Source organism: Gopherus evgoodei, chromosome 23, assembly GCF_007399415.2.
Source record: "Gopherus evgoodei ecotype Sinaloan lineage chromosome 23, rGopEvg1_v1.p, whole genome shotgun sequence".
Taxonomy (NCBI): domain Eukaryota; kingdom Metazoa; phylum Chordata; order Testudines; family Testudinidae; genus Gopherus; species Gopherus evgoodei.
Window position 1 is genome coordinate 12,309,468 of NC_044344.1, and position 121,896 is coordinate 12,431,363.

The following is a 121,896-nucleotide window of genomic DNA, read 5'->3' on the forward strand; positions in this document are numbered from 1 at the left end:
TGGGGCTGTACACAAAAGAAACACTCCCTGCTGGCAGGGGGAACAGTCTGAATCACAAGGAGATGGCTACAGCCAACAAGCAAACGACCCTGGGGAAGAATTGGCCGGCTTGGTTATTTCCACATATAGAGCCCTGCAATCCGTGGATATCCGCAGCCTATGTTTGCAGGTGGCTGATCGGATGCGGATACAAACTTTGTAGCCGTGCCAGGCTCTATCCATGTATATTCTGTTAAGTGGGGTTATAGCTGGGGAGGAAGGGCACAGAGAAAGGAAAGACAGGAGAGAACAATAGTTAAGCTTGTCACCAGCTGGTTCTGTGCTGGGCATGGTGAGGGATTTCTCTGGCTGCACATTGAGGGTTTAAACTTTTTTTAAAATCCCATGTTTCTGACTCCTACTTCCTCTTGGGGAGGGGCAGCGTCATTTTCCAATTGCTGTTGGCCGGCATGGACCCAACAATGATCCTCTGCACTATGGTAGCAAACACAGAGGCTGATTGGACAGTATTCCAGGACTCAGAGTTGGATTAATTCAGTTATGGCTTCACCTGTCCCATCCTTGAGCAGATAATGTGTCAGCGACAGCAGTTCCTCCAGCAGCAGGACGGTCTTCAGTGGCGGAGGAAATGGGCCAAGCGCAATGAAGAAAAGGAGGACATCCCCCAGCTGGCACACGAGCACTTTACGCCGTGCACTGCCAGTGTGGAAAGGGCTGTTCTGCAGACCTGGGTGAGCAGCAGTGGAAGAGAATTTCTGGTTGGGGAGGGCCCCCTTGGAGATATGTGCGGAGCGGAGCCTGGAGCTGAAGTGGCAGGGTAGCAGCATGTGGGGTCTCATGCTTGTGGAGAAACAGCTCGCCATTGCCATCTGGAAGCTGGCCACTGGTGTGGAGCCAACCAACTTGGCACGGGGAGATTGACTGCAGGTGTGTCATGCCATGGACTGGGAGCTGTCACTGCATCCTAAACCCAGTCCATGCTCAAGAGATTATTGATGGCTTGGTAGGGACTGGATTCCCAAACGAGCTTGGGGCAGCTGATTGGAACTCACCTACCTAGCGTTTGCCCCCCAGTCAGGGTGCAGGTATTTCCCCACCATGGCAGGCTCCGAGACATAAATGCTGGGTGCCCTGGAGGAGTCCACAATGCTAAGGTCTGTCAGAACTCAGCTCAGTTCACATTAAAGGAGAAAAGACAGTTGTCTGCATGACATTGCTCTGGTTATCCTGTGAGACCCTGCTTATCCTTCACTTCCCTGGTTAATGAAGCCATTCACAAGCCGCTGGGATGGAAGGAAGGAAGGAACTGTAGCTGCAGAGTGGCAGTGGAGTGTGCGTTTGGCCATTTGACAGGCAGGTGGCACTTCTTGTGGACTAGGTTGGAAGCAGCAAGAGAAACCATTCCGACTGTTACAGCAGCACGTTGTATTCTGCTCAGTGTTTGGGAGCGTAAGGGAGAGATGGGTGGGAGGATGAAGTGCCATCTCAGACTAAACCAGCAGTTTGAGCAGCTGCCGTGGCAACCCATAGAAAACAGAAACAGCAGAGGTAATATTATCAGGGATGCCTGGAAAGGTACCTGGGGCAGATTGTGAGCAGTGCAGTATTGAGCATAGGGTGGGAGGTTGGCCATATACTTCTGTAAAACCCGTAGATTCTTTCAGTTTTATTTTAAGGGTTTTCTGCATTAAATGCAGGGACAAGCCATTATGCTTGAATTTTAAATGGTTTTTTATCATAAACCAACAATCAATTCAGCAGGAAAACAAACATAAAGTTTTACTTGGACCAATAATAACACAACCGTGTTTTAATACTGGCGAAATGCATTTTGAAATAATCTGTTACACTGGAAAGAATCCTTGAAGTAAAACAACATTGAAGCCAAACTGAAAGTGTAACAGTGCAGAGCAGAAGAAAGTTGGCGGGGAGGTCGTCAACTCACACCTCGGCTCTGCCACGTCATTTTCACAGGGCTTCTGGGGTTGAGTGACACAGCTCACATTTATCCAGGGTGCTGGAGAGTTCAGAAGAGCTGGGCTAACGGGGGCAGCCGAAGGTTGGCTTTGGGAGTGGAATGGCCTCTGGACACACGGTTCCAGTGGCACAGAAAGGTGGAGTTGCTGGCGTTCCCAGAAACCTGTATTGTCCGGGGGCTGAAGAACATGGCAGGTGCTTGGTGTACAGCCCTGGCATGCCTGCTGCCCTCTCAGCAGCCTGCAATGTTGGCTTAGGATTGCCTCCATGAGTTGCTTTTGCATCTTCCTGTCTTTGTTCATGTTCTCTTTGGCAACTGCCACAGTCTCCTTGGAGAGTCCATTTCCTTTCGCTCTGGGTCCGCAAATATGACTTCCACTCTCAGCTAGTTTGGTTTTCCTGTGGGGCTCTGCAGTGAGCTGCACAAACATCTCACTGAGAGTTCTCCATTTTTACCCCCTCCATGGGTGAGCTGCTCTGCAGTTGAAAGAGGCCCTGTCCTTGAGGGTGTGGCCGTTGCAGGTGCCATGGCTGAGGGAGTATGAAAAAAACAGTCAGATACTGTTCATATTCCAGGCAGACCATGGTAGTATTTGTTTATGTACATCTGTGCCTTTAGCTCCCTGAGATTCTCACCAGTCTTGGGGGAAACGCAGAGCTGGTAAGTGGTATGTGTGTGTGTGGAGAGGGTGCTGGATGCACTGGGATTTTTGTCTGTGCGGTTTATATGGTTTGACCTTGCTGCAGTGCATTGGAGGGTCACAGAGGTGGAATTATGTTCTCGGTCGAAGGAATTACGCTGGGGGCATTGGAGGCGAGCTGGCTAGTAATCCGTCTCCATCCCCTTTCAGCTCACCTGGCTCTCAGTGATGTTATGCTGAGGTGAGTGCCTAAGAGGACTAGGCAAAGACAACGACCAGTGAGATACACTGGGAAGTTACTATTTGGGTTAGTAGGCAGGTGCTGGGTGGGGCTGGTGGCCTGTGACATACAGGGGGTCAGAGTCAGTGATCTGGCCTTAAACTCTCTGACTGTAAGATGGTCCCCGAGAAGTGCTGCAGGAGACAAAGGGCATTGCAAGCTGTATTGGGGGGAATCACTGTGTGGCTATCCCCATCACAGCCGGACAAAAATGGAGCAATTTCTCAGCCTTAAGTCAGGGCCACCCAGAAGATTCAGGGGGCCTGGGGCAAAGCAATTTCAGGGGCCCCTTCCATAAATTTTTTTTTGCAATACTATAGAATACTATATTCTCATGGGGGCCCCTGCATGGCCCAGGGCAAATTGTGCCAGTTGCTCCCACCCCCCCGGGCGGCCCTGGGTTAAGTTCTGTTTTATCTGCCTGCAGACATGGTGAAAATGCAGGAAAAAATAGACCAGGTTCTGCAATGATGGCCAGTGCTTTTCCTGTAAGAATCCATGTTATAGGGATGTCTACCTCTGCAGGGAGCAGTCAATTTGTATCTTTACAGGCATGTATTGTCCATGTCTACCTCATGTCAACTGAGAACACTAACCAGGCTACTTGTCCTGGAACTACTGTCTCAATAAGCTGGTGAATTTTGCCCAAGTGAACATTTTCATTATTCAAGTATCAGAGGGGTAGCCGTGTTAGTCGGGATCTGTAGAAGCAGCAAAGAATCCTGTGGCACCTTATAGACTAACAGACGTTTTGGAGCATGAGCTTTCGTGGGTGAATCCCACTTCGTCAGATGCTAGACTAATATGCATCTGACAAAGTGGGTATTCACCCACGAAAGCTCATGCTCCAAAACGTCTGTTAGTCTATAAGGTGCCACAGGATTCTTTGCTGCTTCATTATTCAAATCTGTCATGGGATGGAGGTGGGGGCTGTGGCTTGTGCCAGGAGCCGGCTGCCATTTTCAGATGGCGAATGAGGGGTTCAGGGATCAAGGGGATTGTTCACCAAGCAGGACAGATGATGGGAGGAGACAGGATAGATGGGACATGAGCCCTTAGTGATGTTCGCATTGCCAAGTGAAATTCTGCCGTGCATAGGGTTTGTACAGGTGCTTTCTCTGAGTCAGTGGTAAGTGCATGGACCCGGCCACGGATTCTAGATTCAACAAATCCAACAATTGTTCCTGAATCCGTTTATTTCCACTATCCACCCACCCTGCTTGTGACCTTAAAGCCAGACTTTCCCAACCAGCTCCCCACCTCCAATCGCAACCCAGATAGCCAAGAGCGCATTATGCTGGGGGCTCAACATTCAAAAATCTCCCCCAAGTTCTGTTGAAAATTTGCCCCCCTGTCATTTGTTAAGGCATCATCAGAGAAAAAACAGCTTCAGTGGAAGGAGGCAAAGGAAGAAACGGACACAGCGGAGGACAAGCAAGTGACTTACAGAAACCAGAGATTGAAATGGTCTTTTAGAGCCTTCCTGGGGCAGTGTTCTGTAGCATATTATTGAAGATTTTGTCCGGGAGTTTTACAGGGCCAGTTTGTGGTGGGTCAGTGACCTGGTATTTTTCCCTGACACTTGTAGTTCACAATCGAAGCTTTCATTATAAAAAGATGTTCTGGCCAATTGTCATTTAAACTGTGCTCTGGCAATGAAAAGGGGTTTTAAAGTGGGTGTATCTGTAAGGTTCCTGTACACCACTCAAGTGTATAAAGGGGCCGTAGTATATTTCTTTGGTATATTTCTCCTGGTGAGAATCAGACTCTAAGCTTAGTCCTCAGTTGCAGATGTAACCATTGAAACATGAACCAACTAAAAACCAATTCAGTGATGTCTGCCTGTGTCTGCAGACACCTGAAACAATAGCTCTGGGGGTGGGAGTTCTTCCCATTCATCTCAATGCAGTGTTGACTCTGAAGCCTCATGATGACAGACTAAATGTCAACATGGTTCACTGTTTCCCTGCTGATCAAAGCAGGCAGCGCTGGACCTAAGGTGCTGGGTACTCTGTGCATCCACCACTGCCCTGCACTAGGGCAAATGTTAGCCCTGTTTTGGGGTGCCTCAGAGAAGACCTCAGATTGCTGCAGCTGCGCTGCTAGCAGCATGGTTTGGCAGAAGCTGCCTATGCACAGCACGCAAGGCATGGCTACTGCTCCCAGGAGCAGCAAGCCTCAGAAGGCCAGCGTGGGAGGCAGAGGGCCACAGAAGGAGAGTTTGCTTCCCACAAGACATCTAGCACCCTATGGCCTCCAAAATAGCTGGCAAACTGGCATAGAAAAGGGAGGGGAGGAGATTGGTGCTTCTGAGGGGAGTGGGGTGTAAAGTGGGAGTTGTCCAATGGGGGTGGGTAAGGCCGGGTCTGTGCAGTAACACTGGCCCTGAGAACTCTCTCACTGCCGCTTCTGTCTCTGCCAAGCCCCACCGCCTGGTACTCTTAGGTCTGGCACCAGAAGGAAGGGGAATCTCTCACTGTTCCTCCTGGGGTGGGGAGCGGGAGCAAAGCCCTGGTTAAATCTGCACCAGAGCCTAATGGGGAATAGAATGGGAAGAGCTGTGAGTAAGAATAAAGCCTGGGGGGCAGGAGGGAGAAATTTTACTGGAAAAAAAATGGAATCACACAATGGAGCATCAGGGCTATGGATTTTCTGTGCACTTCAATTCAGAGGGAAGTGGTGGCACTACAAATATTGGGGAAGAAAAACAGATGGGTTTTGAAAATGGATCTCTAGTGTCTGGCTGCTTTTTGCAAGCCTTTTGCAAAGATTATATATGGAGATTTTATTCTCAGCTTCTGCTGGAGATTAGTGGGCAGCAAGCGTTCACACTATGCTATTTTATGATTTCGTTTCAGAACTGATTTGAGCTGAGCTACTTTGAAATTGCCGCATTAACGATATGATAACATTGTTTGCAAAGCAGCCACCTATAGCTGTACACGGCAGCAGATTCATCACAGTCCTGTAGCCCGATAGCCCTGTTGTGCCTATTGACTCCAGAGGCACCAGCCTCAAAGCACCATGCTGACTAACGATCCGCTTTGCTAGCTTGTGCCCAGAAACTGACACACATGGCAGCCCATTGGCCACATGTGATCGAATGTCGACATTGCTCCAAAGCTGAATGCTCTCTGCAGCTGGGAGGTCAGTATATTGTCACGTTCTGTGAGGCCATGGATTATCTGCCTCTTATTTTACAGCTTCAGTTTACACCGTTGCTTTAAATACTAGGGAAATTCACACAGGGCTAGATCCACACAGGGCCTGGGCCCTGGCAGGGAGGCAGGTAGGGATGCCAAGGCTGAGAATCCTGCTGGGGCTTTGGGCTAGTGAGGACAACGAGCACAACTCCTTAGCTGGAGGGCATCAGCAGCACTTAGCCGGCTTTGCACCTGCCACCCAGCAGAAGCCTCTGTGCCCAGGGGACTGTAGGTGCTGGCAGGGTTGGGCAGCGGCTGAACGGTGGTTTTGAGAATATCAGTAGCTCCTGGCTCTGGCATTTTTGCCACCCCAAGCAAAAATAAAAATAAAAACATTCGGGGGGGGGGGACAGAGCGATGAAGCAAAAAACAAACAAACAAACAAACAAACAAACACCTGTGGGGCGGCGGGAGCAGCAAAGCAGAAAAAAAATAACCCTGCAGGACGGCTGGAGCCAGGGTGCAGGGGGACTCCCTGTGCTGCAGATGTGCAGCAGAGTGCGCGCCCGGTCTAGCGGGGGGAGGGGGAGGGAGCGGGGGGAGAGAGAGAAGAGGGGTGGCCAGGGCTTCAGCAGGGCACTCACCTTGCAGCCCCTCCTGCTGCGCCGCCTGCCAGGAGGGCTCTGTGCTGCTCCGGTCGGCTGGGAGGGAAGGACATGGGCTGCCCTGCTGAGTTTGCTGCAGGGTGCTCCTCTTCTCCACCCCACTGCCTTCTACAAGGCGGCCAGAGCAGCGAACCAAAACGAAAAATAAGAAAAAAGGGCAGGCGGAATGCCGCCCCTTGGAATCTGCCGCCCCAAGCACGAGCTTGCTCGGCTGGTGCCTGGAGCTGGCCCTGCTCCTAAATGTTAGACTTCGGCATGTCTACATCCCTGTGTGGATCTAGCCCCCAGACCTTAACTCTGACACTGAGACAAGAAGGAGACAGCTATTGACAGCGTGGCCCCTTTGAGGAAATAGTTCTCTCCACATTCCTTAGAAATAAAGAACAACTCTTAAACTACATCTCCTTCTGTGTAGGAGTCAGAGGGAGGCTGCCCGGTGCATAGCTCAGAAAGCTGTGGATGGTAATAACGTGTTCTGGAAGGAGGCTGGCAGCGGGGAAGAGTGCCGCGGTTCTATACTGCTGCAGGTAAAGCCAGGCCAGTGTGGCTGTGATCTGAGGTGTTTAGTTCCTAGCTTTTCAGCACGGGAGGAAAATCATATTACGGTAAAGTAGAGCAGCCTTAACTCATGACATTTTTTTTTAAGGCCTGACCACCATTCAGGCTGTCTCACTGCAGCTCCTCTGGGCGAGCCATGAGCATCGGCACAGCACCTTTGCTGCCCCAGACGCTCAAAAACTGAGGCTCAACTGTTAAGAAGTTAAATGTCCCTCTCTTGACCAAGGGGAGCTAGCAAACAGGGGACCACCACCAGGGGAATCTGAGAGGGGCTGAAGGAGATCCCCCTCCTGAATGAACAAGGTGCGAGCACTAACTTTGGGGTGAGTGAATTTGTTTTGCTGATTGTGGTTCTCTCTCTCTTTCAGGTTATTTCAGTTATTGGGTCAGTTGGGATTGTGTGTCTAGGGACTGTATGAGCCTTTGTTCTCTTCATCCTCAATCAGCCTTGTGATCACCCTCCCGCATGTGATTAACGAGGGGGTAGGGCTGACCTAGGAGAGAAGAACTTAAAAGTCAGAGGCTAAGCGACCAAGTGGCGCTAGGAAACAGGGGAGTTTGAGAGGGAGGAAGGGCCACATTGCCAGTGCCAACACTGCCCATGTCTCCTCTACCTGCACCTGTATCAAGACAGAGAACCTAACCATGGATGCTTCTACCCAGATCCTGGTGTGGACTTGCAAAGACTGTGGTCTTCATTTCCCACTCAAAGAAAGCCAGGCTGGGGGGACCATCCAGTGTGAGAGATGCCTGCTGGTAGAATCTCTCAGGAAGCAGGTGGGAGAGCTACAGGAGGTGGCTAGGCTGAGGAGCATCCGTGCCCAGGAGGAATTCCTTGAGAGTATTCATATAGAGACATCCAAGGCTGAGGAAGCTATCCAGCTAGAGGAATGCTCTCACGCTGCCAGGGAAGGAGGATATGGCTTTGTCACAGGGAGGACACTAGCTTCAGATGTATGTAGGGAGGACTACATGCATCTGACGAAGTGGGTATTCACCCACGAAAGCTCATGCTCCAAAACGTCTGTTAGTCTATAAGGTGCCACAGGATTCTTTGCTGCTTTAGCTTCTGGTTATTTCTGGCAGCAGGCAGTGCTCCACCTCTACTCTCAACCCCCTCACCATGGTGATGAAAAACCGTTATGCTGCCCTGGCAACGAGCGAGGAGGAATCACCCCCAAAGGTGGAGGAGGAGAAGCCATGTATCTCCAAGGCTGGGAGTATCGCCGCCACCACTCTCAGGAGGAAACGTAGAGTAAGTGGTGGTGGGTGACTCTCTTCTGAAGGAGACAGAGGCACCCATCTGTTGCCTGGACATGGCATCCCGGGAAGTATTCTGTCTTCCAGGGCCCCGTATCCGAGACATTACGGTGGGATTGTTGAGGATCATCTGGCCCTCTGACTATTACCCCATGCTACTCATCCATGTGGGCACTAATGATACTGCGAGGTATGACCCTCAGCAGATCATCAGTGACTATAAGGCTCTGGGGATAAGGGTGAAGGAGCTGGGAGCACAGGTGGTGTTCTCTTCAATCCTACTGGACAAGGATAGGGGCCCAGGCAGAGACAGATGCATCCTGGAGGTGAATGCCTGCCTGCGAAGATGTCACCAGGAAAGCTTTGGCTTCCTTGACCATGGGGTGCTATTCCAGGAAGAACTGCTAAGCAAAGATGGGGTCCACCTACTGAGGAAGGGGAAGGGCATATTTGGATACAGATTGGCTAACCTAGTGAGGAGGGCTTTAAAGGGTGACCAAGCCCACAGGTAAGTCAAAAACATGGAGACCTGGGAGAAGGGTCGGAATTTGGGGGAAGCAAGGGCTGTTATAGCAGGGATAAGGGAGAGACAAGGCAGAACTTGTGGGGAGGGAATCAAACCAGTATCTTAGATGTCTGTATACTAATGCGAGAAGTATGGGGAATAAGCAGTAAGAAATCGAAATGCTAGTAAATAAACACAACTATGAGATAGTTGGCATCACCGGCTTTGTGGGATAATACACATGACTGGAATATTGGTATAGAAGGGTACAGCTTGCTCAGGAAGGACAGGCAGGGAGCAATGGGAGGAGGTGTTGCTTATATATTAAAAATATATACACTTGGACGGAGGTTGAGATGGAAATAGGAGCCAGACTTTTTGAAAGTTTCTGGGTAAGGATAAAAGGGTAAAAACTAGGGTGATGTCATGGTAGGGGTCTACAACAGACCACCTAACCAGGAAGAAGAGGTGGATGAGGCGTTTTTTAAACAACTAACAAAATCATCCAAAGCACAGGACTTGGTGGTGATGGGGGACTTCAACTACCCAGACATCTGTTGGGAAAATAACGCAGCAGGGCACAAATTATCATACAATTTCTTGGAATGTATTGGGGACAATTTTTTTATTTCAGAATGTGGAGAAAGCTACTAGGAGAGAGGCTGTTCTAGATTTGATTTTGACATATAGGGAGGAACTGGTTGAGAATTTGAAAGTGGAAGGCAGCTTGGGTGACAGTGATCATGAAAGGATACGAGTTCATGATTATAAGGAATGGTAGGAGAGACAACAGCACAATAAAGACAATGGATTTCAAGATGGCAGACTTTAGCAAACTCGGGGAGTTGGTAAATAAGATCCCATGGGAAGCAAGTCTAAGGGAAAAACAATTGAAGACAGTGGCAGTTTTTCAAAGAAACATTACTAAGGACACAAGATCAAACTATCCCACTGCATAGGAAAGACAGGAAGTCTGGCAAGAGACCACCCTGGCTTAACCAGGAGATCTTCAATGATCTGAAACTCAAAAAAGAGTCCTACAAGAAGTGAAAAATAGGTCAAATTACAAAGGATGAATATAAGCAAATAACACAAGTATGAAAGGACAAAATTATAAAGGCCAAGGCATAAAACAAGATCAAACTAGCTAAAAACACAGTGGAGAACAAGAAAACATTCTACAAATACATTAGAAGCACAAGGAAGACCAAGGACAGGATAGGCTCATTACTCAATGAGAGGTGGAAAATAACAGAAAATGTGGAAATGGCAGAGGTGCTTACTGACTTTGTTTCGGTTTTCACCAAGAAGGTCAGTGGTGATTGGACGTCTAACATAGTAAATGTCAGTGAAAATGAGGTAGGATCAGAGGCTAAAATAGGAAAAGAACAAGTTAAAAATTACTTAGACAAGTTAGATGTCTTCAAGTGATCAAGGCCTGATGAAATGCATCCTAGAATACTCAGGGAGCTGACTGAGGAGATATCTGAGCCATTAGTGATTTTTCTGAAAAGTCATGGAAAGATTCCAGAAGACTGGAAAAGGGCAAATACAGTGCCCATCTCTAAAAAGAGAAATAAGGACAACCAGGGGAATTACAGACCAGTCAGCTTAACTTCTGTACCCGGAAAATAATGGAGCAAATAATTAATAAATTTGCAAACATCTAGAAGATAATAAGGTGATAAGTAACAGTCAGCATGGATTTGTCAAGAACAAATCATGTCAAACCAACTTGATAGGTTCCTTTGACAGGGTAACAACTCTTGTGGATAGGAGGGAAGCAGTAGACGTGGTATATCTTGACTTTTGATACTGTCTCATCATTCTGGGATGTATTAGCAGGAGTGTTGCAAATGAGACAGGAGAGGGCGGGATAGCTCAGTGGTTTGAGCATTGGCCTGCTAAATCCAGGGTTGTGAGTTCAATCCTTGAAAGGGCCACTTAGGGATTTGGGGCAAAAATTGGTCCTGCTAGTGAAGGCAGGGGGCTGGACTCAATGACCTTTCAAGGTCCCTTCCAGTTCTAGGAGATCAATATATCTCCAATTATTATTTAAGTAATTCTTCTGCTCTGCTCCATGCTGATTAGGTCTCAACTGGAGTATTATGTCCAGTTGTGGGTGCCACATTTCAGGAAAGATGTGGACAAATTGGAGAAAGTCTAGAGAAGAGCAACAACAATGATTAAAGGTCTAGAAAACATGACCTATGAAGGAAGGCTGAAGGAATTGGGTTTGTTTAGTTTGGAAAAGAGAAGACTGAGAGGGGACATGATAGCAGTTTTCAGGTATCTAAAAGGGTGTCAGAAGGAGGAGGGAAAAAACTTGTTCATCTTCCCCTCTAAGGATAGAACAAGAAGCAATGGGCTTAAACTGCAGCAAGGGAGGTTTAGGTTGGACATTAGGAAAACCTTCCTAACTGTCAGGGTGGTTAAGCACTGGAATAAATTGCCTAGGGAGGTTGTGGAATCTCCATCATTGGAGATTTTTAAGAGCAGGTTGAACAAATCCCTGTCAGGGATGGTCTAGATAATACTTAGTCCTTCCATGAGGGCAGAGGACTGGACTAGATGACCTCTCGAGGTCCCTTCCAGGCCTATGATTCTATCTCACCACAAGGTGTCACTCTTACCTCACACCATGAGCAGCCGCGCCTTTTCCCAGAGCCACAGTCCCATAGTAACTCTTCGCAGTTCAGGAGCTGCAGGCAGATGAGTGAGAACCTGAGCAATTGGGTCTGGGAGTCCTAGGTGGCAGAAGTCTGTGTTAGACTGTTAAAGCCACCCCACCCCAAGGGCTGTACTTGTGTAGGAGTGAGGGGCACAGAAGGGATTTCAGGGGTTGGGGTGCAGGAGGGGGTGCGGTGCAGAGGTTGGATGCAGGAGGGGGTGCATAGGTTAGGGGTGCAGAAGGTGCTGCAGGGATTAGAGCCATAGGAAGTGGTGTACAGGTTAGGAGCACAGTGTAGAAATTAGGGGCACAGGAGGGGGCAGCATGCAGGAGTTACAGGCGCAGGGACACTTAGGAGCCCCAGGGGGCCAAGGGCACCAAAATGAAAGTTTGCATTTTCCCTAAGGCCGGTCCTGGGTGGGGGAGAGAGGCTCAGGCCAGGTCCATGTGCAGGGAGTGGAGGGGCTGCCAATTTTGGTTGGATGTATTCCTGGACATGTCATCACATGGCATAATCTTTAATGAAAGATTCATCTGTAATTCCTGGAGACTGCAGGCCAATCCTGGAGGGTTGGCAACTCTAGTGTGGGAGTGGGGACTGAGGAGAGGGGTTTGGGTGAGTGGCTCAGGCAGGTCGGGGTGGCGGGAATATACTTACCCTACTACAGCCGGCCTCCGGCTTCTGGCCTGGCCAGGAGGTGAGGCCTCAGAGAGGGAAGAGGAGGAGCAGGGCAGGAGTTCTGGGATCCTGTGGGGGGCCCCAAATTGGCCAGGGCCCCTGAGCATGGGCCCTGTTGGCCCGTGCAGTAATCCGCCACTGCTCCCAGTATCCCCCTGCAGTGTCCAGCTCCTCTGTCAGGCCTGGTGGTTGGAGCGGAGGTTGATGGGGGCACGGCACTCCATCTTCCCAGTCTAGGAGGTACAGGAGCTTCTCTCAGAGGATCTTGGAACCAAAGATTGGATTCACAAGGTATTCTTCCTGACCTTGCACCATGACCAGACAGGGCCACCCTGGGGGAGAGTGGGGAAGAGCAAGTGGGGCAATTTGCCCCAGGCCTTGCAGGGGCCCCCATGAGAATGTCTGAGGCTCCCCGCCTTCCCCCATCCCCAGGTGCCTCAGTGCGCCATGTCCAGGAGCGGCCCTGGACAGAGCTAAAGCAGTGTGGCTCCAGTGGGGCCTGAGCTCCTCCTGCTCAGAGCTGCGTGGTAAGGGGGCAGGGCGGCGAGCTGCAGCCAAGCGGCGGGAGCTCAGGTTCTGCTGGGGCCATGCCACTGCGGCACTGTCCAGGGCCACTCCTGAATGCGGCGCGCTGAGGCTCTGGGAAAGGGGGCAGGCGGGGGTAAGTGGCATGATAAGGGGGCTGAGGCCAGGGGGGTTGGATAAGGGGCAGGGAGTCCCGGGAAAAGTCAGGGGACAGGGAGGGGGCAGAGGTTTGGGGGGGCAGTCAGGGAATGGGGAACGGGGGGTTGGATCATGGGCATTCTGGGGGTCTGTCAGGACTCGGTGGAAGTGTGTAGATAGGGGTTGGGGCAGTCAGGGGACAGGGAGCGGGGGGGTTGGTGGGGGATGGGATCCCGGGGTGGTGGTTGGGGGGCATCTCGGAGGTGGTGGTGAGGAGACAAGGAGCAGGAGGGGTTGGGGATTCTGAGGGGGGGCAGTTGGTGGGCAGGAAGTTGGTGAGGGTCGGATACGGGGCAGGGCCAAGCTGTTTGGGAAGGCTCAGCCTTCCCTACCCTAGAACTCATTCAACAGTTTGAGGCTTGCAGACAGCTATTTAACACAGAGCCAAGCTGTTATCTTTTCCCTTAAGGCTACCATCCTTTTCACTTCTCAAATGCCAAATTATAGTCTACATTTAATTTCAGTGCCATAGGGAGATTCATGTCGGGGAGGGTAGCTTCATTAAAATTAGCCACTTTAGATTAACAGTGATAGAGCCAAGAAAGCCATGGGGGATGGATCACATGAGAAGAGCAATATCCTACACCACCTACCTCCTTCCCAACCCTACCAAGGGACACCCCCCAACTCCCCTGCATTCCCTAAGGCTCCAGAGGGGTTAATTCAGTTGTTCTCAAACTTTTGTACTGATGACCCCCTTCATATAGCAAACCTCTGAGTGCGACCCCTCACTTATAAATTAAAAACACTTTTTTATATATTTAACACTATTATAAATGCTGGAGGCAAAGAGGGGTTTGAAGTGGAGACTAACAGCTCGCAACCCCCAGTAATAACCTCATGACCCTATAAGGGGTCCCGACCCCCAGTGTGAGACCTCCTGGGTTAATTTAATTTTAGCACCCTATGTCCATTCACATGCATGTGCTATTTTGAGCATTTCCGTTTTCACAACATAGGCTCATCCCAGATTCTGGAACAAGCTCAAATGCTCAGTTAGTGGAATATGTACATAAGTTATACTAAAGAAAAAACCCACAGTAACCATCTCCAGTTTGTGAAGGACCCCATCAATCCAGTCTCTAGGAAACAGATAAATTCATGGAGATTAAGTCTATTAATGGCTATTAGCCAGAATGGGTAAGGAATGGTGTCCCTAGCCTCTGTTTGTCAGAGGGTGGAGATGGATGGCAGGAGAGAGATCACTTGATCATCACCTGTTAGGTTCACTCCCTCTGGGGCAGTTGGCATTGGCCATTGTCGGTAGACAGGATACTGGGCTGGATGGACTTTTGGTCTGACCCAGTATGGATGTTCTTATGTTCTAACCTAAATGAACCCAAAGTTATGGAGACAGATATGAGTCAAGGAAGCCAGAAGAATATCAGAACCTGGAAAACTCTCTGACTGGATGGGCTCAGGCATTTGGTCACAAGCTGAGGTGGTTTAAAAAATTTTGCATTTTTTTTAAGCAGAATTTTTGTATTGTTTCTTTAAACAATCAAATACAGCAAGCAGCAAATATTTGGCCACACACTTCTGAAACCCCAAATCATGGTCAGGTTTTGGCAGACAAATTTCAGTTTTTCAATTATAAAAAACCACAGCAAATTTTGAAGGAAAGCAGACATTGTCCATGATTTTTTCTGCTTTTAAAAACCCCTAGTTTTCGATCCAAAAAAAGTTTTGATGGAAAATATTTGTCCAACCCTTTTAATGAGCTTTAGTACCTTTTAGACTCAGTGGCGCGGGGCCTCCTGCTGGTCATCCTGGGAATTAGTTCTTCCATCCCGGAGTGTCCTCTGCAGGCTGGTGTCTCGCCTGCTGCTGGCCCCCGTGTCCCTCCCAGACCCTGGTGCCCCTCTGTGTCTGGGTTCTGCCCCCAGAAACAACCCACAATCGGGGTCTCCCCTCCCAGGGGAACCCCCAACCCTCTATCCTCACCTTGCCTTAATGGCAACTGCCAGTCATCGTCTAGCCCCTGCTCACTGGGGCAGACTGCAGTCTGTAAACTGTTCTTCATCAGCAAGGGGGTTAGGACCTGCTGCCTTTGCCTATTTCTGGCCTGCCCTCTGCAGCCCCAGTATCCTTTTGGCCTTTTAGCAAGGCCTGCAGCCTGTGGTTTGACTAGGCTGGAGCTCCCCAGCTCTGTCTGCCCTTCCCAGCCCTGCTCCACCTGAGGGACCCTTCTCAGCTCCTAGGCAGTCCAGTCCTCCTCTCTCTACAGCTGCAGAGAGAGGGTTCCCTTTCAGCCTCTTGCCCTCAGCCCTCTTCTAGGGCCAGCTGTGGCCTGATTGGGGCATGGCCCCAGTTGTGGCTGCTTCCCCCAATCAGTTTAGCTCTTCACAGCCACAGCCCTCTTCAGGGCAGGAGCTGGGTGACCACCCTGCTACACCTTGCATACTACTGAAATCAGACTAATAGATCTATAGTAGCCTGGATCACTTTTTTGCCCTTTCTTAAATATTCTCTAGTCATACAGTGGGAAAGGGCTTTACAGTAAGAGACTTAAGCTCAATCTGGCTAATTTATCATAACAAAAATGAGAGGTAATCTGAGGAGTGGGCGGGTAAGGTTCTGTGCAGGAGGCCAGACTAGATGATCATGACGGTCCCTTCTGACCTTAAAGTCTATGAATACCACCCTCCAGTTTGATAGATTTATTAAAATTCCTCGCTACCGGACTTGCAGTCTCGGGTGCCAGTTCTTTCAGTTTTCTGTGACGATTACCCAATTCTCCTGCATTGGGCACGACGAGTTTTGCTTCCTCCTCAGATATAGTGACTTCCACTTCTATGCTCATTCCCATTCTATGCTCAGTCTCATTCGCCTTTGTTCCCATGTTTTACATCATCATCCTTATGGAAAACGGAGCAGCTAAACCACATATTGTTTTTGTCTGTGCTATTGCTTGCCTGTAATAAGGCCTGGTTCTTCAGCTCAAGGCTTATTCTTTTACATACAGAAGTCCCATGTTCAGTCCTCCCAGATGACCCAAACAGGGACAGTGTTACATGTGGCTGTGCTTTCTGTAACCACTAAGCCACAATACACCTCCCAGAGCCAGGAATAGAAACCAGGTAGCCTCATGCCCTACATCCCAGCTCTGTCCCACAAATACGGTTTTGTAGCCTACTGGCCAGGGATATGCTGTTTCTTACAGTACGGGGAAACATGAAAGCTCAGGTTTTCACCAGTCACTTGTGAAAAGTAGCCCACAGCTGACCAAACAATAGTTTATTTCTAAAAGTCTGAATCCTCACCGTTTCAAAAGAAATCCCCAACGTTGGCAACATGTGCAGCAGCTGATGTGGCTGCGCATTCAAAAAGCCACCAGATGGCAGCAAAGTGACAGAGACTGAGGACTCCTTAAATTCGCCCATATTTCCCCAAAAGAAAAAAATTTGTAGCCCCAAAAGTCGCCTGTTGCCGATTCAAGATTTTCGTTGCCTCAGCCTTTTAAAAGTAGGCCAGCTGGTAACAAACTGCCAAGGAAAACAGTCGGCTTTCGTTCTGCCACTTACAGAGAAGACAAAGTCTGTGCTGTGGATTTCAAGGCCTGAGTGTTCAAACCCATCCGATGAGCCATGTGACAGTGAAACAATCTCCATCTAGGTATAAAAATTGTAACACTGACAGACAGGGCCGGCTCTAGGTTTTTTGCTGCCCCAAGCAAAAAAACATTTTGGCTGCCCCCACCCCAGCCCTGGGTTCACCCCTGCTGCCCCAGTCCTGGGCTCCCCCCCCACACCTGCACCCCCTGCTGTCCCAGCTCTGGGCCTCCCCACCACCTGCACCCCCCTGCTGCCCCAGTTCTGGGCTCTCCTCCCCTGATCCAGCCCTGGGCTCTCCCCACCACACACACAGCATGCTGCCCTAGCTCTGGGCTCCCCCCTTACCCTCCACCAGTGCCCCCCCCACCCACACACAGCCCTGGGCTCTGCCCCCCTCCACCTGCACCCTCTGATGCCCCAGCCCTGGGTCCCCCCTACACTTGCACCCTCCTTCCGCCCCAGCCCTGGGTCACTGGTAACTTGCTCCCAGGGTGGGTCATTCAGCAGGAATTTTGGATGTGCACAGAACACAGACAGGATTGGTTTCCATATGGTTACAGAACTGCAGTAAAGTGGAACACTGTTCAGCTTATGTGATTGGAGGATATCTGTGTGCATATTATAAGACTGTCCTCCAAAAATGAGGAAAAGTTGAGGTGCCTTTATTAATCTTTTGTCTCACTCTTTGTTTCTATGGGGAATTTGCCAATGCAAAAATAGCACTGTCTTCCTCTTAAACAAACAAAACTAAAAAAAAAAAAAAAAAAGGCAATGGCTGTTGAAAATAGCAATTCCAGTCCTAATAACCACTGGGAAGCATTTCTTGCTCAATTTTATCCTATTTTTTCTACAGCAAGTTACAGTGGATCATTATATTTGATTTGGGAGAAATGAAGTAACAGCTGCCCAAACTGAGTTTGAGCACTCCTGAATTTTGAGGTGTTCACATCTGGAAGGCAGGTGCTAGATTCCCTTTCTGAATATTAGCTAACTCTGGAAAGGAAAAGTCAATTTCTGCTTCCATGGCTCAGAAGTGGAAATCCTCCTACATGCCTGGTACTGTATATAAAGCTGCCCAGGTCCAGTAGAGCCTCCCCTCCCTTACAGGTCGGGGGAGGAGAGCCCAGGACTGGGGCGGCAGGGGGTGCGAGTCAGGGGCTGCAAGGTGAGATCACATCAGTATCCCTAATCCAGTCTGGGGATGTCTTCTGAAGGGGATATCTGGGCCAAAGCTTTCTACTCCTTGGGCACACTTGTTCCCCATTCACAGTGCCACCCTGCTGTAGCAGTGAGATCTGCATGCACACCAAGCTGCAGCATGAGGTTTCAGCTACCACACTCCCTTCCTCTCCCTTTCCTGTTGATAGCGGCCAAGGGAATGCTGGGAAATGTAGTTCTTTCCCTGGCCAGAGCTGGCTTTATAGGCAGGGAGCTAACCAAAGAACTACAGCTCCCAGGGATCCCTGTTGATTCTCAGCTCCCAGGCTGGATCGCTGCCAGCTGCCGCCCCTGCAAACAGGCCGCCCCAAGCACCTGCTTGCTTTGCTGGTGCCTAGAGCTGCCCCTGCAGACAGACCGCGGTCGTCGGCAGGCAGAATTGAACCTAGGATCTCTGGAGCTTAGTTCATTAGCTTCCACATTATGAGCTAAAAGCCAAGGGCCTCTTCGCTAAGGCTGTAGAGCAGACTCATTAATCGCTCTTGCAACTAGATGGGACAGAGCCCCACCCCCAGGAGGTGTGTGGGTCACACAGTGTCCCTGGAATGACTTGGAATTATCCCGTATTGCAAAGCAGGGTGTTGAGAAGTGAGCTAGGTGGTGGTGCTAGTGTCTGTTGGGTTTTCATGATCTGTAGTTGGTTAATGGAAGCTCTTCCTTTCAGAACAGGTCATAAGAACAGAAGATGGACCTTGTGGTGAGTGAGTTTGTTTGTTGTTGTGAGCTACATGCTTACTTGCGTGTCATATGCTTCCTTGATTGAAGTTTATAGTGCGATCTGTGAGGGGGCTGTGTGCTGAGCCTAGCAGCCTGCTAGACAAGGTGGCTGTAGCCTGCCATCCTTTGATCCTAATTCCTTTAGGGTCATTTGACAAGAGGGTGGGGCTAACTCATGGAGAAGAGGGTTATAATGACCAGGGTAACTAGCGATCAGGGAGTTTTGCAAGGGAGTTTAAAGAGGGAGCATGGCAGCCAGATACACCCAATAAACATTCTTTAAAGACCTCAAGCTGCAGAGAATCCTCCAGCAAGTGACCCATGCCCCACGCTGCAGAGGAAGGCGAAAACCTCCAGGGCCTCTGTTAATCTGCCCTGGAGGAAAATTTCTTCCCAACCCCAAATATGGTGATCAGCTAAACCGTGAACATGTGAGCAAGACTCACCAGGAAAGAATTCTCTTTAGTAACTCAGATCCCACCCCATTAAACATCCCATCACAAGCCATTGGGCATATTTACTGCTAATAGTCAAAGATCAATTAATTGCCAAAATCAGGCTATCCCATCATATCATCCCCATCATAAACTTAGGCCAATAACACTTCCCTGTCAAAAAAAATGACTCCCCCCAAAACACAAACACAAAGAACAAACAAACCCTGCAAAAGTAAAAACAATTCAGGTAGACGTCCAGCAGCAGAGCGGGGGCTCTCCAGTCTGTTGCACTGAAAGCAGCATGTACCTTGTGGCAGGTGACATAGGTGCACATTCGGTGTAAGCAGCTCATGGCCCTCAGAGACCAAGTCCAGGCTTTGGAGACCAGAGTGGCTGAACTGGAGGAGCTAAGGGAGGCAGACGGGTCCATAGGCGAGACTTTCTGGAACACAGCAGAGAGGCCCCACCCCACATCTGACAGCCTCTGTGCTGTTGAGGAAGATGAAAGTCTTGGGGAAGGAGAACATCAAGATGGAGCAGAAGGAAACAATTGTTCCAACTGGGACCCTCCTTCCAGATGATGTCATGGTATCTTCTCATACTGAGGATACATCTCCAGGGGTGGATACCCCAGTTATTAGGAAGGGACAGGTCCCAGTGATGGGGCATTTTATTATTAAAAATTCAGATAGTTGGGTTTGTGATGACTGGGAGAACCATGTGGTGACTTGCGTGCTGGGTACTAAGGTTGCAGACAACTTGAGATACCTAGACCGATTTATTTGCAGTGTTGGGGAGGAGTCAGTTGTTGTGGTACATGTAGGTACCAGTGACATAGGGAAAGGTAGGAGAGGTGTCCTGGAGGCCAAATTTAGGCTGCTAGGTAAGAGATTAAAGTCCAGGACTCCATAGTAGTAGTCTCCGAAATGTTCCCAATTTCATGCGCAGGACCAGTTAGACAAGCAGAACTGCAGGGTCTCAAAGCATGGATGAGATGATGATGTTCAGAGGAGGGATTAAGGTTTATTAGGAACTGGCGGACCTTTTGAGGAAGGAGTTTATACAGGAAGGATGGGCTTTGTCTGCTGGCCTGTAAAACTGAAAAAGTTGTAGAGAAGTTTTTAAACTGAGGAAAAGCTGACAGGTGAGGAGGAGCACATGGTTCCGACAGAGACATCCCTTAAGGGAGGATTTATTAAAGGGGATACTCTACATCAGGGATGGGCAAAATTTTTGGCCTGAGGGCTGCATCCGGTTTCGTAAATTGTATGCAGGGCCAGTTAGGAGAGGGGGTTGTGACCCGGCCCCCACCTCCTATCTGCCCTCCCCCGCCAGGACACACATCCACACAGCCCCGCTCCCTGTCCCCTGACCACTCCCAGACCCTTGCCGCTCCATCCAACCCCTCCTCTCATTGTGATGGCCCCCCCGGGACCCTGGCCACATCCAACCACCTCTTCTCTCTGTCCTCTGACTGCCCCCTGCTGTCCCATCCAACCCCCCCTCCTTCCTGACTGCCTCGCCAGGCCTCCTGCCCCCATTCAACCCCCTGTTCCCCCCCCGACCGCCCCAACCCTATCCACACCCCCAGCCCCTGAACACCACCCTGAACTCCCCTGCCCTCTATCCAACCCCTCCTCCACTCCCTGCCCCCTTACCGCACTGCCTGGAGCACTGGTTGCTGGTGGCGCTACAACTGTGCTGCCCGGCTGGAGCTGGGTCACGCTGCCGCACAGCACAGAGACTGGGTCAGGCTGGGCTCTGCAGCCCCAGGAGCTCACAGCCCTGCCACATAGAGCATTGCTTCAGCGGTGGAGCAAGTGAGCTGAGGCTGCGGGCGAGGGGGGACAGCAGGGGAGGGGCTGGGGCGAGCCTCCTGGGCCAGGAGCTCGGGGCTGGGCAGGATAGTCCCCCAGCCCAGATGTGCCCCGGGGGCCATAGTTTGCCCACCTCTGCTCTACATCCTAGAAAAGAGGAGAGGCTAGAAGTTGGTGAAGTACAGGTAGGAACTGGAAAGAAACATGAAAAAGAGTCCCATTCAATTACATCACGTGAAGGCAGACAACTAAATATTGACAAATTTTATAAGTGCTTCTATACAAATGCAAGAAGTCTAAATACTAAGATGGGTGAACGTGAGTGCTTGGTATTCAGTTAGGATATTGATATAACAGGCATCACAGGAACTTGGTGGAACGATGATAATCAGTGGGACATGGTAATACCAGGGTACAAAATATATGGTAGGGCCCTATGAAATCCATTTTATTATTGTGAATTTTAGGATTTATTATTTTCTGATTTTGTTCTTTTCCATTAAAAATAATAATTCTGCCTTTATGGTTTTTTAATCCAAATTATTTGATACATTTACAACAATTAAGTAGCCTTACTATAAATGCATAGAAAATGTTCAGAATTGGGTTGCAATGGGGAAAACTGATTTTACAAACAAATCCTACAATTTAAGGAAAACGTCCTGCAGATATACAGTGTGCAGTAAAAGTCACACATTCAAAATTACTTTTTAAAGTAGCACTCTGGAATATGACCAAACTGACTTTGTTGAACAGTGTAACAGGAAGTCCTGAGCAGTAAGAGCCTCTTCTGGTGTCAATCTAACTGAACTCATACTTGAATAATAAAAAAAATTTAAAAATGCACTAAACATAAAATAATTCACCATTGCAGCTGTCATTGGTGCCATTTTAAATTAAACTCAGCACTTCAAGCTGCTCATATTTTGAAGGAATGCTTACATTGATTTCAAATTTGGTTCAATAATTTCAAACTATCAAACCAATCGTTTATTGCTGAGAAGCATCACAAATTGACAAATGTAAATGTCATTCTTTTTGCCATTCTGGCAGACATTTCCATTGTGGTATAATACAGTTAGCCTTTTAGTGTTTTCCTCAGAAAGTGATTCTCTCTTGTCTGTAGGTAGAATTTTATTTTTTTACTAAAGCTTCTCTCTGTGTCTAAAATGCTGACAGGGAAGAAGATGTAAGGTAGGGCAACTTCTGCTACTTATCCTTTTATAACCTAGCCACTCATCCCTTCATAACCTTCCAGTAAGTGCAAAAATCCAGTGCATCTGGAAGCGACGGGATCCCCAGGGTACCACCTGCAACTGGGGTACCGCTGTGTTCCCTTAACTCTCCAGCCTGGGCTGTGTTGCACAATGCTTGCTAATAACAAGCGCAACCCCCTCCAGGTGCTTTTGTCACTCATCACAACAACAGGTGGAGTCCCAGTCCCAGCTAGATTGTATGACAGGGCCACCCAGAGGATTTCAGGGGCCTGGGGTCTTCAGCGGCGGGGGCCTCCACTTCGGCAATAATTCGGCCGTGAAGGGCCCTTCCGCTCTGGGACCCGCCGCTGAAGTGCCCCGGAGACCCGTGGCGGGGGCCCCCCCGCTGCCGAATTACCACTGAAGCGGGACCCGCCACCAAAGTGCAGCCGGGTCTTTGGTGGTAATTCGGCAGCGGGGGGTCACCGCCGAGGGTCTCCGGGGCACTTTGGTGGCAGGTCCCGGAGCGGAAGGACCCTCCGCCGGCGAAGACTGAGAGAAGAGGAAGCTCCGGGGGCCCGGGCCCCGCAAGAGTTTTCGGGGCCGCCAGAGCGAGTGAAGGACCCCGAAAAACTCTCATGGGGGCCCCTGCGAGGCCTGGGGCAAATTACCCCTCTTGCCCCCCCCGGGCAGCCCTGTTGTATGAAGGCACCCAAAGCCACTCATGTCGCCAGCCATTGATGCAAGGGTCACATCCGGGGTCTGACATGGCACACCACATATGTGCACGCTGCTATGTGACCTAGGAGGTGAAGGTAAACCCTGGCCGTGGTCAAGGGAAATGCAGAGATTTCTGTGATGAGGTCCATTAGTGCCCTGAATCTCTCCAGCGGCAGGAGCATCCTGGTGCAGGTCGAGCTGAGCACTGCTCCAATGAACTCTATCTTTTGTACTGGAACTAATGTGGAATTTTTGTTGTTCACCAACAGGCCGAGGCAACGGCACGTGGCCAGCAGCACCATGACATCCCCTTGGACCTGGAGTTTCCTTTGACGAGCCAGTTGTCGAGGTACTGGTAGATCTGGATACCCCGACGTCTGAGGTAAGCCGCCACCACCAACATGCACTTGGTAAATAGCCATGGTGCTGTCACTAGCCCAAACAGGAGGACCACGAACTGATAGTGGTCGGGAAGCATCTGTGTCCCTCAAAGATGGCGATGTAGAAGTATGCATCTTTCAGATCAAAGGCGGTGTACCAGTCTCCCGGATCCAGGGAGGGGATAATGGAGGCCAGGAGACCATGCGGAACTTCAGTTTTGCTAAGTAGCGGTTTAAGCCCCATAGGTCTAATATGGGCTGCTGACCACGCTTGGCTTTGGGGATTAAAAAGTATCGGGAACAGAACCCCTTGTTCCTGTACTGCACAGAACTGGAGCTTGTCCCACAACTAGGGAACCTCACTCTGAATCTGAGCTAGAGCCCGAGGGTCGCTCCCCTATGACCAAGACGGGGCTTACTGGTGGCTCTGTCCCAGTCAGTATCAGTCGCTCCTCCTGGAGTTGGATCTGGCTGACCTAGACAAGCGCCTGGATCGGGGCCTCGGCGACTGGCAGCACTCGGCGGATCTGCGACAACCCTGGGTCAGTAAACTATGCCTCACACTTAATGAACAGTACCGGGATATGGAGCAGGACCGGGAACCAGAGCAGGCGCGGCGTCATGAAGATGCAGCCACACATGGTGATGCCACTCTGGGGGCAGGGCTGGCTCCAGCGTTTTTGCAGCCCCAAGCAGCGCAAAAAAAGAAAAACCGTGATCAGTGGCACTTCGGTGGCATCTCTACCACCGCCACGTCTTTCTTCGGCAGTAATTCGGTCCTTCCCACTGAATTGCTGCTGAAAAGCCAGACGTGCCGCCCCTCTCCGTTGGCTGCCCTAAGCACCTGCTTGCTGCTCGGGTGCCTGGAGCCGGCCCTGCCTGGGGGATAGGCAATGGTCTGGGGAACAGCACTGTCAGTCCCTCGACCTGTCCCTGGAGTAGTACTGGTGCTGTGGAGATTCTGGGTGCCGACTCCAAAACCCCTACCGGGGGGTGCAGAACTCCAAAGGTCTGTGCCCGGTCACCGACAAGCCACGCCTCTAGCCTCTCTGCCCTTGTTCAAGGTATAATTAGGAAGGCCAAAAAAGAATTTGATGAACAGCTAGCTAAAGACTCAAAAAGAATTAGCAAAAAAGTACATCAGAAGCAGGAAGCCTGCTAAACAATCAGTGGGGCGACTATCGAGATGCTAAAGGAGCACTAAAGGATGACAAGGCCATTGCAGAGAAACTAAATGAATTCTTTGCATCGGTCTTCACAGCTGAGGATGTGAGGGAGATTCCCAAACCTGAGCCATTCTTTTAAGGTGACAAATCTGAGGAACTGTCCCAGATTGAGGTGTCATTAGAGGAGGTTTTGGAACAAATCGGTAAAGTAAACAGTAATAAGTCCCCAGGACCAGATGGTGTCACCCAAGAGTTCTGAAGAAACTTAAATGTGAAATTGCAGAACTACTAACTGTGGTATGTAACCTACCACTTAAATCAGCTTCTGTACCAAATAACTGGAGGATAGTTAATGTGGCACCAATTTTTAAAAGGGCTCCAGAGGTGATCCCAACAATTACAGGCCAGTAAGCCTGACTTCAGTACTGGGCATACTGGTTGAAACTATAGTAAAGAACAGAATTGTCAGACACACAGATGAACATAATTTGTTGGGGAAGAGTCAACATGGTTTTTGTAAAGGGAAATCATGCCTCACCAATCTACTAGAATTCTTTGAGGCAGAGTCAAAAAGCATGTGGACAAGGGGGATCCAGTGGATATAGTGTACTTATATTTTCAGAAAGGCTTTGACAAGGTCCCTCACCAAAGGCTCTTAAGCAAAGTAAGCTGTCATGGGATAAGAGGGAAGGTTCTCTCATGGATTGGTAACTGGTTAAAAGATAAGAAACAAAGGGTAGGAGTAAATGGTCAGTTTTCAGAATCACCTTTGTCCGGCTTGTCCTCCTCCATCCCTTCACGAACGCAAGTCAACGCCACACCATATTATTTGTTGTGAGCGCATGCTTTCCATTTCTGGCCAAAGAATGTTATCATGGGATCGGCCCAGTGCACTTTCGGTCTGCCCAGCGGTCGCTTGTGGTCTCTGGCGATCCAGTCACTGATGCGGGTTGTCCACCTATTGTCTTGCCTGTGGATCACATGACTGGCTCATCTTCACTTTGTATCATACATTGCTCACACTCCGTCAGTCATCTCTGTACGCCTTATGATCTCCTCATTTGATATATGAGCAATGTGCAATATCTTACATATTCGCCTTTCCATTGCTCTCTGGGTGACAGCTAATTTTTCTTCCTCTGCTTTCGTCTTTGGACAGCTTTCTGCTCCATATATCATTGCTGGCAGAACAGTAGAGTTAAACAGTTCTTTCCTTTTCTTCACAGGCAGTTCATCATCTGTTAGAGACGTCTTTATTTTGTTGAAACTTGCCCAGCCCGCCTCTCGTCTCCTACTGCATTTCCCCTTCGCATGAGTTGTCTCTGCTCAGCTGCTGACCCAGGTAAATATATTTGTCGACCTCTCAATTTCTTTCCTGTTTACAGTAATGATTCCTTCTGCACAGTGCTCATTCCACATCCATTTAGTCTTCTGTGTTCACTTCCAACCCGATATCATGTAAAAGTGTTTGCAGTTGCTGCAGTTTGTTCTCAGCTCTGCTGTGTCCTTTGCCAATATTACACAGTCATCAACGAAGAGAAGATGCATTAACTGTTCTTTGTCAATTCTTATTCCTTCTTCCTAGTTCAATTTCTTGAACAGAAACTCCAGTACTGTTGCAAACAGCTTCGGTGAGATTTTGTCACCTTGTCTGACTTCTCTGCATATAGTAATAATGCAGGGGACATTGAATAATGTTATATCTGTCGAGCAATTGCGGTTAATTTCTTCCAGCAGGTTGATGTACCTCGGGTCGATATTGATTTCATTGAGGGTGTTGAGTACAGCGTTAATCTCTACCAAGTCAAATGCCTTTTTTTACTTGACAAATGCAATACACAATGGTACTTTGTATTCCTTGTATTTTTCTATGAACTGCGAAACTGAGTGAATATGATCAATTGTCGAATATCCTGAACAGAAACCAGCTTGTTCTCTGCTTTCGTGTATTTCAAGATCCTTCTTAATCCGATTGAGTATGACACGGTTAAAGACTTTATACACTTGGGAGAGAAGTGTGATCAGCTGGTAGTTGCTCAGTTCTTCTGGATCACCTTTCTTCATCACTAGTATTGTTTTTGATTTCTTCCATGCATCTAGAACACGCTTGCTATTGATGTAGATGGTGAGCCATTGCGCCAATGCTTTGAAGGGAGTATCTTCCCCTGCTTTGAGATATTCCAGTCAAACATCGTCCACTCCTGGACTCTTCTCTCTCTTTATGTTACGACCTGCTTATTGAATTTCTTCCCACATAACGTCAGAACTTCTTCTATAACCTGCTGCCTTGACAGTGTACACTGGACATTGACATGTGAAGAGTAGAGGTCATTGTAGAATTTTGTACATATTTCATTCATCTTGCTCCTTTCTGATGTCCTTTCACCATTTTCATCTTTCAGCGCTGCCAGGATAATCTGTTTCAGCCTAACATCACTTTCTACCCTCTACAGACTCTCGTTCTTTTCAGCTGCCTCTCTCAATTTCTTCTTTCTAAAGTCTTCGTAGTCTTCTTTGATCGTCACACGAATTTCTTTGCACAGTGGTCTGTATTCTTTGCCCATTTTTCCTTCTAATTTCATGCACAGCCTCCTCGCCATCATATTCAGTTTCCTCACTGATCCTCTTCTTGTCTTTGCGTTCTTAGCTGCTGAGATTATCTGCGAGATAAACTCTTCGTAGTCCTCATTGATGTCCTTGTGGATCTTATACTCAAGGTCCATTTCACTCGCGTCCTGTGCAAATGCCTCTTCATTGAAGAGCCATTTTTGCTTCTCTTAACTCAGTCTTCATAGACATTGTCAACACATAGTTCTGAGCACAACATACGTTGGTCTGAGCCCTGTGAAAATGATTCGTTCTCCTATTGTCGCTGAAGATTCTTCTGGTATCCGTCATTACATAATCAATCTGATTTAGTGTGACTCCATCCAGGCTTTTCCATGTCCACTGCCAATGCTATTCTTTTTGAAATATCGTGCTCATTATATGGAGATGGTTTGCCTCTGCGAATGCAACCAGACGTGCTCTGCGATCATTAGTAGGTGGAAAAGAGAGGGAGAAAGAAAAGTACATGAGAATATTCGGTAAAGGTGTACATTTTCAGAATGGAGAAAGGTAAACAGTGCTGTCCCCGAGGGGTCTGTACTGGGACCAGTCCTAGTCAGCATATTCATAAATGATCTGGAAAAAGGGGTGAACAGTAAGGTGGCAAAATTTGCAGCTGATATAAAACTACTCAAGATAGTGAAGTCCCAGGCAGACTGCGAAGAGCTACAAAAGGATCTCACAAAACTGAGTGGCTGGGCAATAAAATGGCAGATGAAATTCACTGTTGATAAATGCAAAGTGATGCACATTGGAAAACATAATCCCACCTATACATATAAAATGATGGGGGCTAAATTAGCTGTTACCACTCAAGAAAGATCTTGGAGTCATTGTGGATAGTTCTGTGAACTACATCCACTCAATGTGCAGTGGCAATAAAAACAAACAAATAGAATGCTGGAAATCATTAAGAAAGGGATCGATAATAAAACTGAAAATATCATCTTGGCTCTATATAAATCCATGACACTCCCACATCTTGGATACTGTGTGCAGATCTGGTCGCTCCGCCTCAAAAAAGATAGATTGGAATTGGAAAAGGTTCAGAAAAGGGCAGCAAAAATGCTTATGGGTATGGAACAGCTTCTGTATGAGGAGAGATTAATAAGACTGGGATTTTTCAGCTTGGAAAAGAGACGACTAATGGGGAATATGAAAGAGGTCTATGAAATAATGAGTGTTGTGGAGAAAGTAAATAAGGAAGTGTTATTTATGTGCATCTGTGACATCCCCTCTACTGTCTCATCATCACTGCTTGAACCCAGAACCTTCAGCCCCCTCTGCTAGCAGTTGAGCCGCCGGACTCGCTGTTTTAGCCAGCACTAAGAGAAGTCTGTTATCTCAAGGTGGGGAATGGGGTGCTGAGTTTGTGGAGTGGTTGGGGGCAGGGAGCCCAGCCTGACTCTCTCTTTCTCCCCCACCCCCAATGTTGGGGGAACTTCTGCCCATGTCGTGCCCCTTATGAGATGGAAGTGGACTGCTGGGACAATGTGCTGGGTTGGAGGTGCCAGGCTCGCTCTCCTATGTACCCCCACTCCCTGGCTACACCTGCTCTTCTAGGGCAGAATATGCTGCTGCTGTTGCTTTAGGGGGTGATGAGAGCTCAGCCTCCGAACAGTCAGTAATTTTGGCAGGCTGTCAACATTCCCCAGACAATACAACTAGCAGACGTGGAATGGTAATTTTTTAATACTTGACATCTTGGCCAAATCTGAATGGAATTTTGTGGAACTTCTGTAGCCTGAGGGGATTCCCCCTGCAAATATCAGGGGCCTGCTGCAAACCCTGGAGGAGTGAGATCATCTCAGAGAAAAGTCACAAGAATCCCTTGCAGATAGTGGTAGGCAGCTTAGCACAAGAGGTTGCTATTAGCACCTCTTGTAACAGCATGGAGGCAAATCTACACCATACGCTTGATGGTAGTAGTACAAGAAGGGGTAGGTTCTGTTCCCTGCACCGGCTTTACCATTGGTGTGAGTCACTATCCCTCCAACCCTTTGTCTGGTTAGATGATAGGCTTTTTTGCGGCAGGGACTGTGTGTTAGAATGTGTTTATGCATCTCCTTGCACAAAAGGGACCAATCCAGATTGGGGCTTCTGGGTGCTCCCATAATACAAATTCTAAATGATATTAGCCAGGGGTACAACACAGCAGCTGTTTGGCTAAAACAGCCCTTAGGGTTTGAGTTCTGCATACCTTTAATGGAGCGAAGCTCCCCCTGAAATCCAAGAAGTGAGCACGTCACCATGCCAGGAATAATGTGGCCCTTTAGAGTTTCTCTCTGGCTGCTGGCCAGTCAGATCCACACGTCAACAAGAAGAGCTTGTCTCTGGAAGACCTTAGAGCCACTGCAAGCAGGAGTTTATTTCGATCCCTCAAAGAAGCCCCCACCTCTGAGAGGGATGGTTCTGAGCTGGTGTGTGCAAGGGCTGCTGAGGTGACGGGCGTCGCTAGCTGTTTATCAGCTCTGAACGTGTAAAAATTTCATAACTATAGAGGAAGTGTGTGGGGGCGGGGGCCTTCGACTGGGGGAACAATCAGCTGAAAGAGACATTGTCTGGGCGCCAAGGTGGGTCCCCAGGGGAAGAGATGCGGAGGTTTGTCCTAGATTTGTTGGGGGTGTTTTTTGCCTGAGATCTGAATGTATAATTGTGGGAGGAGACAAGAGAGAAAATGAGCTGAAGCCTTTTAACGCAGAGGCTGGTCCTTATAAGTAAAGGGCCACATGTCTTCTTTTATCACTGGCCATAATTCCCTCCTTGGCTCAAAGGCGGCTGTGAAAAGAGCAGGACTGGTTCAAACTTCCTTGTGGTCTCCGTGGCAACCATCCCTGCAGGAGCCTTTTCTTCCTTTCCCCCTTTCCTCTTTTGTTGTTGTTGTTGTGTCATTAAAACTTCCCTCCCCAAAGGCCAGGACTGAATCCCTACCCAGCGGCTTCACAGCCGCTGCCTCAGCCCTTCTGCCTGCCTCCTGCCCAGCTCGTTCCTTTCCAGAGCAGCTGCCCTTGCTGAGGTCTCTAGTGGCCACTCCCAGGATAATGGGGATGGAAGCAAAGACTTGATGGTTTTGGGGAGGGGGTCTTTTCCAGCCCCCATGGGTCCTTCTTTCTCAGTCTACCCCATAGACTGTCCTCAAGCCGTCCGGTCGTTTAAAGTCCCAGAATAAAGTTGTGTGCACGGATCCTGCTCCCCCCAAAAAGCCCCCAAAAGCCACTCAGCGCAGCCTGTTACATTTATAACCAGATGGGCCCAACCCAAAACTTGGATGTGTACAACTTAAAGCTGTGATCCTGGACCATCTCTCGCTATAACGGGCCAGCGCCAGTCGTGAGTCTGCGTTACCCTAATGGGGCCTAAACTGACCTTCTTCTTGGACCCTCAGGATGTAACCCAGCAATTTTGTCTCCCTTAGATTTCCTTAGACTCACCTTGGAATTTGGCCCAAAAGCTTTATCGTGGCCAGCCCAAACATATCCCAGCGCTTGGGACTCCCAAACCGAAATGCAGAGTGTTTTCTCAGAAGAGATGTCACTAGAAGTCATACTCATGGTTCATGCTGTTGCCCCTCGTGCAGACCAATAGGGCAAAATTTCAAAATTGCGCCTGGCCAAATTTTACAAGAAAGCTCAGCATGTTGAGCCCTGAGCTCTTTTGAAAATTCTGGTCATGCGAGCCCGATTCCCCACTGTCTTGTAGCTTGGATCATTGCCTACACTGGTGCAGTGTGTGGGTGAATTGCTACTGGATCAGAATGGTCACAGTTTCACACCAATTTGCACTCAAGATGGATGTAGATGACAACCCAAGATGCAAGGAAGCGTAGTCTCTGGTCCATTATCCTTTACACGTGGTACAATCACTAGCGCACTTAGTGGGAGCCACCGAACTGGAGAAGTTAGTGTAAAGGCTAAATGTGCCTAACTCTGAGCAGTGCTGAGCATCCTGATTTCCCAGAAGAGCATGTCCTGAGGCGTGGCAAGGCAAGCTTCTTCTTCACTGCCTCACCAATATGGCACTACCTTGACCTGAAGGGTAAATTCAGTCTTCAGGCTCCTTCAGTCCTTTTTCCTCCTTGCTCGGACTGCCAGTGAGAAGCCTTTTTGGATATATCTACACAGCCTAGTGAGCCTGGTACTGTGTGACCTGCACCTGCGGATTTGGTGTTTCCAAGCCTATGCTTGAGTGTCTGCACTGCACGGGAAACCCAAGCCTTATGACCTGGCTGGCACATCCGTACTGCAGTACACAAAGCCGAGTCAGAACGTCAGCTTCTGTGAGTGTAACCCACACACCTCCTGGGTGTGGTGTCTGTCCCATCTAGTAGCACTGAGAACACTTAGGGAGAGAGTTAAATGAGTCTGCTCTACAGCCTTGGCTAACAGCCAGCTAGCTTTTAGCTCATGCGGTAGAGGCTCATACACTAAGCTCTAGAGGACCCCGTTTCAATCCTGCCCGCTAATGCCCCAGTCTGTCGGCATTACATGAGCACATATCATAATATCCCAGGACTCCTACTACCCTTGTCAGCTGAAATGATTCTATGGCTTAGTTTACAGTGGGTTGAGGGTGAACTTGTCTGTCTGTCCCGTAGGAGTCGATCAGAAGTGTTTTTTGGTGGTTTTTGCCTGCCAATAAATCCAGCTGAACCATTTTGTGTCCACACGCTCCCAGCAGCCTGAGCCATCAATGTGGATCCTGAGCCAGTGGATCCAGACTTCCGATTCATGCTGTCAATCCCATTCCAGGAATCACAAGTAGCATCTGGGAGATGCTGGTTAACATTTTGGCAGCAGTTTGTGAACTGCCAAAAGGGGTTGCTCACATGCCAGTCACAACCCAGCTGATGTCAGTGGTCTTAGCTGCAGATTCCCTGTGTGCAAACCAGCACTTCTGGTACAGGACCACAAACACAAACTGGTAGGATTGCATTGTCATGCAGACTCATAGACTCATAGACTTTAAGGTCAGAAGGGACCATTATGATCATCTGGTCTGACCTCCTGCACAATGCAGGCCTCAAAATCTCACCCATCCACTTCTATAACAAACTCCTAACCTATGTCTGAGTTATTGAAGTCCTCAAATTGTGTTTTGAAGACCTCAAGCTGCAGAGAATCCTCCAGCAAGTTATCCGTGCCCCATGCTGCAGAGGAAGGTGAAAAACCTCCAGGGCCTCTGCCAATCTGCCCTGGAGGAAAATTCCTTCTGGACCCCAAATATGGCAATCAGTTAAACCCTGAGCATGTGGGCAAGACTCACCAGCCAGCACGTGGGATGACCAACTGTGGCTCCAGAAATTTCACATGGGGAAGCAGATGTTCCTAGTGCTTCGTGATCAGCTTGCTTGTATCCTACAGTGCCAGGACACCAGGGATGAGGGCTTTGGGGTGCAGGTGGGGGCTCTGGGCTGGGGCAGTGGTTGGGATACAGGAGGGTGAGGGCTGTGGCTGGGGTGCGGGCTCTTGGGTGGGGCTGGGGTATAGGGGTTTGGACCATAGGTGGGGACGCCAGGCTGGGGCAGGGGGTTGGGGTGAAGGGGGGGTGAGGGCTCTGACTGGGGGTGGGGCCAGGGATGAGGGGTTTGGGGTGTGGGAGGGGATTCTAGGCTGGGCCTGGGGGTTGGGGTGCAGGGGATGTGGGGTCTGGGAGGCACTTACCATTGCTCCGAGGAAGTGACCACCTGGTCCCTGGGACCTCTAGGAAGAGGCGTGGCCAGGAGGCTGTGTGTGCTGCCTTTGCGCTCACAGGCATCGCCCCCTGCATCTCCCATTGGTCATGGTTCCCAGCCAATGGGACCTGCAGAGCCGGTACTCAGGTGGGGGTAGCATGTGGAGCTGCCCAGTCCCTGGCTGCCCCAGCACCTAGGGGCCACAGGGACCTGGCAACCACTTCCAGGAGCAGCGTGGAGCCAAGGCAGGTAGGGAGCCTGCCTTAGCCCTGGGCCCCCGGCTGCACTATCAAGCAGACTTTTAACCCTCTTTGACCGGACACTCCACCGGCGGGCTGAAGGCAGTAGGTGAGAGTGGGGAGCTGGCTGCCCATGGGTGCTAAGAACCCACTAATTTTTTTCCATGGGTGCTCCAGGGCTGGAATTGGCGCCAATGCACGAGCTTGATGAGAACTAGTGCGAGTATGTGTGCATGAGCAGGGGAATCACACGCCTAGCTTGTAGTGTAGACATAGCCTTTGTTTTATGATGCTTCTTTTTGGGTCAGCTGAGGTGAGCAATGAGCAAAGTTGCTCTCTGCCTTAATCTCTCTAGCTAGTGTAATTTCCTGAGGCAGAGCTGCTCCATAGGAGCCAGAGAGGGTGTTTTGGCTGAGATTCTTGGAAAAGGAATTGTCCGTAAACTGACCACTTCTGTTCAAGGACTGGTGTATCTGGTATTTTCTAGCGATACCACATTATGTACAGAAATCATGTAATCAACCACTGAACTGCAGCCACCCCTACGGTGGAGCCCTGCAGCTGTTTAACAGTACATTGTGTGCCACATAACAGGCAATGGAGAGGAAGTGCAGAACATAAGAACATAAGAACGGCCATACTGGATCAGACCAAAGGTCCATCTAGCCCAGTATCTGTCTACCAACAGTGGCCAATGCCAGGTGCCCCAGAGGGTGTGAACCTAACAGGCAATGATCAAGTGATCTCTCTCCTGCCATCCATCTCCACCTGCTGACAAACAGAGGCTAGGGACACCATTCCTTACCCATCCTGGCTAGTAGCCATTGATGGACTTAACCTCCATGAATTTATCCAGTTCTCTTTTAAACCCTGTTATAGTCCCAGCCTTCACAACCTCCTCAGGCAAGGCGTTCCACAAGTTAACTGTGTGCTGCGTGGAGAAGAACTTCCTTTTGTTTTAAACCTGCTGTCTATTAATTTCATTTGGTGACCCCTAGTTCTTGTATTATGGGAATAAGTAAATAACGCTTCCTTATCCACTTTCTCCACATCATATCCCATATCCAACTGAAACAACATTTGAAAGTGATCATGGCCATTTAAGTTAATCAGGGTTCTGGCACCGACACCCATTTCTCATGGGAAAAGCTTGATACTCTCAGAGAGCACAAGGGGTCCCAACTTTGCAGTTAGGTTCCATTAGGAAGCTGACACCTGAGACAGCACAGTGCCCTGTGCACCATCCTGGAACACTGCTTCAGTAAGGCGTCCTTGGGCGAACCCCACCACCATTTCATTCAGCTCTCCCTTTACTTTCCCATCCAACTACTGATCAGGCCTAACACTACTTAGCTTCTGAGATAGGAAAAGAATGTTGCCCAGTGCTGTAGATTTGTTAAGTGTTATACCTGATTGCGTCAGCTGAAAACATCTGCCTCTCTCTCAAGATTTACTGCCATCGATCATCGCAGTATCTGCACTCTTCCAGGTAGAGAGGCTTGCTGATAGCAAAGTCCTAGTAGTTTCCAGAGCCTGTGTCATATTTCTGTGATTCAGTCATGAATTTAGGGGACTACATCTTAGACACAGACAAGGTGTGACTGGAAGGGCTGCAGTGCATGTGACTTTGCTCTTAGGAAGGGCACACGGAGGGTTTATTTAGTGTTCCAGCTGCCCCAGATCTAAGGGAACTCACCATTTTGCAGCGGGAGAGGAGCGTCAAAGCAGCACAAATGGAACACTCCAGTGCACTCGCTTGTTTCCTCTCTTAGGGGCTCAGCCTGGGGATGTCCTAAGGGGAAGAGGATACAAAACCAAAAAATGAGTCCTGGTATTTTTGCTGCTGGTTGTAACTTTCCACTGTGTTGTAACCTGAAGTCCTCAGGCCAAGTGCAGCCCTGGTGTAGGCAGGTGCACACACAACTGAAGCATAAAGAGCTGCCCGTGTGGACTCCAATGCTGCATGTCCCCAGTCACTGCCCATGGGCTCCCATATGAGGCAGTGGTGACTCCTGGTCATCTGGCAGCGCTGTTGTCCCTATGACATTCTATAACTTGGGGCAGCATCCTGTAACCCCTAGATTCCTCATCTGTATATAACTGTGATCTTGCATATAAAGCAGGTCATGTGAGGTATCAGGAGAAAGGTTATGAACTGCTGAACCCACTGTTCTATCTAAATATGTATATCTTTAGTGCATATGAAGTTATGAGAATGGTGTTGTATGGTTGTCATTAAAACATGCTGTAAATTGGTGAAACAGTCAGATATTATCTCCCTGGAGACAACAGCAAGGAAAGTAACCAACACCTGGGTGGGGAGTCAAACAGCCACCAACAGCTATTATCCAACAAGGGAGCTGCAATTTAATGACTCACCTGCAAGAACCCACACCAGGGGAATTGCTCAACCTTGCCTGGGGACTCAGCAATGATACCAGACATGCCTGGACTTGTGTTCTCCAAGCACATGGACTGAGGGTATAAAACAGAACACAGGGCCACATGCTTGGCTTTTCTCTTTCCCTCATCTACACTGAAAGCTACAAGGACACTCTGAAGACCCCAACAGAGGGAACTGGCCTAGGCTTAAGAGACAAACCTGTATATTAAGGACTGAAATATCAAGTGGGATGAGAAAAACTGCTTAATCTAGATGTTGCCCAGTCTAATAGGGTTAAGAGTTTAGACTGTGGGCTTATATTTTATTTTATTTTGGTACTAACACTGACTTTTTGCATATCACTTATAATCACTTAAAATCTATCTTTTGTAGTCAATAAATTTAACTGCTTCTCTTTACCAATGAGTTTGTATGAAGTGTGTGGCAAATGTGCTCAGGTTTGCAAAGGCTGGTGTATATCCACTTTCCATTGATGAAGTGAGGAATCAGTTCATAAATCTGCACTGCTCGTCTTGAGCAGTGCAAGACGGTATATTCCTGAGATGCAGTGTTGGGAGCTGGGGGTTTGGTTGGTGCCTTTCTCTGTGACTCATGAGTGACTCTGGGAGCATTCATGCAATGTAGCTGGGTGTGGGGCTCACATGCTGTCGTGCTGAGTGATAACAGTGCCTGGAAGGGTTCCTGCTTGTCACTAGCAAAGCATTGAGGGAGACAGCCCAGGCTAGAGAGTTAAGGGAGCACAGTGGTCCCACAGTCCCAGGCTGCACCCCAGGGATCCCATCGCAGTCCCCTAATGTGAGATGCTGCCATATCATCTCTGAATAGGAGCTCTTCTCAACTGCTGTGACGCTGCTGTGAGCATGGGCACAGATCCAATCCCAGTTTGGTTTACTCTATCATCAGATCTGTCCATTTGGGGCATCCTCCCATAATTCCCTCTGAGCCTGGTGATCCCAGCAAGCCAGGGTAACCGCTGAGGAATTGCAACCTCTGCCTGAAGAACTGGCCTAATAAGTGGTGCAAGACTCCAGTAAGGGATGCCCAGTGACCAAAAGTAATTACCATCTGGCATCTGTTTGGTGGCCTATGTGAAATGAGTTTCATGGGTCTCAGCCTATTTCCAATTGGACAGGTGCCCAGGTCATGCAGGATATGTCTACACAGCACACTGAGCCTGGGCTAAGACTCAGGTTTAAGCCCAAACCCTGCTTCTCTCCACACAGAAATCAGTCTTAATCAGTCCAGGAATCCCTCTGGACTTAGGCCCATGTACCCTGATGTGGATGAGGGTCAGAGTCCGAGTCCCACTGTGACACAGGTCAAAGCTGAGGCATTTTGCAATGTGGATGCAACTCAAGTCTGAGTCACCGGACTTAGGTCTGGAGAGTCCACCAACACTATCCCATAATCTTCTGGGACTGTGCTTCCCAGCCTGTCCCTCTCCAAACTTCCCACTTGCCTCGCAGACATTGTGCACAACACAGCGGGCCACAATAATACCGACTGCACTGACGACTGGCATCCAAACAGTTTTGAAGGCAGCGCCAACGGGATTTCAGTCTCTCAAACACACATTCCACCACCATCCTAAAACTACCGAAGAGTAGTTGAACCTGCTTTTGCCAGTCCTCTTAAATCAGGGTACATAAACCAAGGGCAACGGAGGGTAAACGGGTTCCTCTGGAATAAAAATGGGGACAGTGACTCCATTTATAACACTGTCATCCGGTGGGAATAATGTCCCAGCTTGTCCATGAAGGTAAAGTCCTGATAATCAGGACACCCTGGCACCATGCAAATGCCAGTTCATCCCATGCTGGCACCCATGAATTTCCCCCGTGGCTGACCAGGGCCTGCATAAAGATGGAGTAGTACCTTTCGTCGTTTAGGTACTTGTGCTCTTTGCAGTGCGCTCATGCTAGGAAAAAGAACATGTAAAACCATGTGTAAGAGCGCCATCTGGTGACTCCCGCTGCAACAATAAAGTATGCCACACTGCTTTCTCTTACACTGGTGTGACTCCACTGAATTCAGTGTGGTTATACTGGTGTAGGTGAGGGCAGAATTGACCCCGGCATTCTCTGAAAAGTGCTTTGGGATCTTTCTGATAAAAGTTGCCATAAAAAATGAAGGAGTTATCATTAAACAATTAGACCTGAAGAAGAGCTTTGTGTAAGCTCAAAAGCTTGTCTCTCATCAGCACAAGCTGGTCCAATAAAAGATATTTCCTCACTCACCTTGTGTCCCCACTGGACAATCTGACATCTATTGTAGCATGAGGATCATGGCCCCTATAGTCTGCTAAGAGTAGCAGCTTATTGGTGCTTTATGTATATTAATTCGGTGGGAAAATTCTTAGAAAGTTAGTGTCTTTGTTTGACTTCCTGTGGTCTCTCCAAAATCTGTCTCTACTTCTCCGTGATGGAGCAGAATATCACAAAGCAAGCTGGGTTCAAACTGCTAGGGTCCGATGGTTCTGAAAGAAGTAATACAGATGATGACGTGAAGCAAGCATCCTGGGGACCCTTCTGGCCAGTAGTTCTGATAGTCCCAGCTCAGCAGGCAGGCAGAGCGCAAGGTGTTTGGTGGTAGTAGCAGCCTCCAGTGTATCAAATTCGGGTTTCTTCTCACATGACAGGAGAGCAGTGGGGCCCTGGCTACAAAACAAGATGTATATGTTTAAGAGGATCAAAAAGTCTGGAATCAGAGTGATACCAGCCCTCTCCACACCAAACCAAACTAGCAAAGGTCATTGTCACAGCAAGAGATGCAGAGGGCTTCAGAGCAAAGAGCTTGAAATGGAGCAGGATGCAAAGCGAGACAGAAGCACCTGGGAATTTTACTGAGACTGGCTAGACATGGAAGGTCATTGGCAGGGATGGTATTAGATCTGTGGAGTATCAATAGCTCCTGAATTTCAGCTGAATGCTCCTTAGGGCAGGAATTGTCTGTTCAGTCTATGACTGTGAACAACAGAGGTCTGATCTCTGACTGGGCCTCTAAGTATTCCCATCATGTAACAAGGATTAGAGATGCCAATCAAGGGCGAGTGTTACAGAGTCAGCTCCAGATGCGGGTCTCTCTCTTATAAAGTGGTTCCCAGGATGAAATAGTTGGAGGACTGATCATCATTTGGTTATTTTGTCTGCCCTAGGAACACCTGGGCTGCAATACCAGGTTCTACGAGAAACTTCAGTACGCGGGATTGACATCTATTATTATTAGTATGACAGAAGCACCTGGAGGCTCCGCCTGAGATCAGGACCCCATTGTGCTGGGCACTGCACAGACCCACAATCAGGGACAATCTCCCAGGACCTCACAGTCTGAAGAGACAAGACAGGCAAAGGAGAGGTTATCATCCCAAAATGACAGGCCAGGAACAGAAGCCCAGAGATGTGATGGGACTTGCCCAGAGTCGCACAGGAAGAGAGCGCAGATCTTCTGAGTTGCAGTTTGTGCACAGCAATGTGGGTCTGGCTGCGAAGGCCAAAGGGCAACCTTCATTGTGGAAGGGGGCATCGTTTAGACTGGGGAGGGCAGGTCCCACTGTGGCAGGTTGCAGTTCACAGCAGGCTCTTCTTTCAGTGTTATATAATTCTTACATAAAAATTAAAATAATATAATATTTAAATAAATCTCTTGTTGCTTTAATACAAAGTACAACAAACAATTAATGCCTTGGCCACAAGACCAGCCAAGACCTCTCATCCAAAGAATGGTACGAAGGAGCACCAAAATATTCAAAATTCTGTGCACAAAATTTTAAAATTCTGCAAAATTTTGCATATTTTATTTGTCAAAACAACACAATATAATCACCCCAGTTTCTATTATTTTAGTCATTTATTTCAGAATACCTGTCAACAACTATGCCTGTAAGTACAGACAACAAAAAGTATTCAGGAAATGTTTTTAGACAAATAGATTCCTTACTAGACATATTAATACAGAACTTTGAGTAATAATTCATTTAAACTACAATACAGAAATATATTTCCCACACCTCTCAGAAGCAGTGCAAAGGCTTGGGGGAGTCATGAAGAAGCTGAAGGAGAGGGAAGGAATTGCTAAGAAGGAGCCTGGGAATGAAACTGGAGGGTTGTTGAGTGGATCACTGCAGACTACGTGGCTCTGGGAAGAAGAATAAAGGAGTTTGAGGCACAAGTGGTGTTCTCGTCCATCCTCCCCGTGCAGGGAAAAGGCCTAGGTAGGGATCGTCGAATTGTGGAAGTCAACGAATGGCTACACAGGTGGTGTCGGAGAGAAGGCTTTGGATTCTTCGACCACAGGATGGTGTTCCAAGAAGGAGTGCTAGGCAGAGACGGGCTCCACCTAACAAAGAGAGGGAAGACCATCTTCGCAATCAGGCTGGCTAACCTAGTGAGGAGGGCTTTAAACTAGGTTCACTGGGGGAAGGAGACCAAAGCCCTGAGGTAAGTGGGGAAATGGGATACCGGGAGGAAGCACAAGAAGGAGAGTGGAAGAAGGGAGGACTCCTGTCTCAAACCAAGAAAGCGGGACAATCAGCGAGTTATCTTAAGTGCCTATACACAAATGCAAGAAGCCTGGGAAACAAGCAGGGAGAACTGGAAGTCCTGGCACAGTCAAGGAACTATGATGTGATTGGAATAACGGAGACTTGGTGGGATAACTCACATGACTGGAGTACTGTCATGGATGGATATAAACTGGTCAGGAAGGACAGGCAGGGCAGAAAAGGTGGGGGAGTTGCATTGTATGTAAGAGAGCAGTATGACTGCTCAGAGCTCCGGTATGAACCTGCAGAAAAACCTGAGAGTCTCTGGATTAAGTTTAGAAGTGTGATCAACATGGGTGATGTCATGGTGGGAGTCTGCTATAGACCAGTGGGGGTGAGGTGGACAAGACTTTCTTCTGGCAACAAGCAGAAGTTACTAGATCGCAGGCCCTGGTTCTCATAGGAGACTTTAGTCACCCTGATATCTGCTGGGAGAGCAATACAGCGGTGCACAGACAATCCAGGAAGTTTTTGGAAAGTGTAGGGGACAATTACCTGGTGCACGTGCTGGAGGAACCAGCTAGGGGCAGAGCTCTTCTTGACCTGCTGCTCACAAACTGAGAAGAATTAGTAGGGGAAGCAAAAGTGGATGAGAACCTGGGAGGCAGTGAACATGAGATGGTCGAGTTCAAGATCCTGACACAGGGGAAAAGGGAGAGCAGCAGAATACGGACCCTGGACTTCAGAAAAGCAGACTTTTACTCCCTCAGGGAGCTGATGGGCAGAATCCCCTGGGAAAATAACATGAGGGGGAAAGAAGTCCAGGAGAGCTAGATGTATTTTAAAGACTCCTTATTGAGGTTGCAGGAACAAACCATCCTGATGTGTAGGAAGAATAGTAAATATGGCAGGCGACCAACTTGACTTAACAGTGAAATCTTTGCTGATCTTAAATGCAAAAAAGAAGCTTACAAGAAGTGGAAGATTGGACAAATGACCAGGGAGGTGTATAAAAATATTGCTCAGGCATGCAGGAGTGAAACCAGGAAGGCCAAATCACACTTAGAGTTGCAGCTAGCAAGAGATGTTAAGAGTAACAAGAAGGGTTTCTTCAGGTATGTAAACAACAAGAAGAAAGTCAAGGAAAGTGTGGGCCCCTTACTGAATGAGAGAGGCAACTCAGTGACAGAGGATGTGGAAAAAGCTAATGTACTCAATGCTTTTTTTGCCCCCTCTTCACGAACAAGGTCAGCTCCCAGACTGCTGCACTGGGCAGCACAGCACGGGGAGGAGGTGACCAGCCCTCTGTGGAGAAAGAAGTGGTTTGGGACTAGTTAGAAAAACCGGACGAGCACAAGTCCCTGGGGCCAGACGTGCTGCATCCGAGGGTGCTAAAGGAGTTGGCAGATGTGATTGCAGAGCCATTGGCCATTATCTTGGAAAACTTGTGGCAAACGGGGGAGGTCCCGGATGACTGGAAAAAGGCTACTGTAGTGCCCATCTTTAAAAAAGGGAAGAAGGAGGATCCAGGGAACTACAGGCCAGTCAGTCTCACCTCAGTCCCTGGAAAAATCATGGAGCAGGTCCTCAAGGAATCAATTCTGAAGCACTTAGAGGAGAGGAAAGTGATCAGGAACAGTCAGCATGGATTCACCAAGGGCAAGTCATGCCTGACTAACCTAATTGCCTTCTATGAGGAGATAACTGGGTCTGTGGATGAGGGGAAAGCAGCAGATGTGTTAATCCTTAACTTTAGCAAAGCTTTTGATACAGACTTCCACAGTATTCTTGCCAGCAAGTTAAAGAAGTATGGGCTGGATGAATGGACTATAGGATGGATAGAAAGCTGGCTAGATCATCGGGCTCAACGGGTAGTGATCAATGGCTCCATGTCTAGTTGGCAGGCAGTTTCAAGTGGAGTGTTACAAGGGTCGGTCTTGGGGCCGGTTTTGTTCATTATCTTCATTAACGATCTGGAGGATGGCGTGGACTGCACTCTCAGCAAGTTTGCAGATAACACTAAACTGGGAGGAGTGGTAGATATGCTGGAGGGTAGGGATAGGATACAGAGGGACCTAGACAAATTAGAGGATCAAGCAAAGAGAAACCTGATGAGGTTCAACAAGGACAAGTGCAGAGTCCTGCACTTAGGACAGAAGAATCCCATTCACTGTTACAGACTAGGGACCGAAGGGCTAGGCAGCAGTTCTGCAGAAAAGGACCTAGGGGTTACAGTGAATGAGAAGCTGGATGTGAGTCAACAGTGTGCCCTTGTTGCCAAGAAGGCTATTGGCATTTTGGGCTGTATAAGTAGAGGCATTGCCAGCAGATCGAGGGACATGATCATTCCCCTCTATTCAACATTGGTGAAGCCTCATCTGAAGTACTGTGTCCAGTTTTGGGTGCCACACTACAAGAAGGATGTGAAAAAATTGGAAAGAGTCCAGCGGAGGGCAACAAAAATGATTAAGAGGCTGGAGCACATGACTCATGAGGAGAGGCTGAGGGAACTGGGATTATTTAGTCTGCAGAAGAGAAGAATGAGGGGAGATTTGATAGCTGCTTTCAACTACCTGAAAGGGGGTTCCAAAGAGGATGGATCTAGACTGTTCTCAGTGGCACTAGATGACGGATCAAGGAGTAATGGTCTCAAGTTGCAGTGGGGGAGGTTTAGGTTGGATATTAGGAAATACTATTTCACTAGGAGGGTGATGAAGCACTGGAATGGGTTACCTAGGGAAGGGGTGGAATCTCCTTCCTTAGAGGTTTTTAAGGTCAGGCTTGAGAAAGTCCTGGCTGGGATGATTTAGGTGGGGATTTGTCCTGCTTTGAGCAGGGGGTTGGACGAGATGACCTCTTGAGGTCCTTTCCAACCGTGATATTCTATTATCTCTGTTCAGTGACAGACTGTCCTAAGTAAACAATGGTCAAGGTCTTCAGGATTTGGCTCTACATATGTGGTTAAGCTTAATGCACCCATCACCATAGTATGCATATTTTGGAATAGCATCAAGTCCCCCTAATGCCACCATTTATATCCTTTCTTAAGCTGGGTTGCTTATGCTTGGCTGTCTCCAAGAGAGACGTTTCCAGGCATACTAAAGGCTTCATTAATGAGCCCTTATCCTAATCCTAATGAAAAGCTAAGAGATGCATTTTGTTTTGCCTTCTGAGGATGGCAGAACATCAGAACAACAGACCTGGCAGCAGAGCAGTAAATGGGTGAAGAGCCAGTGTACAGTGCCTAGCCTGGGGAGGAATGTCCTCTCACTGTTGCATGATGCCTGGTAAATTGGCCAGAGAGAGAGGGAGTTTGGTATCAGGATCAAGTAAGTTGGTCATGGAGATGTTAGACCAAATGAAGTTTGCAGGGGGCGATGCCCTATCTCTGGGCCAAAGCCTGCATTCTTACTCATTGAACTCATGGAAATGAATAAAGGCTGCAGGATTTGGCCCAGTGCATTTCAGTAGTTATCTATGTTCAAAAATGATTTTGGCGCCAACGGCCTTGGGTTTTGGGAAGAAATCTAACAGCTTTTAACAGCAAGCCCACACATTGGGCTGCCTGAGACCAGACCCCATATTTCTGTTATTTCCACTTCTCCGTGATCATTTGTTTTGATGCCTGGTTATAAGGAGCCAGATCTTCAGCTGGTATAAGCTGGCACAGCTCCATTTGAAGTCAGTGGAGCGATGCAGATTTACACGAGTTGAGGATATTACTGACTGTTCCCATGTGTTGTTTTTTCTGAATCACCTTATTCTGCTGACACACAGGTCACTGGCAATAAAGCACCTCCATTGTCACTAATGTGGTGTCCTTATTGGCCTTTCACTGTGTCTGTTCAGAACATGGGCTCTCTATGTTGGAAGTGGGCTAGCTGGTGAAGAGTTGTGTTTTCTCATGATAGTAACTTATTACTTTAATGAGACTTTACCCTACTATAGCATCTTTCATCCAAGGATCTTTTAGGCATCACTGTGTGATAGGTGTTGTTATTCCCATTTTACAGGTGGATCAACAGGGACACAGAGACAGGAAGTAACTTTTCCTAAGGTCACACAGTGGGTCAGTGGCAAAGTCAGACAAAGAACCCAAAAGTCCTGAGTTCCAATTGCCCCGCTCCACCCATTGCACCCCCTGCACTCCCACTTAGGAGCCTTTGCTCCCAGGCCCTCCTGCTTTGACCACTAGGCACTGATTCCTTGATTTAAGGTTTAACTAGTTTGGGGCATGCAGTTATTTAACTTTAAAAAATAGATTGATTGCAAAGCAGCAAAACTAATTCTTGCAACCTTCCCTTCCTGAAGTTCTGCTTCCCCCCTGCGAGGGGTTTATATTTACCTCCATCACTAACTAAAGAGGTCATTTTTCCCTTCCCCACTCTGAGACTGAGAGAAATCAGAAATATCCTTCTTCCTTACCTTGAAGTCTCATCATGACAAGCCACGTGCAGAAGCAGTGCACCCGGGTTCCTAAGTGAACTTAAAAAAAAAAAAGAAAGAAAGAAAAAAGAAAAAGAAAAAAAAAGAAATCTGATTATCCCAGCAATGTCTCTCGCAAAAGGGTTTCTCTGTGCCCTTCCCCAGTGAGGGCTAGGAACAAAGTTGGGGGGGGGGGAAGTGGAGGGATGACTGACAGCCCTGAACTATAGAATCATCCCTTACCTTAGGCCATGCAGTCTGATTGGCTGCCTGCTGACATCCCCAGCCCTGCACTTTTTAATAGAAGCTTTTGGATGATCTACAGGGGGAAAGGCTTGGAGAGGTGCGTTTCTGACAAGAGAGAAAGTCATTCTGCACTTCAAGGGACTTTGTTTGACTGTTTGGGGTGGGGGGGGATACTTCATTTTCACCCTTAATGTTTTTCTGAAAACTTCACTGAGATTTTCCCTTGCACCAGTCTGGACTAATGGATTACCACCTGCTTGGATTAATTTTATCTTTTCTCTTCAGTGGCACAAAGGTCTTAGCCGGGTACCCAATTTGGTGGTAAGATTTCCCCCCGAGTTTTTATGATTAATTGATGGGTTCATTAATTATTAGCGACGGGATTTGTGTGTGTGCGCATGTTTGGTTCCAAAACAATTTCTGTAGCTTTGCCTGGTCATTCATTAAACATTTCGGGGTCATTTTTAAAGGACAATGTATAGGTTTATCCCTGAATGACAGGGGATTTCTCCAACCCCCTTCATTCTCCAATTTCAGCAATTGTGGTGGTATTTAAAATAAATATACAGGGATGTATTTTTATTCACTGTGCAATATAATATTCATCTGTCACAGGACTCTGGCTTTTGTTCGTAGGTAGATTTCTCCTCCGCTTCTTATTAAATATGGCTTTATCCATTATTATTTTTTAAATTCTATTTTCTTTTGGACTGCTGCAGTTTGGGGTCTTCTTTTTCTCCTTTTGTTTTCTTTGGTCCTTCATGTGAATTTAGTCCAGAAAATATGCAGAGGACACAAATGACACCCGAGAGATATGTTATATTGCAGATACGTCCCTTATTTTCTCTTACCCCAAAATAAAAGAAACCAGTTAGAATGTGACTGATAATTGACCTGTAGTATTCAACCTTTTAAAAATAAAAACATTGACAAAATGTCATCAAAGGTTAGATCTCTCCTTGAAGAACAGAAATGCAAAACAATCATGGATCACTTGAAGATAGAAGATGTTTAGTACAATGTATAAGATAGTACAATATTTCAGTCAATTTCTCAGTTTATCACATATGATTTCTCATTGGGATGAGTCTCTTATGTCTCTATACAATGTAGGTAGGGGACTGGGTATGTATGGAACCAAGAGGCAGAAACTAGTTATGTCAAAATATTTGAATTATTTTTCCCCCTTCCAGAAAAGCTTTTTTTTATTAATTAATTAAATCCCTTCTATGCAGACTTGGTGATGCAGAGAAGTAGGTTGGAGTGAACTTGGAACTGGGCTGCCATGTCTGGGGAAAGAAGAAGGGGAACAATCATTAAACAAGTCTGTTAATTATCGTGGGGATTAAGAATGAAAATTTCAATTATTGCTGTCAAGGCATGTCTAATAATGTGACTATGAGTATATAATTTCTAATCCTTTAAAAGATACGCAGACCCCGTAAAACGGGAAAATCTCAGCCTGGTTTTTTTTTTTTTTTTTTGCAAAATAAAATTCTCTACCCTGATCACGAATGCTGAACTTGAGGGCCTATGCCTGGCGCTGGAGGTCCACCAAAATGAAGACCTTGTCAGATTCCTTTAGACCCTTCTCCTCCTCGTTCAATAATCAAGACTGTGAAGCAATGCGTCTGGAGAGGGGGGTGCCTGCTGGGTGGCTGTGTCTAAAGAGAAAAAATGCCTTTGGAGTTGCACAGGATGATTGGACTTTGGTGTGCAACCAACTGTTTGAGAATCCAATTGGGTTCTCACCCTGAATGAGATTCTGACATAACTCAGTTAGGGTTAAATAATTGAGTCAGGAGCCATCTGCTGAGATTTTCATACTGAGGAATGAAAATCCCCTGGAAGAGAGAGATCTGTTTTCCTTCTCAAGTTGAGATTTCTTCCTTAGAATGAGTCTTCTCCCTGTTGGCAGAGAAACACACCACAGAGAGTGCATTCCCCAGGCCCTTGGCTTCCCCAGGCACAAATCATACAAACAATGGTCAGTCACACAAATATGTTGGGCTCAGCAAGCAGCGACAATGGGAGCGGAGAGAGTTAATCAATCAATATGGAACTTGCCTACAATTCAAGTAATCTGTACCTTGCATCGTTTAGGAGAGCCCTGTTCCCTGGCAGTGTTCAGAGTGCTAGAGGAGTCTCTGCCACACAGATATGATGGGGTGCCCGAGTCTTAAAATGGGGGTGGGCAGACAAAGTGGCTAAAGCTTTTGAGAGACTTTTTGCAGGCTGAGTAGCAGCAGGCAATGATTATCTGGAGCAAGGACTCCCTGGCAGTTTGAGAATTCTTGCTGCTAAGACCATGCCTTCCAAAGCAGAGGAAATAAACAAGAGCTCCAGACCTAAGGCTCCAGTTCAGCAACACACTTCCCCACACTCTTAATTTTAAGCATGTCCTTAAGTCTCACTTAAGTCAAGTGCTTAAATGCTTTGCTGAACTGTGTTCTAATTTACTTTGCAATAGTGCCTACGCTGAGAAGCACCTTTAAAAGGCAGCTGCCTCCTTTTAAGCACTCCCTCTAAAATACCCTCACGAAGTACCCGGTGACCTTTAGCTGTACACCAACCTCTGTGAGATGAATAATTGCTAGACCTTTAGGTAGGTGCTTGATTTGGGTTTCACCAGACCTCAAGGCTCATAGACTCAAGATCAGAAGGGACCAGTATGATCATCTAGTCTTACCTCCTGCACAATGCAGGCCACAGAATCTCACCCATCCACTCCTGTAACAAACCCCTAATCTATGTCTGAGTTAGTGAAGTCCTCGGATTGTGGTTTAAAGACCTCAGGATGCAGACTGTCCTCCAGCAAGTGACCCATGCCCCATGCTGCAGAAGAAGGTGAAAAACCTCCAGGGCCTCTGCCAGTCTGCCCTGGAGGAATATTCCTTCCCGACCCCAAATATGGCGATCAGCTAAACCCTGAGCATGTGGGCAAGACTCACCAGCCAGCACCCTGGAAAGAATTCTCTGTAGTAACTCAGACCCCACCCCATCTAACATCCCATCACAGGCCACTGGGCATATTTACCTGCTAATAATCAAAGATCAATTAATTGCCAAAATTAGGCTATCCCATCATATCATCCCCTCCATAAACTTATCAAATTACTCTTGAAACCAGATATGTCTTTTGCCCCCACTACTCCCCTTGGAAGGCTGTTCCAGAACTTCACTCCTCTAATGGTTAGAAACCTTCATCTAATTTCAAGTCTAAACTTCCTAGTGGGTGTAGTCATTCTAGAGCAACCCCATGGGGCATTTCCCTAGCCCGTGTTGGAATATTTGCCTCTCAGACTACATTCCACTTCCATCTGCAGTAGGCCAACCCCACTGAAGTCAATGGGGTTGAGCCAGTATAAATGGGGGCCAAACTGGATCCTATTGTATGCACAGAATGTGTCAATGTAGGCTAGGAAAATACACTAAGAAACAGAGCCAAAGTGAATAGTAGGCAGAGTCCAAGGTCTCTAGAACAATTCTGATTCTTCTGCAACTCAGCTAAAGGATTCAGTTCGGGCTGGAAATAAACCAATATAATGTCTTTCAAACAAGGAATAAGAATAAACAAAGATAAAATCCACTGAGGGACTCGCACGTCCCAAAGTTTTGTGACACTCAGGCCTCATGGTAGCAGCTGGATAGACATAATAGATAAGGTCTGTCCAGGTTTTCCCAAGATTGTCCCTTCTTTTAATGTATCCATCCTGAGATATCTGTAAGGGTGGTCAGTACACACTGCCAGCTGTCTAGTTTTATGGGCTCAGGATCATCCTGGTTGTCCTGTTTTGTGTACCTCAGAGATGGCATTCCTAGATGTAGAAGATATCTCCCAATATCTGGAGCTGTTACAGTCTATCACAGCCACAAAAGAACCAATCAGAAGAGTCGAACGATGGAGTATTCCCAAAACCAGTCTATTGGGTCAATACAGCACATACTAAAATTGAGTCCGGTATCCACGTCTGATGAATGAATCTTCAAAGGCTTGATCCTATAGTTCTTACCACAGCAAATCTCCCCTTGCAGTTGACGGTCACTCTCGTGCACTAAGGGCTTCTGGACTGGGCTGTTGGTCTCTCTTTCTAAAAATTAACATGTGAGACAGGGCAGGGAAACTGGGATGATTTTTCAGTCTGCAAAGTCAAACCCAGACTGAATGTTGGTTGGGATCCAGGTTCCATTTTATCTGAGATTCTGTAGTTCTCTGGGATTGAGGTAAATGGTTCCAGCCCAAATGCATATAACATACATTTTATATATAAACCTTTCTGGAAAAGGCCCTGATTCACCAAGGTTCTTCAGCATGCATGAAACATTGGAGAGAATGGGAAGTAAATGGGACTACAGACATACTAAAGTACCTCGCTGGGTCTCCTTCCCACCCACCCACTCATAACAACCATTTAATAAAAAAAGAGACAGTCCTGCCCCCAAAAGCTTACATTCTAAATAGACAAAACAAATTGGGTGAAACAATAATTAGAAACAGAATAACAAAACACCTGGATCATGTTCTGATGGGATCTTTAAAGGAAAATTGTGTCTCACTAATCTCTTAGAATTCTTTGAACATGTTAATAAAATAGTGGAAAAAGGAGAACCCATTGGAGTTTACCAGTTGAATTTATTTAGACTTCCAAAAGGCATTCAACTAGGTCCTACACAAAAGGCGCTAAGTACTTACAGCATGAGAAGCAAAGTATTATCAGGGATCAAAAAATGGCCCAAGATAGAAAGCAAAGAGTAGGATGAAATGGTTAATGTTCAGCATGGAAGAAGTTAACAGTGGGGGTCACAAGCTTCCATACTAGTTCCTGTGTTGTTTAATACATTGATTAATAATCTGGAAAGAGGATTGAGTTGGAAGAGGGCAAAATTTGCAGATGATTTGAAATCATTTAGGTTAGTCACCACCAGAGAGGAGTGTGATGAACTTCAGAGAAACTGGACTATGCTTGGTCAATGGGCAACATTTTGGCAAATGAAAGTCAGTGTTGATAAATACAGAGTAATTCACACTGGAGGGAAAAATAATCTACTCACATATTTTACAGGGTTATAAATTAAGGGTTTCAACTCAAGAAAAAGACCTGGGTATCATTGTTGGCAGCTCAGTGAAACCTCTGCTCAATGCGCAACTGTGGTCAAAAATACAAACAAGATGCTAGGATGTATAAGGAATGAGATGGAGAATACTACATAATATTCTAATGCCATGCTATAAAGCAATGTTGCAGACTCGCCTTTGAACTGTGTGCAGCCCAGGATCTCCAAAAGGCTATTGCAGAGTTAGAGGGGATTCAGAGAAGAGTGATGAGATGATGAAGAGCCAGGAAAGACTTTTATATGAAGAGAGATTGAAACAATTAGTATTGTTGCCTTAGAAAGGAAACAAATAAGATATAAAAAAACATATAAAATATTGAAGTGTCTAGAGAAGATAGATCAGGAAGTTCTGCTCTCTTTGTTTCAGAACGTGAGAACAAGGGACATACTTTGAAATTAAAAGGTGGAAAATTCAAAACTAATAAAAGGAGATATTTTTTCCACAGTTTGTAATTAGAATGTGGAACTCACTGCCACATGAAGTTGTTGAGGCCAAGATTCAAAGAGAGATCGAATAGTTATATGGATACCAAGAAAGTCCCGAGTTAATGAAAATGAACATTGTGGAAGGGTTATGTAAGCTAATCTCTAACTATTAGAGACCAGGGTGAGACTTAATGTTGGGAGCAAGATACTGGGCTAAATGGACCTTGGATCTGACGCAGTCTGGCAATTCATAGAATTGTATGGTCGGAAGGAACTACAAGAGTCATACAGTCTAATCCCCTGTCAAGATGCAGGATTTCCGAGGTTCCCAAGAAAGACAAAGGGTGGGAGGGAAGGTGACTTACCCAAGGTCACACAACAGATTAGTGGCAGTGTAAAGAATAGAATTTCCTAATGCTCCCAAAGGGTTAATAGTGAGGTCCATAATACAACTCTTTCTAGTCCTTAGGACTGGGGCTATTATGAAAGATCTTCTGTTATTACTCCAGTGAACCTGAAAGCTGACTAATGGGATCTGAAAATGACTCCGCTTGCATGTGGTGTCTTGAACTAGTGCCTGATCTTCATGGGTGCTGAGCACCAGCAGCTCCTCCCGATGTCAAGTGGAGTTGTGGATGCTCAACCCCTCTGAAAATCAGGCCCAGGTTGTCTCAAGTTGGGCTTCCAAAAACCAGACACCACTTGTGAAACTATTGTCTTAATGGACTGGAAGAGTCTCCAATAGCTATATCATCAACTCTCGCCTAGTACAGGTCTTTGTGCCCCCTAGTGGCTTCATTTCAAGTAAGACACATGCACTTAGCTCTGAAGGTCTCTGGTTGAAGCCCTATTATAGGGTTATGACGATATAAAAAAGCAGAATGTCTATCAAAATTCTATGCTTTTTATAACTGACATTCCAGTAACATAGTCTAGCGGCTGCAACTAGATTGTGTTCAATGTTAATTCCCTGGTTTATGGCTTATTAAGCAGTTCAGTTACTAATATTCATTCCCACTGGTGACAGTTCCTTGGCTGTGGTGAACTGAGGGGGCCGCAGGATAGTATTTAGTGGACAGGACTGGAAATACGCTGGCAATCTATTTTCCCTGCTGTTGCTACCACCGCCATCTGTGCGGTCCCCATCCTGTGATTAAATAGAAGGTTCCAAAGCTGTCAGGCCTTGACCCGTCCCAGAGCTAACCACTTAATTGGTCTTGAGGGTCCGTAGCTGTATTGCAACATACAAACTATGACCTGAAAAGAATGTTAAGTTTGCAAAGTCAAGCACCCAGAAGTCAAAACTGCCAGATTTACAGTTCCCAATGCCACCATAATTCAACCCCCTCATGTGTATGCATTTTGACACTAAACTGAGGAGTGGTAGATATGCTGGAGGGTAGGTACACGATACAGAGGGACCTAGACATATTAGAGGATTGGGTAAAAAGAAACCTGATACGGTTCAACAAGGACAAGTGCAGAGTCCTGCAGTTAGGACGGAAGAATCCCATGCATAGTTTGCTCAGGAAGAATAGACAGGGGAAAAAGGGTGGAGGTGTTGCCTTATATATTAAAAAGGTACACACTTGGACTGAGGTGGAGATGGACATAGGAGATGGAAGTGTTGAGAGTCTCTGGATTAGGATAAAAGGGGTAAAAAACAAGGGTGATGTCGTGCTAGGAGCCTACTACAGGCCACCTAACCAGGTGGAATAGGTGGATGAGGCTTTTTTTAAACAACTAACAAAATCATCCAAAGCCCAAGATTTGGTGGTGATGGGGGACTTCAACTATCCAAATATATGTTGGGAAAATAACACCGCGGGACACAGACTATCCAATAAATTCCTGGACTGCATTGCAGACAACTTTTTATTTCAGAAGGTTGAAAAAGCTACTAGGGGGGAAGCTGTTCTAGACTTGATTTTAACAAATAGGGAGGAACTTGTTGAGAATTTGAAAGTAGAAGGAAGCTTGGGTGAAAGTGATCATGAAATCATAGAGTTTGCAATTCTAAGGAAGGGTAGAAGGGAGTACAGCAAAATAGAGACAATGGATTTCAGGAAGGCGGATTTTGGTAAGCTCAGAGAGCTGATAGGTAAGGTCCCATGGGAATCAAGACTGAGGGGAAAAACAACTGAGGAGAGTTGGCAGTTTTTCAAAGGGACACTATTAAGGGCCCAAAAGCAAGATATTCCGATGGGTAGGGAAGATAGAAAATGTGGCAAAAGACCACCTTGGCTTAACCACGAGATCTTGCATGACCTACAAAATAAAAGGAGTCATATAAAAAATGGATACTAGGTCAGATTACAAAGGATGAATATAGGCAAACAACACAGGAATGCAGGGGCAAGATTAGAAAGGCAAAGGCACAAAATGAGCTCAAACTAGCTATGGGAATAAAGGGAAGCAAGAAGACTTTTTATCAATACATTAGAAGCAAGAGGAAGACCAAGGACAGGGTAGGCCCATTGCTCAGTGAGGAGGGAGAAACAGTAACAGGAAACTTGGAAATGGCAGAGATGCTTAATGACTTCTTTGCTTCGGTCTTCACTGAGAAATCTGAAGGAACGTCTAACATAGTGAATGCTTACGGAAAGGGGGTAGGTTTAGAAGATAAAATTTAAAAAATAGCAAGTTAAAAATCACTTAGAAAAGTTAGATGCCTGCAAGTCACCAGGGCCTGATGAAATGCATCCTAGAATACTCAAGGAATTAATAGAGGAGGTATCTGAGCCTCTAGCTATTATCTTTGGAAAGTCATGGGAGACGGGAGAGATTCCAGAAGACTGGAAAAGGGCAAATATAGTGCCCATCTATAAAAAGAGAAATAGAAACAACCCAGGAAACTACAGACCAGTTAGTTTAACTTCTGTGCCAGGGAAGATAATGGAGCAAGTAATTAAAGAAATCATCTGCAAACACTTGCAAGGTGGTAAGGTGATAGGGAATAGCCAGCATGGATTTGTAAAGAACAAATTGTGTCAAACCAATCTGATAGCTTTCTCTGACAGGATAACGAGTCTTGTGGATAAGGGAGAAGTGGTAGATGTGGTATACCTAGACTTTAGTAAGGCATTTGATACGGTCTCGCATGATAAATCCTTATCGATAAACTAGGCAAATGCAATTTAGATGGGGCTACTATAAGGTGAGTGTATAACTGGCTGGATAACCATACTCAGAGAGTAGTTATTAATGGCTCCCAATCCTGCTGGAAAGGTACAACAAGTGGGGTTCCGCAGGGATCTGTTTTGGGACTGGCTCTGTTCAATATCTTCATCAACGACTTAGATGTTGGCATAGAAAGTACGCTTATTAAGTTTGCAGACGATACCAAACTGGGAGGGATTGCAACTGCTTTGGAGGACAGGGTCAAAATTCAAAATGATCTGGACAAATTGGAGAAATGGACTGAGGTAAACGGGATGAAGTTCAATAAAGATAAATGCAAAGTGCTCCACTTAGGAAGGAACAATCAGTTTCACACATACAGAATGGGAAGAGACTGTCTAGGAAGGAGTATGGCAGAAAGAGATCTAGGGGTCATAGTGGACCACAAGCTAAATATGAGTCAACAGTGTGATATGGTTGCAAAAAAAGCAAACGTGATTCTGGGATGCATAAACAGGTGTGTTGTAAACAAGACACGAGAAGTCATTCTTCTGCTCTACTCTGCGCTGGTTAGGCCTCAACTGGAGTATTGTGTCCAGTTCTGGGCAGCGCATTTCAAGAAAGATGTGGAGAAATTGGAGAGGGTCCAGAGAAGAGCGACAAGAATGATTAAAGGTCTTGAGAACATGACCTATGAAGGAAGGCTGAAAGAATTGGGTTTATTTAGTTTGGAAAAGAGAAGACTGAGAGGGACATGATAGCAGTTTTCAGGTATCTAAAAGGGTGTCATCAGGAGGAGGGAGAAAACTTGTTCACCTTAGCCTCTAATGATAGAACAAGAAGCAATGGGCTTAAACTGCAGCAAGGGAGATTTAGGTTGGACATTAGGAAAAAGTTCCTAACTGTCAGGGTAGTTAAACACTGGAATAAATTGCCTAGGGAGGCTGTGGAATCTCCATCTCCAGAGATATTTAAGAGTAGGTTAGATAAATGTCTATCAGGGATGGTCTAGACAGTATTTGGTCCTGCCACGAGGGCAGGGGACTGGACTCGATGACCTCTGGAGGTCCATTCCACTCCTAAAGTCTATGAATCTATGCACTGCTACAGGCTGGGGACCGAATGGCTAGAAAGTAGTTCTGCAGAAAAGGACCTAGGGGTTACAGTGGATGAGAAGTTGGATACGAGTCAACAGTGTGCCCTTGTTGCCAAGAAGGCTAATGGCATTTTGGGCTGTATAAGTAGAGGCATTGCCAGCAGATCGAGGGACATGATCATTCCCCTCTATTCGACATTGGTGAGGCCTCATCTGGAGTACTGTGTCCAGTTTTGGGCCCCACACTACAAGAAGGATGTGGAAAAACTGGAAAGAGTCCAGCGTAGGGCAACAGAAATGATTAGGGGGCTGGAGCACATGACTTACGAGGAGAGGCTGAGGGAACTGGGATTGTTTATTCTGCAGAAGAGACAAGTGTGGGGGGGGGGATTTGATAGCTGCTTTCAGCTACCTGAAAGGGGGTTCCAAAGAGGATAGATCTAAACTGTTCTCAGTGGCACTAGATGACGGAACAAGGAGTAATGGTCTCAAGTTGCAGTGGGGGAGGTTTAGGTTGGATATTAGGAAAAACTTTTTCACTAGGAGGGTGGTGAAGCACTGGAATGGGTTACCTAGAGAGCTGGTGGAATCTCCTTCCTTAAAGGTTTTTAAGGTCAGACTTGACAAAGCCCTGGCTGGGATAATTTAGCTGGGAATTGGTCCTACTTTGTGCAGGGGGTTGGACTAGAACTTCCTGAGGTCTCTGCCAACCCTGATATTCTATGATTCTATGAGAGCCTTTAATTACAGGGTCACCTGCTGCTTTTCCCACAGGACCCCTACCTCAGTCAGTTCTCAGGAGGGAAGGTGCCCACTAATTGGGCAGCTAGTCAAAATTTCTTTTTAGCCCATTCAATCAGTGTATGGCCTTATTTACGTCCACCATGCAAACCCTGCTCTGCATACAAAGTCATTCACTCCTCATGGGTGTTTCTGTAGTGCCATCACTATCCCATTGGTGAGCGGTGAGATGGTACCGTTGTCCTCTTTGCACAGGAGGAACTGAGGCATAGTTAGCTAGATTCACACAAGGACTAAGGCACCCAGCTGTCACTTCATGTGCATAAACCCCAGAATCAGGCCCCACTGGGAATCCCAAAACTCCTGCTCAGCTGCTGCCAAATCCTGTGAGCATCTAAACTCACTCGGAGCCTATATTTTTGCAGTAAAAGCTCCCTGTGCACCTAAGTTGCTGCCTCTGGGTATGCACAATACAGCTCCTCACCAGACATTCAGACGCTCAAGTCCCAGAGCGATGCACAAATGGGGGAAGACAGGTGTTCCTCCATCTAACACGCCTGCAGGACCAATCCAGTAAACATGCTCAGTGCTCACCTGCTGGATCAGCCCCAACAGGGAAGCTTACATATGGCAGCAGCAGACACCTGGGCTATGGGATAGTCTGATATGGGGCTGCCTCAATCTCCCCCTTTGAAGCTGTCCCATTGTGGAGAACTGGTGGCCTGCGCTGTGCAGGAGGTCAGACTAGATGATCACAACTGTCCCTTAAAGCCTCTGAGTCTCTGACAGCGCCATTGGTGGGGGGCGAGAGGGAGTGCAGACGTGGATGACTGTGGTTGGAGCATTCAGAACCCTCTTCAAATCCTCTCTCCCCATCAGCTGGTGCAGGGACTTGAGTTGGAGTTTCCCACATTCCAGGTGAATACTCCAGGCACTGGGCTAAAAGCTGGGGCAGGGGGGGCTCTTCCCACTCCCACACGGGGGCTTCTTGCAAAACCAGCACAGCTGCCTAACTCCAATGGAGGGTTTACAGCTGAGAATCCCAAGCAGAGAGGGCCAGGGCTGAGGACATGCCCTGCATGCTGGCACCTCCCACTGGCTAGCTTAGGCCGCTCCCTACATACCTGCCGGCTTTTGTGAATCACTCCCTACAGTATTAATGTTACAGGGAGCCTGGCTGCAAACACAGGCTTTGTGACTCAGTGATTTTCTAATTGCCTAAAAATTACAGGGATTAAGGCCAAAAGCGTCAAGTGTCCACTAACTTTGGCCAACCTTGAGATACGACGGACTTGAGTTTTTAGAGCACCTTGCATTACCCAGCACTTCGTAGGTTCAAAGCACAGCTCTCAGTGACCGCCTCTGGCAGCTGGGGTGCTCAGCATGTCTGCAAATCTGTGTGGCTAATTGTGCAGCCACCGGAGCCAGAGGCTGGGGGCCTCGGCGAAAAGTTTGCTGTACGCGACTTGGCCAGCCCCACATAGGGGCTCTGCGGTAGCAGCAGGGACAGGCTCCACTTCTCCAAGGTGTTAGTCAGCTGCCCTAACCACAAGACCTTCCTTACTCCTCCAGTAACCCCCTGCCTCATTCATCCCACCCCTTCCAGCTTCTACAATACATAAGGCAGAATCCCACAGGCAAGAGCTTCCTTCATTACACAGCCCTGATTCACTCCCAGGGCACCCAACTGCCGCTTTAGGCATCTAAATCCCAGAATCGGGCCCTACTGGGATTCCCAAAACCCACACTCAGTTGCTGCTGAATCTTGTAGTTGGCTAAACTTGCTCAGTGCCTGGTTTTTTGCAGTGAAAGTTCCCTGCAGGCTTATTTCTGCCTCTGGCACCCCAGGCCAGGCATGTGGACACCGAAAGCCCAGAGCGATGCCTGAAGTGGGGGGAAGACAGTCATTCCGCTGCCGACCTCACTTGCAGGGCCTGATCCAGTACACATGCTCAGAGCTCACTGCCTGGCTTAGCCCCCACGGGCAAGTGTACATGCTGCAGCAGTGGCCCCCACCTCCTGTCAGCCCAGAGGTTAGGGTGATGTCAGGAACTGTGGGTCTTTCCCTGGATCCACAGGGCTTTGAGGAGCTAGTAAGCTCCAACCAGCCAGCCGGTGACCTGCTAACAGTCACTATAGCAGAAGCTGGACCCCATCAGAGCACTCCAGTCCTGGAACTAGAGTGGCAGGTTGCTGTTGGGGGGGGCTAATTGGTTCACAGCAGGGGTCGGCAACCTACAGCACGCATGCCAAAGGTGGCACGCAAGCCCATTTTTCATGGCGCGTGGGGCGGGCTGAGCTGCTGCGCCCGCCCCCGCTCTGGGGTTTCTACTGCTGGCCCCTTACCAGCTGGGGTCCCGCCCGGTCCCACTCAGCACCCGCTCCTGGCCTGGGGGAAAGAAGCCCAGGCTGGCAGCGGGCTGAGACCCCAGCTGGCAAGGATCCAGCAGCCGAAACCCCAGAGCGGGGGCGGGCTGAGCTGCTCAGCTCACTGCTGCTCTGGGGTTTCCACCGCTGGCTCCTGCCAGCCGGGGTCCTGCCGCTGGTCCCACTTAGCGTCAGCTGCTGGCCTAGGGGAAGGAACCCCAGGCTGGCAGTGGGCTGAGACCCCAGCTGGCAAGGAGCTGGTGGTGGAAACCCCAGAGCGGTGGCGGGCTGAGCAGCTCAGCCTGCTGCCACTCTGGGGTTCCCACTGCTGGCCCCTTGCTAACTGGGGCCAGCAGCGGGCACTAACCTTGCTAACTGGGGCCAGCAGCGGGAACCCCAGAGTGGCAGCAGGCTGAGCTGCTCAGCCCGCCACCACTCTGGGGTTTCCACCACCAGCTCCTTGCCAGCTGGGGTCTCAGCCCACTGCCAGCCTGGGGTTCCTTCCCCTAGGCCAGCAGCTGACGCTAAGTGGGACCAGAGGCAGGACCCCGGCTGGCAGGAGCCAGCGGTGGAAACCCCAGAGCAGCAGTGAGCTGAGCAGCTCAGCCCGCCCCCGCTCTGGGGTTTCGGCTGCTGGATCCTTGCCAGCTGGGGTCTCAGCCCGCTGCCAGCCTGGGCTTCTTTCCCCCAGGCCAGGAGCGGGTGCTGAGTGGGACCGGGCGGGACCCCAGCTGGTAAGGGGCCAGCAGTCGAAACCCCACTCAGCACTCCCTGTTGGCCTGGGGGAAGGAACCTCAGGCTGGTGGTGGGCTGAGACCCCAGCTTGCAAGGAGCCAGTGGTGGAAACCCCAGAGCGGCAGCGTGCTGAGCTGCTCAGCCCGCCACCACTCTGGCAAGGGGCCAGCAATGGGAATCCCAGCTGGGGTCCCACTCAGCACCCACTACTGGCCTGGGGGAAGGAACCCCAGGCTGGCGGTGGCTGAGACCCCAGGTGGCAGGAGCTGGTGGTGAAACCCCAGAGCGGAGGTGGTCAGCCCGCCGCTGCTCTGGGGTTCTGGCTGCTGGCCTCTTGCCACTGGGGTTTCCGCAGCCCCACTCACCTTGCTTCCTGTTGGAGTTCCAGGGCAGGCCCCCTGCCAGACAGGGTCCAGGCTTCCTGCCCTGCTCAGCCCTACCAGCCACCAGCTCCACTCACCTCAGCTGCCGATCTGGGGTTCCAGCCGCTGACCTCCTGCCAGCCGGTTATCAACTTATAACTCAGAAGCCTGTGTGCAGCTTAAAGTATCTAAATAGGTGCCACCAGACATTGCAAAACTCAGCAAGGAAAAGGAAGGGCAAGGATCACACTAAACTAATAAGATCTGCATTTTAATTTAATTTTAAATAAAGCTTCTGAAACATTTTGAAAACCTTATTTACATATAACAGTAGTTTGGTTATATATTATAGACTTATACAGAGACCTTCTAAAAAACATTCAAATGTATTACCGGCACGCGAAGCCTTACATTAGAGTGTATACATGAAGACTTGGCACACCACTGCTGAAAGGTTGCCGACCCCTGGTTCACAGCTTCTCTGTAAGCCCAGCACAGCACCAGGAAGTAGTCCAGGGAACTGCGACCCCCTGCTCCTGTGGCTTGACTCCTCCTGTCTGAATTGTGGTTCCAATCTCTGGTTTGACTCCTGATCTCCTGGTAACCTGACCCAGCTTGACTCTGGTCACCTATCAGTGGTTCTGGTCTCAGTTTGTCTCCCCTTCCTGATCTCCTGGTAACCTGACCCAGCTGACTCTTAAGAACATAAGAATGGCTAGATTGGGTCAGACCAAAGGTCCATCCAGCCCAGTATCCTGTCTGCCAACAGTGGCCAATGCCAGGTGTCCCAGAGGGAGTGAACCTCACAGGTAATGATCAAGTGATCTCTCTCCTGCCATCCATCTCCACCTGCTGACAAACAGAGGCTAGGGACACCATTCCTTACCCATCCTGGCTAGTAGCCATTAATGGACTTAACCTCCATGAATTTATCTAGTTCTCTTTTAATCCCTGTTATAGTTCTAGCCTTCACCACCTCCTCAGGCAAGGAATTCCACAGGTTGACTATGTGCTGTGTAAAGAAGGACATCCTTTTATTTGTTTTAAACTTGCTGTCCATTAATTTCATTTGGTGGCCCCTAGTTCTTATATTATGGGAACAAGTAAATATCTTTTCCTTATTCACTTTCTTCACACCACTCATGATATTATGTACCTCTATCATATCCCCGCCTTAGTCTCCTCTTTTCCAAGCTGAAAAGTCCTAGTCTCTTTAATCTCTTCTCATATGGGACCCGTTCCAACCCCTTGTCATTTGAGTTGCCCTTCTTTTGACTCTTGTCCTGTGACTGCACAGCCTGACTCTGACCGCTAGGGCTGGCTGCCTAGGACCTGGCCATGAAAGGTACTCACCTGGGAAGTGGGAGACCCCTGGCTCAAGTCCCCCTCTGCCTGAAAGGGAGAAAGGCTTTGAACAGGTATGGGCCACTTCTCCCATGAGTGCCCTAGTGACTGAGCTATGGGATATACTGATCCAGGGCTTCCTCCAGTTCTCCTGCTGAAGCTATTCCAGTGTGAATAACAATTGACAGCGTGTGAGCATGAGACTCTCCACCTGTGAGGTGAGAGACACGGGGCTGCTCTCCTGCTCTGATCATGCCGATGATTTATTCACAGTGGAACAGATTCAACAGGAGAGACTGAGGGAGCCCCACCCAGAACACTCTGGAGCCCGGTGGAGAAAGCGCTCACCTAAGAGGGCAAACCCCTGCTCAGAGCCTTTCACTCCTCCTCAGTTCCACGCACAATATCTTAAAATTCTGCAAAATGTATGTCAAAATAACGCTATATAATCATGCCAGTTTCAATTCTTTTGTAATTTATTTCAAAATACCCGTCAGCAAGTAGGTCTGTAGCAATACAGACACACACAAATTCCTCCAGGAGCAGAGAGTTAAAGAAATCCCTTTGACAGCCTAGTTCCTGTTTCTCTGCCCCCCTCCCCTGCCCAGAGCCCAGCCGGGGGGCCAGAGACTCACAACCCCTCCCCCCTAGAGCCCACCTCCGGGGCCCTCCCCCAGCCAATACACCCGAATCCCCTTCCGCCCCAGAGCCCAATCACAGCCTCCCCCCCAGCCAATACACCCGAACCCCGTCCGCCCCAGAGCCCAACCACAGGGCCCCCCCAGCCGAGATACCTGCACCCCCTTGTCCTCAGAGCCCAGGGATCCAGAGGAAGAAGCAGCCTGATGCTTGGTCCCAGGCTTGCAGAGCTTCCTGCATGCTGCCCTCTCCTTCCATCAGGGCATGCTGAACTGCAGCTGCCAGGGTTTGTAACAATAGCTAAGTCTGGTAATAATATTGCAAGACACTACAATGAAACCCTGCTAGGGTACATCACAGAATACAGAATATCAGGGTTGGAAGGGACCTCAGGAGGTATCTAGTCCAACCCCTGTCCATCAACAGGATCATAGCTGACAAATATGCACTGCAGTAATGGTCTGTTACAATAAGGCGGTGTTTAGGAAATGCTAGGGACCTGCTCTTTGAACATAATGTCATTGGCTCTTTGTATGAAACGAAGTTGGTTAGCTGAGAAGTAGAGTATTCAGGAATCCTGGGAAAGGAGGGGATCCAGTTATCAGGGTTATAAAATCCTGCCAGACAAGGGCAGCTCTAGGCACCAGCAAAACAAGCAGGTGTTTGGAGCAGCCCACTTGCAGGGGCAGCAGCCGGCAGGGATAGAGCCTGGGAGCTGGGAACAAACAGGGGGCCCTGGGAGCTGTAGTTCCTTGGTTATCTCCCTGCCTATAGAGCCAGCTCTGGAGCAGGGAAAGAACTACATTTCCCAGCATTCCCTTGGCCGCTATCAACAGGAAAGGGAGGGGAAGGGAGTGTGGTAGCTGAAACCTCATGTTGCAGCTTGGTGTGCATGGAGAGCTCACTGCTAGAGCAGGGGGGCACTGTAAATGGGGAACAAGTGTGCCCAAGGAATAGAAAGCTCTGGCCCAGATATCCCCTTCAGCAGACATCCCCAGACTGGATTAGGGATACTGGTGTGATCTCACCTTGCAGCCCCTGACCCGCACCCCCTGCCGCCCCAGTCCTGGGCTCTCCTCCCCCGACCTGCGCCCCCCTGCCACCTCAGCCCTAGGCTCTCCCCCCCACACACCCTGTGCTGACCCAGCTCTGGGCACCCGCCTTCCCCTCCACCAGTGCCCCCCCCACCCACACCCCCCCCCTGCCACCCGAGCCCTGGGCTCTGCCCCCTCCACCCGCCCCCTCTGCTACCCCAGTCCTGGGCTCTCCTCCACCCACCTGCACCGTCCTTCCGCCCCAGCCCTGGGTCACTGGTAACTTGCTGCCAGGGTGGGTCATTCAGCAGGAATTTTGGATGTGCACAGAACACAGACAGGATTGGTTCCCATATGGTTACAGAACTGCAGTAAAGTGAAACAACTTTCAGCTTGTGTGATTGGAGGATATCTGGGTGCATATTATAAGACTGTCCTCCATAAATGAGGAAAAGTTGAAGTGCCTTTATTATTCTTTTGTCCCACTCTTTGTTTCTATGGGGAATTTGCCAATGCAATAGCACTGTCTTCCTCTTAAACAAACAAAACTAAAAAAATAAAAAAAGGCAATGGCAATTGAAAATAGAAATTCCAGTCCTAATAACCACTGGGAAGCATTTCTTGCTCAATTTTACCCTACTTTTTCTACAGCAAGTTACAGTGGATCAGTATATTTGATTTGGGAGAAATGAAGTAACAGCTGCCCAAACTGAGTTTGAGCACTCCCGAATTTTGAGGTGTTCACATCTGGAAGGCAGGTGCTAGATTCCCTTTCTGAATATTAGCTAAATCTGGAAAGGAAAAGTCAACTTCTGCTTCCATGGCTCAGAAGTGGAAATCCTCCTACGTGCATGGTACTGTATCTAAAGCTGCCCAGGTCCAGTAGAGCCTCCCCTCCCTTACTTTGCATTTTAAATTCTGGTGGGATCCACGTACCTCCCTTGCTAGGCTTCAGATAGAGAGGGGCACTGTCCATTTAGTCCCTCCAATTCCTCCTTTGGGGGCTGCAAGGTGAGGTCACACCAGTATCCCTAAGCCAGTCTGGGGATGTCTTCTGAAGGGGATATGTGGGCCAACCAAACCCACATTCTGTGGCATCACATTGAATAGTGAAATTTTCTTTACCTCACGCTAATTAGGCCCAGCCACTAACTTTTGGATCCATTTGAAAGCATCTTGCTGTTGGGTTTCCCAACACCATCCAGCATCTCTGTCAATCATCTAACATTGACTGACACGGGGAGGTATGGCAGGAACTTGAACAGATCATTAACAAAACCCAATTGTGGGCAAGGAATGTCCAAAATTGCTTCAAACCTGCTTAGGGTCTGTTTTTATACCCTCTGTGTGATATGCAGCTCAGCTAACGGATGCAGTCTCCTTTATTTCTCATTTGGTTTGAGCCGCATGTGATGTGCTTTATTGAGCAGAGCTATCAGGTTAGGATTTTAGCCTCTTCATGGGCATCTCCACAACCAAACACTAAGATGTCATTATAAATAGCAATTTTCTAACTCAGAAAGTGTTGCTGCCACCATAGGGGAATCCCCTATTAGACCTTGTCCTCACAGATAAAGGGGAACTGATTGCAGAACTAAAAATGGTAGCTTAGGTACATGATCATGACTTGATCATATTTATAATGTGCAAGCAGAATAAAGTCCGGACCAGCAATATATGTACTTGGTGTCTAATAGGGCCAATTTCATAAACCTAACAATTATTATAAGCTAAATCAGATGAGAGAAAGAATTTAATTAGAAAAATGTGAACGTTAATTGGGAATCATTAAAAAACTCCTTACTAGATGCCCAAAGAGCCATAATTCCACAACTGAGAAAGAAGGCTATGCTGGTTAAAAGACTGGCCTAGTTTAGAGAGGAATGAAGGCAGCTATAAAGAAATAAAACAAATGGAAGAAAGGGGAAGTTGATAGTAATGAAATAAACCAGAAGTTAGGAATTGTAGAAAATTGATTAAGGAAGCAAAGGGACACAAAGAGAAATCTATGGCCAGCAGAGTTAAGGACAATAAGGAGCATTTTAAATACTTTAGGAATAACAAGAATCCTGACAATGGTATTGATCCATTACCAGATGGAAATGGTAGTATTATCAATAATAATGCAGAAAAGGCAGAATGTTCAATAAATATTTATGTTCTGTATTTGGGGGAAAACAGAACTCTTTCCATCCTACTGGGATTTCTGGAGGATGTTAAACAGAAGTTACTAAAGTCAGATATTTGTAAAATCAGCAGGTCCAGAAAACTTGCATCCAACAGTTGGTTGAGGAACTCACTGAACTGTTAATGTTGATTTCAGTAAGCCTTGGAGCATTGGGGAAGTTCTAGAAGACTGTGAGAAAGCTACTGAGGATGGCTCATCATAGACCTGTCAGCATGACATCAGTCCTGGGCAATATAACAGAGTGGCTGATATGTCTATTAATAAAAGAATGAAAGGAGGGCAATATAATTAATGCAAATCAACAGGGGTTTATGGAAAATAGATCTTGTCAAATTAACTTGATTTGATGAGAAGTTTGACTGATAAAGATAATAGTGTGGATGTAATATACATAGACTTCTCTGAGGCATTTGACTTAGTACTCCAGAACATTTTAATTAAAAATTTAGAATGACATTAAATTAACATGGCACATATTAAATGGATTAAAAAGTGGCTAATCGATAGGTCTCAATGTAATTATAAATAGGGAATCATCATCAAACTGGTGTGTTTCCAGTGGCATCCGTGGAGATCAGTTCTTGACTCCATGCTATTTAACATTTGTATCAATGACTTGGAAGTAAACATGAAATCATCACTGACAAAGTTTGCAGATATGACAAATTGGAGGAGTGGTAAGTAATAAAGAGGAGAGGTCACTGATTCTGATCAATCTGGATCACTTGGCAAACTGGGCACAAGCAAACAGTATCCATTTTAATACAGCTACATGTCAATGTATATATCTAGGAACAAGGAACTTCTGACATCCTTACAGGATGGGGGACTTTATCCTGGGAAGCAGCAACTCTGAAAAAGGTTTTGGGGTCATAGTAGATAATGGGGGGAGGGATAGCTCAGAGGTTTGAGTATTTAGCCTGCTTAAACCCAGGTGTACAAGAGTTCACCGGGGCTCGACCCTCTCCGGGGTGGAGGGGAGCCACGCCGGCTCACTACACCCCGAGGGGTCGGGGGGATTAGTCCGGCCTGGGGTCGGCTGAAATGTGGTTAGTCTGGCCCTGGCTCCAGCGGGGCGACAACCACTGAGTCAGGAGGCTCAGGCCCCCAGGCAGGGCTGAGCGGTAACAACAGTCACAGGGCCCGGCCCTAGGTCAGGGCGGGGCAGCAAACGCTGAGTCAGGAGGCTCAGGCCCCCAGGCAGGGCTGAGCGGTAATAACAGGCTTTGGCCCCCTCAGGCCAGGGAGAGGGGGAGTCTGCCACGCAGGGGCTGGGTGGCAGGGGGGACGCAGGCCCTCCCACTCCACTGCGTCCCAGCCCGGGGCCCTAGCAGTGGCTGACGATCCACTGCTTAGTCAGTGAGGATCCTGGCTGCAACACACCAACATTGGCTCTGGTAGTGCTGCAACCATACTGGGGTCGGCTGCCCCCGGGCTACTTCCGCACTCCCCCTTGGGCCCTATCTGGGTCCTGGCGTTGGCCTCTGGGGGGTCCAGGAACATAGGTTCATCGGGGCCAGGGTTGGTCGGCAGGTCCAGCAACTCCTCCGGGTAGCAGGCACGGGGGCGGCTCTGGCGGCTCCTCCAGGTAGCGGGTGCGGGGTGGCTCCAGCAGCTCCTCCGGGTAGCGGGCGCCGGGGGGCAGCTCCAGCGGCTCCTTTGGGGAGCGGCGTGGGGTAGCTCCGACAGCTCCTCCGGGGAGCGGGCGCGGGGTAGCTCTGACCAATCTGGGTGGCCGCTGCAGGAGCTTCCCAATCTCAGGCTCCCCCAGGGACATCTGCTCTCTCCAGCAGCTGGGCTCCTACTGAGCTCTGAGGGCCGGCCTTTATAGTTCCAGATTGCCACCTGACCCTCTGAGGGGCGGGCTCAGAGCTCCCTAGCTCCGCCGACTCTGGCCTCTAGATAGGCTCTGCCTCCTCCAGGGTGGAGGGGAACCACACCACCTCACTAGACAAGGGTTGTGAGCTCACTCCTTGAGGGGGACCACTTATGCACCTGGGGCAAAATCAGTACTTAATCCTACTAGTGAAGGCAGGCAGCTGGACTCCATGACCTTTCAGGGTCCCTTCCAGTTCTGTGAGATAGGTGTATGTATGTGTGTATATACGTATAATCAGAGGAACATGAACTCCCAGTGCAATGCTGTGCCCTAAAGGGCTTATGCAATCCTTGGATGCTTTAAACAGGGATAGGAGTAGAGAGAGGTTATTTGACCTCTGTATTTGGCACTGGCACAGCTGCCACTGGAATCCTGTGTCCAGTTGTAGTGCCCACAATTCAGGAAATAAGTTGATAAAGTGAAGAAGGTTCAGAGAAGAGCCATGAGAATGATTAAAGGATTAGAAAACCTGCCCTCTAGTGACAGACTCAAAGAGCTTGATCTATTAGCTTAGCAAAGAGAAGGGAAGGGGTGACTCGTTTACACTCTGTGTATCTGCTTGGTGAGTAAATATGGAATAAGGGGCTCTTCTGTCTAGCAGGAAAAGTGTAACACAACTCGATGGCTGGAAACTGAAGCTAGCCAAATTCAGACAGGAAATAAGGTACACGTTTTTAACAGTGAGAGTAATTAAACCTTGGAACAATTTGCCAAGGGTCATGTGGAGTCTCATTCACTGACAATGTTTAAATCCAGACTGGATGGTTTTCTAAAAGATCTATTCTAGGGATCACTTGGAGGAAGTACTCTGCCTTGTGTTTATACAGGTCAGACTACTTGATCACAATGATCCCTACTAGCCTTGGAAGCTATGAATCTAGGAATGTCATCTGCAATGACATCACGCCCTGGCTTCCCTCTAACACGTTATTTTCCCCACAATAGAGGTATCGCTTGCCCTTCTTTGCGGATCGCTGCTGTGTTTCTTTGTTCACACTGTGTTTGCCTTTATTCTGTGTATGGTGAATATCCTCCTCTATTTCTACTGCTTTCCATTTCCATAGCTGTTCCTTTGTTCACTGCTGCAGTGGATATCAACTGCCTGATTAAGTTCCAGCTATAACTGTTGCAAAGTGTATGCTCCAGTTTCAGTATATTTGGCATCTAAAATTATAGTGTCTAACTGGTTTGTCAGCAAGTGTGTCAGAATTGCATGATGAGGGTAAACAATGCAGCCTGATTACATATGATTACTCGATTGCTATTAGCCAGGACGGGCAAGGATGGTGTCCCTAGCCTCTGTTTGCCAGAAGCTGGGAATGGGCGACAGGGGGTGTGAGGGAGTAGGGACTGTCTGTGTGGGGAATGGGAGAGCAGGGGAGGACTTTAGGGGATGGACGATACTAGAGCCTGTAACCTGAGCTAGGTAAGGGAGGGGAAAGGTCAACACCTTTGCCCGGGAAGGGGGACAAAGGAAGGGAGTGGCAGGGGGGAAGCAGTTTGAGTTTGGGCTTGGGGCTGGATGGGCGGAATTCAGGGTATCCTAGCTAGGATCCAAGCACCCTGAAAGCACAGAAGGACTTGATGGAGGGGTCCTGACTGTGCCTGCAAGCTCTGCTGTAACCTGTGTTCCTGTTGTCCAATAAACCTTCTGTTTTATTGGCTGGCTAGGAGTCACTGTGGGTCCCAGGAAGAGGGGTGCAGGGCCGGACTCCCCCACACTCCGTGACAGGGGGATAGGTCACTTGATGATACCTGTTCTGTTCATTCCCTCTGGGGCATCTGGCATTGGCCATTGTCGGAAGACAGGATACTGGGTTCGAGGGACCATTGGTCTGACCCAGTATGGCTGTTCTTATGAAACAAATAGACTACTATGAACATTTTGAACTGATGTACAAAGTAGACCTCTGATTGATTATATTTCTTTTAGGCAAAAAGTATTATTGTACAGCATCTAAATTTTAGTTACTTCTTGCCTTTCTTCTCTGCTAGCTGTAAATGTTGTAGTTTTGCAAGTAGTCATAATATCATAGACTATCAGGGCTGGAAAGGACCTCAGGAGGTTCTAGTCCAAACTTCTGCTCAGAGCAGGACCAACCCCAACTAAACCATCCCAGCCAGGGCTTTGTCAAGCCAGGCCTTAAAAAACCTCTAAGGAAGGAGATTCCACCACCTCCCTAGGTAACCCATTCCAGTGCTTCACCACCTTTCTAGTGAAATAGCATTTCCTAATATCCACCCTAGACCTCCCCCTCTGCAACTTGAGACCATTACTCCTTGTTTTGTTACCTGCCACCACTGAGAACAGTCTAGATCCATCCTCTTTGGAACCCCCCTTCAGGTAGTTGAAGGCTGCTATCAAATCTCTCCCCTCATTCTTCTCTTCTGCAGACTAAACAATCCCAATTCCCTCAGCCTCTCCTCATAAGTCATGTGCCCCAGACCCCTAATTATTTTCTTTGCCCTCTGCTGGACTCTCTCCAATTTGTCCACATCCCTTCTGTAGTGGGGGCCCAAAACTGGATGCAATACTACAGATGTGGTCTCACCAGTGCCAAACAGAGGGAAATAATCACTTCCCTCAATCTGCTGGCAGTGCTCCTACTAATGCAGCCCAATATGCTGTTAGCCTTCTTCGCAAAAAGGGCACGGTTGACTCATATCCGGCTTCTCGTCCACTGTAATCCTCAGGTTCTTTTCTGCAGAACTGCCGCTTAGCCAGTCGGTCCCCAGCCTGTAGCAGTGCATGGGATTCTTCCATGCTAAGTGCAGAATTCTGCACTTGTCCTTGTTGAACCTCATCAGATTTCTTTTGGCCTAATCCTCCAATTTGTCTAGGTCACTCTGGACCCTTTCCCTACCCTCCAGTATATCTACCATCAGTGAACTTGCTGAGGGTACAATCCATCCCATCGTCCAGATCATTAATAAAGATGTTGAACAAAACCAGCACCAGGACCGACCCCGGGGGCACTCCGCTTGATATCAGCTGCCAACTAGACATAGAAACGTTGATCACTACCCGTTGAACCCAACAATCTAGCCAGCTTTCTATCCACCTTATGGTCCATTCATCCAATCCATCCTTCTTTAACTTGCTGGCAAGAATACTGAAGGAGACCGTATCAAAAGTTTTGCTAAAGTCAAGGTATATCACATCCACCACTTTCCCCATATCCAAAGTGCCAGTTATCTCATCATAGAAGGCAATCAGGTTGGTCAGGCATGACTTGCCCTTGGTGAATCCATGTTGACTGTTTCTGATCACCTTCCTCTCCTCCAAGTGCTTCCAAATGGATTCCTTGAGGACCTGCACCATGATTTTTCCAGTGACAGTGGTGAGGCTGACTGGCCTGTAGTTCCCAAGATTCTCCTTCTTCCCTTTTTTAAAGATGGGAACTACATTAGCCTTTTCCAATCATCTGGGACAGGGGCAGGCAAACTTTTTGGCTTGAGGATTCCCCTGCCCTCTATCCAACCCCCGCTGCCTCTGTCTCTCCATTTTCATGAAACATGTCATTGTCTCCATTTTTCTCCCAAGCAGATTGTGTGAATTGTTTGAAATCTTGAAAATGTTCAAGGGGTGGGAAAACCATTTCCCACCCATCTCAGTCTTTCACCTGTAGGTCACCAGCTTGCATCCTGCCCAGCTCAGCTGGGATTAAAAGTCATTCCCACCTAATGGAGCTGTGGCTCCCACTTACAGCTCCCACATCACAAAATTACCATGATGCTTTGCTCTCAATTGTGAACGCAGTATAGTCAATCCCACCTGTTCAAAAATCAGGCCCAACAATGATGATTTCAAAAAAAATAATCGTTTAATTTAACCCAACTCAATTTAGTTTCCATCTGTTTTTTGAGCCATAATCACAAGACTCCAAGAGCTGAATTTTTTAAAAAAGACACTGAATAGCATGAGCATTGGGAAAATTGTGTCACTGCCAGGCTGGAAGCTGAGGGGAGAGGATGTCCTGCCCGATAAAGAGCCTTCATGGACTGAGCAATAGAGATTAGGAGCATCTTGGGCCTTAAACACCTGTAAAAGCCAATGCAAGGCCTTCCTGTCCCGCCATTGACAGAGGAAGATTAAGGCCCAGCAATGTTTCCCTCAGAAAAAAACTCTCAAGATCAATCCTAGAGCATTTCAAATGAGTCCATTTTCCCATGGACTTAATTGTGACCCTTTAATTAGGTACCTGGATGAATTCACTTAGATACCACAGATGTGGGTGCAACAAATCCAGATCCATAGTGCCTAGAAATTGAAGTTGGAGATGGAAGTTTAGTGCCAGCCCATAACACACACCCGGCCTCCGACTGCTTTCCTGGGCCGCAGAAGGGTTCTTCCCGAAGGTATATTTGCTGGTGTATTGTCCAGGCTGCCTTTAAATGACTGGCGGGTGATGGTTTATGCCGGGTCTAATCTAATGCTCCCCTCACCACAGGCTCACTCTAAGGCTAGTGATTGCGGGGGCCCGATTGGACACCGTGTAGAAGCTTGATTTTCAGTGAAAGGGTGCTCAGCACTTTCTGAAATTAGGTACCTTCAAGGAGTCTCCAGCTGGGCACCCCAAAATGGAGGCAGCCACTCATCACACTTGAGACCCTTGGCCTATAGAAGTGAGCAGGAGCCTGCCCAGAACTCCTGACCTCACCAGGAGCAAGCTCTTGTTCTTCCTTTTTCAGAGAGACAAGGACTGAGGAGGGGAGGGTGGGCTGGACCTCAGAACTTTCCCTTCCCTTCGTTTCCATGATAGCCAGGTCTGTTCCCACTGTCCCCTTTCTCCTCCCTGCTCACAGGAATTTTGTCTTTCCACTTCAGCTCTGTTTTGGGGAGAGGGGGCTGGAGGAGAATGTGATTTTTAAATTTTCCCATTCCTGGGAAAGGCTGGCAGAGCTGCCTGCCAGCCAGTGGGGGGCGGGAGCTGGCGCTGACCCGTGGGGGGGGGTGGGTACAGCTGCACTCTGTGAGTATTCAAATCCCCTGTTAGCAGCTCTGCCAAGTCTAACTAGTGTGGGGAAAGCAAGACTCCGTGTGCATTTTGGAAACAGCATCTCACTCGTCCAAAGAAAGTTTCAGCTGCGCTGAAAATCTCACTGTGCTTATAATGTGCACAGCCTGGGAGCTCTGATTTACATATGCAAATCATATGCATTTATGTAAATTCCAGAGAGAATAATATTATCACAGGCCGTATAGAATAGGTTCCCTCCCATAGCAAATCACTCAGTTGTGTTTTCTAAACAGAGTGACATTGCTTTGAACTGCCCATGTGAACATAACATTTCTATTTTGATACGATTAGCACAAAAGAGCCCCGATTCCCCACACACACATACATCCTTGTCAGTAACTTTATTCAGCTTGTTTTCATGATGAAGTGAAACAGACGCCATAGCCCAGGTCCTCCCCCAGCTGATGAATATGTCACGTGCAGTGCCCAGACCAAGGGACGCAGGCAGATGCCAAATCACTTCACACCCATGATAGAGTCACCCAAACGTCAGCAAGCCTCCAAGATGGGCTCATCTTAGCAAAATGGTGTTGCTGCAGCAACCCTAATCCGCTCACGAGTGGGCAACGTGGTAACGTAATGGATGCAATGGCAGATGTGTTTGCTTTGTGCCATGGTCAGACACCGAGGCACTGAAGTCATCTACAGCGATAGACTATGTTCCTGCGTTCTCTGTCATCCTGCCCAACCATTGGGAGCTTTCCTCAGGCAAACTGCCACTGGGATCCAGCTTGAGTCAGGACCTCAGGATCTGGCCTGCTTTGGTGTACATGCAGTGGCCAGGCACACCCTGCCTATGGCCCCCGTACCACCTCAGTGTTAAACCACAGCTCAGAGGCAGGCTCCAAGAAACCCAAAAGAACATGAGACTCTGAGTCTAGCGTGGGCCCCCAGTGACTCAACTGTTTGGGGGTTGGATGGGAATTGTGCAAAGCTCAGTGGAGGAGAGTTAGGCCAATCCCACGCTTAGGGTATGTTGGCCCAGCGGCCAGGAGGGTGCTTCCCAGTGCATGTAGATGGATACATGCCAGCTCTGCGTGAGGCAGTGCATCAACAATAGCACTTTGGCTACAGGAACGGAGGTGCTTTAATAAAACCAAGTGCAAAGTGACCCATCAAGGAACAAGGACTGCAGGTCAGACCTACAGAAGGGGGCACTGTACCCTGAGAAGCAGGTACTGGAAAGGATTCCGGGGTCACAGTGGACAAACAACTGAACATGAGTGCAATGCTGTGGCAAAGAGGGCTAGTGTGATTTTTGGCTGTGTAACTAGGGGAGTAGGGAGGTGATTTTGCCTCTGCCCATGGCAGGGCTGGGACCAATGCTGGAACATTGTGTCCCAGGCTGGTGTCATGGAAAAACTGGAGAGGGTGCAGAAAAGAACCACAAAAATTATTCAACAGCTGGAAAAAATGCCCTACAGCGAGAGACTTAAAGAGCTCAATCTGTTTAGCTTGTCAAAAATTGCCTCTCAAAAGGGAGAAAACACCAGGCACTACAGGCATTACAAACACCCCTGGCTGGAAGTGAAACCAGACACATTCAAATTAGATTTAGGCATAAAAAATTATATCAGGGTTATTAATCATTAGAACTAACTCCCCAGGGGAGTGAGGGATTCTCCATCTCTTGGTGTCTGCAGAGTTAGACTGGAGCCTTTCTGGAAGATGCTTTAGCCAAGCACAAGTTCGTGGGCTCAGCGTAGGGCTAAGTGGGTGAAGTGTTATGGCCTGCAATACAGATGATCTAGTGGTCCCTTCTCACCTTAATTGATGAATGTTTGGTATTGTGCTACACTCAGCATTCAACAACTCGTTTTATGATGCCATAAAGTTCAATGGGGCCTTGTTGACACTAGGAAAAAAAGGTGTGTTAGCTAACACATGTTAAAAACACACCTGTTTTCCTAGTGTAGATCTGGTTCAAGAGTCCAAAAGGCATGAGACTGACCCTAAAAAAGCCATGAGATTGTTTTAAATGACATTTTGCTTTTTTGATCTGTCTTCTGATTTTATTTTCCCTTAATTAATCCCTTATTAATGATCTGGATGATGGGATGGACTGCACCCTCAGCAAGTTCGCAGATGACACTAAACTGGGAGGAGTGGTAGATACGCTGGAGGGTTGGGATAGGGTCCAGAGTGACCTAGACAAATTGGAGGATTGTGCCAAAAGAATTCTGATGAGGTTCAACAAGGACAAGTGCAGAGTCCTGCACTTAGGATAGAAGAATCCCATGCACTGCTATAGGCTGGGGACCGACTGGCTAAGCAGCAGTTCTGCAGAAAAGGACCGGGAGATTACAGTGGACGAGAAGCTGGATATGAGTCAGCAGTGTGCCCTTGTTGCCAGGAAGGCTAACAGCATATTGAGCTGTATACGTAAGGGCATTGCCAGCAGATCGAGGGATGTGATCATTCTCCTCTATTTGGCACTGGTGAGGCCACCTCTGGAGTACTGCATCCAGTTTTGGGCGTCCCCACTACAGAAAGGATGTGGACAAATTGGAGAGAGTCCAGCAGAGGGCAAAGAAAATAATTAGGGGTCTGAGGCACATGACTTATGAGGAGACGCTGAGGGAACGGGGCTTGCTTAGTCTGCAGAAGAGTGAGGGGGGATTTGATAGCTGCCTTCAACTACCTGAAGGGGGGTTCCAAAGAGGATGGAGCTCGGCTGTTGTCAGTGATGGCAGGTAACAGAACAAGGAGTAACGGTCTCAAGTTGCAGTGGGGGAGGTCTAGGTTGGATATTAGGAAACACTATTTCACTAGGAGGGTGGTGAAGCACTGGAATGGGTTACCTAGGGAGGTGGTGGAACCTCTTTCCTTAGAGGTTTTTAAGGTCAGGCTTGACAAAGCTCTGGCTGGGATGATTTAGTTGGGACTGGTCCTGCTTTGAGCAGGGGTTGGACTAGATACCTCCTGAGGTCTCTTCCAGCCCTGATAGTCTATGATTCTATTCAAATATGTGTGTGAAACAATGTTGCCAACTCACAGGCAGTGCCAGGTTTGGCCTCTGCTGCAGGAGGTGTCCCTAGCCCCCAGAAAAGAAGGACTGTATGCTGCTGGGCACTGCACAAAGATACAGGGAGAGTCAGGGCCTGCCCAAAGAGCTCACAGGGTTTGCAGCTCTTGTGGCTTTTATTGAGAGTCTTGCAATATTTGGTGATTTTCTTGGTTTTTTTTAGAGCCACAGCTCCTGGAGTCACAGGAGTATGTTAGAGCAGTGGTTCTCAAATGTATGTGATCAGGCCCCCTTCTTTGTCTCTGTAGTCATTTATGCTCCCCCCACCGCCCCCTCAGTACATATATCACCACCCTGCTCTGAAGGGCGGAGCGGAGAGCGGCGGCTGCCGGCCGGGCAGCCGGCTCTGAAGACAGCGCTGCACCAGCAGCAGCACAGCAGTAAGCGTGGCAATGTAAAGAGTGACATTTGTCAATATCACTTTTCACAGCAGACTTAACACCCCATTGCCACCCTTACTTCTGCGCTACTGCTGCCACCCAGGGGCTGAACAGCCAGCACACTGCTGCCTCCCAGTGAGGAGAGACCAAGCCTGGGTGGTGAGGCACCAGCTGTTCCCTATATCCTCTCCTCCCATTATCCTGTACAGAATCGATGTCAAACTGACAGGCCTATAATTATCGGAGTCATCCTGTTTACCTTTTATAAAAATTGGCATAACACTAGCTTTCTTCAGTCTTCTGGATCTTCCCCAATGTTCCAAAACTTATTGAAAAATCAACATTAATGGTCCAGTCAGCTCTTTTTTTAAAACTATTGGATGCAAGTTATCTGGACCTACTGATTTTAAAATGTTAATAACTTCTATTTGGCATCCACCAGAGATACTAGTGGAATGGAAAGAGTGATATCATCATGAAGGAGAGTATATAGTCTGTTTTTCCCCAAATACAGAATAGAAATATTTACTTAATACTTCTTCCTTTTCTGCATTATTATTGCTAATACTACCATTTCCATCTAGTAATGGACCGATTCCATTGTCAGGATTCTTCTTGTTCCCAATATATTTAAAAGCAGCAAAGAGTCCTGTGGGACCTTATAGACTAACAGATGTATTGAAGCATAAGCTTTACATGCATCCGACAAAGTGGGTATTCACCCACAAAAGCTCATGCTCCAATACGTCTGTTAGTCTGTAAGGTGCCACAGGACTCTTTGCTGCTTTTACAGATCCAGACTAACACAGCTACCCCTCTGATACTAATATATTTTAAAACTCGTTCTTACTAGCCTTAACTCTGCTGGCCAAAGATTTCTCCTTATGTCCCTTTGCTTCCCTTATCAATTTTCTACAATTCCTACTTTCTGATTCACATTCATAACTACCAACTTCCCCTTTATTCCATTTGTTATATTTTTTTTTAAAAAATTATATAGCTGCCTTCACTTTCCCTCTGAATTATTTCTGTTTTTAACCATCATGTCCTTCTTCTTCAGTTGTGGGAAGGTGGCTTTTGGAGCATCTAGTAGTGTGTTCTTAAATGAGTCCCAATCATCATTCACACTTCTCTGATTAAATTCTTTCTCCCAACTGATCTGGCTAATAATTGTCTTTAGTGTGAAACTGACCCTACTAAAGCACAAAGTATATCTATAACTGGTCTGGATTTTATTTTGCTTTCACATTATAAATGGGAGCAAGTCATGATCAGTTGCACCTAAGCTACCATTCATTCATACCATGCATCTGACGAAGTGGGTATTCACCCCCGAAAGGTCATGCTCCAGTACATCTGTTAGTCATAAGGTGCCACAGGACTCTGCTGCATTCATTTTCAGTTCTGTGATCAGTTCCTCTTTATCTGTTAGGACAAGGTCTAACATAACATTCCTCCATGTTGGCTGCAACACTTTTTGAGTTAGGAAATTGTCATCTATTATGTTTAGAAATTCCAAGGATGTTTTAGTCCTGGCAGCATTATACCTCCAGCATGTGTCACTCAAATGGAAGTCCCCCATGATCAGATATGTTTTTTCCTACATGTTTTAGACAGGTGCATAAGGAAGCAGCCATCCTATTCCCTAGTGCGATTTGTAATAGATACAACCTAATACTTCCTCCTGTGCTTTACCTGTTAGGAGATTGTTAAAAATGTCATTACCAGTTTCTAAGTCATGGATAGCTTGGAGGAAAAATACCTTCAATGGTTATGGATCAGCATGCCACTGCCCCCTCTTTTTGCCCACTCAGTCCTTCCTAAATGTATTATAACCATTGATTTTAACATTCAGTTCCTGTGACTCATCCCAGCAGGTGTCAGTAATACCAACTAGATCATATTTATGCACAATTCCAATTCCTGTTGTTTGTTACCCAGGCTATTAGCATTGGTGTAGCAGCGTGTAGAGGCACGGACTCACCCCTGCAGCACCTCCTGCTGGTCTGTTCCAGGAATTAGCTCTCCAGCCTCCAGAGCACCCTCTGCTGGCCAGTGATCTGCTGCCTCTTGGCCCCAGTGTCCCTCCCAGGACCCAGTGCCCCTTTATCTGGGGTGCTTCCCCATGGCAATAATCACTTTCTCTCAGGGTCTCCCCTCCCCAGGAAACCCCCCCCACCTCAGTATATGGCTACTGCCAGTCATTGTCTAGCCCCCACACCCTGGGGCAGACTGCAGTATCAGCCTACTCATCACTGGCAAGGTTGGGTTTGGACCTGCTGCTGTGGCCTACCCCTGGGCTGCCCTTTGCAACACCCAGTACCTGTTGGCCTTCTGCTAGGCCACAGCCTGGGGCTTTACAGACTAGAGCTCCCCAGCTCCTCTGCCTTTCCCCAGCCCTACTCCACTCAGGTACCCTGGGTCTAGCTCCCTGCAGCCAGGGCCCTTCTCTCTCTACAAACACTGCCTCTTATAGGGGCCAGCTGGGCCTGATTGGGGCATGGCCACAGCTGAGCCTGCCTTCCCCAATCAGCCCAGGTTTCTTGCCCCAGCCACAACCCTCTCCTGGGCTGTTTTCCACCCTGAAGGGCAGGAGCGGGTAACCACCCCGCTATAAAGCAATTCAAGAATTTCTTCTCTTCCTGTCCGTTTGTATCTTGATTCATTTTGTTCTCAACAGCTTGATTTTGTGCCCAGTGTTCATATCATCCCTCTTTTGATGCTCCCCTTTTGTTATTCATCAAACTCACTCCTGACTATTCTAGCCAGCCTGTCCCCAAGGAGATTGGTCCCCCTTCTACTGACGTGAACACCATCCAAACTATATAGACCCCTCTCCCCATCCACGTGGACCAGTACTCTACAAAACCCAAACCTTTCACCACTTACCTAGCCAGTGAGTCACTTCCACAATGTTCTGTCATCCTTTGCTTATGGGACAGGAAGGATCTCATAGAAAATTGCTTGGACTTTCTTAGTTCCAAGTTCCCTGAAGTCATCTGCTGTCTGTGAGATAGCCCACAATGCAACGTCATTCATGCTGATGTGAACCATCACCAGTGGATCTTTGCCCATCAGCTACGGCTGCCTATCCCATCTTAGAGGTTCATCTTGGGTCTTGGCTCCAGTCCTTGGACTGGTTTGAATCCAGACCATTTCAGAAGGCATTAAAAATTGTTCTCATCTGTGGCTATATGGTGGCCACTAACATGAGAAGAGTTTTGGCCTCAGTTCGAGCAACTCACCATTTGTGTTATCAGCGGAGAGGCCAGGAATATCATGGGCCGCAGAGACTGAACAGCCTCTCACCCATGTTAAGAGGACACACCCACCCACATCAGGGTTGGGGCACGTTGGCCAGCCATTGCTGTGGGAGACATGCCCTGGAGCTGCCCGGAAGAGAGAATATAACCAGGGCAGTCAGGGCAATACCTGCTGCTAGCAATGAAGCCACACAACTTCCTTTAAACTGGATGATATGGTTATATGTAAAGTAGTTGTAAATATGCATATTGGCCCATTATATAATTTACATAAAATAACACAGGGAGCAGCACAAAACTCAGCAGCTAGGTAGGAGCTGCTCCCCTCAGTTAAATGGGGCTGCACTGCCTCTCAGCTGGGCAGGCGGGAGCTGGCAGATGTGGTGTCTGCCTTCAGCTCCTTCCTTGCCTGGGCCCCTGCCCAACCAGTGCCAGGATGAGTAGGGCCCTACCAAATTTGCAGTCCATTTTGCTCAATTTAATGGTCATAGGATTTTTTAAATAGTAAATTTCATGATTTCAGCTATTTCACTCTGAAATGTCATAGTTGTAGGGATCCTGACCCAGAAAGGAGTTGTGGGGTAGGTTGTGGGACTGCTACCCCTACTTCTGCACTGCTGTGGGCACCTGCAGAGCTGGGCAGCTGGAGAACAGCGGCTGCTGGCCAGGAGCCCAGCTCTGAAGGCAGAGCCACCGCCAGCAGCAGCGTAGCAGTAATCATGGCATGGTATGGTATTGCCACCATCACTTCTGCGCTGCTGCTGGTGGGGTGCTGCCTTCAGAGCTGGGTGCCCCGCCAACTGCTGCCACTCACCGGCCACCCAGCTCTCAAGGCAGCACAGAAATAAGGGTGGCAATACTGTGACCCTCCCCCCTAAAATAACCTTGTGACCCCCCCCACACGACTCCTTTTTGGGTCAGGACCGCCAATTTGAGAAACGCTGGTCTGCCCTGTGAAATCTGTAGAGTATAGGGTAAAAGCACACAAAAGACCAGATTTCATGGAGGGAGACTGGATTTCACGAGGGGGACCGGATTTCATGGTCCGTGATGCATTTTTTTTGGCTGTGAGTTTGGTAGGGCCCTAAGGATGAGCCAGACACAGGAGGAAGCAGTGGCTCCTTCCTCTCCCTGCCACACAGGAAGCCCAGCTCTGAGTGGGGAGGGCAGCCCCCAGGAAGAGGCAGCTGATGGTGTGTGAGGGGGCAGGTATGAGGGGAGGACAGGTATGGGGCGGAAGGCGAGCTCTTGTGCTTGACACGTGTGCACACCCCAGCACACGTCATTGGTGTGAGCATGGCGCAGTGTGGGTGGGTATCCCAGGTCCCTTGCGCTTCCCATAGGGTCACCGCCTTCTGCAAAATGGGCACAATGGACTGGGGGATACCCACTAGCATGAGGAAATTGCAAGAGTAGGGGGCAAACATGCATCCTCCTTTCACTGTCTCCCGGAAGGCAGTGCTGTACCATTTTGGACCTTCAGGTGGATGAGGCCAGAGGAACACAGTGTCCTGTCTATTGCTATGACAGGAAAGCAGCCCCTATTGTACAGGGCAGGGTCCCGCAGGTGGCTGGACTCACCAGAGAAGAACCCTGGGATTGAGGCCGTTCCTTTCGAATCGGTTCTCAGAGCAGTGACAATTTGAGGCCCGGCTAACAGTCAGCGAACAGTGGGACCGGGTTGTTATGTGGCTTGGGATTAGCAGCAAGAGCTAAAGGGCTCCCAGACGCAGAAGCCCGGGCTCCTGGAATTGTGTATGGCGCTTACCCACGTGAGGGCTGCCCTCGGCACAGAGAAGCGAGCAGCAATTACCCTATGGAAACTTGACACCCTAGATTGTTAAGGAGCTGTGGGGAACAAATGTGGTGTGGGGAAATCCACTGTCCTTGCCATAAAGGGCTGCAAGGCAATTCAGCCTCTCCGACCACACCAGGGGGCCAGGCTGGGCAAAGGGCAGCAAATAGCAGATGGATTCAAGCCGTTGGGGTTCCCCTCAGCAGCGTCCTGGGGCAGCGAGTTCTGCTGTCTCAGGCTGCACTCTGGGGAAAGTATTTCCTTTTATTCACTTTGCACTTGCTGCCTTTTCAGTCATTGAATGTCATCTTGTTCTTATGTCATAGGGCAGACACATCCGACCTGCCTTCTCTCAACTGTTCATGAGTGAGGCCAAGCCCCCTAGTGAGTTTAGGGCAAGTTGTTGCATTGTTTGCCCAGGAGGCTTTAGTCTCCTGTGTCCTACTGCAGTCACGCTGACTTCTTCTGAGCTGTGCTCTCCAGTTGTGCAGGGTTGGGCTGGGTCAGTACCTGACAGGAGACCCTCAGGGAACAACAGGCTGGGAAGCAGCCCTGCTCAGTGGGCTTTGCCTGAGCTGGTGCCCCAGCAGGTGCTGGAGGCATTGTGCTGTGGGAGCAGCCAGCCTTCAGAGGAGACACAGCAAAGAGGCCGTTGTTACACAGAATTTTCTAAAGAGCCAGGGCTAGAAAACAGAATTTCTGCTCTGCCCACCCCCTACTCGCACGTACAACGCGAAAGAGCCTCATTTGGAAGGGACGTGGCCACAGGGGAAAGCTGGGTGTGGGAGACGGCTGTTCTGAGTGCGTCCCAAAGAGTTCCTCTTGTGACCTGGAGGGCAGAAGCTGAGCTCCACACAGTCTCTAACATATTCCCCCACCCTACCCCCCTGCCACAGTGAAGAAGGGCGGAGCTGTGATCTGAATTGTACAGACAGGGACGAAGGCCCAGAGACCTGTTTCACAGAGGGGCCCAGGTGCCTTAGTCTGGGCTTTAGACTCCTAAGTCTGTGATTCCCAGAACCTCCCCTGGACCCGTAGGCCCCTCAGCTCCCTCTGTGCCGGAGGGTTCACAGCACAATGTCCCCTGGGTGTCTCTAGCTCTGCCTCTGGGCCTGGGCGCTGCCATTTCCAAAATACACTCTGAAGCCCAGAGCTCCAAAAAGTGTTCCCAGCTTGTTCACTGGCAGCACCAAGTGCCTCCTTGCAGCCCAACCCATGTCTACACTGCAAACAGCATAGGCTCAGAGCCCAGGTCAGCTGGCTTGGGCTGCCGGGCTAAAAATAGCCATGTAGCCGTTTGGGCTTGGACTGGAGTCTGGGCTCTGAGCCCCTCTCTTTACCAGGGTTTCAGAACCCAGGCTTCACCCTGCAATTTTCTAGCCAGCAGCCTGAGCCCACAAGCCAGAGCCAGATGACCTGGGCCAGCCACAGCCATGCCAGGGATCTTGTATTGCTGTGTGGATGTCCCCTTCGGTGCCCGGCTACCCCCCCTCATCAGTATCTCTCACTAGCCAGCTAAAACAGCTCCCCCTTGGCAGATTGCAGCCTCTCCCCAGACTCCCACGTCCCCAGCAGATCGAGGGACGTGATCATTCCCCTCCATTCGACATTGGTGAGGACTCATCTGGAGTACTGTGTCCAGTTTTGGGCCCCACACTACAAGAAGGATGTGGAAAAATTGGAGAGAGGCCAGCGGAGGGCAACAAAAATGATTAGGGGGCTGGGGCACATGACTTATGAGGAGAGGCTGAGGGAACTGGGATTGTTTAGTCTGCAGAAGAGAAGAGTGAGGGGGGATTTGATAGCTGCTTTCAACTACCTGAAAGGGGGTTCCAAAGAGGATGGATCTAGACTGTTCTCAGTTGTACCTGATGACAGAACAAGGAGTAATGGTCTCAAGTTGCAGTGGGGGAGGTTTAGGTTAGGAACTATTTCACTAGGAGGGTGGTGAAGCACTGGAATGGGTTACTTAGGGAGGTGGTGGAATCGCCAACCTTAGAGGCTTTTAAGGTCAGGCTTGACAAAGCCCTGTCTGGGATGATTTAGTTGGGGTTGGTCCTGGTCCTGCTTTGAGCAGGGGGTTTGGACTAGATACCTCCTGAGGTCTCTTCCAACCCTAGTATTCTATGATTCTATGGTAGTGCAGGGAGCGTGGGCACCCAACTCAGGCTTTGTTAGTTCCAGGGTGCTCCTGTGATTTGCGAGGCACCTCGAAGGTCGGTGTCATGACGCTGAGCATTGCAGCAGCTAAGTCCCTTTGTGGATCTAGGCCAGAGGGCCCACGGGCACACAGGAAATCTGGGGGTGAGCAGGGAATGAAGCCCAGACTTTTTGAGTCTCACGCCAGACCCCTAACCCTAAACCCTCCTTCCCGTTGCAGGGGACAGCTCCCTTCTGGACAGTGAGCACTGTCTGGTGTGATGCCTCGCAGGGAGGAAAAAGCAGGAGACAAGCTGTTGAGGGTGCGGGAGGGGAACAGGCCGGCATAGCTTTGAGGTGGCAGGGAGGGAGAGGTTTCCACTGGAGTCTGTGGAATGTGAACTCTGCTGGGCTGCAGCACTCTGAGTCCCCAACCTGGCGCTCCGGGCTGATCTGATAAGAGATGACAGGGCTCCTGACAAATGTTTATGCTCCTTTTCTTTGTACCATAGAAAACACTCTTGGCTCAGACAGCAACCAGGGAGGGTAATTAGCAAAGGGGAAGAGATGGGGGAGAGAAAGCTTTGCTTTCCAAAACAGTGCTCCTCTCTGAATGTAGGGCCACAGCTCCCCCTCCCCTCACACGCGCACAGAATGGATGGTAGCACAGTCTGGAGGAAGCTGAAGGCAACCGCTAACCCACAGCACCAGGGCTGGAGCCTTCCAGAACCAGCTCTCTCACTCTGCCGTTCACGATGCTATTTTAAACAGTGATATTGATTTAAAAATGGAACCTCCTGGCACTCCTGCATTAAAGATGGACAAACCGAGGCAGTTCCTTGCCTAGGGCCCCACCGCATCCTTCTTAAACTAGTGCTACCAACCTCTCCTTGCATCGCATTCAACTACAGAGCCTGTGTAGGACTGGCACTCATGTTTCGTAGAAACTGGGAGCAGTGAAGTAGGAGCAGAGAGGTGATTTTACCTCTTTATGTGGCATTGGCAGGACCAGTACTAGATACTGCAGCCAAGGTCTGGTGTCTCCTTTTTTTAAAAGGATGTTGTAAAATTGGAGAGTGTAGAAAAGAGGTGATGATTTGAGAAGATGCCTTACGGTGAGAAACTGAAAGAGCTCAATCCATTTATCTTAGCAAACAAAAGATGAGGTGACTTGATGACAGTGTGCAAGTACCGCCCTGGGGAGAAAATCTTGGGTACCAAAGGCGCTTTGAGCTAGTGAAGAAAGGTGTAATAGGAATCAGTAGCTGGAAGTAAAAGCTGTATAAATTCAGTTTAGAAACCCGGCACAGATTTTTAACTCTGAGGCTGATTAACCACTGGAAACATCCATCAAAGGATGTGATGGATTCTCCATCTCCAAGACATCAAGACTTTTTGGCAACAAATATAAGTTACTGAGTTGATACAGGGCTCAATGGATGAAATGCTTTGGCCTATGCTAGGTGATCTAATGGTACCTTTGGCCCCTAACATTTGTGAATTTCACTCTCTGCCCGTAATTAACAAATGTCCAGTTTGGCAGCTGGTAATAATTGTGGAGGCAATTTGTCCCCCTGGCAATTGTTGTCGGTGGCTACACTGGTACAGGAGGTGAGGAGAGGAGGGTGGACTTGGGGAGTCCGAAAAGCTTCGCTCCATTCTGGCTGGCTGTGGGGCCCTGGATGCTGGAATGTGCTGTTCAGCCACCAAACAGGCAGAGTATGTGCAGCTCTGGTGGGGCGAGGGAGCACCTCCAGGGGTGAGCAGAGAGATTATATTTCATGTATTGCAAAGAAATGACACCAAAGAGGGACAATAGACTCACGCTGAGATTTTTTTAAAAGCCTTGTGTTGGAGTTGAGTCTAAATTGGCCTCAATGTCTGTTCAATTCAGCTACACATGCAGCAGGCATACTTGCTATACTGCTGAAGTATGAGCAGCTTGCCACATCCTCCTTTACATGTGACCCTGAAGAGATGGTTTCCACATCTCCTGGGCATCACTCGTAACTGACAAGCCATATCTGGGTGCAGAGAGCAGTGAGCGGGATTGTTGGCTAGTGGTTTGACACAGGCATTGTGGTCAGGATTCCAGAGTTCAGTTCTTGATACGGTCACGGACTGACTGTGTGGCTTTGGGTAAATCACTTCCCCTCTGCCTCAGCTTCCCCAGCCCCAGCAATGGGATAACCTGCTCTGAGCTCAAACACAAGAAATTATCAAGGGTACTAAAGTGCTCGGAGTGTTGCTTGTGGCCTATTAAGGGAAGAACAGAGGTCAACTGGGTACCTATAGATATCCCACATGGTCACTGGTTCAGAGTCTCACGGAGAATGTCTTGGTAACCTTCATGTGTGGCACCCTTAACAATCTTTCCTCTTCACTGGATACTCCTTTGTCTGTACTAGTAGAAACAGGGTTGAGGTAGCTAATGGATGAATGTTGAAGAGTTTCGAGGTTCACTGCAGACCTTCTCCAAACCTTTTAAATGTTTTTGGACACATTTAACTGACTGGCATTCCAGCTGGTACATAAGTTACTGTGCTGAGTCAATGGGATTATATCTGAATTTTGCTCCTCGACTCTAGAAAAATGGGCTGGAAATCTTATGCACATGGGTTCTGTCCCGTGCTTCCCAAATACCTGCTGCCTGAAAATAGCACCACCCTGGCAGTAATTTGCTACCAGCAGGAAGTGCAGAGGTGGTAGCAGAAATTGCGGGGAAAATCAACATGCTACTTGAACTCTGTCGATCGAGCTAAAAGCTCAAACCAAGATTTTTTTTGGAGAAGAGTTATAGCCAGACTAGTCATCTGCTCCTCCCTCCTCATGCTTTTAAGATCACCCTATATATACTTAGCACTCAGAGTGCTTGCTGCCCATGGAGCTCCAAATGCTTTACCAAGTCAAGAAAGCATTATTGCTGCTCTTACAGATGTGGGGAACTGATGCACACAGAGCTGATGTGACTTGCTCAAAATCACCCAGGGACAGAGTTGGGAGTAGAACTTGGGCTTCCTGAAGCTCAGTATAGTTTCCTAGACACTGGACCATGGAGTTTTAGAGGACAACTTAATCTCAGATGCCCAGAATCTGCAGAGCTTCCATTAGCTTCTGGCATCCATCTACCTTGAGGCTTGTTCAGCCACTTCTTTTAAGTCAATGTGTATTCTTGTTCTGGATTTATTTTTACTGTTGCTAATGTTTTCACTTCAGCATAGTGTCTTTCACCCCAAAGAACCTCAAACCACGCTGCAAACTAGGGGCTCAGTTCTGCAAGATACTGAGGACTCCGAGCTTCCAGAGAACTTAAGTGCACCCTGCAGGATCAGACCCTCTATAATGTACAAACTGAATCTCTAGGGACAGTCTTCAGTTATGTGTCCTGTGTCTAGCACAACAGGAACCGGAGTCAAGAGAGATGAACACAATTTGTTGGGGAAGAGTCAACATGGTTTTTGTAAAGAGAAATCATGCCTCTCCAATCTATTAGCCCACAGATTAGGAATTCCAAACTTTAACCAACTACAAACATGTGAATACATCTTCTGAGGCCTAACTCCCTGTGTGCTGTGATGGCTACTGTAGTGAGAAAAGACCCCCAGAGACTCTGTGAGATTTGGCTGTGAGATAGAGAATCCCTTCCTGCACGGAGTGTCTTGCTTCGTTAAGTTCTGCCTACAGCCTATCATGGTCCACTCTGGGAACTGGAGGACCAAGAACTCTGAGTTCAGCTCGACTCCATGGATGTAATATCTATGGCTGCGTAACCTTCATTGTTTGGAAAGCTCCATTAACATTTCTCCAGTCTTTGTTGGGACATAAGTTTGATGTGTGAATCCAGAAACAGAAGTAGACATAAATGAAGAGTGGGAAGGGGCAGTGCTTGAAGAGAAAGGCTGCTTCTCACAGAAGAGAATGGTCATCTCTAGTCCACCTTAGTCTGGCTGTTGAGGTGTGTGATAACATTGCGGGGTTGGGATTTATGGATTCAAGGCCAGAAGGAACCATTGTGATCATCTAGTCTGACTTTCTGTATAAATAGGCCAGAAAACTGTCCCACAATTATCCCTAGAGCAGAGCTTTTAGAAAAACAGCCAGTCTGGATTTAAAAATTGTCAGTGGTGGAGAATCCAGCATGACCCTCGGTAAATAAATCCAGTGGTTAATTATGCTCAGCGTTAAAAATGTATGACTTATTTCCAGGCTGAACTTGGCTAGCTTCAGCCTCCTGCCTTTGGTCACGTATTATAGCCTTTCTCTGCCAGATCGAAGAGGCCATTGTCAAATATTTGTTCCCCATATAGGTGACTTATAGAGAGACTTATAGATCACTTATGCATCCCTTAACCTTTTCTTTGTTAAGCTAAACGGATTGAGCTCCTTGAATCTATCAGTATAAGCAGGTTTCTAATCCTTTAATCATTCTTGGGGGTTTTCTCTGAACCCTCTCCAATTTATCAACATCCTTCTTGAACTGTGGACACCAGAACTGGACACACTATTCCAGGAGCAATTGCACCAGTGCCATGGACGATTTGGGTGGCATGGATTAGAAGACGTTAAAAAGAGAAAACTGTGACATAATGTTTAAGGCTGATTCCTACTTCCCGCTAAAGGCTCCTGTGGAAACAGTTTGGTTATTTCAACCAGCTCCTATTAACCAAGGTGATTAGTCTGAAAATTCAAGTCAGAGGATGATGAAAATCTTTTAGGAAATACTCAGTGTGATTTCAGGTGCTCAGAATTGGGAACTAAGTGACCAGAGCCATGCATGATGGAGGCAGGCAGTATATAAGCCTTGCACCATTCTGGTAATGTTCCCATCTGGGTCATGCCTGATTTGCAGACCCTCCTCACTCCCTGCTATTCAAGTTGTAGGCCTCCATCCCAGAATTCTTGCTATTCGCTTCAGTCCTGACCCACTGGACCCAGCTCACCCTCAAGCAGAGGCTGTCAGTTGCATAATAGCTCTGAAGTGATACATCCCTTCTGCTTTAAAATCTATAAATCTATAACTCTCCCAAAGATCAGCGTCTTTGGAACCAATGGTTTGACTCAGCCTGTTTTCAAAGCAGGAGCTGTGTGTCAGACCCAAAGGGCCCCAAAGTTTGTATAGATTTTGAATCCAGGACCTGGGGCCTCTCCATCCTGGCAGGATCTGAATGTTGACCTTTGGCAATGAGAAATCAATGCTCCAGGTCATCCTGAGGCAGCAAAGCCCCTTTGGTTAACGTGCACCGTACCCTGCTGTCACGGGCAAAGAGTAAGAGCCATCAGAGCTGTGTGAAAGGCCATCATAACCCTCCTGGTCACACTCAGGTCTTGGTAGTATCTTGGGATTCACAGTGGCAACGGGGATGGTTTTAGGAAGAGAGATAGAGGTAAATGGGTTGTTAATAAATCTGTGGTTGGCCTCCAGTCAGTCTCCTGCCTTACTTGCCTGTGACCTGTGGAAGCATTTGAATAGGCTAGCAAACATCCCACAAGGAGGGGATCTCACTGAAGACATGTTGTCTTGGCTGAGGAGCCACACCTTCCCCAGGTGTGAACAAAACACCTCACCCTGCTGCCCACGCCAACGGTCCTGTCCTGCCAATAATCAAGTGGCAGCAGCTGGGAAAGAGTGGTTATCCAGAAATAATTTCTGGGCAGGGGAGTGGTTCAGGATCTAACCAAGCACTTTCCAGAGCCCCATGGGCACAATTCTTCAACCGGAACCCCATCTCTTGTCACAGCTTATTGTGTAAGAAAAGGCCTTCCATGCCCCAAACGCTGCATCCATGTCTGGGTCTGAGCAGGTCAGCCTGGGACTTTGGGACCCAGCTTCCCTTCAGCCCCACAAGAGATCATCCTGCTTCTGGACTGAGTCCACGAGTCGGCAGTAGAGGGATTCTCCAAGAGATGTGCAGGGTCCTGTGGAGAAGCTCAGTGAAGGCCCAGTGAGCTTAGCTCCATATCACCACCCCTACGCTCAAGCAGCACGAATCAGACCCAAACAGTCCTGAGACCGGCCTCACATTCATGACTTTTTTTAGAAAAAGGATTGTGGGTTTTGCTCTGAGTTGTGATCTCCCCTGCCCCCCAGGGTGCACCAGTGCTAGCATGCCAGCTCTCGCTCAGCCGTGGGAGGCAAGGGCATTCTGGCCCCTGCAGCAGGAGCTGGCACTAGAGAACTAACCAAGATTCAGCCTGACGGTGCAGATCTTCCAGCTTCTGCCCCGAATGCCAATTCATCAGTGTGTTCTGTGCCCCCCAACCCCACATTAGTTCTATACCTCACATCAGGCTCCACCTCTGGCCCCTGTTCCCCACCATGCCTGCTCCTCCTGCAGTTGTGGATGGAGGCTGCTCCAGCAGGGCTCCTTCTCCTCCTTCCCACGTCTAGTGGAGCAGGATGGATGAGGAGGGGGAGGAAGGAGGAGCAAAGAGGACCTGAGCCATTACATGGGCAGGGAGGAGGTGAGGAGGAAGGCCCACCCTGAGCTGCTGGGCTTTTTCTGCTCCATCCTCCCTTGTGAAAATGGTATCTGCCCCTCCCCTCCCCCTACCCAAAAACTTCTTTTGGCTTCTGAGGCGAGGTGGCGGTGGGGGAGGCGAGGAGAGAATCTCTGCCTTCCTCCTTCCCCAGCTCTCACTGTGTGTTCTTCCCCAGAAGGTGGGGTCAAGAAGGCAGCCAGTTGGACGAGCTCTTTTTCCCCTTGGCGGATCTGAAAATTGCTTGAAGGCAGCAGCTTCTTGCTTCATGGTGCCACTGCTTGTAGCAAGGGCCAAACTCTCCTTATTCGCAGGAGTTGGCAGCATTGCTAGCAGTTATACCAACCAGCTCTGGACCTCCTGGGTGTGTGAGTGCACCAGAGGTTATATTCAATACACGGCAGCTGTAAGCGGCTCGCAGGTGCCAACGCTCAGATGTGAGATTTACACATGGAAAACATTTAGCTCAATAGGCAAAACTGGCACAAAAAGATGCTCTTGGAACCAGCCTTCGGCACCAGGCAGCAACTGTGCAATCCTGCCTCAGACCAGGGCAGGCAAACACCAGCCTGCAATACTGCAGGGTGCCACACTACCGTCTTCTGAAAAGGAGTTCCCAGGGTGCTGAAATCAGGGCCCTGAATGTGCAAAAACGCTTCCACTGCACTAGGTGCAGAATTAGTTTCCATGTGCAACTGATATTTTTGCGTCTGAGGCCCTGGCTGGCGCCTGATGTGCACAGCTACCCGCTGCCCCCCAGATTACAGCTAGTCCAGATGGTCTCTAGCAACCTGCAGCCAGGCCAAAAGCCCAGTGGCACAGACTCCTCAACGGGCATGGATAACCCGGTTAAGTTTTCAACTAGCAATAGCCAGGCCTCAGTTTAACCTCCTGGCCTATGAAACTGCCACGGGATTACCAGAACCCCCTAATGCTGTGCCAGGGCAAATGCCTCAAATGGTTACTAATTATTACATTTTCACTAACTCAACGCATAATTGTTCTGCACACTACCTAGCCACCTCGAGATGTGCACATTGACAGTCAGAGGTCCCAGATGGCAACAGTGTTCCCACAGCAGAGACAAATTAACTTGGTTGCTCTGACGTATTCCAGCTTTCTTACCTACCTGCAGTAGTACCCCCTAGGGGCAAGAGGGTTTCCAAAGTGTTAAGAGGATTGTCCTCGCTCTGGGGAGCTCCAACTGGGGGCGTAGCAAATAACGAAGAGGACAGGTCACTGTTCTTAAAGTTCAGATTTTGCTAAACGTGTTGTAATATTCAGCTAAAGGGTTAATAAGCATAGAATATATATAACTGCACTAATGCTGAGGTTTTTCTATTGGGCAGCAGTGCTTGAGGCCAGAAAAAGATGCAATTAGTTGTCTACTTTACCCGGTGTCTGTATGTCCAAAGACAATGCTGGTGAGGAATGCAGGCTGGGAACTCCCGAGGAAAGCAGATTGGTATCTTGGCCATAGTTCTGTGAAGAATCGATCTTTCCATTTCTTGGCCATCTTGGAAAATAACAACTTTTTGTTTTTGTTTTCTCAGTAAAATGACAAACTGGAAAATATTTAATTTCAGGTCAACCCAAATGTTGTTATCAGTCTGAAACACAACATTCTCATTCTGCACAGTCTCTGGGTGTGTTTTCTCTCTCAGTCTGAGAACTTCTGCCCAGCTCAAAACAGCACTCGCTCTGTTGCTATTAATACTTTGCATCCATAAATGCAATTCTTACGCTGTCCTTCTAGCCACAGGATCTCAAAGCACTTTAACATAAGGAAGCTCTACATTTCAGTGCTTCTGTAGCTTTATCCCCACTTTATATGGGGGAGGGTAGCAAGCTGAAATAGAAATTAAGGCTCAAATTAGTATAGGTGGCCATTAATTTTGCTTCACTGTTCAGGCACTTTTCATGGGCAGAGTACAAAGGAGATCGGTGTCATTAACCCCATTTTACAGATGGGGAAACTGAGGCAAAGAGCAGCATAGCAACTTGCCCAAGATCACCCACCAGGGTAGTGGCAGAGCCAGGAATTGACCTCGGTCTCCTACACCCTAGGCCAGTGCTGTTGGCAAATCAATCCTCGTGCTTCTGGGTATGAGTTGATTGCTAGCTGGTGGGTAGGAAGAAACTTCTCATTGTGGCATCAGATTGATTGGCTAGGTCTGCCCCTCTGAAGCACTCAGCACGAACTCTGTCAGACACGGGACTCTGGACTAGACGGCCCATAGGCCTGGCCCTTCCAGCATTGGGAATTCACCCGTGTGCCCTCCTTGCCAGAATGGGAGGAGGTGAAATCTAACCCTACCAGACTCGGCTGCGCTCTCCAGGCTTTGCCTGAGGCACATAGTCACATATTCCTGGATGGATTGGACACTGGCTGAGCCCTGCTGGAGCTGAGCTTGGGGGCTCCTGGGCTGAGACTATAAATGCTTTCTAAGGAGGCAGTAGGGGAAACAGCACAGCAGAGTTAAAGAGGCATGTAACATGGCTGCATTTGCCCTTTAGATAAGGAGCTTCTTCAGAGGAGGAGAGGAAAAGCAACAATGTGAGGAATGCAGGACAGCCCCAAGGGACAAGGTGCTGCTATTGTGCAGAGCTGGCATCCGCCGCCTCCTGCACTGGCTGGCCTAGAGACCACCCCAAGTTCCGCTGGAGTGGAACGGAGTGCTCGGAGCTGAACTGTCTGGGTTTACACACCTCCTGCAGATGCTGCCATGACAGGCCCTGGCCCTCGCTCTCACCCAACTGGTTCCCTCACTTCATTCTGGAGCCAGGTCTAGAGCTGTTCAGAAACCTGTACGAATGATCAGCAACCCTTCTGGAATGAAACAAAAATCTTCCATTTCTTTTCAAAATGTTTTGTGGCCATTTGCCCCCAAGGATATAACAAGTTTCATGGCAGAAAATCCACTTTTTGTTTCTTTCATCCAAAAAACGGAAAATTAAAAAAACTTCCAAACTTTTTGTTGAAAAGCCATTGTTTTAAATCAAGGGTTTGCTGGAGACACTTTGGCTCCAGTCAAGTGCCAGCTGGACATCCCAGAGCTGGCAGTGCTCCTCCATCAGTCTTGTGCAGTACACTGACACCCAGGGAAGGCCAAGCCTGCCACAAGAGGAACCATCTCTCCCCGGGTGGTATTTATCTTCCCAAACATGCACTAAATTAATTAAACCAGACCCACCAAAGACCCATGTCATGCACACCGACCCCCTGGCTGTGCACGAAGAGGCTCTGTGTTCAGAGCCTTATCATACTCCTATCTCATGGTCGGGGTCTGACTTTCCCTCCAGTTCCTGACTTCACAAACCAGGCTTCTCCTCACGCTGGGCCTATCCAATCTAAGGGCTTGTTTACATGGCAAGCCAGACTCACCAGTTCCCCATCTTGCGGTGCACTGCCATCCCACGTCAATGCTGGGCATGCCATCCCATGGTGCACTGCAGGACATTCACTTTCTGGAGCCGTGTCCACACAGGACATTACCACACTGCAAGCTGGGGTGCTGTAGCTACACTTGGCTTGCCTTATAGGGTGAGGTCTTGGGAAGGACTCCAGTCAGTGAAACCAGTTCTGTGAGGCCAACGCAATGACTTCTCTTCCCCACTCTGCTGAAGGCGCAGGCCAGATGGTGCCTGTGGATTCATGCTGTAGCCCTGAAACTCCCTGGCAAGGGCACTGATGGGGAGACCACAACAGATGTAGGTGGGACCCCCCAACACCTCTGCCCAGGTGGAGAATGGTTCCTGCGGTGATGGGAGCAGGAGAGTTTGGGAGTGATGGTTTCCTGTGAGGTTTTGGAAACTTGTCCCCAAGTGGATATGGAATATCCTGTCGGCGCAGGGCACCTGCCTTGTCACCCCAAGCCACTACTGGGACTGACTTCCTGCCCCTGTGACTAGCTCGCTAGGATCGGCCCAAAGGGAGTCGCTGGCTCACCAGAGAGCATCAGCTCTTCCAAAGGGATTTCGAGGATTTCCTCTGGTCTGGGCCACCATCCCTTACCTGCCCATGAACTCACTATCCCTCCCACTATACACACACATTTCCCGTGCCCACCTCCATCCAACCAAAGCCCTAACCTCTCACCCACACCTCGCATGCCCATCTTCCCCTACACAGACACTCCAAGGCGAAAGCGATTCCCCCAGCCAGCCATGAGAGCTGGCTGTGCCATTTCGAGGCTGTGACAGCCGACCACACACCACATGGGGTGAGAGTGCAGGACGCCGGAATGGCTGGCTTCGGGGTAAGGGCTGAAGCCCAGGCAGGTGTGTGGATGTGCCCCGGCAGGCACCAGACCCAGATGCCGGTCCAGGTGAGCGCCCCCGCCCTGGGCTATGTTAAGTACCCAAAGAGGGGCTGAGAAGGACTCTGTGGCTTGGAGGGGTGGGGATCAAAGACCAACAAATCTTTATACAAAGTGGAACAGCTTCAACAGGAGAGCTTGCGAGACACCCCTGCCCCCCCATGCAGGCTGCTCTAGATGAAGGCTAGATTCCCAAAGACACATAGACGTGGGGTCCCCAAGGGTAAACAACGAAAGAAACATTGGGCCAAAATGAGTGAGCACAAGAATGGCTCTAGCCCGGCGATGTCCCTTTGTGGATCTAGCCCTAGATTTTCCATGCAATGGGCTTGAGGACAGTGGAGGATCACTGCTCTGATGAATCCCAGGACAGAAATATCGGGGTGCAGCAGTTCAGGAGTGAGACGCGTTGAGGTGCATTGATGGAGAAAGCAGCCGGTACTTCACATTCCTTCCACTAAAATAGCATGGGCCAGATTTAAACAGCTGTGTGCGCCCTGGTACGGGTGTGCAACTCTTGATGCACATAAACCTGGAGTTATATATGCACACACTTGTCACACATCAGCAAATCAAGATGAATACGTCTGTAAATTGGGCACATTCATTTCTGCTTGTGCCCTTCTGTAAATCTGATCCTAATTTTACAAAGTGTGTAATTCTGAAATAGAAAAAATGATTCCGGCTCCTGAGCTTCGTTCAGCCAGAGACCCTCCCGGACAGATCCCACTGCTCCTTCCGAATGTCACCTGCTCTGGAACTGCTTTAGTCCTCTCAGCTCAACGCCGTTTTCATCCTGACCTGGAAAGAGCAGGAGCTGAACTTGTGAGGCTCCTCATCCATGGGCTTCTGCATTGCTCTTACATTTAGATACCTTGTCTTTCACCAGCAGGCTCCAGCAGAGTCAGGCTCTGCATCAGGGATTGTACAAAACACACAGCGCCTGCCCCAAAGATCTCGCGGTCTGACAGACGGGGAGATGAAAGCGGGCCCAGCGAGGGAATGGGTGTGCCCCAGGCAACACAGCAGATCCGTGGCCAAACGGGGACTAACACTCAGGTCCACTGAATACCGATCCAATACACTATCCACAAGCCTACACTGGAAAAGCCCTAAAATCCCATGGTTCTGCTTTCAGCTCACGGCGAGCCACTGCCTCTTCCCAGTAGAGCAGAACACACAGGAAATAGGCCCAGATGTGAGGGTGGAAACCAAGGCACAAGAAGAGCTGCCCACCAGAAGCCATTAGCCATATATACGAGAACCTGAATGAATCGCCTAACAGATAATGCTATATATATATATATTCCTATTCCCCTGAATACGGTGCTCTTTTTGTTACCCATTTACATGTGTGCAAACATGTCCATTATGGAACTCTTGTAGCAACTCCCTTCCTATAATGGAAACTGACTAATTTCATTTAATAGTCTTTTAAGTTCATTAATTAAGTTTCTTTTAATAGTCTTTTGAGTCAGCTTGCTCCTGTGTCTGCTTTGGGTAGTTTTAGTCTGAGTTCCTCACGTTGCTCTTTGGCTCAGGAGATTTCTGTGCTGCTAGATTCCAAGGCCAGAAGGGACCATTAGGATCCTCTTGTGTGAGCTCCTGCATAACCCAGGCCAGAGAATTGCACCCAATTAACTCTAGAGGCAGCTGGTTCTTTGCATTGCCTTTAACAAGGCCTGAGGATTGTGGCAAAGTGAACTCATTTCAAAGTTCTTGCCCCACAATTGCTGGTGTTACGGAAAATCGGTCTTGGCAAACAAACCTGACTTCATTCTCGGATGAGGTTGCAGGTTTGAGTGACAAAGGTAACTGAGGAGCTGTAATATAATTAGACTTTTGTAAGGCATTGGATTTTGATGAAAAACTAGCACTACACAGTATCAATAAAGCACACACTAAGTGACTTAGGAACTGGCTAATTGACGGCACTCAAAATGTAGTTGTCCATGGGGGAATCATCATCAAAAGGGCCTAACACTGTTCAACATTTTTACCAATCACCTGGAAGTAAATATAAAGAAATCACGGCTGATAAATATTGTGAATAATGCAAAGACTGGCTGAGCCAGTGGTAAATAAGGGTGAGAAAAGGGCAGTCACCCAGACCTATCTCAATTGCTTGGTTTGCTGGGCTCATTTAAATAAAATACATTTTAATACAGCCAAATGCAAAGTTATAATCCAGCAGAAGCAATGCAGGTCAGCCCTACAGACTGGGGGCCTGTATCCCAGAACGCAGGGACTCTGCAGGCAGGGGGTTCACAAATAGTTGAACATGAGCTCCCAGTGCGAGAACATGGCTAATGCCAGTCTCGGATGGATATACAGGGGGGTGGTGAGCAGGAGTGGGGAGGTGATTTGTCCTTCCAAGGAGCTGCTACTCTGCATGGTGCTTGTGGTGGTGATGTCACCTCCAGGTTGATTTCCAGCGATGTTTTCTAGGAAGGACATTTTGAGTATTTGCCCCTTTGGCTATGAGTGGGGCTGGCTATTGCATTGTATAGCACTGCATCATCTGCCACCTGGCCCAGCCTGCCTTCCTCTCAATCCGCTGAGAACAGAGGCACGAGGTGTTGCAATTATTTCAAAGGCTAGTTTGTGGTGCTTGCCCTTGCATGGACATGTCAGCGTGCCCCAGGCACTCATTGGCCACTGTTGAATTTTAGCTGGGAGTCGCTTCAGCAGTTTGGGGAATTTATCCGGTACAATTTTGCAGTGATCGGTGCAGCTCGTTCTGGTGAAGGCAGAGCCTCTGTCTTCGCTGGGGGCCTGGGTGACGCTAGACGATTGAGTTGTGAAAAACACTTTTTTCCTTTGCTCTGCACAGCCCCAGCACAGCGCGTGGGGCCTCAGACAGACAATCTGTGCCGCTGTCACTCCCCACCAGTGTACGGTGCAGGGCTGTTTCCAGCGCTCTTTACAGAACGATTTAGCTTTTTGCGATAATCTCCGGGGGCATCATGGACTGGGCTTTGCCTTTTTCCTGTTTTTGTTGTCCCTGTAATACAGGCTTTGCTTGCCCGTCCTTGCAGCCCCCTGCTGTGTTTGCCTTTATTTTGTGTGCGGTGAATATCCTCCTCTCTTGCTACCGCTTTCCATTTCCGTAGCTGTTCCTTCGCTTGTTCACTGCTGCAGTGGGTGTCAGGAGCTGGGTTAAGTTCCAGCTCTGACTGCTGCAGCACATCCCACAGAGACGTATGGCTTTTTTAATGACAGCTGAGCTTTTCCTACCACCACCAACTCTTGTGAGCCACACTAAATCGGTCAACCCTCTTTTTCTTCGGCCTTCTGTTCGGAGCGGCATGTTATGAGTCCCACACTGGAACCTATGCCGCATTCGTAACAAGTACTATGTTATTGCATCTTCTAATGGATAGACATTGCAACATCTTCTCTAGGGGCAATGGGGACCAGGCCTGGGGGTCACCCAAGGAAGTGGTTGCAGGGACATTGTGTGCATGCAGTAGGTTGGCATCTCACTCATCCTGCATCAGAAGTTCAGCTCGTCCCTCCCACAACGATGCGTTCTGACGCAGTGCGCCTGACACCAAGGGGCTCAGGGCCGCCTGGAGCAGCCCTTTGTGCCCCACACTGTGGCTGGGACCAGAGATGATTTCCAACCACTGGGCTGTGGGGTGGAGTCCGGAGGAGAGAGCTGCCAGCAATACCTTGGGCGTCCCAACCACAGTGGGGAGAAACAGGGGCACCAGTCAGCAGGTCAGCCTAACCCGGACCCTGGATTTGCACCCAGCTGTTAGACTCGGGGCTTGTAAAATGCTTGGGATGGCTGGTGTCCAGGGGGGTGGCATGCCATAGGCCCAGCAGCTCCAGCTGCAACAGCTCGCTGGTCTCTCTTTGGCAGGTGAGGGCTTAGAACATGAGCAGCAGTAGAAAGAGACTCTGGCTGCTGAGTGAATATGGAGCATTAAACTGGCTCCTTTCCCTCCCCCCCCCCCTGCAGGGCTCAGCCACATCTGCTCGTGGAACCCAAGGGTGCAGTTAACGCCCAGGATGGGGTGGCTGGTTCTTCCAGGGAGTGGGCGTTATCTGGGCACTGTGCATGTAAGAACGGGGTGTGCAACATGTCCGCCCAATGTTTCTGGCCTCACACTCTGCCCAAGGCTGCAGCACCAGCTGTAGACTTTGGGGCTTTGCCCTGCGTGACCATCAGCCCTAGTCTCTGGTGCCTGTGTTCAAGGCACGGCCCTGTTGGTACCAAGCCACCAGAGCAGAGCACTTGTCAAAAGGTGCTACCTGCTGCAGCAACAGCCTTGTGCTGTGAGCTCTGCCTGGGCCCCGAACACAGACACTCACAGCTCTGCCATGCCCTGCAACAGCCCACCCCTGTGAGCCGGGTCTGCAACAGGCAGGCAGCTGCGGGGCAGGAGCTGGGCATTCTAGGAAGCGCATGGGCTCCACATCTGGCTCTGACTGGCAGGAGAACACTGGCCTTCCCCAGTGTCTGGGAGGTTCTAGCAGTCAGTTAGGCTCTTTTTCCATGGCCAATGCCCAGCTAGAAGCATGCTCAGAAAGACCCTGTCTCATCCATCTGCGTCACAAAAATTCAACCCACTGGCCCCAGTTGTTCTCCTCTCTAGTCCCTTCCTTAGACCTTCAGCCCTTCGATTCCTGTTTAATCCATCCAGCACCCACTGATGGTCACACATTTGATCCTTAGTAGGGTCGGCTGCTGCCTTCCTGCCAGGGGTGGATGTTGTGTGCACATTGGGATGACAGCTGCCCTCCCGCCCTACTCCCACCCATAAAGTGATTCCAGCTGGAGGTGCCTGCTTCACGCTGCACCTTTCTCTAAGGGGTTCCTCTCGACCTATCCCCCCAACCCTAAAGGGAACAAGGGCAATGCTGATCCCCCAGCCCCAGAGCCCCAACACACAGAACCGATGGCAGGTGGGGGCTGCTCCACTGGGAGTTCTCCGGGAGGCCCAGCTCTGTTAGTGCGAACAGACAGTTCACTGGGTAGCTGACTGAATCAAATCAAGGGGCCAGGCTGTTAGCATGTGGAGTGAGGGCTCCTGGGCCTGTCCCAGTTCTGGCACTGATCTGTTCTCCTTGCATCACAGCAGCACCTCAACCCCACCAGCCGAGCTCGTAACCCACTTGCACTGGGAGCCTCGTGAGACACGGCAGGGGGGAGGGTGTCAGCCTCAGCCCAGGTCACACAGCAAAGCAAGAGCAGAGCAGGGGAGGAGAAAGCTTGGCCAGCCCCCTGGCCAGTGAGCCATGCTGCTCCCGCTAACCCTTGTGACAGCGTGCGAGTAACTTCACCTTTCTCTGCCGTCGTGGCCACTCATTGCACTCAGCCCATGTCAGCCTGGGCAGCACTTCTCAGAGCAGGGCCATTACCCAGGACACCTGCCCTGTTTGCCTTGGTAACCCTGGCTGGACATTTGCCACCTCTCTAAAACATACAGTGAGTTTAGTGGAAGGTTGGTGAGGCTCAGTCAGGGTCAGGGGAGGGGGAGTCCAGCCGGCTTTCTCCTCGTGATGGCATCAATTCCCAAGTGCCCTTACGCGGTCTCTGCTTCCCCTCCTAGGTCCCTCGCGTTGGGCCAGCAATACACCTCGCTGGGGTCCCAGCCCATCCTGTGTGGCTCCATCCCCGGGCTGGTGCCCAAGCAGCTCCGCTTCTGCCGGAACTATCTTGAAATCATGCCCAGCGTGGCCGAGGGGGTGAAGCTGGGGATCCAGGAATGTCAGCACCAGTTCCGGGGCCGGCGCTGGAACTGCACCACCATTGAGGACAGCCTAGCCATCTTCGGGCCCGTCCTGGACAAAGGTAAGGGAACCACGCAGCTGAGGCACCAGGCAGAGGCTGACGGGTTGGGCGGGGGAGGTTCTTCCATTTAGCTGCATTCCAGGACCATGCCGAGGCACAAGCTGAGATCAAGGCCCATCGTGCCGGGCGCCGAACAGACCCAGTGAGAGATAGGTCCTGCCCAAGGAGCTCACGAAGGTGAGAGGGGAGACAGAGGCACAGAGACGGGACAGGACGTGCCCACAGTCACCCAGCCCCTGCAAAGCTAGTCTTCAGTGGCAGACGCCAGGGATCTGGCCTTGCTGCCCAGGCCCTGCTGAATGTCCCGGCTGGGCTGTGGAGAGGGAAGATCTGCTCATGACAGCAGCTCTCAGCAGACAAGTCCCCACCGCTAGGGAGTTTGCCTTGGTGGCAGATTGCAACTAGAAGCAGAAATGCCTCTGCCCCCCTCCCCCTGCCCCGTGTGAGTCTTTGGGGGAGGGTGTCCTTGGCCTTGCCAATGGAGTCGGTGAACACCATGCAGGCCCACAGCTCCAGGGTCACCCCAGCCCTCCAGCCCCAGGCACCACAGGACAGCGGGAGGCTCAGCTGGGCTTGGCCAGAGGCTTTGGCAGCAGCACTCTGTGAAAGTGGCTTGGAGGGAGGAAAGCCGACGCCCCATGTCCTCCCCTAGGCCTGAAGACCTGGCCTGTAGGCTGGAGTGGCAGCAAGGGGAGGCTGCAGCCTGGCCAGAGCCATGGGGGGGTCCTACAGCTGCTGCCTTAATTTGCTCAGCGGTGCAGATCCTCAGTCCCTCTGGCTCAGACTCCCGGTGCTGTACTCCAGGGCAGAACCGCCCCAGCTGCACACAAGGGCTGCCTGGGACCACCTGCCAGATCCCACAGGCCCCAAGGTCTGCAGGACCCCTTCACGGGAGCTGCTTTTTTCATCTCCCCTCTCTGTTCCAAGACTCCCTCTGGGCTGAGCTGGGCCCCCTTCAGGCCTCTGTTAATAGCAGGGATGTGAGGCACCTCCCTACCCACAAAGACTAGAACCCCTCATTCGGTTGCTTCTGAGAAGACAACTGCTCTGGGCACTGAAACAGAGGACTAAGGAGTCAGAGCTCCTGCAACCCATTTCCAGCTCTGCTACTGATTTGTTGCACAGCCTTTGAAGAAGTCATTTCCCCTTTGGTGCCTCAGTTTCCCCATCTGTGAAATGGGGACAGTTAATGTTTCCTGACCTCAGAGAGGCTGGGAGTCTTCAGTAATGTTGATGAGGGAGGAAGGATAGCTTAGTGGTTTGAGCATTGGCCTGCTAAACCCAGGGTTGTGAGCTCAATCCTTAAGAGGGCCATATGGGGGTTTAGTTGGGGATTGATCCTGCTTTGAGCAGGGGGTTGGACTAGATGACCTCCTGAGGTCCCTTCCAACCCTATGATTCTATGAGGCTGATGCCTGTGCCAGGGAAGGTCAAAGGATTTAGAACCAGCTGAAACCAGAGCTGGAGGGCATTCGGAATTTGACACACTGTAGGTCAGACTCAGCACCCCAGCCTGGTCCCCAGCACCTCTGCTGCCCTGTAGGGAGACTCCCAGCCACCCTTGCCAGGGGCTGGATTTGCTCCCCGCCCACTCAGTGATTCCCCTGGACAAAGGGTGCCACTTCCCCCAGGCAGCCCCAGATCCTGTGCTAGCAACGACAGGCACTGCCAGGCTGCGAGGAGCAGAAAGGGGACCAGATGCAGTGGAAGGGGGCTGGAGTCAGGGCATCCTGGTGCTTCTGGCTGAGTGAGAGGGAGCACAGAGCCCATGACACAAGCTGTGAAAAGGCCAACAGCATCACGATAACCCCATGGCTTTTCTCAGCCATGCCACTTGCAGTCATTTGCATCTAAACAGGGGTGTATAGGATGGGATCAGGGGGCCTGGGGCCATCTCAGTATCAACTCCAGAGACTTAAGAGGAGGGGGAGAGAAAAGAGAGAGGGAGAGAGTAAAATAAGCTTAGACGGATGAGAAAGAGCTAAGCTGCCTCCCCTACTGTGAGCAGGGTGAGTGATACGGCCCAGCGCTACCGTGGTTTCAAAGTGCTGCACCATTCACACGCCCTTTAGCCATTCTGCTCTAGGAGTGGGGGCTGGGGGGAGCCATCACTAGGGCTTTCCCAGCTGGGCTGGCAGGATTGGCCGGGGCCAGCAGGCCGGGGACACTGGCCCGTTGCTACGCGGGGTCTCAGGGAATGCCAGCGCTCTGTGCTGGGGGGCCATTGGGTGGCGGAAACATTCCGCATTATGCTGGTAATACAGTGTGACACCGAGGGAACAATGGCAAATTGAGTGGCCCAGCAGGTAACAGGCCCGGCTGGGAGACAGTCGCAGTGCTGCCCTGTCAAGCCCTCGCTAATCCTCCCTCCTGGCCCCTCCCTGGTTCTGGGAACTTCGCTTGCTCATTTCACTGCTGGGAAATTTCTTCCCAACGCCTTGTGCAGACCCAGTGGAGATTTTCAAGTGATTCATTCATAGCGCCAGGCCTTCCCCGCCGGGGAGCCTCTTCTCACCCCCCCATTGGCCTGCTGGGGTTGAACAGGGCTCCTGCCAAGCTGGCTCTGGGGCTGCAGGACAAAAACAAACCAGGAGTAAACGTGGCTGTGGTCGAGCATGGCTCGTTCTTGCCTGTGTATACAGAAAGCATGTTCTGACCGTGGCTTAACGTGCATTCCCCTGCCACGGACAAGAACCGTGCACGGCTCTGACACTCCCAAGCTTAAAGCAGTTACGTCTTTGGCAGGAGTTTGTTCTCACTGGGGATGTTGCACTGGTTTAAACATGACCTGAAAAGTAAACATCCTCTATTAGTCCTGTATTGGAGCATGAGCTTTCGGGGGTGAATACCCACTTCGCTGGATGCATGTATCCGACAAAGTGGGTATTCACCCACAAAAGCTCATGCTCCAATACGTCTGTTAGTCTATACGGTGCCACAGGACTCTTTGCTGCTTTACAGATCAGACTAACACGGCCACCGCTCTGATACTTGCCATCTGTTGGGTTTGGGCTCTCCACTTCTTCCCCTGGGGGATGGCTAGAGATAGCCTTTAAGTATAGCTGACACTTTCCGGCTTGCTTTTTCCCTTCGGAATAGCAGGAATGCCAAGCTTACTCTTCCTTCAGTGGGAGGTCTCCTGGGATAATTCACGTGCACAGTGGAAGGTCTCTCGACCCTTCGGCCCAGGGGCAGGCATGTGGAATCTTTAACCCCAAGGAGCTTTTCTCCCCAGGGTTTCCGTCTCAGAACTGACATGGCCTCAGCACTATAGGCTGAGCCCCTCTCAGCGTGCCGGGGACAGGAGTCGGTACTATTATCTCCATGTGCAGCAGAGCCACCTGTCGGCTTCGGAGCAAGCACTAAGTGACTCACCCAAGGTCACGCAGGAAGGCTGTAGCAGGGCAGAAAATGACCCTGTCCCCTGAATCCCATTCCAGACTGGCCAGCTTCTTTCCTGAGCTAGTGAGTTACAGTTACAAATCATCAAAATACCAATTCCTGCCCCCTTACCCAGCTAACTACTGATGCTCTGGTCGTCCACAGAGGTGGGGGTTGCGGGGGGGGGGGGGGGGGGGGGGGAGTCATCGTTCGGGCTTTCCTAGCATGACTGGCAGAATTGTATTTAGCAAACGCAGGTTAGACAAGAGCTGACTGGGGTGGGGGGAGGCGTAGAGCATACCCTTCTCTCTCTCTCTCTGAACCAAAGGTCTCAGACATCAGTCCCCCTGAGAAGGCACAAGGCAGATTCCCCTTTTGCTGGTCACCATAAGGTCATGTCTACATTGAAATAAAAAGTAACCCAGCTGAGTTCTCCCACGTCTCCTTCCTAGCCACACATGCCAGAAAAAATATCAAGGAATTGTTTTAGGTCCCATTGAGACTAGTTAAATGAGTCAGAGGATCCAGGTGCAACCCAGGTGTTCCGGACTTGGTTACATAGACTGTAAGGCCAGACGGGACCATTGTGATCATCCAGTCCAACCTCCTGCATGTCACAGGCCACAGAACCTCACCCTCCCACCCACCCCTGTGGCAGACTCTAACCTCTGGCTGAGTTACTGAAGTGCTCAAACCATAACTTAAAGTTACAGAGAATCCACCATTTACACTAGTTTAAACCTGCAAGTGACCTGTGCCCCATGCTGCACAGGAAGGCAAAACAAAACACAAAACAAAAACGCCCAGGGTCTCTGCCAAGCTGATGTAGGGGAAATTCCCTCCTGACCCCAAATATGGTGATCAGCTAAACCCTGAGCATGCGGGCAAGACCCACCAGCCAGACACCTGGGAAAGAATTCTCTGTAGTAACTCAGATCCCACCCCAGCTAGTGTCTCATCACCGGCCGTTGGAGATATTTACTATGAGAAGTTGCAGACAGGCCATATGCCACGCAGACAACCTCATCAGACCATCCCCTCCATAAATGTATCAGGGTCAGTCTCGAAACCATTTTTTTGCCCCCACTGCTCCCCTTGGGAGGCTGCTTCAGAACTTGACTCCTCTGATGGGTAGAAACCTTCGCCTAGTTTCAAGCCTAAGCTTGTTAATGGGCAGTTTATAGCCCTTTGTTCTTGTGCCAATACTGGTGCTTAACTTAAATAACTCCTCTCCCTCCCTGGCATTTATCCCTCTGATGTATTTATAGAGTGATCAGATCTGCCCTCGGCCTTTGTTTGGTTAGACTAAAGAAGCCAAACTCCTTGAGTCTCCTCTCCTAGCGTGTGTTTTCCATTCTTTGGATCATCCTAGCAGCCCTTCTCTGCACTTTTTCCAGTCTGAATTCATCCTTCTCCAACATGGGAGACCAGACCTGCACACAGTCTTCCAGCTGAGGTCTCACTAAGGGCTTGTACAATAGAAATAACTCTTTCCTACTGCTACTGGAAATACCTCGCCTGGTACATCCTAGGATTGCATTAACCTTTTCATGGCCACATCACAGTCATCCTGCAATCAACCAATATACCCAAATCTTTCTCCTTCTAGGTCACTTTCAACTGATATGTTCCCAGTTTATAGCAAAAATTCTTGTTAGTCCCTAAGTGCATGACTTTGCACAATTAAATATCATCCCATTTCTATAAACTCCAGTTTTCAATGTCATCCAGATTTTTTGGTATGATATTCCAGTCCCCCTCTGTATTGACAATACCTCCCAATTCTGTGTCATCTGCAAATTTTATCAGCACATTCCCACTTTTTGTGCAAAGGTCATTAATGAAAATGGTAAATAAGGTTGGTCCCAAGAACACTCCCTGAGGAACTCCACTAGTAACAGCCCTCCCACCTGACAGTTCACCTGTCAGTACGACCCGCTGGCCTCTCCCTTTTAACCAGCTCCTTATCCACCTCTCAATTCACATAGTAATCCCCATCTTCTCCAATTTAACTAATCATTTCCCATGTGGAATAGATCTAATCTACCTGCATTACTTTGAAATCCAGGTAGATTAGACCTTTAGACATTCCCTTTGTCTAAAAAAATCCGTTATCTTCTCAAAGAAAGAGCTCAGGTTGGTCTGGCACAATCTACCTTTTATAAAACCAGGCTGAATTTTATCCCAATTACCATTTCTCTCTATGTCCTTAACTACTACTGCTTTCAAAATTTGTTCCAAGACCTTGCATACAACTGAGATCAAGCTAATGGGCTTGTAGTTTCCCTGATCACTTTTTTTCTCTTTCTTAAAAACAGGTTCTATATTAGCAATTCTCCAGTCATAGGGTACAACTCCCAAGTCTGTGGCCACAGACTAACATGGCTACCCCTCTGATACATGACTCCCAAATTTGCACATTCATTAAAAATCCTTGCTATTGAGCCAGCAATTTCATGAGCCAGTTCCTTTAATATTCTTGGATGGAGATTATTTGGGCACCCTGATTTTTCCCCATGAAGATGTTTGAGTTTGACTCCTACCTCGGATGTGGTCATTTCTACTGCCATGTCTTCATTTCCATTAGCACCCAGCTACCATCCCTCAGCTCCTCATTCACCTTACTATAAACTGAGGCAAAGTATTTGTTGAGGTGTTGGGCCAGGCCTAGATTATCTTTAATCTCCGCCCCATTCTCAGTGTTTAGCTGTCCCACTTCTTTCTTTTTATGTATATGGCTAAAGAACCTTTTACTGTTGGTTTTAATTTCCTTTGCAAGGTCCAACTCTGCTTGGCTTTTGGCAGTTCTCACTTTCCCCTGCATTTTCTGACCTCCAAGAAAGGTTTCCTTGCTGATCCATCCCATCGTTCACTCCCTGTAGGCTTTCTGCTTTCTCTTCAGCACCTGTTGGAAATACTTGCGCCGTTGCTTGTCCAGTTTGGGCTCAATCCTTCCCTACATGGTTTTCCCCCTTGCGTGGGATGCAGGCTTCAGACAGCTTCTGCCACTTTGACTTTAATTCCAAGCCTCCTCCACATTCAGATCCTTGAGTTCTTCAGTCCAGTCCAGTCCACTTCCCTAACTAATTCCCTGAATTTTTTAATGGTTGCCATTTGGAAACCCAGTCCCCTAGTTGCAGACCTATTTGTGTTTATCCTTCCATTTAGTTTTAACTGAATTAGCTCATGATCACTCAAACCAAGGCAGCCTGGTTCCACTCCATAGGCCCATGTTTCTGTCCCGTGCGAAGGGCCCTGTCTGCAAGACACAATGACCCACTCAGTGGGTGCCGTTATTAACCATTGATGTTATGGTGGCATCTAAGGGTCCCACTGGAGTTCATGTATTACTTGTATTTTTACTCTAGCACTCAAAGGCTCAGTGAGGCCTGAGGCAGACTTGTGCTAGGGGCTGTACACACGTGGGTGGACGCAGTTCCCCAAACCAGGTTAGGTCCCACCTACACTACAACATTTAACCATGGTGCACAGTTCTGTAACCCCGGCCCATGCCCTGGTGGGGAGAGCAGTATAGGTGGTCTTTAGGCTGATTTTTATATTGGGGTGAGAACGTTAGGACCTGCTCCAGCACGAGGCCTGTCTACACGGCGGAATCACCACGTTTGATGCTCCTGCGGCTCACTCATGTTTCCTCCTGCCTTTGTGGACAGAAAAAATCTCTTTCTGAAGTTCAGAGGCAGCGAGGTGCCTGAGAAGGCCCTGGACTAGGTGTGAGACCTCTGTCAAATGACCGGCTGGGTAACTGTGAGCAGGTCACTTCACTTTGCTGCATCTCTCTCCCCCTTGCATCCTTTGTCTTTCAGGCTGGGACCATCTGGTTCTGCATGTAGGGCAGGGCCCAGAGTACACATAACAATGCTGAGCATCCATTGCTTAGCCTAACTCTGAACTGGATTAAAACACTGGTTCCTAAGGGGATCGTCACCTAGTCTGTGTGCAGGATGGTAAAAAGGAGATGCCCAGCCAGAACCCCTCCCTGAGGCTAGCTTGGGAAATGATTTCATAACCCTCTAACCCATTCTCAAGGGCCAGATAAACCAAGTTAGGAGTTAGTGGAGTGGGAGATGGGACTCAAGCACCATTTTCTTCCCGATGTCAGTAGGGCCAAATAGTGAGAGTTAAAAGACTGAACTAGTCCCTCCAAGGGAGTTGGGAAAAATCCCATCACTTGGGGAATGGAATTCCAAAAACCATTGGCATTAGCCTAATTCTAGTCCCAGTGAAGCCACCAGTAAAAATTCCACTGACTGAGTGGGAACAGAGTAGAGCAAAGCTGGCTACTTTGAAAATACCCCCCTGGGCTGGATAGATTACTAGACAACGAACTGAATTGCTGGAGCACAGTCTAGAGCCACAGCATAAGCTAGATTCTGACTTCTGTGACCCACAGGAGCAAAGTGATTTTTATTAATACTGGTGTCCCTCTGCCAAGAGGTAGAACAACTCTGGGGCCTTGCTGGTTGGCTTCCCAATGGTGGACAAATCAGGGACATGGAGTCTGGAAATATTCCTAGTGTAAATTGCTTCATTTATACATATGCACCAGTCTTGGGACAGAAATGGTCCCAAACAGCATGCTGTACACCTCCTCTGCCAGAAATCCCACACTGCATATCAATGCCCAATCCCCATGAATCATACAATCTCAGGCTTGGAAGGGACCTCAGGAGATCATCTAGTCTAACCCCCTGCTCAAAGCAGGACAAAATCCACAGACTTTTTTTTTTTTTACACCCCACTTCCCTAAATGGCCCCTTCAAGGATTGAACTCACAACCCTGAGTTTAGCAGGCCAATGCTCAAACCACTGAGCTATCCCTCTCCTCTAAGCTACTCTGTACCCAGAATTGCCCCAAATATAGAGCACAAAGCGGAGAACAAACTCTGCTGTCTCCCAGAATTTCTCCTAACGGTCAACCACAGAACAAAACTTACAACACAGCAGCATTTTTTTAAAGACTAATCACTTGCTCACAAATCAAGAAAAAGAACTAAAAGTAAGACTACACAGAACAGGGATATCTATTGACTGACTCTTGCCACAACAGCACTATGGTTCGAGCCCCGCTGTTCGCTTGGATTAAATCATGGTTTGATAAAATGTTTTTTGTTCTGTATGATCAGCAAACTTTCCACGGTGCTATACAAATGATCTCATCAGTTCTCACTGCCCCACCACAAAGTGATTCTCTGTCATCCCCCCTTAAACTGTAAGGAAACTGAGGCACAAGTGGGTGGCATGACTTGCCTAAGGCTGACAGAGGCATCTGCTTCACAGTTAGGATTAGAGTTTAGGAGCTGAACATCTAAAATCCAGGGCTCAATCCACAAGGGCCGAGGTTCCCAACAGTGACCAGCCAGTTCTCTGCAAATCATGCAGTTCTGCCACCACCTCCTTGCTTCCCTCAGCTACGTTTTATTGAAACATGAACTAACATACACTCAGCACTTTGTTAGTGTCACTTTTCCATGTAATAATTGCTAGAGTGCCCACGGGCATATTGAGCAATTGTGATTCTGAGAGGAGGGGTCTGCCTCACAATCTCTATTAACTTGTGACAGACATGATGAAAAACTGAGCAGTTTTGCCCCGGAATGTGCCACATGGGTGCCCTGATGCCAGGCCTGCCCTGGAACATGCCATGGGAGCATCGAACTTGCCACGTGAGCGCCCTGACGCCAGGCCTGGAATGTGAGCGCCCTGACGCCAGGCCTGGAACGTGCCACGTGAGCATCCTGACGCCAGGCCTGGAATGTGAGCGCCCTGAAGCCAGGCCTGGAACGTGCCACGTGAGCGCCCTGACACCAGGCCTGGAACATGCCACGTGAGCGTCCTGACGCCAGGCCTGGAACGTGAGCGTCCTGACCCAGGCCTGGAACGTGCCACGTGAGCGCCCTGACGCCAGGCCTGGAACATGCCACATGAGCGTCCTGACACCAGGCCTAGAACGTGAGCGTCCTGACCCAGGCCTGGAACGTGCCACGTGAGCGCCCTGACGCCAGGCCTGCAACGTGCCACGTGAGCGCCCTGACGCCAGGCCTGGAACGTGCCACGTGAGCGTCCTGACGCCAGGCCTGGAACGTGAGCGTCCTGACGCCAGGCCTGGAACGTGCCACGTGAGTGCCCTGATGCCAGGCCTTCCCTGGAACATGCCCCACTGTCTATTTGGCATTCAACTTCCTGTTTGTTTGGGTGCTGCTGCTTTGTCTTTGCATCTAGTGCTTGTCTGACTCTTACAAACCATTTATTTTTTCTGTTTTGTGCTGCATAGTGTCATACACGCAAAATCTCAACCTCTGAGTCACGGCCGGCTTCCTTGCTATGGTGCATTTTTTTCTGCATTCTTCGCAGCTGCAAGCATGGTGTGGAGAGCCCCGGTGGTGAGGCACGAGAGAGGTGCCAAGTAGGATAACGCATTGGCTAAGTGTTGGTGGGTTGTTGTCACTGCCCTCGTCAGCTGCATAGAATGAGAACTGCTTATGTCGTACTGGTGGTCCAGTAGATGGGAGGATTTTTATACTAGTTGGGCTGGGGCATGAGTACTGAGCCCCAAATGGGTTTGGTGCAAAGTCACCGTGCAACAGGGAATATGTCAGATTGCCATGGCTTGCTCAGCATCAGGGAAAGGGATTTCTCTTGGGCTGGGCGTGGTGCGCACAGGACACCAAGGCCCCAGCCCCACACAAGCTCACGTAGTGGAAAGCCTGACACGGGACACAGTGAGTAAAGAATTAAAGGATGGTAGATGAGATGACGAGTTTGGTTGCTAAGAGTAACTGTGATGCTATAAAAGGGCTCACTCCAGTCAGGCCAAGGGGGAACCAAGCAGCCAAAGGAGAGGAAGAGTGTGGGAGGAACTGGGAGCAAGAGGCGTGAAGAAGCTGAGAGTAGGCATACCGCTGGAGGACTGAGAAGTACAAGCGTTAAAAGACTTCAGGAGGAAGGTCCTGTGGTGAGGATACAGAAAGTTTTGGGAGGAGGCCATGGGGAAGTAGCCCAGGGAGTTGTAGCTGTCGCGCAAGTGTACCAGGAGGCACTTTAGAGAGCTGCAGTCCACAGGGCCCTGGGCTGCAACTCGGAATAGAGGGCGGCCCAGGTTCCTCCCAACTCCTGATCAAACACAGGAGGAACTGATCTGGACTGGGGCTTCTACCAGAAGGGAAGGTCTCTGGGCTGTTTCCCGACCCACAGAGTGAATCTGTGCGGTGAGCAAATCTGCCAATAAGCGCAGTACCCACCAAGGTAGTGGAGGAACTTTGTCACAGGTATTAAAGCCAGATTTTAGCTTTCTAGAATGATGTGTGCCAAACCCTCACATGAAGAGATTGAAACAGGATGTGCAGCAAGATCAGGCCCCTTCTCAGCAATCTGGTGGATCAAAGGGCCATGCTGTGGAAATAATACCTGTTTCACCCTTGGTCAGCGTGCAAGAAGTGAGGTGTGCTGAACTGGCAGACAAACACCTCAGCAACATCTGAGCTTCTTGCTCAGATAGTGGCTGGACCTCGGCCTGGTTGGAGTAGTAGTCTGCGATAGTGAGGGTGTATCAACTGTCAGAGCCCCAGAACAGCCATAGTTACCCTCCCTAGAGGTTGGCTCAGCTGGGTGGGAACCATAGGTAGTGTGTGTATAGGATGTGCTGTGTTATGGGCTCCCCGGGTATAGGAAAACTTTACTCAGCCCCTAACAGACTGCGCTATCCAGGCCTGTGGTGCTGACTTTGAACCTTTTGGGAAAGCTCCCCACATCATACTGCTATGTAACACCTTCCAAATCTCAGGCACCAGTCCCCTGGGGACCATGTGATGATTTAGTTGGGGACTGGTCCTGCTTTGAGCAGGGGGTTGGACTAGATGACCTCCTGAGGTCCCTTCTAACTCTGATATTCTATGATTCTATGTTCTATGTTCTCCACTTCCCATCAATGCCTAACCAGCAGCCTTGCTCTAGGTCGGGGTCAGCAACCTTTCAGAAGTGCTGTGCCGAGTCTTCATTTATTCACTCTAATTTAAGGTTTCTAGAAGGTCTCTCTCTCTAAGTCTATAATATATAACTAAACTGTTGTTGTATGTAAAGTAAATAAGGTTTTTAAAATGTTTAAGAAGCTTCATTTAAAATTAAATTAAAATGCAGAGCCCCCCAGACTGGTGGCCAGGACCTGGGCAGTGTAAGTGCCACTGAAAATCAGCTCGCGTGCCGTGCTCGGCACATGGGCCATAGGTTGCCTACCCCTGCACTAGATGCAGGTCAGGCCAGGCTTCCCTGCATGTATGTACACCTGGGCCTGCCAGTGCCTCTTCTGTCAGAGCCAACAGCCGTGCTTCCTTCCAGCACCTTAGCTGGGACACTACAGGGTCTGTGCCTTGTTCCTCTTTCATCATTGTGGGTCTGCATTGGAGCCTCCAACCCACTGCAGTGACCCTTCCTGCTGGTGTCACGGCTGCTGCTAGGCTGGCAGGTGTTCATTTCTCCATCCTGACCACGTGGCTGGCCCTGCCCAGGCTTGGTCTCTTGGCCAGGGCATCAGCATTCGGATGCTGTTTCCATGGACAGTGCTGGTACTGAGCTAGCTGCTGGCACTATTGGGCCAATTTTCCGTGGGGTTCATGGAAATGATAGAATCTCTTGTGTGAGGGGGATTTGGATTTAAGAGCTTTCCCCAGGGGGAAGTGCTCGAAATGGTTGGCGCCAGCAGTTCACAGTGGTGGAGTATTCTGTTCGTCCTTGTTCAGAGTCCTGCTGATGCACGCAATTACTCCTTCCTGGTCTCCATATGGTTGAGCCAAAACAGCGCCAATGCTAATTTCAGTGGCATGGGTGTCTAGGACAAACCGTAGCAGGGGATCTGGGTAGGCCAGAAAAGATGCATTTTGCTGGTTTCACTTTTAAGCTGGCTTCACGTAGCCTTCACGTAGGCTCCCAGCTTCTGCAGATGCTCCTCAAGCCACCTCACAGTGACAACATTCAAGTGATACTAAGCAGGACATGCCCTGCAGTCTCCCTGCATGACATCCGTCAGCCTTTGGAACAGCCCAGGCACAATACAGAGGCCTAAAGGCAGAGTTCAAACTCAAAGAGGCCCTGGTTGGTGGTGCTTGCCGTTTTCTGTTGGTCATCTTGGTGCACCTCTACTTGCCTGTAGTCATTGGCTGGGTCCAGCATGCAGAACCAACAGCCCTTTGCCAGCCAGTAGAGTGACAGCTGTTTGCCTTATTCCTACGATCTTAAACTGAGTTTGATTTGCAACCTGAAGTACCACACTGAAAGGTCTTAACTTTCTCGGTTTCCTTGGGTGGCTCCTTGTCATAATTGTGAGCATGCAATGGAAACCTGTCTCTGGAGCCTACCAGAATTGTAAGTGGGTATCCATTGATCTCACTAGTGATGTAGCATTTGGACCTGATCTCACTGGCAGCTGTTGTCTCTCACTGTGACCTGCAGATGAGGCCTGGCCCTTGGCTCCTGTCCTTGGGAGACGTCTTGCCTCCAGGCCTTACCCTGCTGTGAGTATTCCAACAGGATGTGCCTGTGGTTTCAGCCTCCAGCACTGTAGGTCTGCTCAGTACCTTCTATGGGTACTTTCAGGGTCTTTCAAAGTTCAGTTGCTTCCTGCATCCCTCTCTCTCTCCATCCCTATTGGTTCTTGCTGGGTTACAGGGCTCCCTTTCACGCTGCTTCGCTCTCCTGCCCTCACTTTGTTCTTGGAGAGCTGAGTCCTGTGTCTTTCCTCTAGCTGGAGTGTCTTCTAGTGCAGCCTTGCACACCTGTGCCTAGGGGCTAGGCTCTGCTCTTCTGCAGCCTCTATGGCTAGTTCCAGCTCCACAGAAATCCTGAGGGCCTCTTCCAGCCCATTCGGTTTCTCCTTACAAAGAACTATCCGGATTTCTCCCCCAGCTGCATGTCACAAGTTGGTCCCTGGCCAATAAATCCTGCATTTGGTTGTCATAGTCCAGGATCGCCTTGGTGGCCAGGCGCCGGAGGAAATAGCCAAAATTGGTGACAGATTCCCCCTTTTTCTTGTCTCGTGTTGAAGGCTGCTCATTTGGAGCAGCAGGCCAAGAAAATCCAGCTTGGAAACCTCTTCCCAGCTAGTTATTCGAGCAGTTTGTTCATAATTGTTGAGCCAGGTGGCCCAGTACTGACCGTCCCCAGTATAAGCTCTGGGTAAGAAGTTGGGCCACTGCATCTCCCACCCGCACTGACTTTCCACTCTTGGGGCCCAGGGGAACATTTCAGTCATCAGGATTGTTCATTTCCACTCCCTAAGTAGATCTCATACCCAAGGCAACTGCCTCTTAACCCCTTGCCAACCAAATTCATAGATTCCAAGGCCAGAAGGGACCAGTGTGATCATCTCATCTGAATGCCTGTATAGCACAGGCCATAGAACTCCCCCCAAATAATTCCAATTTGAACTAAAGTCTTTTCAAACAAATCCAATACTGATTTTAGAATCGCCAGGGATGGAGCTTCTACCACAATCTTTGGTAAGTTAATGGTTAATTATCCTTAAAAATTTACACATTTCCAGTTTGCTTTTTTCTAGCTTCAGCTTCCAGCAGGTGGGTCGTGTTAGATCTTTCCCTGCTAGATTGAAAAGCCCATTATGAAATCTTTGTTCCCCATGTAGATACTTATAGACTGGGACCAAGTCACCTCTTAACCTTCTCTTTGCTGAGCTAAAGATTGCACTCCTGATCACTAGAAGGCTTTAATAATTCTTGTGGCTCTTCTCTGAGCCCTCTCCAATTTATCAACATCCGTCTTGAACTGTGGACACCAGAACTGGACCCAGTACCCCAGCAGCCATCAACAGAGCCAAACAGAGGTAAAATAACCTCTCTAGCCCTTAGAATTCCCATATATACATCCAACAGCTGGCACTGTTCACTGGCTAACTGATAGGTCTCAAAATGTAATTGGCCACTACAACCCCCAAATCATTTTCAGAGTTGTTTCTTCCCAGGATAGCAGTCCCCATCCCATAGGTATGGCCAACACTCTTTGTTCCTAGAGGTGTGCTTTTAGCAATATTCAAATGCATATTTTTTGCTTATGCCCAAGCTTATCAAGTGTTCCAGACCCCTCTGAATCAGTGACCTGTCCTCTTTAGTATTTACCACTTCCCCAGTTTTTGTGTTCTCTGCAAACCGTATTAGTGGTGATTTTGTTTCCTTCCAGGTCATGGATAAAAATGTTAAATAGCAAAGGGCCAAAGAATCCATCCCCGTGGGACCCCCACTAGAAACACACCTGCTGGAAGATGAGTCTCTGTTTCCAATTACACTTTGAGACCCTTCAGTTAACCAGTTTATAATTCATTTAGTATGTGCTATGTTAATTTTGTATTCTATTTTTTTGATCAAAATATTGTGTGGTACCAAGTGAAACATCTTACATAAGTCTAATTTTGTTGTATCAACACTATTACCTTTATCAACAAAACTTGTAATTTCATCTGAAACTATATCAAATTAGTTTGACAGAATCTATTTTCCATAAACCCATCTTAATTGGCTTTAATTATACTATTCTCCTTTACTTCTTTATTAATCAAGTCCCACATCACTCACTCCATTACCTTACTTGGGATAGGTGTCAGAATGACAAGCCTATAATTACCCCATGTCATCAGGTTTCACCTTTTTAAATATTGGTGCATTATTAGCTTTCTTCCAGTCTTCTGGAAGCTCCCCACTGTTTCAAGACTTATCAAAAATCAACATTAATGGTCCAGTGAGCTCCTCAGTCAGTTCTTTTATAACTCTTGGTTTCATGTTATCTAGACCTGCTGATTTCAAAATGTCTAACTTCAGTAACTTCTGCTCAACATCCACCTGAGATACTATTGCAGTGGAAAGTGTTTCATCCCTCTCATCATCTAATATGCCTCATCATCTGCTCCCACCTCCAAAAATATAACACAAATATTTACTGACCATTCTGCCTATTCTGCATTACAACTGACAATTCTACCATTTCCATCTAATAATGGGCCAATATCACTGTTAGGATTCCTTCTGTACCTAATATATTTGTAGAATGTTTCCTTTTTGTCCTTCGCGCTGGGGGCCATTCTCCTTGGACTCCACTGCTAGCACCTTTGTCATTATTACGGGTGCTCAAGGCTGGTGGACACCAAGTCCCTAAGGCGCCAGTAGCGTGGCCAGATGTACCACAGGTTGGTGGCAAGTGCTACGAGCACTTCAATTGCTAGGCCCCATAGATGCGAACCCTCGTGGGTCCCAGTAACTGCTCAGATACTTGACCAAATGAAGGCTGGCAAGAAAGGAACAGATTGTGAAATCCTCTGTGCACAGTGGCCTAAATAGTCACAGCTCAAGGTCAAAAGAACAATTCCTATTTGGACATCTGGGGAGAGGCCCAGGAGAGGGCTAGAGCTCTCCTGGTGTAATGTCTGGGTTGCCCTCTGCACTCCATTACTTTAGATGTAGGCAGGGTTCCAGGCCAGGACTGATCAATAGTGTATCTCGCTGGGGCCTCTCTGCACTGGCTCCCTGCCCAAGCTCTGCTGCTTCCCCATAAGTCCTGCTCCAACCTGCTCCTGGCTGCAGTGTCCATCAGTCACAGCCTGCTCCCCACGTGGTTTCCCAGCTCCTGCTGCAGCCTGCTCTGCACACGTCTCCCTGATGGGTATCGAGCGCCTTGCCTCCCTGCTGTTCCTGGCTTCCAAGCCACCACCACGTCCCCGACTGCAAAGTTTCTTTTTGCATCAAGGCCTTCCACAGACTTTTTGCTCCCTTACCCGGGATGGGAATGTGCCTCCATGTCTCTCCCCTACCCCCAAGTGCGTTGATGGGAATGGTAGGTCCCTCCTTAGCAGACTCATTGTACCTATAGTCTCCCTTGGTTTAACCCATCCCTCCTTGCTCTGCCATGACTAATTCCTCTCCATTCTTGCAGACGTTTAGGGTATGTCTACACTACGAAATTAGGTCAATTTAATAGAAGTTGGTTTTTTAGAAATCGGTTTGATACAGTCGATTGTGTGTCCCCACTAAGCCCATTAAGTCGGCAGTGTGGGTGCACAGTACTGAGGCTAGCGTCGACTTTTGGAGCGTTGCACCGTGGTAGCTATCTCATAGTTCCCGCAGTCTCCCCCGCCCATTGGAATTCTGGGTTGAGATCCCAATGCCTGATGGGGCAAAAACATTGGCACGGGTGGTTCTGGGTACATGTCGTCAGACCTCCCTCCATGAAAGCAATGGCAAAAAATCATTTCTCGCCTTTTTTCCTGGGTTACTCGTGCAGACGACATACCATGGCAAGCATGAAGTCCGCTCAGCTCACCGCATGTCTCCTGGGTGCTGCTGGCAGACACGGTACTGCGGTGCTACACAGCAGCATCCCCTTGCCTTGCCTTGCGGATGGCAGACAGTACAATACGACTGCCAGCCGTTGTCATCCCGTGGGTGCTCCCGGCCAACTTCGGTTAGGTTAGTCGGGGGCGCCTGGGCAGACACGGGTGCTCTGAGCCGGTCTCAGTGAGGTCGGTCGGGGGCGCCTGGACATAAATGGGAGTGACTCCAGCTCATTCTTTTTTAAGTTTTATCTAATGGAGATTCAGTCCTGCCTGGAATATCGTGTGAGCTGGAAGTTCTGCCTCAGGCTGCTCTCTCAGCCGGCAGCACCGCGCGGTCGCACCTGCCCCAGCCTACCCCTTGCTGCCATGGCTCATGAAGCCTGGACAGTAGTAAGGGGCAGTTCAACTATAGGCTGAGCAAGTGCATAGTGGTGGTAGAATGTGCCTTTGGACGTTTAAAAGCTCGCTGACGCAGTTTACTGACTTGGGTTAGACCTCAGCGAAACCAACATTCCCATCGTTCTTACTGCTTGCTGTGTGCTCCACACTACCTGTGAGAGTAAGGGGGAGACATTTATGGCGGGGTGGGAGGTTCAGGCAAATCACCTGGCTGCTAATTATGCACAGCCAGACACCAGGGCGGTTAGAAGAGCACAGCAGGGCGCTCTGTGCATCAGAGAAGCTTTGAAAACCAGTTTCATGATTGGCCAGGGTATGGTGTGACAGTTGTGTATGTTTCTCCTTGATGAAAACCCACCTCCTTGGTTCACTCTACTTCCCTGTAAGCTAGCTGCTTTCCCCTCCCCCCTTTGATCTCTGCTTACAGAGGCAATAAAGTCATTGTTGTTTCAAATTCATGCATTCCTTATTAATTCGTCACACAAATGGGGGGATAACTGCCAAGGTAGCCTGGGAGGGGTGGGGGAGGAGGGAAGCACAGGAGTGGGGTAGTTGTAGGAGGACCCCCTAGAATGGCATGCAGCTCATCATAGAAGCAGCAAGTCTGGGGCTCTGACCCGGAGCTGCCGTTTGCCTTTCAGGTTCTTTGGTAGGCTTCACGCGGCACTGCTGCGGGTCCCTGTTATAACCTCTGTCCTTCATGCCCTTGGAGATTTTTTCAAATATTCCAGCATTTCGTCTTTTGGAACCAAGTTCGGATAGCACAGATTTGTCTCCCCATATAGTGATCAGATGCAGTACCTCCCATTCGGTCCATACTGGAGCTCTTTTGCGATTCTGGGACTGCATGGTCACCTGTGCTGATGAGCTCGTTACGCTGGCCAAACAGGAAATGAAATTCAAAAGTTTGCAGGGCTTTTCTTGTCTACCTGGTCAGTGCATCTGAGCTGAGAGTCCTGTCCGGAGCGGTCACAATGAAGCACTCTGGGATAGCTCCCGGAGGCCAATACCATCGAATTGCGTCCACACTACCCCAAATTCGACCCAGCAGAGTCAATTTCAGTGCTAATCCCCTAGTCAGGGAGGAGTACAGAAATCCATGTTAAGAGCCCTTTAAGTCGACAAAATGGCTTCGTCGCGTGGACTGATGCAGGGTTAAATCGATCTAACACTGCTAAATTCGACCTGAACTCATAGTGTAGATCAGGGCTTAGCCTGGCCCCCTCAATCTCGTAGCTCAGCTAAAGAGACAATTTTTCCTCTTCCCTCAAGAATCAAGCCCTCCAGCTCGTCTCTAAGTTAGCTCCATGTGCCCGGGCACAACTTATCCAAGCGAATTTTGTTTCTAATAAACTTGGTGATTCACAAATTACTGTCTGTGCACGACACCGCTATAATTACAGAAGCAAATGGCATGTTCTTGTCCAGTCTGAAGGCAGCAGGCTTTGGTTTCTCTTTAAAGGGCTTGATTGTGCACTAGTGAAAGTTGACCCCATGTATTTTCAGTAGTCTGCAGAGCTCACTGAGTTAGACACAAGAAAACAGACTTTCAGCCTGAATTAATTTTAGTTTAGAATGAAATCAAAATAAACCCAAAAAGTAAAATCTCCATGGGCTTGAGAGCATACACTGAGCACCTCCTACCAACCTGCAAAGAACAGAGCAGGCAGCAGAGCCTCAGCGGTTTAACGGTGTAGTACACAGAAAAGCAGCATGCCGGTCGCTTAGAACTGCAGCAGGGTGAAGAATGGTGACTTGCTGGAGCTGGGAGTGAAAAGGCTCCTGTGCTGTTGCTGAGTTTTGGGGAATGAATAGGAACAGCTCAGCAATGATCTGACAGGCTTGCAGAGAACTGGTTCCCCCCTCTGTACCTGCTACGCTGGGGAACGATGACCCAGAGAGGGAACTTGCCAAAGGTCACACAGTGAGGTGGAAGAAGCCGGGCCTGACTTCTCATCCTGTGCGCTGGTCCCTGCAGCCATCACTACCTCATCACCATTCTCTGCCCAGAGTGCTGCCAATTGACCTTTTCTTTCCACTGATCCTTTCTAGAGGGGACAGAGGTTGGTTTTTCCTGCCTTGTTCAACTGTTTGCACTCAGCCTCTGGGAGCATTCATGGACGCAAAGGCAGGGTAGTTCTACTCTTGAAACCTCGTGAAATGCCCAGAATATGAAGATTGCTTCTCTTTGGTTTATTTTCAGGTCCTCCAGTTTCTCCCTTGCTCTAATTCAGGGAAGAGGTTTCCGCTTTATCTCCTTTGTTGCAGAGATTCATTTCCCTGACTGTGAGGTTTGAGATCTGAATCAAACACAAGGAGGGACTGTCTGGTGAGGAGCTGTTCTGCCAGGAAGCCCCTCAGCCATACTCTCTCTCTCTGATTCAGAGATTTTAAGGCTGGAAGGGACCATTCTCCATCCTTGACCATTTTTAAATCCAGACTGGCTGTTTTTCTAACCGACCTGCTCTAGGGATTATGTGGGAGCAGTTCTCCATCCTGTGCTATGCAGGAGGTCAGGTTGGATGAGCACAATGGGCCTTTTTGGCCTTGGAATCTACCCACCTCTGATCATCTAGTCTCACTTTCTGCATCACCCCAGCCAGAGAATTTCACCGAGTGACTCCTGCATGGAGCCTGGAACATCCGGCTGAGTTAGTGTCCTTTTGAAAGACAAGCAGGCTGGGTTTAAAGACTGCAGGAGATGGAGAATCCACTGCACCCTAGGGAAGCTGTTTCAATGATTAATCACTCTCACCGTTAACAAAACAGAACTTTATTTCTAGTCTGGATGTTTAGATTCAGCTTCCAGCCATTAGATCTTGTTATACGTTTGTCCCCTATCATCAGACAGCATTTGCCTGTTTACATATAAGCACAGACAATGGTAAAGGCAACTTTTAACCTTTTCTTGGCTTAATTCAAGAGGCCGGGGGCCTTTAGTGTCTCCCTGAAAAGCACCTGTTCCAGCCCATGAATCACTCATGTAGCTCTTGTCAAACTGAAAAGGGTTCAGACTTTTATCTCTTTGAAGTGTGGACACCACAACTAGACAGGGTTCCAGTATCAGTCTCACCAATGCTATACACAGAGGGACTAGAACCACCCGACTCCAACACAATATCCCCCTTGTCCTGGCTACGCCCTGGCTCTAGCTCTTGTTCATTAGGGAACTGCTCGGGTTTGGGATTTTATTTTTTTGGAAAATTAATAAATAACCTTTTAGAAAAGATTCACAGAAGTTGGTGGGTACTTGGGGAAGGGAAGCAGCTAAACATTAACCTAGCACATAATCCCATGGACAAGAACATAGGAACGGCCACACTGGGTCAGACCAAAGGTCCGTCTAGCTCAGGGTCCTGTCTTCTGACAGTGCCCAGTGCTAGGTGCCCCAGAGAGAATTAACAGAACAGGGAATCATCCCTGTTGCCCATTCCCAACTTCTGGCAAACAAAATTCCTGTTTCTTCACAGCTACGCGAGAGTCTGCCTTTGTCCATGCCATTGCTTCGGCCGGCGTGGCCTTCGCTGTCACCCGCTCCTGTGCTGAGGGCACCTCCACCATCTGCGGCTGCGACTCGCATCACAAGGGACCCCCAGGTGATGGCTGGAAATGGGGGGGCTGCAGTGAGGATGCTGACTTTGGCGTTCTGGTTTCCCGGGAGTTTGCAGATGCCCGAGAGAACCGTCCGGATGCCCGATCAGCCATGAACAGACACAATAATGAAGCAGGCAGAACGGTGAGTGCCGTCCCCACCCCACCCGTCTCTGCCACAAAACCTGCACGTACTGTAGTTCCCTGGCATATGCAGACGGCCTGATTCAACTCCCACCAAGTCAATGGGAAGACTCCGATTGATTTTAATGGAAGGTGGATCAGGCCCTGGCTGCATGTACAGCCATGAATAAACCCTGCCATGCATGCAGCCCTAGTGTACCAGCCGAGCATCTCCAGTTACTGAGCCAACGGCTCTCTTCATTCAGGCTGGAGCAGATTAAAACCGGGGGAGTAAAGCACTTGGCACAGCTAGCCACCCAACCCCCCATGCCCTACCCCACTGATGCACCCAGGCTCCAAGGATAGCAGCCTTCCAGTAAGTCAGTGTTGGCCACATTAGCAGATAAGACGCAAGGGACATTATTAACGTCGAAGGTAGCAACTGAAAGACTAACATGTAGAGCACGGTGATCATGTACTTTGCACACTCTCCATTGGCAGGGTGTTGTGGCGTAGGGAGCGGGAGGGGAAAGCCAGCCAGGGTTTGCAGTTCTTCACTTGCTGGAGAAATCCAAATTAAGATATAGTCTTCGGTGCTGGTCACTGGAGCTCTCCCCTTTCCTCCAGGTCTGGGGCAAAGCATGTCCTGAGCTACACGGGAATTTTGTGAGTATTGTAACTGCATTCTCTTCACAGGCCATTTTCAGACAGGCAGCATTACTCAGAGAGGTTATTTATGATGGGTTGGGTTGGGTTTTTTGCCCAGCTGTACCATCTAAACCATTAAAACACAAACAGTGAAGGAGTTACTCCCCCTGCAGGCTGTAACAGCACCTGCACATGGGAACGCTTGGTTCTCTTTAACTCCTCTCTTCTACTCTCAAATCTTTTACTCTCAAGAAACTTGCAAAAGCCTGGTGATTTTAACAGATAGCCAGGGATTTTCTGCTTCACACTGAGGTGATTTCTTTGCAACTAGTCTTGCCCCGTGAAATTTCTTGCAGAGACCAATCCTTAGAATGACAAGTCCCCATCTCTTTCTGTGCCAGGCTGACAGACTGAGTGCACAAGAACGAAGGATTGTCATGGTAGTTAAGATGTGGCACACGGAATCAGGACTATTCTATTCCCAGCTCTCTCAGAGACTCACTACTTGGCATTGAGCGAGTCGATTAACTGCTCTGTGCCTCAGTTTCCCCAACTGTATTAGCAGGTTAATAGGAGGGGGATGAGTCTAAATCCCTGAGTGTTTGTAAAGCACTTGGATGGAAGGCCCCAGATAAGTGCAGATTAGAATTGTGCCACTTTCTCTCTAGGCGGGGTTGGATTTTTAGCCAGCAGAGAGGCACTCAGGAATCATCACTCTCTATATTGCCCAACAACGCTGATGTACAGAGTCTTGAATATTCAGATTTGGACAGATATTTAATGTGGTTACTTCTGCTTCTCCGATAGAAAATACTTTTGTTCCTTCAGCCTTCAAATGTCAAAAGCAAAGCTGGCTGCTCTAGGATAGTCCAGATAAATCTAAACCAAGATTTTGTGACAGCAGGATTTAATCCTGGGCTTTAAAGACTGTGTTTTACACATATCAGAATTGGAGATTGATGTTACCTGCATCTTATGGCTGAGGAAACAAAGAGGCTTATGCAACATTTTTCAAGTAGGTCCCACTTTTCGGAGGTTGAGTACCTGCAACTCCAGTTGAAGTCAAGGAGAGGTGCTGGTGCTTGAGGTTTCTGGAAAGCAGGTCGTGAGCGATCTCAGGATGGGCAGCCCAAACTGGGGTCAGCTGGAGAGTTTTGGCACACATGACTTGTCTGAGGACACACAGCAAGTCTGTTGGGCTCACAGAGCAGTGAGGCTCTGGAACAGCCACTTAACAAGTAGTGGGGGCAAGAGACCTACCTGGCTTTAGGATGGATTTTGATACATTTATGAACCAGATTATATGACTGGACTCGATGACCTCTTGAGGTCCCTTCCAGTCCTAGAGTCTATGGGGTTGCCTGTAATAGCAGGGAACTGGACTTGATGACCCAAGTCTTATGTTCCTATTGCAAAGCTGTGATTGGAATTCATGTTTCCTGCCTCCCTTAACTCCAAACACTTGCTCCTTGATGCAGCCATCGTGCAGCGATGGGTCCATAGGCAATATTGCAGAGGGCATTTAGAAATCAGATGTGGGCAGGCTTCAGCCCAGGCTCAGATCAGAGTTGGGCTAAATCCATGCAACCTCAAAAGAGCGATTTGAAACCAAGCAAGTGGGGCTGGAACTTCCAGGCTGACTATCTACTTCTTGTCTTCTGGACAGACGATCCTGGATCACATGCACCTGAAATGTAAGTGTCATGGCCTCTCAGGAAGTTGTGAGGTGAAGACCTGCTGGTGGGCACAGCCAGATTTTCGGGCAATTGGTGACTACCTGAAGGACAAGTATGACAGCGCCTCTGAGATGGTGGTGGAGAAGCACCGTGAGTCCCGGGGCTGGGTGGAAACCCTACGGGCCAAGTATGCCCTCTTCAAACCTCCAACCGAGCGAGACCTGGTATACTATGAGAATTCCCCCAATTTCTGCGAGCCCAACCCAGAGACCGGCTCCTTCGGGACCAGGGACAGAACATGCAATGTCACCTCCCACGGGATCGACGGATGCGACTTGCTGTGCTGTGGGCGTGGCCACAACACCAGGACTGAGAAGCGGAAAGAGAAGTGCCACTGCATCTTCCACTGGTGCTGCTACGTGAGCTGCCAGGAGTGCATCCGCATTTACGACGTCCACTCCTGCAAGTAACTAATGTAGGGGATGTTAGGCCAGAGTCGGGGGCCAGCGTCATTGAACTTGGGAGCATCATTCCTCACACGGCAGCCTCGTGTCACAGGATGGCGCCGAAGACCACAATGTACCTGATAAACTGTGCCATGATGTATATTGAGGCAAGTGTCCCCTTCATGAACACCACAGCCAAACTGAGAGCAAGCTGAAGTCTAGCTTCTGTACGGGAGACTCAGCCATGGGCTCTCCAAACCTAACCGATGTCTCTCAGGCAGCTCAATGGCTCAGACATTCCATATCCACTTTAGGTCACATATCTACGGATTTTTTGGTAGTTCCACTCTGTTTGACAAGCCTCAACATGACAGGCAATCTGCTCTGGCAAGGGTCGGGGGGGGGAGGTGACAAGTCAGGACTGAGATGTATTGGAAGAGGTGTGTAACGGACTCACCACTGGGAACACATGGGGTGTTTCAGGTCAAGACGGAGGTGCCTTGGCACAGCAGCTGTGCAGGCTTGGTTTAACTTTTAACACTGGGTTTTAGCAGAAATGGATTTAACAGTTTGAAACGTAGGAAAATGTAGACTTCCTCCTTTCCCCCTTAAGGAACGCCAACCCTTCTGCCACTCTCAG

General features: G+C 48.9%; 1 protein-coding gene and 1 pseudogene across 2 annotated transcripts; one reads left to right on the forward strand and one right to left on the reverse strand.

The window, feature by feature from the left end:
• Nucleotides 1–26,125: 26,125 nt before the first annotated feature.
• On the reverse strand, nucleotides 26,126–27,030 carry LOC115639232 (annotated as a pseudogene).
• Nucleotides 27,031–44,447: 17,417 nt separating this feature from the next.
• Nucleotides 44,448–121,280, forward strand: WNT3 (Wnt family member 3). 2 transcript variants are annotated; one of them, XM_030541256.1, is made up of 4 exons: nucleotides 44,448–44,539; nucleotides 97,406–97,647; nucleotides 118,243–118,508; nucleotides 120,801–121,280. In XM_030541256.1, the coding sequence occupies exons 1-4, from the start codon at nucleotides 44,448–44,450 to the stop codon at nucleotides 121,278–121,280; spliced, it is 1,080 nt and encodes a 359-aa protein (XP_030397116.1). The 2 variants fall into 2 exon arrangements, with proteins under 2 accessions (XP_030397116.1, XP_030397115.1); XM_030541255.1 differs by lacking the exon at nucleotides 44,448–44,539 and adding an exon at nucleotides 44,554–44,700.
• Nucleotides 121,281–121,896: the final 616 nt, after the last annotated feature.

Coding starts and splice junctions, on each gene's coding strand:
- WNT3 (XM_030541256.1), top strand. CDS start 44,448: ATGATCTACAGGGGGAAAGGCTTGGAGAGGTGCGTTTCTGACAAGAGA. Junction 97,648..118,242: donor CGGGCCCGTCCTGGACAAAG/GTAAGGGAACCA, acceptor GTTTCTTCACAG/CTACGCGAGAGTCTGCCTTT. Junction 118,509..120,800: donor ATAATGAAGCAGGCAGAACG/GTGAGTGCCGTC, acceptor TCTTCTGGACAG/ACGATCCTGGATCACATGCA.